The sequence below is a fragment of the Euleptes europaea genome, chromosome 5 (genome assembly GCF_029931775.1).
Source record: "Euleptes europaea isolate rEulEur1 chromosome 5, rEulEur1.hap1, whole genome shotgun sequence".
In the NCBI taxonomy this organism is placed as follows: Eukaryota; Metazoa; Chordata; class Lepidosauria; order Squamata; family Sphaerodactylidae; genus Euleptes; species Euleptes europaea.
This window is the reverse complement of record NC_079316.1, coordinates 76,930,724-77,074,902: the sequence shown is the minus strand read 5'-3', so window position 1 is coordinate 77,074,902 and position 144,179 is coordinate 76,930,724. Positions and strand designations below refer to the sequence as shown.

The 144,179-nt window shown below is 43.5% G+C and overlaps 2 protein-coding genes across 10 annotated transcripts in view; both read right to left on the bottom strand.

The window, feature by feature from the left end:
* DPYSL4 (dihydropyrimidinase like 4) overlaps positions 1–30,464 on the bottom strand; it is a 36,452-nt gene extending 5,988 nt beyond the window's left edge. The window contains exons 1-12 of the mRNA XM_056849624.1: positions 30,418–30,464; positions 22,323–22,411; positions 20,238–20,422; positions 18,952–19,116; positions 17,032–17,093; positions 16,847–16,927; positions 14,471–14,539; positions 12,774–12,894; positions 8,967–9,123; positions 5,418–5,559; positions 1,728–1,898; positions 1,057–1,236 (exon numbers count right to left, since the gene is read on the bottom strand). Of these exons, the coding sequence (XP_056705602.1) occupies positions 1,057–1,236; positions 1,728–1,898; positions 5,418–5,559; positions 8,967–9,123; positions 12,774–12,894; positions 14,471–14,539; positions 16,847–16,927; positions 17,032–17,093; positions 18,952–19,116; positions 20,238–20,422; positions 22,323–22,411; positions 30,418–30,456 (1,461 nt within the window). The 5' untranslated portion in view covers positions 30,457–30,464. The remainder of the gene's footprint in view (positions 1–1,056; positions 1,237–1,727; positions 1,899–5,417; positions 5,560–8,966; positions 9,124–12,773; positions 12,895–14,470; positions 14,540–16,846; positions 16,928–17,031; positions 17,094–18,951; positions 19,117–20,237; positions 20,423–22,322; positions 22,412–30,417) is intronic.
* A 48,263-nt stretch (positions 30,465–78,727) lies between these two features.
* JAKMIP3 (Janus kinase and microtubule interacting protein 3) lies at positions 78,728–141,488 on the bottom strand. 9 transcript variants are annotated; one of them, XM_056849411.1, is made up of 21 exons: positions 141,306–141,488; positions 124,317–124,814; positions 108,871–109,086; positions 106,755–106,874; positions 102,647–102,793; positions 101,498–101,629; positions 99,902–99,937; positions 99,394–99,453; positions 98,559–98,687; positions 98,099–98,227; positions 97,179–97,262; positions 95,795–95,857; positions 94,744–94,842; positions 92,272–92,370; positions 92,111–92,170; positions 89,175–89,240; positions 86,639–86,707; positions 85,310–85,387; positions 81,367–81,570; positions 80,937–81,002; positions 78,728–78,800 (listed from the first exon to the last, which is right to left on the bottom strand). In XM_056849411.1, the coding sequence occupies exons 1-21, from the start codon at positions 141,438–141,440 to the stop codon at positions 78,750–78,752; spliced, it is 2,541 nt and encodes an 846-aa protein (XP_056705389.1). In that variant the 5' UTR covers positions 141,441–141,488; the 3' UTR covers positions 78,728–78,749. The 9 variants fall into 9 exon arrangements, with proteins under 9 accessions (XP_056705389.1, XP_056705391.1, XP_056705382.1 ...); XM_056849413.1 differs by having other exon boundaries at positions 92,117–92,170; XM_056849404.1 differs by lacking the exon at positions 108,871–109,086.
* Positions 141,489–144,179: the final 2,691 nt, after the last annotated feature.

Here is a 144,179-nt window from a genome sequence, read left to right as displayed (position 1 = left end):
GTGGGACCGAGAAGGAGCGTTTGGATAATATACAACTGGAGCAACAGCATGGTGTAGTGGTTAGACTAGTAGCACTCCAGGTCTTAGGCACAGTAAGTTTTCCCCAGTGCCTGATATTTGAGATCCTTTAAAAATGCAGGTGCCAGGGATTGAACCTGGGACCTTCTGCATGTAAAACATGATTCTGCATGCTTCCACAAGCTTTTGCAAGTGGCTGCCAATGTTGTGGCATGAAGATGGGAAAGTGGCACAGAAGGATATTACATGTTACTGAGAAGAGGAATATTTGACACAGGGCTGCCATTTTCAGTGGCAATCCTGTTGCTCTATTGTTAACTTCCATCCTTAGAGGGGCATAAATTCAACAAATCGGATAAGGTTGGGGTACAGGTTCCATCAAACGGTACTACTCTTCACCTATTCCTGCCCTGGGGTCCCTTTTTCATGGCAGTATTTTTCCATCCTTAATTTCAGATCACACATAAGAGGATTTAGAGATTAATTAAAGTTCTACGACAATTTAGCATTGGTACTTGCTCACACAGCTAGGATAGTATGTATTTAGGGGCAGAGAAAGACCATAAAATAAGCAATGTTCACTTTCCAAAGTTAGCTATTTCCCCCAATATGAAAGTCATCTAAATTTAATACTAGATTCCCCAGCTTCACCTTCGAGCCTTAAAAAAGGCCCATTTTGATAAGATGATCTTGACCAAGACAACAGGTGTATTTTTTAAGTAGAACAAGAATTATTGCCTGACCACTTGCACACTTAAGGGTGGTACTGAAAATGTGGGTTGGCCAGGTTCATACTTATCAGAACATGGGGCATGTCATGTTAAATCTCCTTTTTTGAGAACTACATAAACAAACCTTGGTAAACATCTCTGCTAGTGGCTTACTTCTAGAAAACCCAGCATATAGCAAATCTATCCATCCTGGCCAGGTTGTTCCAGATCTGCAATTCTGACAGCACATTTGTAGTTAAAACTGCATTAGTATCCAAAATGTTATTTAAGCAGATGGGTCAGATTTTCATGTAACAAAGGTTCTCACCCTGTTTCTTGCTTTTATTCTTTTGTAAACAAAATCAGGGAATGTTTTTCGAGGAATGAAACGGCCAACGCCCTGGCTGACGAACAGATTTCCATCTTCCAACACAACCTTCCCTTGGCTTATAACCACAGTAGGGACACCGTGACATTCGGTTCCTTCAAATATATTGTACTCCACATTCTGGGGAAATCAACAGAACACATGCAGTTAGTTTCATGGTTTAAGGTCAAAAAAGGGACAGGCCCTGAACTGTGCCAATATGGGGGCTGTAGGAGGAGGGAAGGAGGAAATAGTGTGGGGAAGGGGACACAGGAGAAAATGAAGTGCCTCCCGCAAGACCTTGAGGGTTCCTTACTGGGCAACAGGCCCAGGCCTGATGGCCAGCACCAATCAATATGGCCATAGTTTTCTCAGGTAGAGGCTACTGGTGGAGGGAATCAGGAAAAGCTGAAGACTGGAAGACAGATAAAGGCAGTTTGGCCGGTGGGTGGGAAAGAGAGAAGGAAGCAGGAAAAGGGGAGAGGCCATAGGGGCTTTCACCTAAGGAAAAAAGAAAACTGTGGGGAGGGGAAGGTGAAATTCCTCCTGCAAGGGGTTGTGGGTTCCCCACTTTTAACTTTATAAATGGTAAAATATCTGATTTGGTGAAGGTAGGGGAAAAATATTTTTACCAAGTTGTGAGTTTTTGCAGAGATGATCTTCGTAGCTTTCGGATTCCAAATAATCAAATCTGCATCAGAACCAACAGCAATCCGTCCTTTCCTGGGGTAAAAGTTAAAAATCTTTGCTGCGTTTGTACTGGTCACAGCTACAAATTCATTTTCGTCCATCTTTCCTGTTGCCTGGGAATTAGAAAACAAGAACTTGAGAAAATGAAAACCAAGAAGAATGTGTTTCAGATTAGGGCTGTCGGTTCGGTTCCATCCGAACTGGAAACTGGCCGAATTTCCCCTGGTTCGGCGGTTTCCAACTCGGATGGAGTCAAACTGAAAAAAGGTGGGAAAACGCGGTGCCGAACTTGGCAAGTTCGGGGGACCGAGGAACAAATTCGGCAAGTTCGGTGTCCCCCGAACCTGCCTTTTCCCACCTTTAAAGAGCTCTCCGAAGGCAAGCAAACTTGCCTTCCAGAGAAACAACCTAACAAACCCAGCAAGCAGTGGCCAATAGCTGGCCAAACTGGGTCTTCTTCTGCCAATCAGAGAAGGGATTCTCATATTTGAACCTCTTCTCTGAATTGGCTAGAAGAGATAAAACCCCTGGCTGCTACAACTCTCCTTCCATTTACTGCTGCAGCTGCTGTGCTGCTGAACCTTTGGCTCCTGACCTGAGGTGACCTGCTGCCTGCTGCTCCTGGCTGGAATTGTACTGGAATCTTGAACACTGTCTCCCACCCTGACCTGACTGCCTGCTCCTGCCTGCTGGAAGAGAAGACATTCACAGTTTGACCCATTTTGGGGCTTTTTCTAAAACTTTTTTCCTGTGTGTGTGGGGTGGGGGGAGCAGATTCTGTGTGTGTGTGGGGGGGGAGGCCAAGGGGGGACGTTTACCTGTTCTTGCAATTTGATTGTGTTGTGTTTCCTTTGTTTGGGACTGAGATTTCTGCTGCTTTAGCCGGTTGCCAACTGTGCCTGGAGTGAGGTTTGTCTCTCTGCCAGGCCTGTGTTTGTGTTTCCTTTGTTTCTCCCTGTTCTAGTTTTTTGGGGGGGATTTTCCTATTCTGCATGGGGTGGCCTTGCAATTGGATTGCTTCTGTGGGGGATATGGGAGTCTGGGACTGAGATTTCTGCTGCTTTACCCAGTTGCCATTGTACCTGGAGTGAGGTACCTGGTTGCCAATTGTACCTGGAGTGTCTCTCTCTCTTAATGAGAATTCTCCCAGCATAGAAAAGCCATAGGGAGGTTTTTTCCCATGCCTCTGGGGGGGGGGCATTTTTGGAGGTGGGGGTCCCAAACTTTGAGGTTAGATTGCAAGAACCCCTGAGTTTGGTGAGGATTGGGTCAGGGGGTCCGGAGTTATGGGGTCTGGAAGGGGGCAAGCCCCCTTCTCCATTAAAACCAATGCAAAAGGTTTTACATTGGTTTTTATGGAGAAGGGGGCTTGCCCCCTCCAGGGCCCCCCCCCAATCCTCAGGGTCCCCTCAAGCCACCCTGAAAGTTTGGGACCTCTACCTCAAAAAATGCCCCTCAGAGCCAAGGGGAAAAACCTCCCTATGGCTTTCTATACTGGGAGAATTCTCATTAAGCTATTTCCTATTCGCGGTTAACACTGTAGGCGTCTGTTAACCGCGAATAAGGAAGTAGCTTAATGAGAAGTATCCCAGCATAGAAAGCCACAGGGAAGTTTTTCCCATGGCTCTGGGGGGCATTTTTTGAGGTAGAGGACCCAAGCTTTCAGGGTAGCTTGGGAGGATCCTCCTTGCAAGAACCTCTGAGTTTGGTAAGGATTGGGTCCGGGGGTCCAGAGTTATGGGGTCTGAAGGGGTCCCCCCCTCTGCCCATTGCATGAATGGAAGCCGGCTGCTATTCATTCCAATGGGCGGTGGGAGGGACCCCTTCCAGACCCCATAACTCCGGACCTCCTGACCCAATCCTCACCAAACTCAGGGGTTCTTGCAAGGAGGGTCCCCCCAAGCTACCCTGAACGTTTGGGACCCCCACCTTTAAAAAGTGTCCCCCCAGAGCCGCAGAAAGCATTGAATGCATTTTAAAGGGCTTTAAATGGCCAAATTTGTTCGGGAATGCCAAATTTCCTGCTGAATTCGGCATTCCCAAACAGGGTGTGTGTGTTCGGAATTCAGCCAAATCTGACCCAAATCAGCCCAGATTCGGCCGAATCCGAACCAATTTTTTTTTTCAACAGCCTTATTCCAGATCAGTCCCAATTTATCTGTTATTCACAGTCCCAAGTTATGCAGGACAGTGATGAGGCCCAACAGGTCTGACTTGTGCTAGGTAAGAATATGTCCAAAAATCTTCCGCAATCCCTGGCAGGCACGTAGGATTCTTTGACAAATGACTCAGTGTGGAAAGAGTTCCCAGAAAAAAGAAAATCCAGCTAATACCACCTAATCCATCTAACACCACCTAAGAAAATCCACCTAATACGATCAGCCAATGTGGTATAGGGGTTAAGAGCGGTGGTATAGTGGTTAAGAGTGGTTAAGATCTGGTGAACCGGGTTCAATTCCCCACTCCTACACATGAAGCCAGCTGAGTTACCTTGGGCTAGTCACAGTTCTCTCCAAACTCTCAGCCCCACCTACCTCACAGGGTGTCTGTTGTGGGGAGAGGAAGGGAAGGAGATTATAAGCTGGTTTGATTCTCCTTAAAAAAAGTTAGAGAAAGTTGGCATATTAAAACCAAGTCTTCTTCTAATGATTCCAGTCAGACATAATGTGAAACCACGATTTATTTTAACTATGGTTAGTTTGTGAAACCAGGAATGCAGCTTGCAGTGATCATTCAAATCCTCAACAAATGCAGGTTTCATCCTCTTGGCTCCCTCTCCTGCAGAAACCCAACTGGTATCCCAGTGGCACTGTGGTGAGGGTGAACAAGTCATGATTAATCCAGAACGTCTGCACTCATAGGCCATGCAAAACCATACTGCTACACCACAGAGTTAAGTGTAGTTTTCATTCCACTGCAGGCAAGTTCCACCAGGCCTATGGTTGAGGAGAGCCATGATTTTCCATTTATGCTGGCCTCCCTATGTTCCCCCACCTGTATGTTATACTGACTTTCAATCTGGTGTTGTGGGGATGCTGGCGGCTCCCAGGCCTTACAGTGGATCTATATTCTGAAATAAGTGCCACATGCTTATTGTATTTATTGATGTGTCATGGAGATGGAACTTATTGATTAAAATTGAGGTTTTTATTGATGTCGATTTTATTGTACATGTTTTTATGAAATTCTGTAAGCCACCCTGAGCCCGGCTTTGGCCAGGGGAGGGCAGGGTATAAAATTAACTAAATAAATAAATAAGTAGCAATTTTAGATGGATGGTGCTTTGCTTTGGGGGAACAGAAGAGGCAATGATTCCCCATCCGAGCACGGCAGACCTGCTCTGAAATGCTGTGATTTTTGTAGCAGCCTTTATTTTGGGATGGGCTTAATCCGCCCAGCCTCCATTCTGGGACTGGTATCTCCCAAAGCTCTTGTGGGGAAAAACAAGTAGGACCCAGAAACAAAATCTAGCCTCCTTTGAGGTAAAAGGGGAGTGGCCCATGTTTAAGCAATCATGGTACCCATAACGATAACTATCCATGCTTTTGCATGCCCTATGAGCAGAGCCGTTCAGATGAACGACGGCAGGAGGGGCTGCACGTTCATAACACACTACATTCTGTTGAACTCACCACACATTTTTCCCAGATGATGGACATTCGCTCTTCAATGCCATTCGTCCCTTCTGGAATGAGGGTGAAATTATCCTTTCCAACCGCCTTCTGGGCCGTGGTGAAGGTACAGTGAGCGCTCCCTACCACCTGAAGATCCCCACTGGGGAAAACAAACCATCCGTTAGGATCAATAGGGCTCTTTGTCACATACACAGCCGCAGGCCAAGCCACACATTCTGAAAGTTGCATTCCCCGGTTCTTGTAAGTAAGAAGAGCCAGTAATTCAATACACAAAAATGTGTGTATGGTTTACAGGAGAAGGCAATGGAGGCCGAGCTGCCGGAAACAAGGATGCCAAGTTTATATTCATAATCAACTCTGACTCTGTCGCTTTCACCGTTGCATAGACTTAAGCAATACAAAGTGACAAGGTGAATGTCATAGTGTTTTCAAGTCTGAAAAGGGAAAAAAAATAGCTAGTGCCTGTCAGGGCTGCCATCCAAAATTGGGTGAAGAGAAAGCTGCATGACCACAGGCACTTTTAACTGGGTCTCCCTCCCCCCGGCCACAGTGGCAAAATAAAAGTCCCATGGTGCCTTAAAATCTAATGACGTTTATTTCAAAATGAGCTTCCTTGAGTCACAGCCCACTTCTTCAGATACCTGAGGAAGTCAGCAGTGACTCATAAAGGCTCATACTGACAAAAATGCTATAAGTCTTTAAGGTGCCTGGGGCAATCCTCCTCAAAAGCCCCACCTCTCAAACAAACCTTGTGATTAAGGTCTCACGCAAATCCAAGTGATTGTCAAGAGCTCATGGAAATCCCACGGGACATTCTTCAGTCCAGAAGGCAGTTGCCTCAACACCTCCCTTCCCCTCTCGCCACAGCCACTATCGTGCCACTGGACTTTTATTTTGCTACACCAGACTAAGCAACCCTCCACTGATTCAATCTCCATCCCTGCCAACGATCGTCCATTGAATGCCTGAAAATTCCTGTTTTGGTTCACCCCCCACCCCCAAGCGTTCAATGAAGTTGCTGAAAAACACACACATGAACGCATGAAGCTGCCTTATACTGACTCAGACCCTTGGGTCCATCGGAGTCAGTATTGTCTACTGAGACTGGCAGCAACTATCCAGGGTCTCAGGAAGAGGTCTTTCACATCACATCATCTACTTGCCTAGTCCCTTTGACCGGAGATGCCAGGGATTCAACCTGGGACTTTCTGTATGCCAAGCAGATGCTCTACAAATTGAGCCACAGTCCCTCCCCTACATACAGAGAAACCTGCTCTCTCCCTTACCAGTCCCCATTTCATGAGTAATATTGTGGTGGGGAAATAACTAGCAGCAAGGAAGGGCTCATTAAATAAAATGAAATGACTTGAAGGCTAAGAAAACCACAGTTCCCATAATCCCCGGCAGGAAACGATGGCCGACTGGAAATATATTTGTTTGCATGAGTGGAAAGAGAGGCAGGAGACAAGCCGCTCCTGCTTTCTATGCAGGCACATTAGTAACAATATTTGGAATGGCAACAAAAAGGGCAGCTGTATAGTGGCTCATGACACAACAGGTGGGGGATTCACAACCCACTTGAGGGTCCTGACTCATATGCTGAAAACCACTTGTCTCGGCTGATCCATAAGCAGCTTCCGTATACAGCTGTCACTGAGTTGGATCTGATGACATTTTGGTACCCCACACCACTACTATTGTATGACTGCTTAACAGAGCGCACATAAAAATCCATCTCTTTGATATATCAAAATGTACCACTCTGATTAAAACTACACTATTTGAAAAATCTGTTAGTGTTGTGGTCAACAGTTTGCATAGTCAGCTTGAGACGGGGTACATAAGAACATAAGAAAGGCTGTGCTGGATCAGACCAAGGTCCATCAAGTCCAGCAGCCTGTTCACACAGTGGCCAACCAGGTGCCTCTAGGAAGCCCCCAAACAAGACATCTGCAGCAGCATTGTCCTGCCTGTGTTCCAAAGCATCTAATATAATAGGCATGCTCCTCTGATCCTGGAGAGAATCTGGGGTACCACACAGAATCATGGTGTCTCAAAGAGTGGCCACCAGGGTCCTTTCATCATGTGGCCAGACACTGAGCCCTTTCCTTCTTCCACATACAGCAGTGGAAGACTTTCCCTCTTCAACTTGTAGGAAAAAGGGTTTCAGTAAGTAACATTGGGAGTGAGAGACCATTGCGGGGACAGAACCTGGGGTCTCTGCTAGGGCTGTTGGAAAAAAAATTCGGTATAGTTCGGCTTCGGCAAAATTCAGCCCGTTTTTATTCGGGCCGTGCCGAAGTCCGAACTCCCCCGCTTCGGATCCCCGGAAATTCGGGGGGATCCAGAGTTCGGGGGGAAATTCGGCCCCCCGTGCGCCTTCAGGGTGCTTCCCTGAAGGCGCGAGGGGGCCCTTTAAACAGATCTGCGCCTCCCAGCTGGGAGGCGCAGATCTGTTTAAAGGGCCCCCCACCCGCCTTCAGGGAAGCACCCTGAAGGCGCGTGGGGGACCCTTTAAACAAGCCCCTCTGCGCTGTCTGAGCAGGCAGCGCAGAGAGGTTTAAAGACCCCCCTCCCCCCCTCCCGGGACTCCCCGGAAGGCAGGTGGGGGGGCTGTCAAGCGCCTCTGCGCTCTCTGCGCAGAGAGCGCAGAGGGTTTCCAGACCCCCCCCAGCCCTGCCTGGACTCCCGGCAGGGCTGGCGGGGGGCTGGCAAGACCCTCTGCGCTGTCTGCGCAGGCAGCACAGAGGGTTTCCAGACCCCCCCCCCCAGCCCTGCCGGGACTCCCGGCAGGACTGGGAGGGGGCTTTAAATAGATCTGTGCCGGCCGGGAGGCACAGATCTCTTTAAAGGGCACCCCGCCCCCCTTCAAGGGGCTTCCCTGGAGAGGCGCGCGGTGCCCTTTAAACAGATCTGTGCCTCCCGGCCTGGAGGCGCAGATCTGTTTAAAGGGCACCCCACGCGTCTCCAGGGAAGCTCCCTGAAGGCGCGTGGGGTGGGGGAAAGGGCCCGAATCGGCCGAATTTATTCGGGAACACCCTGAACTCAGCCAATTTGGCTCCCCGGTTCTCCCCCCTTTTTGAGTTCGGTTCGTCCGAACCGAAAAACTGCCGAATTGAGAGAAATTCGGCTGTTTTTCGGTTCGGCCTGAACCGAATCAACAGCCCTAGTCTCTGCCCCCCATTATGGTTCCCCCAACCACAGCCATACAAAAAGCCACCTTTCAAAATGATGACCACATGAACATGTAGACACCAGAAGCCAAGCCACAGTGGGTGACTTCAATTGTGACCATAGCTAAAGACAGAATACAGATCTAACCCAATACACCCTTCCCAGAGGACAATCCCTTCCTTCTGTGAAGTTGCTACAATCAAAAGACAGGAAGAAATCTGGCACAGCGGGAAACCAAACCCAATGAGTCATGAGGGCTACTTGGAAAGTTCTTGCCAGGAACAGTCACCAGTTCTTCTAAACACTGTGTTAGAGCCGCGGCCTCTTGTATGAAAGTTCCACAGGCTAATGTTTCCATCTTGCAGAACTTACCATGATAGCAGTGAAGTCAGATAATCGGGGGTCATCGGGTCTGGGCTTATGGGAGGAGATGTAACGAAAGCTGCTGCTTTTGCCCAGTTCTTGCTCCAGTAATGCGAGCCATCAATGCCCAGGCTGGCTGTGATTGGCTCTCCATAGACAACTGTTCCTAAATCAAGAAACAGCAATCATGAGAATCCTTGCGGAAATAAGCAAAAAGGTAAGAACTTCACTGGCGGAAAAAAAATGTCTAAGATGCAAATCCTTCACATGAAGCCAGCTGGGTGACCTTGGGCTAGTCACAATTCTCTCTGAACTCTCTCAGCCCCACCTATCTCACCAGGTGTCTGTAGTGGGAAGAGGAAGGGAAGAAGATTGTAAGCTGGTTTGATTCCCCTTGAAAGGTAGAGAAAAACCAACTCTTCTTCTTCAAATCCTGGAATGAAGGCAAGAACTAGATACTATGGCACATGCATAGCTGGCCCTCAAAATAGCAGCCCTGTGTTTCCACCCCCATTTTCTCACAGTAATAGCTAGACACACAAATAATATAGTGTGGCACCATTACACTGTGAGTTTCCCCATCTTCTCAAGCATTGGAATTCAATAGCAATATTTCTAATGAATTCATCTCAGTTAACCTCCGTTTAATGAGAGCCAGCTTGGTGTAGTAGTTAAGAGGGGCGGACTCTAAACTGGAAAACCGGGTTCGATTCACCACTCCTCCACATGAAGCCTGCTGGGTGACCTTGAGCTGGGCACTGTTCTCCCAGAACTCTCTTGGCCCACGTGGAGGCAGGCAATGGCAAAACCACCTCTGAACGTCTCTTGCCTTGAAAACCCTATGGGATCGCCGTAAGTCGTCTGTGACTTGACGGCACTTTCCACCACCAACAACCTATGTTTACGTGATGCCTTTCAATGTATTTTTTTTAAAGAAAAAGCATCACAGAGACAAGGGAATTTTTAGTACTTGTCCAAGCACCATTAGGCTCTGCATTTCAACTGTCCTACACAACCACAGGTAATTGGTTCTGTCTGCCTCATAACAAGTTGATCCTAAAACCACGGTCACATATATCCTACACTCTTGCCAATATGCCATTCAAGGGTGAAATGCAGTAAGGCTTCCACAGTTCGGCCTCCTGAGAATCCAAACTGTCACTAAAAAACAAGGTTTCTACCCCTCATGAAAATAAGCTTGGACATTTGATCCATGCTTGGTGAAAATAGCTGGGGGCTGCTCTGTGATGCCCCTCTACATGTCCAAGCAGATGAAGACTAACAGTGCAATCCTAAAGAGAGTTACTCTAGCCTAAACCCATTCATTTCAATGGGCTTAGGCTGGAGTAACTGTGCACAGGACTGAACTATAAATTATGCAAAACTAACCAACCTACTCAATTTGTTCAACGTTTTCAGATTGCAAAAATCACTTTTCTTTGTGTAAAGGGCAGGTAACATTGGCAGATAATCTGTATTAAAAGATAAAAGAATATACATAGCACCCCACTTTATACACATGCCAATAACCAAGGACTGATGACTAGAGAAAAGAACCCTGTGCCAATTCACCTCAATGCCAATTCTGGGGAGAAAAACTGTTTTAAAACTGTACGGCACTGATGAAGACAGCGGCAAACGTGGGACAAACCAATATAGAAACGTAGATGTGGTTACAAGAACAGAGAGCATGCAGGGCCTTTCACAGAAGATGGCGTTTCTTGACCTCAGGGCTGTTAGATTTAGGACTGAAACTAAAGAACATCTGACAGCTCTGCAGGATGCTGCCCACAACACCTTGGCCTGTCATGTCTGAAGATGCTCAACCAATATGAAGAAATTTCAAGACAGTTCCCAAAAGAAATTTTGAATGCTTCACTAACGCTGAAGTGTGGTGTACTGGTGAGGGTGGGTACCCAAAGGTTGGGTGGAAAAGAACTCAACTGTGTACAGAAATGTATTTATTTTAAGGCGCTAATGTCACTATTAGAAACATTTCAAAAATTACATTAGAAGAAAGCACAAATGGCAATTAATACAGTTTATAGACTGAAACCACAACCCAAATGCATTTCCCCCCCCTGGCCTTCGTCGGTGGTCTAATAAAATCACTTATTATGTACATATATACATAATGCAACAGGTTATGACAACATTAAAATAGTATTGAAACAACCCAGGTTATGTGTATAGGGATGTATTCCAATTTGACTCTGTGCCCAATATACTGTATAAAATTTCAAGGTGTGCTTACCAGTATCAACCTGATAAATGGTCCATTTATCTGGTTGATACTAGTATGCACACCTTGTATGGAAGGCTAATACAGTCCAGAACAGAATGCAATCCATGGCAGTGGGCTGTGTGCAAGAGAAAAGGGAGAATGCTTCTCTCTGTCCATACATTTGTATCCCACCCTGCCTCCAAGAGTGACGTTTGTGGTTCTCCCTACCTTCTTCCTCCCAACAACCCTGAAGGTAGGTGAAGCTGAGAGAGAGAGAGAGAGAGACAGACAGACAGACAGACAGACAGACAGACACTGGCCCTGTGTGCTTTAAGGCTCAGTAGAAGCTTGAATTCGTATCCCAGGTCCTAGTCAAAGGCTCTAACTACTATACATCCTGCCTTCTATCATGAGGCCCATATTAGATTCATTGCACCCCTGATCAGTGAATTCCCAGATAAGCCAGTAGAATTCCTGACTAAGAGGCTCCTGATGGGTGAAACGCCACACTTTTCACTCCCAACAGCCAAATTCTGTGCCATCACAATTAAAATTCGCAAAAATAGAATGGAAAAATTACTAAACCGGGCTATACTTTTAGAAATATTTTGTTGTTAAGTTAAATCTTGTGATTTGTTTTAATATCCCACATTTTAACATCATTAGTCTTTTATCTAATTTTGTAATTTATACTAGTTTTACAGTTTTATTAAGTCAGACAATTTTATGTATTAACCTTTGGCTGGTCAAACAGACCGTATCAATAAATATATATACAAGCCTGCCTCTGTTCTGAGATGCTGCTTCTACCATCTAAAAACAAAGCAAGCATGAATTTTCTCTAAAATCCTTGCTTTTTCTCATATGCAAATATACAGATTTTTTTAATCAACTAACCAACTAAAACTCATATGACTGAACAATACCATTTCTTTGAGTGACAGTCTTAATTAATTTTCTTATGACCTACAGTCAAGGCAATCAACATTCCACCTATCAGTGACAGTTTACAGAGTAAACTCTGTAGCATGTCTGTATCTCCTCCTGCCTGATGCACACTGAACAAGTATTTTGAATGAGGAGACACAACTGAGATGCCATTGTAGTCATACTTGGTTGCAAATCGCTATGGACAAAATACATCTATAGGAAAAAGACCGGATTGATGCTTCCAGGTATCTTAAAGGCAAGCACAGCTATTTCGATTCAATACAAAATATTTAAAAGGCACAAGAAGCATCCCCGGGGAGTTATATAAAGGGTTTTTAGTGGAATTGCTTCGAAGGATCATGCCATATGAGCCAATTTCCCAACTAATGCAGATGCCATATTGATCCTGGGAAAACATCATATGTAAGGCAGCATTGATGTGTAGATGGGAGGGCATGATCTTTCATGTCAGTGTGCCAACCCCTTCAGGTTCAGCTGAGCCCCAATACTGTTCAGCAGAGACTAATAACCAAAGACAAATGTTCAATTTTGAAAATCTTCAAGCCTGCTGGAAATCAGTTGAGCTACAAACACATGACTTATGCAGACAAGAGCATCTAGAGCCAAGTTGCTAGTCCTCATTAGTAGGAAAGGGCACTTACCTTTTCGCTTGGCTTGTGCTATGACATCCGCAGCTCCTTTGCTCATGACTTTTGTGACATATAAAGGGCAATTGGCTTGTTTTGCTATGGTAATAGCGCGGTACACAGCCTCCGTTTCAACCTGGGGAAACACAAAGACACTCAGGACTGTGCCTTCAAGGCATCCCTTTTTAACTGAAGGGGCATGCCTAGTCATCATACTCCATCTTAGGCAGATCATGAGAGGGTGGGCAGGAAGGGTTGCATCAGTGCCTGGCTCTTGTGTCCCCTTCTTACATGTCCAGGGTAATGCTGATCACCACTTTGTGGACAGGAAACAATTTTCCTCCAGGCCAGATTGGTCAGGAATCCTGGGGTTGTGTTTTTTTGTCATCTTCTGGGCATGGAGTAGGGGTCACTGGGTGTGTGTGTGGGGAGGGGAGGTAGTTGTGAATTTCCTGGATTGTGCAGGGGGCTGGACTAGATGAGCCTGGTGGTCGCTTCCGACTCCATGATTCTAGGAGCATCTAGAATGGATGATTGAGTCTCCATCACACCATTCTTCCATCACTGAATTTAAGGCAGCATCCAAGGGATTCCAAGGTATCTCCCATACAGGCACAGGCCACACACTGACCTGCTCAGCTTTAGCAAGTCTGCAACATCATGCACTTTCAGATGATTTTTGGCTTGAGTAGTTCTGTTTATTTCATTTTAGATAAGCCCAAGATAACTCTGGAGGTTAACTATTTAATAATGATTTATGTGCTGTATTTTGATAAGACCCAGAGGGTTAGAGAAACAAACCCCCTAAAGCTTTTAATTTGTTACTAAAATGTTACTTTTATTAATGTCATCCGGTTTTGTGGTGTTTCATTTTTTGTTTATTTTTTTTTGTAACGGCCATTGGCCGTATGCAGTAAAAACTGAACAGGACATAAAATCATGTACCCACATTAACTTGTCTTCTGATGAGTGATTCAAGAAGAAAAATTGGTTTTTATATGCCGACTTTCTCTACCACTTAAGGCAACATCAAACCGGCTTACAATCACCTTCCCTTCCCCTCCTCACAACAGACACCCTGTGAGGTAGGTGGGGCTGAGAGAATGTGACTAGCCCAAGGTCACCCAGCTGGCTTCATGTGGAGGAGTGGGGAAACAAATCCAGTTCACCAGATTAGCCTCCCCCGCTCATGTGGAAAAGTGGGGGAATCAAACTCGGTTCTCCAGATCAGAGTCCACTGCTCCACCGTTCTAAAACACTACACCACGCTGGCTCTCCGATATATAGTATGACCCTTCCTAGAATTTACCATTAACTCAAAAGAGGAAAAACACTTATTTGAATACTTCCTCATTTAAAAACACACACACACACTCTGCTGTGTACATGGAAAGTTAGTACATCAGACTAGGTCATAGCTTTTTTCACTGATGTACTTGTTTCCATATGTAGAGATATTTTCGTATACAAACATGATCCCTGAATTCGGTGTGAAGTGGTACAGGTTTAGGTGGACTGTACCATGTGATATTCCTGAATGTGTAGTTCAACGCTTGGCCTTGCTTACCTTCATGTGAAGGAGCTTTTTGCAACTTACACATTCAGCAGGTGGTCCAATAATAGCGACAATTGAGAAGTTGACACTCAGCAACATTTACCATCTAATTTTCATGTATCATATAAGCAATTTCATAATGCTAACTTAACATTACCTCTTCTGGATGACTCAGCACGTGACCTTCTGGACCAGTAATTCCAAGATCCAATAATCTTTTTTGCTCCTAAATTAGTAAAGAGATATGGGAGAAGCAATAGATAAGCAACGCAACCGATATACCCTGAAGTGTCATCTGAAACACCAGAATACGAAACATGCCATCTACACTCATGACAATTAGAGCAATTGTGTGAGCAACTCAGCAAGACAGCAAATTGTCTTGGGGAACCTTCATCTGTTTAACCATCGCATTTTTATGCTTTATTAGGTTATACAGAAAGGCAAAACGGCCAAATTGCAAAGTTGCTGTAGGAATCCTTGCTTTAGGGCAGAGGCCTTGATATGAGACCAACAAAAGGAAAATGATGCTGCCATAAGAGAAATGCCATTTTTCATGTAGCTCTGACAGTCAGCTTCGCCCAGTTAATTATGTACTGTCTTTTGAACATCCATCTTTTTCTTCGACATCAACATTGCATGATGCTCTTTGAAATTCGTTCTCTCGGGACAAGAAGCTTGTGACAGGCAAAAGAGAGTCACACGGGGACCCCTCCCCAAGAAAAGCATGAGTGGCGAGTCAGAGGTTTGAGGTAGGAGGGGGAACTGGCAAAATCACCCCACCCTTTGTTAGTGAGAGCTTTCCACAGGATCCACCCCTAACGGTTTGGGGACATGTCACTAAAGGCATCCTAAAACCTGTCCTATTCTGGGGAAGCCTCTGATTTGTAACTGCGGCCTCTGTTGCAACTGATACGCTGCCTGCCTATGACTCTGAAAAACAACTGGTCACGTTTGCCGAGATCTGTGCTGTACAGAGGCTGAGATGGGCAAGATGCCAAAAAAGGAGGGGGGATATTTAGTCTTGTGTTTTTGAGGCAAACGTCTCACATCCAAACATTCTTCCCAGCCATAAGATGAAATATTCTGACAGGTCATACATCTCCGTACCTGAGTTTCAAAATCATGTAATCTTTTGTACGTAAGGCTCCACCACCCTGAGGAATGAGGGTGGGATATGAATGTAAACAATAAATAAATAATAATCTGATTGTCCCTGAAGCGCTCTGGAGAGGTTTGTCCTATGTTGCTCTAGTTCTCCGCAAATGCCCTTGAATGTCATCCTCGGGGCTCTAATATTGTCATGTGGAACATTTTTGGCAAGCCCTCTGAAGGCACCAGACTGTTGTGGACTGGATCATGTTGCTTAGATGTGAACAAAAATTCTCAAATCCCAAACACACCAATACCTTCAGAGGACCTTCTGAGTTGGCAACCTGATACTATGTGAGCACCCTGAGTATCAACATCAAGGCTATCTATAAAAGTGCACAGAAGAGACAAACGCAAATCCTCCCAGTTATAAAAGCATCCAAAACACAGAGGTTTCAAAGTCTATACACAGAAGGCGGACACACACGAGCAACAGTCACATAACCACATTCAACTGCTTCCCCTACCATGCAGGCCGGAGGTGGGGGAAGGAGCGGCTGGGGCAGGAAGGGGGTGGGCTACGCATGCATGCACACATGGGGCCAGGCATGGAACTGGGGGAAGGAATGGAGAGAGAAAAACCAAGTGGGCGGCCAGCCCCGCAGAAAAAAAGAGGGAGAGCAGCAGCTGGTACGAGCTGAGGGTGGGTGGGCAACTGCACCTGTGCCGCCACAGCATTCCTTCTCCCCATGTCCATGTTCCCCATGCCCGCACTAGCGCCCTCCCCCCCCCCAAGATCCGGCTCTGCTACCACGGGGAAAGCCATTTGTTTAGGGTATGCCAGGTAGATCCAGACACTTCTGTTGGGTTCCTGTCAACTGCCCTATATCTCCTTCTATATCACTGATTCTCACTGGGTGGAACAGAACCCATGAGTGGATTGCCTTGTGGGAGGTATGATACCCAAAATGAATGTGAGGAACAGGGCACTTGAATTGTTCCAGTTTGAAGTCAGAGACAACCTAGGACCCAGGTATTTAATTTCAGAGTTCATTGGTAGGGCTTCCACCATGAGCCCAGAGCAGAAATCCTGCCTGGGAGTAAGTCCTCCTGAATAAAATGGGACTTACTTCTGAGCAGATTTGCTTAGGATTGCTCTTTAAGGCACTTGCTGAGGCTTGCCAGTATCAGCTCGAGAGCAGCTAAAGGTGCTCACAGTAGATCCTTCCTGCACAGGGTGCATCCAAGGGTGACATTATCTGAGGGAACCATCTGTGTCTAAGAGCCACCAGGTTCAGAGGAGAGGGGAGATGAAGGAGCAGGCTTCTAAGGAGCTGCATGCTGAACCATCTGGCTACTCAGGCTTAAGAACTTGGCCATCGGGAGAAAACAAGCCATCTATTCTCGTAGCGTTAAGTGAGCCCCGAAGCATTTACCCTACCTCATCAATGATGTCTCCATTTTCAGCATGCACTTGCGCAATGGCCCCCAGATCTCGAATAATGCTGAATATCTCATACATCTGTCAAGAAGGAAAGGGGGGGGGGGAAATCACAAAGTCTTGGATAAAGTTTTTCTTTTGAACTACCAAAGTGAGCTTGAATACTAGTTTTATGTCTCCGTTACCTGAGCATCAGTGCACTGGAGTTTGTCTTTATATGCCATGAAAACAAGAAAGGAGTTCACACCTGAACAAAACCAGAAGGGAATTAAAACCTGCAAGATCACTAGTATCCAGGCAATGCATTCTGGCTAATTAATGTTCACAGTTGGTGAACGTTTAGGCTTAGATGAGACAAATGAAGCTGAACCAAATCTGTGCTACAAGACCCAAGTTCGATTACTCAGAAGGAAATCCTACTAAAAATCAGTGGTGTTTACTTCTAAACAGAAGATTTAGGATTAGCAATCTAAACAGATGCAGAAATTGGAAGAGCTGGGTGAAGTCAGATGTAATGAAACTCCTTTTAGAGATACAAGCACCACCTCCTGCAAATTCTGCATTGTTAATATATTTTGTTAGCAACTCTTTAGGTGTGAAAAGCACAACCACTGAAAAAGCCACAATATGAAGGGGTAGCCCTGAATACTGACTGTTTTACCCAACCCTCCCCCGCCCCTCGGTTGATATTCTGCTGCGATATTGGTCTGTGTCAAACCAGTATATCTGAATGACCCATCTATACTGAACAATACTATCCATTGCCATTTTCCCTCCAGTACCAAAACACAATTGGTTGGGAGCCACCATGTGCAGACGATTCACACCGTAACACTGTAGACCACTCTACTATGAGCCCATAATGTTGGTTTTGGATAGTTTGGAGCAGCAGCCATCAAGCATTTGGCTGTATGACTTCCTGTGTATTATTTCCTCACACTGTTGATTTGGACCACCTCTCCCCATCTAGTTTCTAATCGTGTTATTAGAATGTATTGCAATAATTAAGGAAATATGAAAATGTTTAGTCTGGAGAAGAGGAGATTGAGGGGGGACATGATTGATCTCTTTAAGTATTTGAAGGGCTGTCACTTAGAGGAGGGCAGGGAGCTTTTCCTGTGGGCAGCAGAGGATAGGACTCACAATAATGGGTTTAAATTGCAGGAGGAAAGGTACCAGTTGGATATTAGGATTTTTTTTTTAACAGTAAGAGTTGTTCGAGAGTGGAATCAGCTACCTAGGGAGGTGGTGAGCTCCCCCTCACTGGCAGTCTTTAAGCAGAGGCCAGACACGCACTTGTCAGGGATGCTCTAGGCTGATCCTGCATTAAGCAGGGGTTTGGACTAGATGGCCTGTACGGCCCCTTCCAACTCTGTGATTCTATGAAAAGTTAGAATGATAGGAGATTTGTTAGCAATTTTTTCACAAGATGTGCTCCCTAGCTAGATGACTTCTTTCTGTTCTTCCTTGTATTTGAGCCACTTTATTCTCCTATAAAGTTGTGTACAACACCCCCATCTTAGATGGATGCTTATGTGGGAGACTTTCTAGGGAGCAACTTGAATGCTTCCTAGTGACGATGGCCCCCAGCAGGCTCCAACTGGGCAAATGCGTAGGGATGGGATACCAAGAGTCCAAACCCCAAAACTAACCCCTCATCCATGCGGCAGTGATCCCTCAGCAAAGCCCTGTATCTGGAATATCTCCTTCCCGGAGCCTATTCCCTTTTTGTGATCTGAGAAAGGGTCCCTTTCCTCCCAATCTCTGCCTGTCACACCACAGGATTTGTTTCACAACGCTTAGGCAAATCTGAACCCTCAGGTTCTCAGAGTCAAACACAGCTTTTGATGACCCAGGCTACCAAAATCAGAATGCAATTCCTTTATTCAGAATAGAGAGAGTGAATTCCTTAGCTCCGCCCACTCCCTTTCTTTGAGCTTCCCTCAAAGATTAACTCTTTGTTCGTCACAATCCACTATCAGCATTGGCAGCAGTTCTTACAGTCATACTTCCTTAAGCTTAACTATTTCGCAACTAGAGAGCTACAACATAACCACAACTGTTACTCACTCAAGAGTCCCCATAAAAACTCATTACTGCCCTACCTTTGTCTTTAACAAGAGCCTCCAGCTCTTCTTTTATGCTCTCGTGCCAGCGGGTGATATCAATGTGCAGAGAATAATCGCAACAGGCCTTACTGTCAGCACACTCTCTCCATTGATCATAGGCAGTCAGGAGGTTTGCTCCAGATTCAGGGAAAACATGGTCAACTGGAGGAAAGAAACCAACAGCATCAGCAAGAATTTAACTGTCTGGCATGTGTAAAAAACAAACCACTCAGTTCTCTCTTCAAAGAATAAGTACCAGGGTGTTTTTAATGACCATAAATGTATTCAGGACAACCTCCTTACTCAAATGATGTCCGGAGGGTTGGGGAAGTGTTTTGAAAAAAGGACATAGGAGTAATAGCTTACGAGTCTATAATGAAATGCAGATATGCACATCTATATATAATTAAACAGGACAGAACTTGGAGAAGGAGGAGGAGGAGTTTGTATATGCTTACTTTCGCTACCTGTTAAGGAGGAGAAGGAGAATTAAACCAGCTTACAAGTGCCTTCCCTTCCCCTCCCCACAACAGATGCCTTGTGAGGTAGGTGTGGCTCAGAGAGTTCGGAGAAAACTGTGACTAGCCCAAGGTCACCCAGCTGGCTTCATGTGGAGGAGTGGGGAAACCAACCCAGTTCACCAGATTAGAGTCTGCCGCTCATGTGGAGGAGTGGGGAATCAATCCCGGTTCTCCAGATTAGAGTCCACCGCTCCTAACCACTACACCACGCTGGCTGAACAATGTGATGCATACGTCCGAACAAAAGAGCACTAACTCATGTGACACGTCAAATAACCCAGTGTTGTATTGATGGTTAGAATGCTGGACTGGGGAGACTCAACCCTCTCTCCCCTCACCCCCATCAGGGAGCAAGGTGACCTTGAATCAGTCCCTTTCTCTCATCTTAACCTAACCACAACATTCTTGTGAGATAAAAAGGAGAATGGGATAGCCACAGGAAGGAAAGGGAGAAAATGGATAATCATGGTTTATTGTATCAGGGCTGATTTGGCCATATGGCCGTATGGTTAGCTAGCTACACAGTATCACAAGTGGGCTTGTTGTAAGGCAGTCATGTAACCACATCATTGGTAGACTCCGTTCACTCTACATGTTCTCAGCTAATGGACTTAACATGTAAATGTGGTCCTAAGTATTATCTAAATGGCATGGAAGCAGGCCAGTTTTTTTCCTGATTTGCCATGGAAAACTAGAACACTTTGCAATGAATACTCAATGACACTATTCAGTACAGCTCCAAGCCAAAAGATGGTTACATACGTATCATGGTGGTTCCTCCTGCCAGAGCTGCTTTCGTGCCTTGATAGAAGTCATCAGCAGAAGTCATTCCCATCATGGGCATTTGTAATCTAGTGTGTACGTCTATTCCACCGGGCATAACTAGCTGGCCATAGGCATCCACTGTTTTTATACCTCCTGGGACAATCAGATTTTCCCCAATTTGTCTGAAAATGACATTAAGAGGGACATTTTCAAATGGCAGTGGTATTAATGGAGATGTCAAGGTTATATGTCCTAACCTGGATGGCCCAGGCTAGCCCGATCTCTTCAGATCTCATAAAGTAAGCAGAGTCAGCCCTGGTTGATACTTGAATGGGAGACAACTGAGGAAGTACAGAGTCACTACACAGAGGCATGCAACGGCAAGCCACCTCTGAACATTTCTTGCCTTGAAACCCCCACCAGGGCATAAGTTGGTTGCGACTTGGCGGCACTTGCTGTGTGAGTAGAATGCATGTAGGATGCATGTGTAGAATGGGGGAGAATGAGCTGTAAATCTACTCTACAAATCCATATGTGATACTGTTACCCAGGTCCCTCTTTCTAGATGTATGATGGCTGCCCTGACTCCATCATGGCTAAATTTGTCTTGGTACCTATTTTATGAGCTAACAATGCCTTGCTTTGGAGAAGGTGAGGGCATGGCTCTCCTTAGTCAGGGGAGGGGCTGTGGCTCAGTGGTAGAGCATCTGCTTGTCATGCAGAAGGTCCCAGGTTCAATCCCCAGCATCTCCAGTTAAAGGGACTAGGCAAGTAGGTGATGTGAAAGACCTCTACCTGAGACCCTGGAGAGCAGCTGTCGGTCTGAGTAGACAATGACTATGATGGACCAAGAGCCTGATTCAGTATAAGGCAGCTTCATGTGTTCATGTGTTATGCTAACCAGTGGCGAAAACCCTGGGCAGGAGATTGATTCACTGATGGGAAATCTACACGTCTACCCATATGAATACATGAAGTGGCCTTATACTGAACCAGACACTTGTTCCATCAATGTCAATATTGTCTACTCAGACTGGCAGCAGTGCTCCAGGATCTCAGGCAGAGGTCTTTCACATCACCTACTGCCAAATTTGTTTACTGGAAATGCTGGGGATTGAACCTGGTGCCTTCCACATGCCAAACAGATGCTCTGCCACTGATCCACGCTCCCCAATTACCCACTGCTGCCCATTTGAAATTACCCATTTGAAATTTAGAAGCTCTGCTTGAAGTTCCCTGCAAAATCTCTCATCAGTGCTCTACCCAACATGCTCTACCCAACACAGCAGTCTAAGGATAGGTAACCTTCTCCTCTGTTCATTCCTTTTCTCTTAAAAACTCTCCTTTCCCCTTCTTTAAATCCCTCTCTTGCTCCCACTCTTCCTCATGGCCATACCCCTGTAATTTGTATATATGCTGGTCTTTAACTGTAACAATAAAGATTGATTGAATTATTGGCCGTACCCCAATGCAAAATTTTCACTCAGCCAGAGTGGCTCTCCTTCACTTTCTTTCCTCTCATGTAGCTCTGCATACACATCCTTCTGAACACAACAATTTCACTGTTTTTATGCTTATAGACCTTTCAGTTCCTGTTCTCCTGGATTTCCCCTCAATAAATTCTAAGCCTTATTTTGAAAACGATCTAGTCCTGGTTTTCTGGAGTACTGCAGAATTGCCAGCAGAAATCCAGAAGTGTCTTGAGTCCCCGCCCCTTGAAAATTCGGCTTTGTAATTGGCTGTAGTGCTCACTGTGAGAAAAATGTCACCCCACCCCAGCTCTCCTCTCCCATGCTTTGGTTTATGCATGGAAAAGGTGATGATTTAACCCAGGTTGATCAGACGGGGAGATCAAAGAATCACGTTATAACAGGATCAGGAAGACACAGACATTGTGTGGGCTGGGTGTGAGGTCAGCTCTAAGGGATGAAAAACTTTTATATAACCCCAATGAAAAACCGAGTCAGACCAGCGGAGAAAGTAAGTCAAGGTGCCCATGTATAAAAGACCTTAGAAAAAGTTCAACAAACTTGACATGAAACTATACAAAATTGTACTATAGAATATTTTGCAACTACTTACTTAATCAAGCCATCTTCCACATAGATATCTGCATAAAATGACTGGTCATCATTTACAATCTTCCCTCCTTTGATGAGCAGCCGATCGCTCTAATAAGAAACAAAATAAACAAATTTTCCCAGATACCTTTTAGAGATTTCCTGCTCATGATAGACAAAACTTTCTAGTAGCCACACTGGTCAGCAGAAATGTTAAGGAAAAAAGAAATCAAACAGTGTCTTTTATGGGGACCAACCAAAAACATCTCAGATCAGCAAACATCAGAGAGCAACCCTGACTTTCCTAGAAGTCTTCGTCAGGCTGGATGAAAAAGGGAGGCAGGGAGAGAAAATAAGCTGCTTCAAGGCACTGTGGCAAAATCCCAGTCACAATACAAACAGGTATTTGAAGGGCTGTCTTAGAGGAGGGCAGGGTGCTGTTCCTGTTGGTGGCAAAGGATAGGACTCGCAATAATGGGTTTAAATTGTGGGCGGAAAGGTACCGACTAGATATTAGGAAAACGTTTTTACAGTAAGAGTTGTTCGACAGTGGAATCAGCTACCTAGGGAGGTGGTGAGCTCCCCCTCACTGGCAGTCTTTAAGCAGAGGCTGGACAAGCAGTTGTCAAGGTTGTTCTAGGCTGAACTTGCATTGAGCAGAGGGTTAGACTAGATGACCTGTATGGACCCTCCCAACTCTATGATTCTAGGTGGTATCATGTTTTCTAACTCAATACTGCAGCTGCAGACTTTGGGTCTTTCCACCATGCCTTGAAAAAAACTCCTGCCCCCAGGCTTGTTTTCTGTACTGAACCCCCAGCCTGATGAAGTGTTCTGGAGGACTCAAAAGCTGGCACACCATTTTGTGATGCGTACCGATCGGTGACATTTTGGGTGAGTTAAAAGGTGCCACGTGACTTTTGTTTCTGGAATTCATTCAGCTGCTGTTTTACGTGTATTCAGAAGCAGGTCGTGAGAAATGCCCAGTGAAATTAGAGTGCAGATGAGAGGAGGGTTGTTACTAAAGATTGACCTAAAAAGTATGCAGATTTCAGGTCCTGCAGCAACATTGGATGTTTGCTGATTCCTATGGAAAACTGAACCGTACCAGCTCAAAGGTATACACTTAAAAAGTAATGTAATGAAGGAGCCCACCGAGAGAAAAAAATCACAGGAAAAGAACTGGAAATCATCCTCTATTTGTCCGCTGTGACCCATTTTGCTTTCTTTGAATAGTACAGTCTCCATGATACAGAACTGCATTCCTCTGAAGGCCAAACCACACATATGCCGTTTTCCCCTGACATTTTCCCTTTTGCTAAATGCAGCAGGCTACAACAGGTAGTGAAAGACCTGCACAGCCTTTCCCCCTTTATTCCATTCTCGGGTGGGGTGGGGTGGGTTTCTTGCAGGGCAAAAATACAGGGACTCCTGGGAATGGTAGTTTTTAGTGCACTGATCTTCCATTATTAAAAAAGGAGGCAACTACATGCAATGGAGGGGCAATGGTAGTTTGGCCTTGCCTACTACACAAAGAAGCAGGCCAGAGGCGGGGTCCCACAACCCGTTTATATGGTAAAGGATCATGTCCTTGTGCCTTCTCTGTCATGCACATAAATTACGGTGTGACATGAATTCTGCCATATGTGAGTACATGTGATTGGCACTAATTCTCTTCCCTTTTTCAACAAGGAGAGAATCACAGGAATTGGGTCTATGACAAATGTACAGGCAAAAGGTCCTTGCAGTACCTTAGGTGCATGAGAGGAGGGGGGTACATGACCCCACCCCAAGAGGATTGCAGTTGGTACATGACCCCACCCAAGTGGATTGCAGTCGGCCTCAAGAAACAATTTGAAGTGGAACAAGCAACAGGAGTGACTGCTCAAGTGGTAACGCACACCTACTGGAACATCTTTGAGGAACTGTGCTTGAAAATCTGCACCAGGAGTTCCCAATGTGGTTGCCCATGGGTGTCATGGTGCCTGCAGATACCTTTTCTGGCACCCACCAAGTGTTTTTAGGAAGTGGGCCGGGCCATGCAGGGCTTCTGTCCAGCAAGTCTTCTGATTGGCTGTGTAGATTTTTAAAAAAATGTTTATTTGGCAGCACAAGGATCTTCGCCATGTGACTGAAGTTAAGCTGCAGCAATCATTTTGTTGCTGGCCCCGCCTCCTGCGGCAGCCATTTTGTCACTGCGTCCTCCACGCCATGTCAGAATTTCAAAGCTGCCTGCAGGCTCAAAAAGGTTGGGGACCTTGATCTACAATCATGAGCTTGATGCAAAAATAAAAACAAACACATTAAACAATGACACCCCCACCAAAACAAATCTCAGAACAGCAACCAAACAGTCATCGACGAGCAAAATTATAATTTTAAGGGGATTTGAAGGACTGACACATTTAAAAATGTGACAATCCCACCCACAAACATTTCCATTTTTAAAATGTGATGCCGGGCAGATGGATCTCGATTAAGATGGCTAAAAATGAAAAAGCAGAGCGCACTCCCACATTCTTCATCTCTCCAAATCAAACAGACTGATACTGTTCCCTTCTCCCCCATCGCCAAGGATCTCACAGAAACCAAACCTACAATTTGCTTCAAGGTGCTTCCTTTGGAGTTGACCTTTGTGAGCCATTCCAGAGAATCAGGCAGCTACTGGGAAGAACACCGGGGATGCAGAAAGACCCTTAAATTCTGCTCAAATTCTTTGTGTTCAAAAAGGAACGTCTGATCCTCCTGTTATCCCATTTTACGTCAGGCCCACTTTTGGGGAGATCGTTGAATAGAGAAGTGTCGCTGGATTCTCTGGGGTTTTATAGGTTCAGGAAAATATGGGCAGTTGGTTTGAAAAGAAATCCAATTACAGATTGCGTTTATAAATACTGTCGTGCATGTTAAAGTGAGCAGTGTACTTCAGCTCTAAATCAATTTTCAGACTAGAACAATTGGATTTTTCACAGGGGTGTCTCGGTGAAAAGCTTCCCTGACTTCTCAACCCATCCTTTCCCCCCTTCAGGGCCCCCTGGATTCCCGACTCTCTAACTATTCTCAAACCCTCTCCCATAACAACCGAGAATGCCAGATGCGGCCAGCCAGCTTTTATTCAAGTGGCTTTTTTTTTCATTCTATGCTTGAATGGCTCCGGCTCCACACGGCCAAACAATGCAGGATTTTAAAGAGCCTTCAGTTGTCAGACACTGGGGGGGGGGGAATCCGCTCTGCCCAGATAGCCCTCATTTTATTACACTTGCTTTTAGGGAAAAACAAAACACAATAGTTGTGAAAGAGCAGAGACGCAGCGAGTCCTGCCCAGACTATGTACCGCCTCTGAATGAGGAGCACAGAAGCATCTGAGGGTTTACAGCCTACTGGCCCTTTAACCGACTAGGAAATTTCCTGCTAGGCCAACGGCAGCCAGGAGCTAAGCAGACCCCCTATGTTACTGGGGGCATGCGACTCTGAGACGATGACAATGGATGTGAGCTCGCTATTGTCATGGTTACCGCAGCCCAGGCTCAAGCCAAGCGGCCCCTCTGCAAGGACAACTTGGCCAGACCCGGATTTATGCAGAAGTAAGAGACAGTTTAGGGCAGGGGTGTCAAACATGTGGCCCGGGGGCCGGATCCGGACCCTTGAGAGCTCTTATCTGGCCTGCAAGCCAGCCACACCCCCTCCGTCCCAAGGTGTCAATGATAAAAGACTATTAAATAAAATAAAATACTGAAAGAATGTTATTTTTTTAATCATGTTTATATTTTAAGTAAAACAAATAAAGTAAAAATATCATTAATTGGCTTTGCTGATTTGTCTTCTATAAAGTTTGTCTCTCTGGTATATGGCATTAAATTTTATGGTACCCATGGCCTGGCCCGGCCAAGTAACATTTATGGCATGTCCGGTCCTCGTAACAAATGAATTCGACACCCCTGGTTTAGGGCCTCAGATGATACAGGGCATACACACACAAATAAGCTACTCAATTGCAATGTTAGAATAAAGACCCATTTGGCCGGCTAATACTCTGGGGGCTTTTAAACTTGACAGTTTAGTATGTTGTAATCCAGCCCTGCGCCCTTGGCTCTGCTTCCTCCAAAGCTATTTTAACAACCCGATCTCCCCCCCCCTTTATGAAGTAAGTCCATTAACACAGGATCACACAAGCCAAGAATAAATTGTGATTTAGTGAATTATAAGGTTCATTTGGAGGTCAACTGAACAAGAACTAAGTGTCATTGAGGTTCCGTTGGATACAACAGTCAGGATCCAAAGAACTGTCCAGGTGCGGGCAATGTACCTGCCTCAATCTCCATGGGATGTCTGACTTTTGAACAACTTGAAACTCCACGCCATACCACAAGCCGCTTTTTAAACTCTCCCCAGTTTCAAAAGCAATTTGTCACACAGTCCTGGGGATGGAGTGGGATTGCTAGACGTTTAAAGCCCCCTTGCGTTCATGGAATTAATTTCACACTACTTTGGAGCCGGATTGGTGTACTGTACTCTGTTTCACATTTTATTTCAGCAGTCATCCCTCTCTTCAACTCCTACAACTGACAAATCTAGTAGTAAATTGGCTGCCCTTCCTTATTCCAATCATAAAAGTGGCAAAAAGAGGTCACCCGTAAATGGGGCAGGGTTTGCAAGAAAACATAACTTTGTAAATTAGTCCAAAGCAAACAAAAATAGCCAGATGTCACTGAGTGTGCTACAGAAGGTAGACAGCAACCGAGTGTCAGTTAGAAAGAGTCTGCATAACCCCCTGGATGTTCTCAGGCTCCTGCAGGGGGAGATTTTGGTGATGGGGAAACATTTCCAAATTGCAGTACCATCCGGCTATTCTTCAGATGCTCCCAGCTTGTTTTATTTAACTCATAAATGTAACTTAACAAACGGAAACCCACAAGGATGTGCAGGAGGCATATCATTTCCCCCTTCCCCACTATTTCCTCCTTACCGTCCCTGAAAGCCCCCATACCTCCCTTTTCTTGCTTCCTCCTCTCCTTCCCATCCAGCAGCCAACCTACCTTCATCTGCCCCTTTGCTGTAAGCTTTCTCTTCCCACCCCACAGCAGCCTGTCTCTAGGAAAACTGTGGCCCAGTTGTGTGGTGCTGGCTGTTAGGCCAGGCCCACCCGCATGGTAGGGAAACCTCAAAGACTTGTGGGGGGACCTCCCTTTCCCTTTGTCCCCTCCCCACATTATTTCCTCTTTGCCTGCTCCTGGCAACCCCCATATTCTCTCCCCTTTTGCTGCTTCATTCTCTCCTCAGCCATTCACCAAACGACCTTTTATCTGCCTCTCATCTTCAGCTACATTTATTATTTATTTATTTGCTTCATTTATACCCCACCTTTCTCCACAGAGGGGACCAAAGCAGCTTACATTATTCTCCTCTCCTCCTTTTTATCCTCACAACAATCCTGTGACAAAAATTAGGCAGAAAGTATGTGACTGGCCCAAAACCACCCAGCGAGTTTCCACAGAAAGATGGGAATTTGAACCTGGGTCTCCCAGACCCTACACTGAAGCTCTAACTGCTATGCCACCCTGGCTTTCACAGGGTGGATGGCGTTAAAGAGCAGCAAACAGTTAAACCTAGCTGAGTCATGCAGTCAGGTGGTATCAAGTCACCCAGAGGTTGCTCCCAGGCCTAGGGTGCCAACCTCTGGGTGAAGCCTGGAGACCTCCTGGAATTACAACTGATCTCCAGACAAAAAAGAGCTGTCCCCCTGGACAAAATGCCTGGTTTGGAGGGTGAACTCTATGGCATTACATCCATCTGAGGTCCCTCCAGAGACTTCACCCCAATTTGACCCCAATGAGTCCACCCTCAAAGGCCAACCCTGGAAAGGACCCTACCCTCTCTCCCTGTCTTTTTACTCACAGAAAACCAGTCTGGAAAGCTGTGGATGCTTAGCAACAGCCACTGAGGGAGTCCGTTTCTTAAAGCTACAGGCATTACATGGGGGGGGGGTTAAAAACACATTGGTGTTTTTTTTTTAAAAAAAACCCATGTAATTTTTTTAAGATTTCACATTTTTCTGGAATCCTAGGGGCCTTTTCAGTTTTGTGCAAAGATCTGTCTTGCCCGTTCACAGTTCCAATCACTGGATTTAAGTATCCTCAGATTTGGCTGACTTCGCTTTTAGAATATAGATGAATATATATATAGATATACATGTATACAGACAAGCATAAACACAGAGCTTCATTTTTGTGTACTGGGTGGAATAAAGAAGGGTAAATAACTGAACAGCAGAATCACAACACAATCCTGAAGAGCATGAACAAAACCCTTGTTTTAATTTGAGGACAGATCAAAAGAACATCGAGCAACAATACCGAATGTTTGCACTGAGGAATCTTGTATATCTGTCCTAAGGAAATCACTGTACAGATTCATTTTGATACAGGCAACAGAAATGGATGCAAATAATTTTCTGTTACAGCAACTGCTGACAATTTGTGTCCAGTGTATTTCCATTCATGGGGAAGCAGAAAATATTCTGGAGTTGCCCCTGGAAGCCTGTTCCGGTTATCTCTGTGTGACAATCAGTTCGGACAAAATGGAAGGGCTCATAACAGTGAGCAAGTATGGCAGACATGATAAATGCAGATGGCAAGACATGATTGTAGGTTAAAAGGAGTTTGATGTGACTGAGGTTTGCATGAAAAGGGGTTCCATTACACAATTTCTTTTGAAAGCAAGGTTTAAATTAGTAGCTTGGGTTACAGGTAATATGAACATGTTGCCTTTTGCCTTTGAAAAGCAATTAACAGGTAAGCAGAGTCTCGCTGTTATGAAGGGCCTCTAACAGAGGATAAAGTCCTGCAGAAATCCATTTGGGTTCATGCAAGGTTACAGTCAACAAAGGAGCACATTAATTCTCTCCGTGGAGAGCCCACAGTGGCAAATGCTTAAGACCAGCCCCAGAGTACACTTGCTTTGTCCCGATTTTGCTTCCACATATCCTGGTTCGTTTGCAAGTCAGGAGTGAAATCCACACAGTTCATGTTAGCTGGGGGAATCCTGGGGGTCTCACAGAAGATTAAGACTCCTCTGTGGAAAACCTGTCTTAATAACCTGTCTTGATTGCTGCCCGTGAGAAACACCCCAGACACCAAAACTAAATTATGCTCCTTGACCTTAGAAGAGTCTTTAAAAAAAAAATTTTTTTTTGGCCTCCTCCACACATGCTCTGTATTTTCCTAAACTGCACCTTTGGAAATACTCTTGAGAATGACTTTGGCAGGGTGACTTAAAACCACCAGTGTGTCCATTTAAGCTGTTGTTTCTTTGGGAATCAGAAATCCTTTAATAAGAAATCAGGTGGTGGTGGGGGGGCTGAAAAGGGACAAACAATGGAATAAGCGAACACCCAACAGTGAAACAGAGGCCATTTATGCATGGGCGGTTTTGCCTTGGATTTGCTGTTCTGGAGATGCCCATTTCCCCCATCCGAATCCTTAGAACTCAAAAATAAACCCTCCTGCAGAGTTTTGAAAACGGTCACACAGAAAGTGGCAAATCCAAGGCAAAACATCGTATGCATTAATGGGCAGAAAGAAAGGGGTCTGGAGGGCTAAAAAGGCTGTTGTTTTCTGGTTGGGCTTTGGGGAGGCCGGGTCCTCTGGAGACCTCCAAGATTACGAACCGCCCCATTTGTCCCAAGAAGGTTCTTTGTAATGAGAAGAAGCCCTGGCCAGGCACAGCTTGGACTGGCCCGAACTGAAGAGTCCCCATAGGAGAGGCTGCACCCTAGCCATGCACGCATGGGAGGTTTGCCTTGGATTTGGATGCCCATTTCCCCCACCCCTATTCTCAAAACCACCAGCCCCCAGGCAGAGTTTTGAGAATTCGGGTGGGGAAAAGGTGCAGCCGGAGAGCGGCAACCCCAAGGCAAAAACCTCCCGGGCATCAATGCCTCTGAATAAAGAAAGGCGGACGGAGGAGTCGGGGGGGGGGGGCAGCCAGACGCCGCAGGCCTCTGCGTTGCAGCCCCCGCCGGCCCCACTCCCAGCCCGGCCTGCACCCCTTCCCCGCGCGCATCCTTCGCCCTCGGCAGCCTCCCTCGCCCCGGAAGCCTGGGCAGCCGGCGCCTCGCTCACCGTGATGCGAGGGATGCTCTTCTTGCCTTGGTACGACATCTTCCCCGCGGGCCCGTGGCGAGAGGACGGCGCTCCGGCTCCGGCTCCGAGCGCAGGAGCAGCAGCAGCGGCTGGCTGGCTGGCGCGCGCAGCGGCGGCGGGGGCGCGTGCGCGCGCGCGCTTCCCCGCCCGGCGGAGGGTTCTGGCGAGGAGGGCGGGCGGGAGGCTCGCCGGCTCCCCCCGGGCCTGGCCGCCCGCAGCCTGATTAGCATGCGGCCGGCGTGCGGCGGAGGCAGACGCGGCCCCAGACAGGCGCCTTGGCGGCCGCTGCCCGACAAAAGCCTCCACGCGGCCACGCCTGCAAGCTCCGGCCAGGCGCGTCCCCGCGCGCTCGCCTGGCTCCTTGGCGCCCCAGATGGGACCACTGTGTCACCTTGCCCGATGGCAAGTGGGCCCTTGATGAAGTGCCCCCCCCCACTAAACATTAGACCCTGGTGGGGAACCTTTTTTCTGCCAAGGGCCATTTGGATATTTATGACATCATTCGCGGGCCATACAAAACTATCAACTTAAAAATTAGCCTACTCTATCGTCGAAGGCTTTCACGGTCAGAGTTCGTCGGTTCTCGTGGGTTGTCCGGGCTGTGTGACCGTGGTCTTGGTGTTTTCTTTCCTGACGTTTCGCCAGCAGCTGTGGCAGGCATCTTCAGAGGAGTAACACTGAAGGACAGTGTCTCTCAGTGTCAAGTGTGTAGGAAGAGTAATATATAGTCAGAAAGGGGTAGGGTTTGAGCTGAATCATTGTCCTTTCTGACTATATATTACTCTTCCTACACACTTGACAGTACCCCTTTCTGACTATATATTACTCTTCCTACACACTTGACACTACCCCTTTCTGACTATATATTACTCTTCCTACACACTTGACACTGAGAGACACTGTCCTTCAGTGTTACTCCTCTGAAGATGCCGGCCACAGCTGCTGGCGAAACGTCAGGAAAGAAAATACCAAGACCACGGTCACACAGCCCGGATAACCCACAAGAACCAATTAGCCTACTATATTTGGTCAAACATTTAGCCAAGAGGCACGGCCAGAAGACGGCTCTGAGTGTCTGCCACACAGAGTGACTCACTTTTGAGCTCTGCTGTCCCCAGCTGGGCCCAAGGGATTCAGACAGGGCAGCATCTTGAGCTAGAGATCTGCCAGGACCCATGAAGGGCCAGACCAAATGATTTCGTGGGCCTTATACAGCCTCCGGGCCTGACGTTCCCCACCCCTGCATTAGACATTAGATTACAAATAAAAATGGATAAAACATCAACGATGGTGTGACAGTACCCCCCAGAGATCTCCCGGTAATAATTGGCTTCCAGACTGCCAGGGAAGGAATTTCTGCCTCGCTACCAGCCTGCTCTGTGCACTGGGTCACTGGGCTAAGAGTCATGGAGTGTCAGAGTGAACGATAAACAAGGAGAGGAGGAACTGGATGAAACTGCAACTGAGTTGCCTTTCTCTCTGTAATACAATCAGATATGCATAACTTGTTGGTGTATCGTCATAACTTGAATTTGGATAAATATCTCTTCCCCAGTATAATCGGGACTCAGAGATTTCTGCCCATTAGGGCCTCTGAGTCAGCAGCTGCAAAAAACTGTTTTCTTGATAACAATCTTGGGTCTCCCTCTCCCCCCCCCCGAACCCCTGTTTTACTGCAACAATGGCCTTACAGTTGTGGGTGGGGCCCCCTTTGTCTCCTGGCAACCAATATTTGTAGACCCAGTCCGCCCCTGGTCGGGACACAGCCGGGCTGTTCTCTTTTGGGGAAGGGGCTGCTGACCCTCCGCTGAGAGCCCGGGGTTAACCCTCCTCGTGGAACTTGCCGCCGGCCATTCCGACGAGCTTTTCTTGGTGCCAGCCAGGGTGGTGTGGTGGTTAAGAGCAGTGGACTGATCGGGAGATCCGGGTTCGATTCCCCCACTCCACAGGAGCGGTGGACTCTAATCTGGTGAACCGGATGGTGTCCCCACTTCTACACACGAAGCCTCCTGGGCGACCTTGGGCTAGTCACAGTTCTCTCCGAACTCTCTGAGCCCTACCTACCTCACAAGGTGTCTGTTGTGGGGAGAGGAAGGGAAGGCGTTTATAAGCTGGTTTGAGACTCCTTAAAGGTAGAGAAAATTGGGGTATAAAAACCAACTCTTCTTGGAAGTAAATCCCTTTTGTTCTGCAGTGAGCTTTGACTCCTAGAAACTGTCGCCTCCCCCAAGACTAGCCGGTGCATGTTTGATCAGAAGTCCCACCACCTTGTTCGATGGGACATCTTTCCAAGCAACCCTATATAGATCTGCTGCCTTGAGAGACTGGTTTGTCTCAAAGTCAGGCTCAGCCTCCTACCTGAGCTTCACCAAGAATACAATCCAGACATTTTGGGTATAATCCATTTTAAAAAAAAATCCCTTGCCAAGATTTACACCTTCAGGTTCACTTCACCTGAAGCACTACTTCACACACACACAAAAAATAAGAGCAACCCTAGGCAAGGTCTACTCACAATCCTGCTTAATCAGTGGAGCTTATTCCCAGAAATATGTGTTTAGAATTGCAAACAAAGGAACTCATTGCCACACAGTGTGGTGATGCCCTTTAATTTTAATGGCTTTCCAAAAAAGTTCAGCAGATTCCTGGAAGTGCTCTTCACTTGCGGTAGGACTTCAACCGGGACTGTAATATAAATGCTCTGGCAGGGTAACCACATACCACATAGCTGGTTCTTTCAAAAAAAAAAAAAAATCCTTTTGTTCAAATTGGCAGAAGTGATTTCTTAAGAAAGGGGCCCCCTTCCCTTTGTGCGGCTCTTTATTAAAACTCATTTATCAGCATAAAGTAGCAGGTGACTGCGCTTTTGCCCAGAGCTCCAGTTGTTTCAGCTGCCGAAGGGTGTGTGTGTGTCTAGGAAAGCTGTTTCAATATTGCTTACCCAGTTCCACCTTTAGAACCACCAACTCCACTGCTGGAGCTTTCCTTTATTTTTCCACGCTCTTTCCATCCACTTCCTTGCATTTTTAGGGAATGCTGTTTCCATCCACATTTTTTTTTAAAAGAACAATGTAACTATTGCCATTGGCTTTAATGGTAGTAGTTGCATTGGCTGGAGGGGGGTGCACGCTGGCACTGAGCACGTGGAGTGATTTAGATGTAAACTCTGATTTGTAGAGGCAAAAATCCCCCGGTGCCTCTCATTTGCCTTGCACAATAACAAATAATTGATCACCCCTGTGTGATCCTACCAGCGGGACGCCCAGCTCTGGCACAGCCCCACAGAGGCTGCGCTCAAAAGCCACATGCAAAGTGATCACTAGAGAAGCCTACCTATTCATCCTTTCAAAGGGGCGGGCAAATCAATCTCCGCCTCTCTTTAGAGGCTGCTCTTGAGTCTCTGAAGCGCGCTGCAATGAAATACAGTATTATAATACAGTTCAATGCAGGATCGCATCTGTACGAATGCTCAGAATCCCATTTGTGAAATGCAGTTTATTATTATTTGTTCCGGGCGCCCCGAAGTTCATGGGTGGTCCCTTTCGCATGGGGTCTGCCTGGATGCAGAGAGAGGTTGCTAGGACTGACTTCCTTGCCGGGTCGCTCTCCTTGGTGCTGAACGTGCGCACAGGGGAAGCAGTAGAAGTACCTATTTGTGGAGCCAGATGCAGACGCGAAAGCCTTCTCCCTCCGCGACCCCCCCCCCTTCCTTTAAGACACGGGACTTGCCTTGGGGCGCTTTCACACATGCTGAATAATGCACTTTCATTCCACTTTCAAAGCACTTCAACGATCGTTTGCAGGTGGATGTTGCCATTTCACACAGTAAAGTCCAGCTGCAAAGGGCATCGAAAGTGGATTGAAAGCGCATTATCCAGCAGGCTTGAAAGCACCCTTAGAGTTACTCGAAAACTTCGCGTGACATTAAATACGCTCCTTCAACTGGGGAGGGGAGGGGGAACTGGGGTTTTTTAAACCAGGAAAGGAAAAATACCACGGGGGGTGGGGTGGGGAACCTGAGGCGCGACTGTAAGGAGAAGCCCTAAAGTTTAGCTCCTTCATCGGCTTCTTCCAGCCACCGTCCCCAGCGTCTTCTGTCCCCGTTACCTGATGACAGCCGTTGGGCAGTCCCTCCGCTGCTCCAGGTGAAGGGGTCCCCGCCGGGGTGAGGACGGGGCTGCCCCCCTCCCGGCTCCCGCTGCCGGCCTCGCTCTTCCCCTCCGAGCCGCTGGAGCGGCGGCTGGGCTGCCGGCTGCCGGGCTGCCCTCCTCCGCGGAGAGACTCCAAGTCCAGCGTCTTGTTCTCGAAGGCGCCCTCCACGCTGCAGAACAGGCCGCCCCGCTTCTGCCGGGGCTGCGGGCTGCCCGTGCCCAGGGCGGCCAGGCAAGCGGGCAGCTCCTCGCCTCGCCTCTCCGCCGCCGGTGGCTCCCTCCTCCTGCCGCTCATGGCTCTGCTCTGCTCCGCCTGCCCGCCCGCCTGGGACTGCGGGGAGGGGACCGGCCCGCGGAGCGGAGCGACGCCCTCCCGGGGGGCTGGAGGAGCCGCGCTGGGTGGGGCGGGGGGTGGGGGTCCCCGAAAGGCTCAGCCGGGCTTCGCTTCTCCGGACTGACGCGTGTGAACGCCTCGCCGGCGCCCAGGCGAGCCAGGCAGGTCGCGCCATCCACCGGTCCGCCCGACTGGCAGGGAGCTGTCCAGGGGCTCTGGTGCTGAAGCAGCCGCTTCTCGGCGCGCACCCACCAACCCGTAGCTGTCCCTTATGCCGCTTTGTCTCTCGCCTGGCCCATTTAATTCCGTTGAGATCTGGTGGTGTGTTGGTCACAGTATGTGTGTGTTGTGTGTTAAGTGCCGTCAGGTGGCTTCCAACTCATGGCGACCCTATGAATCAATGTCCGTCAATACGTCCTATCTTTCACAGCCTTGCTCAGATCTTGCAAATTTAGGGCTGTGGATTCCTTTATAGAGTCAATCCATCTCTCGTTGGGTCTTCCTCTTCTCCTGCTGACTTTTCCGAGCATGATTGTCTTTTCAGTGACTCTTGTCTTCTCATAATGTGACCAAATAGGCTCAGTTTAGTCATTTTAGATTCTAGGGTCAGTTCAGGCTTGATTTGATCTATAACCCATTGGTTTTTTTTTTTTTTTGGCAGTCCAGGGTATCCGTAACACTCTCCTCCAACACTGCATTTCAAAGGAATCAACTTTTTCCCTATCAGCTTTCTTCATTGTCCAGCTTTCACACCCATACATAGTAATACGGAATACTCTGGCATGAATTAACTTGATCTTGGTTGCCAGTTACATATCCTTACACTTAAGAATCTTTCCTAGCTCCTTCATGGCTGCCCTTCCCAGTCTCAATCTCCTTCTGATTTCTTGGCTGCAGTCTCTCTTTTGGTTGATGATGGAGCCAAGGATTAGCCAAGGTCGCAGCACATAGTTGTGAGGAAGCGGGGAAGGCTTTTCTGTACTTCTTTTGTTTCCCCACCTTTTTTGTACCCTCACAAATTTCTCCCTGTTACCAGTAGCTGAGAGGAGGGTTTAATATTCTTTCTACCCCACAGACAGCCACCCTTGCTTTTGCGAGGAGAGTTTCCTTCCCCTCCCAGTAGAAATAGAAAGGCTTAGAGGCTTAGAAGCTGAATTTAAAAGTTGAATAAAAGTATGTTTATTATTTACAGAAAGGTTTTTAGATTGTTAGTTATTCTTCAAGAGAGGCACAAAGCTTAAACGGTTACAGGCAGTTCAAAAACTTAGATGGTTTCAGGCACAGCTCTTAGTTTTGAGTTCAGTTTCTTCAGGATACTTAGATGATATTCAAAATACTTAGTGAGGACTCAGACTAACCTAGCACACAACAATACCAGTGAGTGGAGGTTCATCCACAACCTTTCCCACTCCTTAGATTTGCCCACCTCCTGTGGAAACAAATCTCTCTTCCCCGAAACACTGAGTCAGGAGTCTCCCTGTTTCAGAAGCCACCTCCCACCAAGTGACTGAAGAAAGGGCTATCACACACTGCCACATTCCCCTTGTCACTACTCAGGTTTGGTTTTAAAACAAGCTAGGTAGTATTTTGAACAAGTGTTCTCAGAGTCTCTCCACACCACCACACACTTCAGGAGCTCAGAGCCAAAACGCCTTCCCAAGAGCTAACTGCTCAAGATCTCCCCCCTCCCTCCAAAAAGAAACCCGTCAGCTTTCCAGACTCCACCCACTGCTTGCTGGCATTGGCTGACCGTTATCAAGTTACACAGTTTAACCCTGTATCCATCACAGTAATCTATACAAAAGATGCGTAATGATACCTTGATACTATTGAACTAAATGTACTCTTACCAACAGGCACATATTCCTTTGTAAGATTTTTTTGCTTACTTTGGAAGTTAGCCACAGGCAGTAAATTGTTCTTGGTTTCACATCATTTCTCCTCCCCCACCCCTTTAAAGCTAATATAGGATTGTAGCTCTAGAACAGAGCTTCTGGACATCATTGGGCCAGCATGCTTTAATGTATGCAGAAAACTTGACCTAATTTTTTTAATTAAAAAAAAGCTGAAAGTGGAGAAACTATCAGTACAAAAGAGCAAGAGCCCAGTAACACCTTAAAGACTAACATAATTTCTGGCAGGGTATGAGCTTTTGTGAGCCACAGCTCCCTTCTTCAGATACTGTGGCTCACGAAAGCTCATACCCTGCCACAAATTTTGTTAGTCTTTAAGGTGCTACTGGACTCTTGCTCTTTTCTACTGCTAGTGACATGTTGAAACTATGATTTCTTCCTAGAAATCATATCTTTCCTTGCAGACAAATTCTTTGAAATATAAAGTATCCATTTAATTTTTACCCATTCCATACATTGATAGAGCCAGTAGCTAATACTGTAAGTAACAGTTCAACCAAATGGCCTTTTCATATAACTAATGTCACATTGAAGAGGTACCTAATAGCTAGTTCCATGAATAGAAAACTAGAATTCACCCTCCCATCTCTGCAAAAAGAACCATCCTGGCTATGTGTGAGTGCCTCCTTGATGATGTGAAATTAAGAAGTTTCCATTACAGTGACCAGCCAAGTCCATCCATACAACATGTCCCTCATGGGAGAAGAGGAGTTACAACAAACAGTATTCTGTTCTTCTGAGTGAAGAATCCACATGGCTCCCCCTGAGGTCAAGTACCTGAGAGTGGAGGCCTTTCTCTGTTGTCTACTCTTTCTCTGCCAGCTGGGCCACAGTAGAGTTTGAGGAGATATGCTCCGGGGTGGCAGGGATGGCACCAGGTTGAGAAAAGGTGTGGAAGATGGCAGCAAAGCGGTTGGCAGGGAGGGGCTTGGTGCAGTACATCTCCCACAACAGGCAGAGGATAATGAGGTGTGGCAAGGGGCTGGGCAAGAGGTCAGGATCATAACATAAGAAAAGCCATGCTGGATCAGACCAAGGTCCATCAGGTCCAGCAGTCTGTTCACACAGTGGCCAACCTGGTGGCTCCTAAAGGGGCAGCACCAAGACAGAGCCCAATCACACCACAGGCCTCTCTCTCTTCTCCTCTAGCTGTCCCTCTCACTGAACAGCTCCTGACAACTCTCCAGCCTTTCCCCCTCCTTCCAGCTACCACCATAAAGTTACTAGTTGCCAGAAAGCTATCCCTCCCCATTGTTATTGCAAAAGGAGGGGGGAGGTGAGAATGTGAGAAGTTTGCAAGAAGGAAGAGGAGGCAAAGTGAACGATGAACACATGAAGCTGCCTTCTACTGAATCAGACCCTTGGTCCATCAAAGTCAGTATTGTCTACTCTGACCAGCAGCAGCTCTCCAGGGTCTCCGGCAGAGGTCTTTCACATCACCTACTTGCCTAGTCCCTTTAACTGGAGATGCCGGGGATTGAATGTGGGACCTTCTGCATGCCAAGCAGATGCTCTAACAATGAGCTACAGCCCCTCCCCAGAGGGCAGAGGCAGCCATTAGGGAGGGCTGGCCTGCAATCTGCTTTCAAGCGCTTTGTGTCATGCTTTTGGGTCCTGATCCGCAGGTTGGGAAGCACTACTATGCAACAATGCTGACCACAGAATTTTGATGCATGTGGGCATTATTATTCGGGTAGCTCCGTTGTGTAGTTCAGGGGTCCCCAAGCTTTTTGAGCCTGTGGTCACCTTTGGAATTCTGACACAGCGTGGGGGGCACAACCATAAAATGGCCACCACGGGAGGTGGAGCCAATGACAAAATGGCTACTGCGGCTTACCTTCAGTCACACCGTGAGGATCCTTGTCTTACGGTAGCAGCTGCTTCCAAAGCAATGTTTTAAAAAATCTGCATAGCCCATCAAATCTCCAATGGCCAATCAGAAGCCTTGCTGGGCAAAAGCCCCTCCTGGTCTTGCCCACTTTCTAAAAATGCTTGGCAGGAACCAGGAAAGGCATTAGTGAGTGTCATGGCGCCCACGTGCACCACGTTGAGAACCCCTGGCGTAGTTTATAAGCAGCCAGTGTTGGACATAACAGGGTTGCTTTGAAGCATTTTTATGCAGAAAGAGAAAAAAATCCATAGGTTTAAAGACGTTTTTAATTAAAAGTTTACAATAATTTATGTACTTTACAAATGAATAAAAAGTCTCTGATATATAGCATATGAATCACAATACAAAAATATGTGTAAAATTTTGTACATACGAACCTATTTTAGGCCCATTAATCATATTTTAGCACAGAACCAAACATTATGGATTTAATATATGAATATTATGAGATTACATTAGAGAACACAAATAGAATATGGCATATTTACCATGGGAGAAAAAACTGTGGTATATGGTTTTAGTTTTTACAGACATTTACAGCAGGTTTCTTAAATAAACTGTACAATAAATATGTAGTTTTAATATACATATCCACAACATGATTTCCTGAGTCTAAACCAAATCCATTACTGTTCAGAAACTACCCACTACAAGGGTTCAATGGTGTCATTACAGATGCAAGGTAATTTGGCACCCATCCACCGAAACCAAATGAATAAGCAAAGGGTTCTCCCTCCCCCCATACACACACAGACACACGACAGGTATTTATGTTAACAAGCTGTGTAAGGCACTCAAGGATATATTGAAGGCTACAGATATTAAGCAAGCTGAGTACTTTTAAACAATAGCAACAGTCCTTTGACAGCTTGACCTACAGGCAGAGACCTGAAATACGTAACACACAGTCACTGACAAACTCAGCAGCAGTTCGAGTGGATTTTAGTTTAGACATGAGATTAGAAAATGCTTTGTCACTGATGAACCTAAGCCATCTTGCCAGTTCATTTTTGCAATACTTAAACAGTTGAACATGTATGATAGTATTAAGGCTTTCCTGAAACTCTGGCATCACCATTTAATGCAGTAATATTATTTTCTGTACAGGCTATCATCCCAAATTTAAAATCTGGAATACCCACAGGCACCTTGGCCATCTTCTGGGCATGGAGTATGGGTCACTTGGTGTGTGTGTGTGCGTGGAGGGGAGATAGTTTGGAATTTCCTACATTGTGCAGGGGGTTGGACTAGATGACCCTGGTGGACCCTTCCAACCCTGTGATTCTATGATTTCTGGCAGAGGAGGAAGCAGAGAAGATCCCGCAAGCTGGCCAGCAGCAGCTCAAGAACACACATGAAGCTGCCTTATACTGAATCAGACCACTGGTCCATCAAGGATAGTATCATCTACTCACTGGCATGGGCTTTCTAGTGTCTTGAGCAGTGGTTTTTCTCATCACTGACTATCTGATCCTGAACTGGAGATGCTGGGGATTGAGACTGGGACATTCTGCATGCCAAGCAGATGCTCTGCCTCTGAGCCATGGCCCCTCCCTGCCTACGTTTGTTTCTTTTCTACTACAGGGATTTAAAGCCTAGGCCTGTTCAGAGGTGGGAGCCAAAGGGCAAGAGCCCAGAGAGAAGACCTGCTTTGTACTTTGAAGCTTTCTCCCCACCCCTTTTGCATGTCTGTTTGCTTGTTTTTTAGTTGTTAATTGATATGAAGAAGAAGAGTTGGTTTTTATATGCCATCTTTCTCTACCACTTAAGGAAGAATCAAACCGGCTTACAATCATCTTCCCCTCCCCACAACAGACACCCTGTGAGGTAGGTGGGGCTGAGAGAATTTGGAGAGAACTGTGACTAGCCCAAGGTCACCCAGCAGGCTTCATGTGTAGGAGTGGGGAAACAAATCCAGTTCACCAGATTAGCCTCCACTGCTCATGTGGAGCAGTGAGGAATCAAACCTGGTTCTCCAGATCAGAGTCCACCGCGCCAAACCACCGCTCTTAACCACTACACCACACTGGCTCTTCATAAATAAATAAAATAGATAACTATAATGAAGAAAATGGGAACTAAGCTTTCATTGTGAGCTGCTTCATGTATGGTGACAGAATGTAGGATGAACATGTTGTGGGATATGACGTGGGTTTGTTTGTCCTCCACAATCTCTCATAGAACCTGTATCATGAATTATGGATTTATGCATAAATCTCTATCTGAATAGGTCCAGTTTAAGCAATCCCTTCCCCATTCACATAAATAGAAGGGAAGCTCCAGTAAAGGTCACAAGCTGTTTGAGCAGGTAAATATTTGCCAACTGGAACCAAAAATTCCATTCCCTGACTTTCCTAGTGCTGATTATACAATGTCAATGCAGTAAAACTAATGCTTAAAATTCGCAGATGATGTAGGTGAATGGATTTCTCTGACAGCTGTCCTGGCACAGACTCACAAAGCGTGATGTTATGACAACTGTACAAGGTGTTATGCCTTAGTGATGGGCAAGCTTTGGCTCTGTATTTGGAGATGAGTTGCAATTCAACTGCCTCAGTGCAGGAATTCCACTGCAGATGCAAGAGCTTCCACAAAGTCGATGGGTTCCCCATTCAGACTAATGAAGATAGAAGGAGAAGAAGAAGAGTTGGTTTTTATATGCCGACTTTCTCTACCTTTTAAAAAGAATCAAACCGGCTTACAATCTCCTTCCCTTCCTTTCCCCACAACAGACACCCCGTGAGGTAGGTGGGGTTGAGAGAGCTCGAAGAGAGCTGTGACTAGCCCAAGGTCACCCAGCTGGCTTCATGTGTAGGAGTGGGAAAACCAACCCGGTTCACCAGATTAGCGTCCAACACTCATGAGGAGGAGTGGGGGAATCAAACCCATTTTTCAAGATAAGAGTCCACCACCCCAAACCACTGCTCTTAACCACTACACCATGCTGGCTCTCTAGATAGTGCAACAGGGTAAATATATATTTGTGTATTCAATATTTGAACACATTAACACATGAAGCTGCCTTATACTGAATCAGACCCTTGGTCCATCAAAGTCTATCGTCTACTCAGACCGGCAGCGGCTCTCCAGGGTCTCAGGCAGGGGTCTTTCACATCACCTATTTGCCTAGTCCCTTTAGCTGGAGACACCGGGGACTGAACCTGGGACCTTCTGCATGCCAAGCAGATACTCTATCACTGAACCACGTCCCCTCCCCCGTGCACGTCAAGAGCACACTTAGGACTCTGGATCGGGCAAATACATAAATTCAAAGTGTAGCTCCCCTCTGAATGCCTAACTGGAAACATAGAAACAAACTCAAGCAAAACAATAAAATCTACAAATATGTGTTTGTGACTTCAGCTACTTATATGTACAGCACACTGATATACATACTGGAGAAATGCAGTGGAGATATGGAGTTCTTATTTGTGCATCATTAAAGGATCCCTCTTCTAAGTGCACTTTCAGGAGGACATTACCTTGAAATTCGTATGACTGACTTCCATACAGTGGCCAATTTCTAAAACATGAATTTGGGCAATGTAATTTTTCAGAAATTTATCATGGAGCTGGAGTCGGAAAAGAAAATCGGGAATGCACTGCTTTGTGTGTGTGCGGGGAGTGTTTTCATGCATGGATGCAATGTAACCATTCACATCTTTCAATCCTGACCCAGATCCCTGCAGATCTGTGTGATTGTGGATATTGGAGAGAAATCCCCAAAAAGGCAAATAGCATGATCACAATGCCTCTTATGGTTTTTTTGGAGGGGCAGGGTGTTACCTTTTAATTTCTTTACTCCCTTCCCAAGCGAAGGGGTCAGGTTGCGCATCACAATACACCCATAGCTCCTGCACCATGGATGGGAAAATACAATGACTACAGAATAGGGAGGTCTCTATATTTAAGAGGAGGAGGTGTGTTTCAGTGGTTTAGCATATGTGCCACAAGCCAAGCCCCAAGTATGAGATAATGCCATTTTTTAGTATGCCTACACTACCTATGCAACCTTGCCTTGGTGTGGTTTTACTTCTAGTCTACAGACATATGGAATAAAAAGCAGCTCAGTATAAAAGAGAACAGGTTGGACTTTCCTTAACTGTGCACAGACTGTATTGCTACATTGAGATTATGCAGATTTTAAAAGTAACTGTGCATTCCTGAGATGCCGGCGTGTGGGGATGGTGAGGAAGAGGTGCAGCTGCGCCTCCTCCTAAGCCATTTCCCGCACGCCGCCAGGACAAAAAAAGCCTTTAAAAGTCTTTTTTCCATTTTCAGTGGGGCTAAAAGCCCCATTGAAAACAGCGAGGCTGCGCCTGCTAAAAAACAGGCACAGCAACGCTGTCCTGGCCGCCGGCGTCCCGGGCTGAAAGGGCATAGGGAGCTGCCTAATGGCAGCTCTGCCCCCTGGCCTGCCATGGGAATGCCCCAGGAATGCCCCCCCATGCTGGCGCCACAAGTCTCTGCTGTGGCTTGCGCCATGGGGAGACTTTGCCAGCGAAGGGGCAAGGCGCTGCTTGGCAGCGCTCGGGCACCAATGGAGCGGCCCTCACTGCCAGCGTAAGTGCTTCTTGTCCCATGATAAGATGTACTTACGATGGTGGCGAGGTTACACTGCCTCCTGAGAGGATTTGCCCCCCCTCAGGAATGCACGGTTAGTCTTCATAAATTGCATGGCATTCCACCCAACCCTAAAAACTGGCTGATCTATCTGCCTTTGATACTGTCACAATGTCACTGATACATTGGTGGAATATCCTGTTTTTGTAATCTAGTATCATGTTCACATAGCCCATTCTAAGCACTTCCCTGCCAATACAGCATCTTTTAAGCACATATACCTGATCAGATAGGTGTTTACTCAATAGTCTTCCGTGGATTTAATGAGACGTATCCCTCGGGAAAGTGGTACAGGAGTGAATTATAAACAGGCCAACAAGCTATGTCTGCAACTGATATTTTCCCCATTATTAAGGGGGTTCACACAGGGACACAGGGAACAATCCTAAATAGGTAAACTCAGAAGTAAGTTCCATTTTATTCAATGGGGTTCACTCTCAGCAAAACGTTCTTAGGATTGCAGCCACAATGTAGTCCCTGGTGTTCTACAGAATTTCATGTGCCACCAATCATAATGTGAGCAAAGCGCTACTTATCCTGAAACGAGGAGAATCAGTGCCAGTTTTTCATTTTAGGGTCAGTTAAATAAAAACTGTAGCTTGGATCCATTGGAAGAAGGTTTCCTTCATTGAAATGCATTTTCTTAAACACTTAACAAAAGGCAGTAATTGGATCCGACTGTTTGGGAGTCCAACCCTATGTTTTCAACCTGTATGCATATTATATGAATATAATACCTACATAGCTAAGTAAAGGAAATATCAAACACATTCACTGAACCATTCATCTATGTACAAAAACAGTACCTCCCTACATACAAACAATAGAATCTTTATATACATGGTCTCTTATTTACATGGTTCTCTGCCCCGGACAGATACAGTGGAAGTTGACGATAATAGGGCCATGGGACAGATGCAAAGCCATATATACAGCACACAACAACATGGCTGATAAACAAATTCATTCAAGCCAGTTTTTCAAATATACTCGTCTTCTCAAATTCTGCAAAGTGCATCATACATTACCATGCACATCCAGGCCAACAGCAGGATCTGAACCCCTAAGCCCCACTGTTGGGTCAGGCATTTAATTTAAGGCATTTAAAAAGATGCCTGCATAGCACGTTCTGTCAACCTTTAATGAATCAGAGTCCACTGGTCTCTCAGATAGTGTTAATGGTGTTTGCCGTTCTTTCAAGAGGTGACCAGGGACAGGGAGTGGACAGGGAGAAGCTTTTCTCCCTCTCTCATAATACTAGAACACAGGGTCATCTGTTGAAGCTGGAAAGTGAGAGACTCAAAACAGATAAGAGAGGAAGTCTTTCTTCACACAACACATAGGTAATTTGTGGAACTCCTTGCCCCAGGATGTGGTGATGGCTTGGAAGGCTTTAAGAGGGGAGTGGACATGTTCATGGGGGATAGGGCTATCCATGGCTACTAGTCAAAATGAATACTAGTCATGATCCATACCTCTTCTCTCTAGTATCAGAGGAGCATGCCTATTATATTGGGTGCTGTGGAACACAGGCAGGATGCTGCTGCAGTTGTCTTGTTTGTGGGCTTCCTAGAGGCACCTGGTTGGCCTCTGTGGGAATAAACTGCTGGACTTGATGGGCCTTGGTCTGATCCAGCATGGCTTTTTCTTATGTTCTTATTTGAAGAGGCACCCACAGCTGCTGTGTAAGGAGGCTTTGCCCATTCACTTCAATGCCAAGGGAATGCAAAGATAGTTGCCCATGTGGAGCCACCCGGCCACTGAAGTGAATAAAAAATGCCCTTGTGTGGACGGTCTTCTGTGTAAGCACAGGAAGCTCTTGTGTGTGCAATAAGTGGCAGAATCAGGGTGAAGAGTGGAGAGGGCCATCCAGCCAAATGAACACTTCATGCACAAAAGAGAGAATACACAGGCACTTGTTTGAATCCACAAGTTTTAAACATTGATTGAGATTAGGAGTAAGGGTCATGCTGAAGTTAAAAGGTGCAAGGGAAAAAAAAGCTTGTATCTTTTTTTGGGGGGTGGGGGGAAGAGGGTCTGTGTGTAGAATTCAGGATTACAGCAAATGCAGCAATTCAATTAATGCTTAACAATGGGCACAATCCAGCCAGAAGGAGACCCCTCTCTGGGTCTTGTTGCTTTCAAAGAGAGATTTAGATATGTGTTAAATCTTCCTCATTGAAATGAGTCAGATCGAATGACTCGTGAATGAAAGGAGCTGATGCAATAGATCTCCCCCCCCCAACATGTTGTGCCCCTGAAATGTGGCTATTGAAGGTGTGTGTGGGGGGAAGGATCTTTCAGGAACATAATGGGACACAGGATGGTGTCTGAAGCTCAAGGGGAAATCAGCAGGAGAATTTGCCTCTTCTCCTGAGTGAGTTCTTCCATTAATGGAGCAGAAAGGGGTGGGGATGGGGGGAGAAAGGACAATCCTGTTCTCCTTCTTGCTAAAGCCCCCTGGAGCAGCTTTGGGGGGCACATCTGACTGTAGGGGGAAAGGGAAGACATCTCTTCCATAAACTCGTTCCATCCACAATTCATGGGATCCAACCCTATGGTTCCTGAGGCCACAATCTTATTACACTTGCTAAGGAGTTAACTCCCCCTGAATTCTGAGTAAAGAAACATGCTTAGAATCTGGCTTGGTGCTTAAATTTGACTGACTCATACTGGATGTAGGAAGAAACTGTACTATGAAAATGGGGGGACGGACACCCACTGACTTCTTCTATATGTTTCCAGTAAGAAGATTCACTTCTCTTGGTTTTTTCTCTTTTTTCATCAGTCCTATCTGTAGATTTAGAACTTTTTGGAATGTTCAGATAGTGCTAATGTGTCATTTGGGTGCACAATATATTTTTTTCCATTGTATTCTCCAGTATTCCTCTCCCGTCTGTTAAATAATTTACACTATTGGTGCCCAGTGACAAATCAGAAACGTCAATTTCTGAAGCTGATCTGTAGTACCATTGCTAAATGTATTAATACACAGATTTTTAAAGTACTGTATTGGGATTATCTACCCACTAAGCACATGACCAGAAAATAGGTACTGTTTGGTTTTCTGAACGATTTGGTTGTTTCTGTCTCCTGGGATCTCATCGATTGTAGTGGATCAATCTTGCTTAAGACCATATTTAATTCAAATTTGTGATATCCATTTCCTGATCTGAAAAAAAGTAGAAAAACGACAGTAAGAACAAAAATATTTTATGATATAGACAGTGTGGTCCATCAAACCCAGACCACCACCATGTATGAAGGCCTTTTCAAGGATTGGAGAAATCTTTGCCAAATTGCCTGGCCCTGTAAAAATGTGGGATTGGTGTGGCTGGTAAATTTGATGGGTTACAGATTACGGTATGTGTGCTTGGTAAAACATTAAGTTATTCATAGAAAAAGCAGTGTGAAGATTTTCAGGTACAAAATCATTATGGTGCATACCAGGGGAACCTCAAGGAGGGCATTTTTATGGTAAGGTGCCACCACTGAAAATGCCCTGTCTTTGGTCTTCACAAGCATTCCCCTTTGCCAGAGAATCCTAGGAACATTCTTTGAGAGTGCTAGAGCTCTGTAATAGAAAATCCTCAACTATCTACGATATTTAGGATTATTTGAGAGAAGCTATGACAATCAAAGGGGCATAAAGCGAATACACAAATAGTGTACCTTGAATTAACTAGTGTACCTGTGTAGCTAGTCCAGTGAGTTCTTACTGCATTCTAATACAGAGTCCCTTTTCTCTTTATGGGTAATGGTAAAGCAACTGCATCCTTCCATGCTGTCCTTAGGGTAAAACAGCACACATGGAGAAGCATAAGGAAATATGAGCCACACCCTTATTCATTACCCTTCCTGGGTAGAAATGATCTTGCTACTCTGATGCATGTCCTGGTAACATCTAGATCAGATTATCACAATATGCTCTACATGGGGCTGCCCTTGAAGACTGTCCAGAAACTGCAGTTGGTACAGATTGTTGACTGGAATGGGTGGTCCAGATTATTCCATCTACACTGGCTTCCAATTTACTTCCAGACTCAATTCAAGGTGCTGGTATTGACCTCTAAAGCCCCATAAGGCTTGTGGCCAACATACCTTTTCCCATATGAACCTACCCATCCACTCTGGTCATCATTGGAACCCCTGATTCAGTTACCCCGCCATCTGAGGCTAGACAGGTGGCAACCTGAGAAAAGGCTTTTTTGGTCACAGCACCAAAATTTTTGAAATCCCTCCCTACAGAGATTCATCTGTCCCCCTCCATCTGTGTCTTCCACCAGCTGTTGAAGACCTTTTTCTTTTGTTTAGCATACCCCCAATAATCGTTATTGGCCCTCCTCCCTGATTCTGGCATTGTTTGTTTGTGTTTTTACTGAATTGTTTTATAATTTTAAATGTTTCAAATTGTTCAAATGTGTGAATGTGTTTATGTGCACCACCCTGGGAAAGGCAGCATGATTTTTTTTTAAATAAATAAATGATGCTTGAAAAAAATATGAAAATTTAGCAAAATTATTTTCTGCTCTGAGCATGACTACTCCATAGCATAGCTGTGACTCTCTAAATTGTCTACTGCACATTTACAAAGGAATTCACTAGGGATGAGCAGATTTTCCTGATTCCCTTTCTTTGCTGTTCTGGTATGTTGCTGTTCTTGGCATTCTGTTTCATTCTAAATTCTAATGAGAATTTCTAAAATTCATTTCGGAACTGGAACATGCGCCCGACAGCTTTCAAATCATTTTCATCCCACCACTATCCCATCACCAAACTACAATGGTAAAACACTGCAGAATAGTAACCTTGAAATGACTGTGTATGTTCACATTAAGATTCTTTACGCATGGTGGTTTAATAATGTGCACATATGCAAAACACCAGACAAAAGAATAGTAATACAACCATGTGAACAATCACATCAAAATGACTCTTTTTTTTTTTGCAGTGCACACTAACACACTGGTAAAAGAGAAGGGAAAGTTGTATATGAACGGAAAGAAATCAAAATTGTGGCCAACTGATTATGTACAGTATTATGTACAACATTTGGAAATAATGATTGGAACCATGGCGGATTCTTAATGACTCAGTTCCACTTCAGAAACAAGAGCAGGTAATTTGGAACTCCGCAAATGAGGGGGAAATTGGGGTGAGATTTCAGAAGTACACTAGGTTACACCAAGATTGTTGTTAGGAACACCCTGGGTGTTCCTAAAGCTAGAGTGCAGTCCACTAACACCTTACAATGCATTCCTAAGGAAGAGTTACTCCAGTCTAAGACCATTCATTCCAACGGGCTTAGACTGGAGTAAGTCTCCTTAGAAATGCACTGTTAGAGACCAACAAGATTTTCAGGGTGGAAGCATCCAAGAATCAAAGCTCCCTTTGTCAGATACCTATAAGCTTCAGGTTTTGAAAGCTTATACTCAGAAAATCTTGTCAGTCTCTAACAGCCCATTCTGAAGCCTTTTGGCAGCAGGGGACGGTGTGCCCGAGGCACCACCCCAGTGCCTCCGAAGAGGTTTCCAGGACTCCAAAAGGCTTTAAAAAGCCTTTAAAAATTTAAAAGTAAAAAATGGGGCATTTCCCCCCATTGAGAACAGCAAGGCTGCGCCAGGAAAAACCTGGTGCAGTAACACTGTTGCTAGAGGGGGCGCTCGTGGCCTGAAAAGGGTCAGGAAGCTGCCTACTGGCAGCTCCGCCCCCTGGAATGCCCCAGGAATGCCCCCCCAGAACAATGGTGCGGGTACCTGCGCCATCAGGACGCAGTTGGGAGGCCAAGCTGGCATCTCAATGCTGCGCTGCTGCGCCAGCACAGGGAGGCTGGCATGAGCCCCCCAGTGCCGGCATCCATGCCACTCTCAGTGGCGCAAGTGGCCCAGGCGCTGATGCAAGCAGCCCAGATGCTGGCACGGTCACTTGCGTACAGCCTGAGCTCTTTTGGCCTCAGAGCCGAGGAATGGGCTGTAAGGGGCTACTGGACTCAAATCTAGCTCTTCTATTGCAGGGCAAACACGGCTGCCCTCTGAAACAAACCTGGGTATAAGGATTGAATATCATTGCTAGGGAAAGCAGCCTGAATGCATCCTTTCTGTACAGACAAAATTATCCCTGTCACTGAACTGAATGGGAAACCCCATCTTCATATAGGAGCGGACTGAAACCCTAGTTTCGATCAAGGCAAACCCTTCAGTTATACCAGTGAAACCTTGCAGTGAGTCATTTTTGGTTGTAAATAGTTTTTTAAAAGTTTGTATTGTTCAGCTCTCAACCAATCTACAGACCAAGGAATAGGAAAATTCAAACCGAGAGGTTTGTATAGAAAATAAATACTGGAGTTGAAACACAAATCCCTGAGGGAAAAAGAATGAGCAATACATCCAAGATGCTTTATTACAGAAACCCAAGTGATGTTTTAAAAACAGGTCCATAGTAGGCATTATCAGACAGACAGACAGACAGACAGATAGATAGACAAATGACTGATTTTATGTTATGTTATTTACTTTATTTCTATCCCAGCTTTCACCTTGATGGCGGTTTGTTAAAACTCAGCAACCCAATCTCAAAACCACATTTCCCATGATCTTGCCTTTAGGAGAAGGGTATGAGTTTAATGGTGAAAGGATAAAACTATTCCCATTTGACACTCAGCAGATGGTCCATCTGTCCTTGCAGTCAATTCTCAACTGGGCTTTAGACACATAAGCCACCATATGGCTTAAGAAAAACAGACACCGTAAGCATCAGAAATGGGTGATTTTCATAAAACTATTTTGGAAGGGGGGCGAGAAATAGAATAAAACTCTATACTGAAAGGATAATAATTTACTGTTTCTAGAGATTTTCTTAAACCACTGATGTCACTGTGTATTTGCAAGGTATTCTTGGCTCTTAAAATCCAAGCCTTCTCATTTACAAGGAGCAATGCTTTCTTCTATCAATCACCAAATTTATTCTCAGTGGAATTGTTCTAAACTTTAAAGACAAGTAATAGCAGTACTAGGCAACAATTTCCAAGTTAATCAGTGATAAAGACATGGGAAACAAGTCAGAGAATGGTTTATTGTTGAAATGAAAACTGAAAAGTTAATTTGACTCATAAATGAAAAGAACAAGATAGCCTGGCATTTCTCATGGGAGGAAAAATGTGTTGAAAGAAACTGAGATTAAAGTACAACAGATGATTACAAATGTTAAGTAATCAGACCATAAGAGTAATCCATCCTGAAACCAGTGTGATCCAAGTGATCCAGGAATGTGGAGTAAAATCCCAGTTCGGGGAGCAACATTACCATAGTACAAAGTGCACTTAACAGCATCAGTGAAATACCCCTGGTGGGATATTTACAAACCACAACTTTGTATAAGTAATTATATTTCCTGCTCCATTCGCTGACTTATAGAGGTACATGTATATAGGGATCTTCAACCACTTTTTTGTGGGGGAGGGAAGCATATCAATTCAATAATTAACTAAAGCAATATAGGTGCTAAAATTATAACCTCAGAATAAAAAGTGATTCAGACATATAACAACTGACTCTTCTTGCTGCGAACTGAGATTGAGTTCCTGTACCATACCTCCTTCTTTCGTCCACAAGACATCTTTTTAATACAAATGCTAATACTGAAGCACAGCCAAAGACCATCAGCTGGGTAGTCAGTACTGATCAATTTCACCATTATTCATAGCCCATAAACATTTGGCTAGAAGAAGATTTGCTGAGAGAATACATTAGGTAGATCTCTCTGTGAAACACAACTCACCCTAGAGTTGCCCTTGACAAAACGTGGCACACTGACCAGCAGTGTTATTAACTATTATTTATACAAGCCTAAAATGGAAACAGCTGTCACCTGTCAGGGGACAGGAAAGGGACTTTGGATCACTTATAACCAATCAGTTGGCAACAGAGGTGTGGTCTGCTATAGACAAAGACTAATGAGGGCTACAAGCTTGTCTATATATATATAAAAACCCTAGCTGCTGTAATTATGAGGTTCTTGTAGGTTCCAGGTACTATCAGAGTTTCCCCAAGTCATTCTATGGAGAAGGGAAAATTTAGGTACCCTCCTGACAGGAATAACTCCTAGTGTGGGCAACAAACTACGGCTGCTCACAAAATCCCAATTAAACCTCACTAAGTTGACTAAGTTCACTAAGGAGCTCCGTGGCGCAGAGTGTTAAACTGCAGTACTGCAGTCAAAAGCTCTGCTCACGACCTGAGTTCGATCAAGATGGAAGTCGGTTTCAGGTAGCTGGCTCAAGGTTGACTCAGCCTTCCATCCTTCTTAGGTCGGTGAAATGAGTACCCAGCTTGCTGGGGGTAAAGGGAAGATGACTGGGGAAGGCACTGGCAAACCACCCCGTGAACATAGTCTGCCTTGGAAACGTCGGGATGTGACGTCACCCCATGGGTCAGGAATGACCCGGTGCTTGCACAGGGGACCTTTACCTTTACCTTAAGTTGACATACTGCACATATCCTGGCTGAATGTATGGAACTGATCCTCACGACTGTTGTGAGATTGGATGCTCCTTGTTGGGATATGCTAGTCTCAGCATCCAGTCATGAGAGAGTTAACTGCTTATGTTAACTGCTTATGTAGCCAATAGGGCATCAAGTAAAGCAGTTGATTCTAAAAGAAGGAGTTTAACTGACGTTGTGCTATATCTAGGTTCAGTTGTAGTAGTACTAGTTGATTTAACTTTTCCATAGTGTAGGACTTATATCTAGTATGTTAGTTAAGGAATAAATCTTTAAGTTTAAGCTAACATTGGTGTCTGTTATTATTTACTCTGTTAAATGTAATGTATAATATCCAACACTCCTCCTACTGATGTGTCAAGGAATCTTTCTATTTCTATTGACCTACTCAGTATGAACAATGTGGACCGACTGCCTCTGTGACAAAGAGCGTATTTGGAAAAGGTCATAGTCTTCTATTAGAGGACTTCTATTAGATGAATAAGTCCTGCCCTCTCAAAAAAGTGAAGACGACCATGGCTGCAATCCTGCGGGAAGGGGCAGTGCGGTGAATCCTGGTCCCAGTACACTTAGGGCTTGAAAGGTAATGTCTAGTACTTTGAACTGCCAATAGGAAGCCAATGGCGCTCTTATATAGCTAGCCTCCCTGTTGCAACAGCTAAACCTGCAGGCTAAGGATGTAATAGGAAGTTGCTTTATACCAACCATTGGTTCATCTGGCTAAGTATTGTGTAATCTGACTGGCAGCTGCTCTTTGAAGTCTCAGGCAAAGAGAGAAGACCTTTCCCAGCATCTGGTACCTAACAGCCTTTAAATGGAGATGAAACCTGCTGGGACCTTCTGTAAGTGAAACTTGTGCTTCATCTCTGAGACACTGCCCCTCCCTGCTAAATGTACAGAACATTCCAAAGGAAGCTTTACCTGTACGGAAGTGCTATTGAACTGGGGAGATCTAAGAAAGGAATCTTCACTGTATCATACAGGGCTGTTATGTTCTAGGGTGGTGGTGGAAAGTGCCATCAAGTCACAGCTGACTAATGGTGACCCCAGGGGGTTTTCAAAGCAAGAGACTTTGGTGGTGGTTTGCCGTTGCCTGCCTCCGCACGGGCTGAGAGAGTTCTGAGAGAACTGTGATGAGCCCAAGGTCACCCAGCAGGCTTCATGTGGAGGAGTGGGGAATCTAACCCGCCACTCTTAACCACTACACCACGCTGGCTCCTCCAGGGTAGTGAACAGTTACTTAAAACAAGAAACATCTAGCTCTCTGAGATCCCATAAGTCTTACTGAAGTAGACTGGTACACATGAACACATGAAGCTGCCTTACACCAAATCAGACCCTTGGTCCATCAAAGTCAGTACTGTCTGCTCAGACTGGCAGAGGCTCTCCAGGGTCTCAGGCAGAGGTCTTTCACATCACCTACTTGCCTAGTCCCTTTAACTGGAGATGTTGGGGACTGAACCTGGGACCTTCTGCGTCCCAAGCAGATGCTCTATAAACTGAGCCACAGCCCCTCCTCTACATTTGAAGGGCAACATGGATCCTAGGTTCTGAGAATATGTCAGGATCTGCTCTTATTGATATGCTGTGTTGTTAAGAAGGTTGTTAAGAGGGGTGACAAAGAGCAGATCTCATTTGGGGCTGCTGTCATTCGCCCATCTTTATAGGCTTGTGCAGCAAATGAAGCTATGGATAATACATTGGTAATACATTGTAACTCCTTTGGGATTCTTAAATGAGCAACACACCAGTAAAAGTGCAGAAGGGAAATGACACAAGAGGTTGCATCATTATTAGGTCCTAAGAAAATCGGATTGGGACAAGCTGTAAAAAGTGTGGCTTGTAAAAGAGGATATAATGTTGATGCACTCCTGCCCAGAGGATGTGCATCAGGACGTTTTACAAGCTAGCAAGCCAACAACATTCATCCCACAATGGCAGTGCTAACCTAAAGAGAGTTACACCCCTCTAACCTCGTTGAAACAAATGGGTTTGTAACAGTGGAGCTCTATTTGGGATTGCACTGTGTTAAGCCTAGTAGTGAATATTCTTGGGAAGGATACATTGACACCAGGGGGAATAAATTATGTACCTCTCTGATCAATTCCATGAGTGAGTCTGAATTCCACCTTTAATAACCATCCTTAACCCATTCTAGTCTGAATTTACCATACTTAAACTGATATCCCAAAAGTCAAACGTATAGATATTATGTTCCATCTTTTAGTATGATGGATGAAATAGTTCTATCAGAGACAAGCAGTAGTTTTTGTTACTAAACATACAGACCCCCTCCCCTTCACAATGCAAGATGCACTTCATAAGCATTTTGCTATATCATTTGTCTTGAGCTATTTTTATGTGGAAAACTCAGATAGTGGTTTATTGCATGGTTCATACTTGAAATGAAGGGCTTGAACATTGTCAACCATTTTGGTTTTTTGGGGGGATATGCTTATTACTATGTATGGGTGTGAAAGCTGGACAATGAAGAAAGCTGATAAGAAGAAAGTAGATTCATTTGAAATGTGGTGTTGGAGGTGAGTGTCGTGGACTGCCGAAAAAACAAATCAGTGGGTTATAGATCAAATCAAGCCTGAACTGACCCTAGAAGCTAAAATGACTAAACTGAGGCTGTCATACTTTGGTCACATTATGAGAAGGAAAGAGTCACTGGAAAAGACAATCATGCTAGGAAAAGTTGAGGGCAGCAGGAAAAGAGGAAGACCCAACAAGAGATGGATTGACTCTATAAAGGAAGCCACGGCCCTCAGTTTGCAAGACCTGAGCAAGGCTGTTAAGGATAGGGCGTTTTGGAGGTCATTGGTTCATAAGGTCATCATGAGTCAGAAATGACTTGACAGCACTTAACACACACATGCTTAGAAGGCAATGTATACATAACTTGGATTGTACAGATTCATAAATGGAGCATGTTCAAGGAAGAGACTTTTTGTTCTTATTTATATTCCCCTTCCCACCGCAGCTTCTTGCAGACCTTGAAAAGTAACTCCTGGGGATTGGGAACCCTCAAGAATGGCATGGGGCATGAGGTAGGTAACAGCTAGAAGAGAAGAGTGGCAGAAATTCCCCCAACTGTTGCATGAGTCGCAGACAGGTAGCAATTCCTGCTGATTCCCCTTCTACTTACAGTCCCTGTGCCATATCCTACTTTCCCCAAGATTCCTCAACCTCCAGAAGTACCTTTTTGGGAGGTACAGGAAGCTGCTTCGGAGAAGTGGCAAAAAACCTCATTAGCCAAAGTTGCATTACTTTCGGTTCTATAGGACACAGCCTGAGGAAACACTGTTCTTTCTGCTGATGTGCAGAATAAATGACCAATTTTCTAAATTTGCACAATTTAACATGCCTGCTTTTCATGATAATTGTGCTTCTAGTGCTCTTAAGAGACTTGAACATCAGCACAACCTCTTTTCTCTATGGAATGTCTATTTATAATGTTATGTGCAGGGAGGTATTTTCCCAATGTTGAAACAAACCAAAGGGTTTACTGCAAGTACACCTTCAGGAAAAATTGCTTCAACAATTGCTCTAAATGCTCTAGTCTACATTTAACCAAAGAGATGTACAGAATTGTCTAGGTTCAGGATCCATTGTATAGAAATACAGAAATTCTGAAAGAAAATAGTGTTTCCTAAAGAAAATAGTGAAGAAAATGCCAGTGCAGGATCACAGCTGGACATCAAGAAGACAAATGTAATGACTACTGGGGAATTACACAACTTTATGGTTGACAATGAAAAATTGAAATTGTTAAAGATTTCCCATGCCATGACTCCATCGTCAACCAAAAGGGAGACTGCAACCAAGAAATCAGGAGATTGAGACTGGGAAGGGGAGTCATGAAGGAGCTAGGAAATATTCTTAAGTAAGGATGTGTCTCTGGCAACCAAGATCAACTTAATTCATGCCTTAGTATTCCCCATTACTATGTACAGGTATGTAAGTTGGACATTGAAGAAAGCTGACAAGAAGAAAGTTGATTCCTTTGAAATATGGTGTTGGCAGATACTGTAGATCACCAAGAAAACAAATAAGCAAATTTTAGATCAAATCAAGCCTGAACTCTCCCTAGACACTAAAATGACTAAACTAAGGCTATCATATTTTGGTCACATTATGACAAGAGCTACTGAAAAGGCCGGTCATGCTAGGAAAAGTTGAAGGCAGCAGAAAAATAAGAAGTCCCAACATGATGGATTGACGTAATAAAGGAAGTCATGGTCCTCATTTGCAAGACTTGAGCAACGCTGTTAACAATAGGACATTCTGGAGGTCATTAATTTATAGGATCAGAAGTGGCTTGGTGGCACGCACGCACATACACACACGCACACACATTTCATAAAGTACTTCTTACATATGAATGTGTATATTAAAAATGCACATACACAAGCAAAATATTTTGTTTGTGTGTGTAATTTGTCTGGTGTCTACAGAGTAATGTTTTTGATATTGACCCAAATGGGACAATTGTAAGTTTCATAATAAAATGTTTAACACCACATCATGATATAGGTAGTCCTGCCCTGCACTATGAACCTATGAATCAGGGCCCCGTATGACAGCTGATCCATTTGGCATAAATTGGGATCCAATCCCAGCACTGTTGATGTAATTGCTGAAGGACCAGCTAGGGCCTTTTGCCGTTCTACACCGATGGTACAAGGTTGCTAAAATGAAAGGAACTTCAGCAAAATCATATGGCAATATTTTGTAAAAGTAAATTTTTCCAAGTAGAGATTCTGTATTTTGTGCTCTACTTGCTAGAAACAGGGATTGTTTGGATGCAAGAGCCCAGGTCATTGTTTGTTTCAGTACAGTTTCATTGCTTAAATGAGTCGTCAAGACTAGTTGGTATAAAAGGATAAGCATGCTGTTAGAATAACACAGACTTATCCAGTGGGATGGGGAAATTAAATCCAAAAGTTACATCCTAGGATGGGAAGGACGGGTTCGGAGTGACTGATTGAGCTGGGGAAAGAAACTGAATCCTGGTCCCAATTTTCACCATTGGGCTAAGCTGTTAAAAGTGTCTCCACAGATAACCCATGGCAGGTTAAACTCCTTTTATCCAGACTTTTGCAGTGATTGGTCAAGAAAACGCATGGAGGGAGACTGCACCCTAACTTCTGATTGGTTTAAGAAGGAAGTACCCAGCTACAGGAAAATCCATAAATACATTAGTCTGGATTGGAGGTCTGTGCCAAGACCAGAGTCCAGATTCTGATATCAAGCAGACACCCTCACAGGTTGTACCAAGGTGCTCAGTCAGACCCATTCCTAGAAATGGGAATGTAAAGGATCACTGTAAGTATAGGATTAGCTAGCAATCTACTTTTTTGTCTATTTTCTAAGCATTCTTTCTTCTGTCTTCTTGTCTGTCGATTGCTCCCAAGTATATGTGCTTTCTTGGATTCATGTTTCATTATTAAAGTATTATTTCTTCCAGGAACTCAGGGGTATGGTTTACTAAAGACTGCTCTGAAAGAATCTCACTCACATTTCACCACAGGCTGCTTTGCTTGTCTAATATGAGGGAGCCAGTGTTGACAGACGACACAGGACAGTGCTGGCAGACAGATCCAGACACAGAGGGAAAGGGAGAAGGAAGCCCACCCCATGTGCCTTCGTTTTTCTCTCAGTGAACACACTCACACCGATTTCCTGACATGCAAAAGGGGCCGGGTTCAAAAGAATTCTTTTCTCCTGATGGCAGATCCTACAGAAGAAAATCTCAAATAGGGGGAGGGGAGGGATGAATAGGAAGGTTTCAACAAACAAAACCCCTTGGTTCTCAGACAACTTGGAGCACAAGGCCGAACAAGTGGCCAGAGGACACCGAGGCTGCAATCTTGAAGGGGGGGGGGGAATCTCCTTAGGAGGCAGCATGACCCCGCGCCGGCACAGGTACCACTTTATCATGGAATAAAATGGCACCTATGCCAGTGCAGGGGCAAACATGCTGGTGTCCGGGAGCCATGGAGCTCCGCCGGCCCCCACCGCCAGTGCAGCCACTCTGGGAACTCAATCCCGGAAGAGAATACCCACACCAGGGTGGGGGAGGCATTCCTAGGGTGTTCCTGGGGTGGAGGTGCCTCTAGGCAGCTTCCTCACCCCTTTCAGCCTGGGAACGCTCCTCGATGCGACGCTGTGACTATGCCACCTTTTTTTGGTGGCATAGCCCTGCTAAAATCAATGGAGCTTTTTTGTCCCCCCCCCTATTTTTTATTTTTTAAAATAGGGTTTTTTTCCTCCACGGTGACCAGGACGCCTCTGTGGAGGCGCTGCAGCTGCACCGCTCCCAGCCGCCATGGATCTATCCCCCCACTTCAGGATTGGGCTGCCCCAAGGTTTTGTGACAGGTGGGCCAACAGCCATTTCCTGAAGTAATTATTTCAGGAAGTTTCCATTGGTAACTCTTCAGATCTCAACTCTGGCTTAAGGACTATGGCTTGACATGTGCATGTGAAGGTACCGCATATACATTTTAGGAAGCTGATGAGGATCAAAACACTGATGATTTCATTTTATAGCATGGAAACTCCCATTCGGAATTTTGAAGCAGAAGTAGCATTGGGGAGTTGTCTCCATTAAGCGAAGGGAGCAATATATGAGAGTCAGGAATGCTCTCTCTCTCTCTCTCTCCCTCTCCCTCTCTCTCTCTCTCTCTCCTTACCTACCTATTTATCTACTTACCTACTTACCTATCTACTTACCTACCTACCTGTCTATCTACTTGTCTGTCTGTCTGTCTGTCTGTCTGTCTGTCTATCTGTCTGTCTGTCTGTCTGTCTCTCTGCTGCTTGTGTGCTGTGCTTATTCTGCATGTAAAAAGAACCAAAATAGTTGTCAACGTATATTCTAATGCTAACAGTCACTACGGTAGAAAAAGTTCTGAGTTAAAATCATGGAATAAGAACAGCTGACGTGAAACGTTTTAGAATCAGGAAAGTTAAGGATGTGGCTTAAGGCTGTTCAAGTCAGAAAAAAATCGGCGGTACAGCAGGAAATGCAGACTGACAGCCACCCTTGCCGCAATTCACAGTTCACATGGAGAAAAAACAACAACCCAGTGGCATGGGTTAAGGGCAAGATGTCAACCTGGGTTTTTGATGGCAGTACAGATTTCCTTTTTCTTTTCTTGGTTCAATAAATACGTTCACGTTATTGAAATCCTGCTCTCTTTGCATGTGCCCTTTAATGATTGTTTTCAGCTGGAAAATGTTTACCTTTTTAAAACTCCCCCTTTATTGTGCATTTATTTGATTGATTATACTGGCTGAAGTTATATAATTCCAATAGCTACTTCTTTTGGAACAGTTAGCATGGACTGATGACTAGAGCACATCATCAGCTTAAAGTGGTGAAGCATTATCATATTCTTAACGCCACAGCTTCCCACATTGACATACCTGCACTTGGAGCCATGCTACGTTCATTATGGGAGAAACAGCCAAGGGCAGCCTCAGAAAGGGCAGAATCTGGAGCTACGCACTTCTTGCAGAGCTTCTTCTGCTATGGATAGAGTGGTCAGCTTCGGGTTGGGAAATACATGGAGATTTTTGGGGCGGAGCCTGAGGAGGGTGGGGTTTGGGGAGGGGAGGGGCTTCAATGCCGTAGAGTCCAATTGCCAAAGTGGCCATTTTCTTCAGGGGAACTGATCTCTATCAGCAGGAGATCAGTTGTAATAGCAGGAGATCTCCAGCCACCACCTGGAGGCTAGTAGTGGAAATATAGTACTAGGCTCAAACAAATAATATAAATAATACACAAGCAAAACTATGCAAACATATATTGTGAACAACGTGTAACATCTACAAACAAGTGAAAACAGCAATGATAATATGTACAAGCAAATTCAAGATGGAAAGTCTTTTTCAAGGTAAGTAAAAGACTTATCTCCAGGTTGTTTTCTTCAAAAAGCAACACAAGGGAAGCTGGACAAGAATGAAGAACCACCTGGAGGCTGGCAACCCTAGCTATGGGATAAATTCTTTTCAAGTCTTATATGTTCTCTGAGAACATGCTCGAAGGTAATGAAGGCAGGCTGTCAGGCTTCTTGGTCGAATATGTGGCTTTGGTAAACTGACTTTGATGCTTGGAACCCCGTAATTAAGAGAGCAATCCTAAGCAGATCCTCTGAATCTAATGAAGCATACTCCCAGAAGTCTTAGGACTACACTGTAAAGCAGGTATGGACTTACCAACATTTTGTAGAGAGCTTTTGTTTAGCATTCGCATTCTTTTGCTTTATGTTTTGAATCCCAATTGTTCTGATTTTCCAAATCACTCTTATTTATACAGAGATTCAATTTATATAAATTGCGCGAATCTGCCGTTTAATGTGAACCTTCCTTGTTTAACCTGGAAGTAAATGGATAATTTTTTAAATATGAGAAAACAATTCCAGATGCTAAATGGAATGTATGAGAGATAGGGTTGCCAACCTCTAGGTACTCTCTGGAGATCTCCTGCTATTTCAGCTGATCTCCAACCGATAGAGATCAGCTCACCTGGAGAAAATGGTGGCTGTGGCAATTGGACTTTATGGCATTGAAGTCCCTCCCCTCCCCAAACCCCACCTTCCTTAGGCTCTGACCCAAAAACCTCCCACTGGTGGCAAATAGGGACCTGGCAACCCTAATGAGGGACCATTTGGAGTGGTCGTGGTGGAGGAAAGTGCCGTCAAGTCACAGCTGACTTATGACAACCCCATAGAGTTTTCAAGGCAAGAGACCTTTGGAGGTGGTTTGCCATTGTCTTTCTCCACATGGGCTGAGAGAGTTCTGAGAGAATTGTGACTAGCCCAAGGTCACCCACCAAACTTCATGTAGAGGAGTGAGGAATCGAACTCGGTTCTTCAGATTACAGTCTGCCATTCTTCACCACTACACCACACTGTCTTTCTCATTTGGAGTGGTGACTATTATTTTTGTCTCACGAGTTTTAACAAGGACATATCTGAGGGGGTAAGGTTAAGAAGCTGGTTAAGAAGCTTTGCCTTGATTTTCCTAAAGCTGCTCAGTGAATTTAATGGACTGACAGATATTTGCACCTCAGTTTCCTGCACTGAAATCCTGCACTCTGCCTGCTATACCGCATACATATAAGTAGGGTTGCCAACCTCCAGGTATTTGCTGGAGATCTCCCGCTATTATAACTGATCTCCAGCCGATAGAGATCAGTTCACCTGGAGAAAATGGCTGCTTCGGCAATTGGACTCTATGGCATTGAAGTTCCTCCCCTCCTCAAACCCTGCCCTCCTCAGGCTCTGTCCCAAAAACCTCCCGCTGGTGGTAAAGAGGGACCTGGCAACCCTACATATAAGCCATGGAAGAAGTATTGCTCCCATAAGCAACTAAATGATATTCAGCTGGGTTTACAACTAGGCTATGCATTGTAATTAAAAGTTAGTGTATAAAAATGACATTTAAATTTAACAGAGCTTTAATATTACTTGGTAGGATATGAGCTTTCGTGAGCCACAGCTCACTTCTTCAGATACAGCTAGAATGTGAATCCCTCGGTCTTTAAGTAGAGGAACAGTATGTAAATGTGAATAGCAGGCTTGATTGGATTAGGTGTGATATGCAGAAGAGTCTCTCTTCTGCATATCACACCTAATCCAATCAAGCCTGCTATTCACATTTACATACTGTTCCTCTACTTAAAGACCGATGGATTCACTTTCTAGCTGTATCTGAAGAAGTGAGCTGTGGCTCACGAAAGCTCATACCCTACCAGAAAATATTTTTGTTAGTCTTTAAGGTGCTACTGGACTCTTGCCCTTTTTGACTACTGCAAACAGACTAACACGGCTACCCACTGTGAATTAATATTACTTGGCATTGTATTGCAGAGCTCAATGTTATGTGTAATGTAGGCATAAAGAATCCAAGTATTCAGATTCTAAGGAAATGGTTGCAAAGGGACCAAATCCTGGCTTTCATGAATACAGGCATTATTTCCACCCCTTATTCTTCTTAGTTTGTAGACAAGAAATTGGATTAGATCATTGGATTTGAATGCACAGGCAGTACAAACACAGTTTAGACAATTGTTACTCAACTCAGTCAGACAAAAAACAAAACAAAAAAAAAACCTCCCCAAATATCACATCAAACTCATCAAACATCACAGGGTTTGAACTTTGTCTAAGACAACATTCTCATTTGTATTACTCGTATTATTGTGATACTCTCAAAAGGAAATAAGATGCAACACATTGTTTAAAATGCATGTTTCTTTTTACTATATTGCATTATTTGCTCCATGCCAGAATATTAAAAAATATCTTGCTTTCAATAAAAAGCAGTTAAGTGTTTTAAACAGATGAGGCCTTGGGAAATTTAGTCTGGTTTTGAAATAGCCTCATTTGTTATGCACATTTATCAAATATTCATTAATAATAAATAGAATTAAAGAGGCCAGCTTACTGACAAATTATATTTCTCCCCTCCAAGATAGAATGATTGGATTTTAAATAGCTTTGTATAGTTCTTTCATCTTTGACCCTTAACATGTTTCAAGGGAAATTAACCTTTTGACTAACTAATTTGGTTTATTTGGAATGGAGCTAATGACTACAGATAAATAATTCTTTTCTATATAAAAATTCTGTTCTGACAGTTAGTAATTAACCTTAAGATTTGGAAGGGGGAGAGAAAGCAAACAGTGGGATGCAATGTGAATATTTTCAAATTCCCATCATTGTTTGTCCTCTGGACTTTGTCTCCATTTATCAGGGACAGCCCCTGTTTTCACCTATCTCTCCCTGAGAAATTATTTTCCTAATTTTCTCCTAATTTTTGACTTTTGGAAAAACAGCCTGATTAAAAACTTTAGTGTGAATTACTAGAAATCTCATTCTTCAGGCTCCAGTGCTTCCCCAGGACTTCTAGAAGTTACCTATATCTCAAAATAGGGTCAAAATGTCATTTGGGTCTGGAATCAATGAAAGGGTATGAGCATCAAGGCCCATGGTACACACAGCCTGCCTTCTAACACAGTGTACTGGCTAAAATCCAAAACAGAATATCCAAAATAGAAATCCAGGCCTATGTACCTTATCTCAAAACAGTTGTATTTCTGGTCCTGATCAAAATGATGTTTGTTACATCTCCTTCACTCCCACTGCCATCAATGGGACACTAATTTTAATCCTCATTGGTTTCACTGGCATTGAAGTTCAACTCCCTTTAGCTAGATCAGGGCCTCTGCATCTATGAGATCTATGAGACTATCTATGGTAGTCTCACCTATGAGAACTCTTATCTGAATCAGCCCACCCACCTCTATGATATAACACAGTGTCTTTGGACTTTTTCAGGACTATGCGAACATTGTCCTCCTGACGCTACTTTTGTGTGTGTGTGCGCGCGCGCGGAGGGGGAGGGGTGATGCCTATGCAGAGTCTATAGCAATTTCTTAGTGTTACAGACTTATAGAACCTGCTGATGGAGATAAGAACATAAGAAAAGCCCTGCTGGATCAGACCAAGGCCCATCAAGTCCAGCAGTCTGTTCACACAGTGGCCAACCAGGTGCCTCTAGGAAGCCCACAAACAAGACGACTGCAGCAGCATTGTCCTGCCTGTTTTCCAAACCACCTAATGTAATAGGCACACTCCTCTGATACTGGACAGAATAGCTATGCATCATGACTAGTATTCATGTTGACTAGTAGCCATGAATAGCCCTCTCCTCCATGAACATGTCCACTCCCCTCTTAAAGCCTTCCAAGTTGGCAACCATCACCACATCCTAGGGCAGGGAGTTCCACAATTTAACTATGCATTGTGTGAAGAAATACTTCCTTTTATCTGTTTTGAATCTCTCACCCTCCAGCTTCAGCAGATGACCCCACGTTCTAGTAGATTGAGAGAGGGGGGAAAAGCTTCTCCCTGGCCACTCTCTTCATACCATGCATAATTATATAGACCTCTATCATGTCTCCCCTTAACCATTTTCTTTCCTAGCGAAACAGCCCTAAGCGTTAACTGCTCCTCATAGGTGCTGGAGTGGAGGATGAAAGGATAGGTGCTTTATAAATAAATAAGTCAAGATAAATAGACAAGATTCTTAAATGATAGACACACAGGTTGGATTCCTGAAAATGAAATGAATTCACAGCAGCTGATCTTCCTCATCCTCCTGTTCTCTGCACCACCTCCTCTATAAAGCCACCACTGGGCTTAGGGACCCTTGAGTACCATGTTATGCTACAGCAGGAAGGTGGAACTGGCCCATAATTCTCTCCTTTGTTCCCGGGCAAGCTTTTGATTCATTCACTGATCTTTCTCTGCTCATGCAAGAGTGAGGGGTGTGTGGCATTTGGCCAACACTGTCAAATGTCCCTTCCCCTAATACTCAGCAGTGGTTTTATGGAATTGCGGGGAGGGGGGGCACCCACAAACTCCTTTTGTTTCAGGAGTTTGGATATAAACCCCTGCTTATTAAAATCTGCAATTAAAAGCTAAATGTAAAGGTAGTCCCCTATTCAAGCACGGGGTCACTATTGGCCTATGGGGTGATGTCACATCACAACATTTACTAGGCAGACTATGTTTATGGGGTGGTTTGCCATTGCCTTCCCCAGTCATCTACCCTTTACCCCCAGCAAGCTGGGTACTCGTTTTACCGACCTCAGAAGGATGGAAGGCTGAGTCAACCTTGAGTCAGCTACCAGAAACTGACTTTCATTGGGATCGAAATCAGGTCATGAGCAGAGCTTTTGACTGCAGAACTGTAGCTTACCAATCTGCATCACAGGACAGTTACTCTTTATCAAATGCAAAAACAAAAGCCATGTCACTAATCTTTTATTAAGATCAACCAAAATTACACAAAATAGCAATAGAGTTTTTCAGAACTCTTCATCAGGCTGGCTGTTAAAAATAACAACAAAGCATATGAACACAAAAAGGGGAGAAGAAAAACATGTATTTCAGGCCATGGAGTCAAGTTTTCTTTGTCCACATCTGGTTGGGTTTTGCTTTAGACCAATGTGCCTCCCTGCAACCTCTTGCTTTACAGAATGGTTTCTAAATAGATTTTTTTGCTGAAAAGTTTTGCAAGGAAATGTATCTTCACCTGTCATCTACACTTTACCCTCAGCAAGGTGGGTACTCAATTTACTGACCTCAGAAGGATGGAAGGCTGAGTCAACCTTGAGCCGGCTACCAGAAACCGACTTCCGTCGGGATCGAACTCAGGTCGTGGGCAGAGCTTTTGACTGCAGTATTGCAGTTTACCGCTCTGCGCCATGGGACAGTTATCCTTTATCAAATTTGAAAAAATAAAACTGTGTCACTAATCTTTTATTAAGATCAACCAAAATGATACAAAACGGCTATAGAGTTCTTCAGAACCCTTCATCAGGCTGGCTGTTAAAAATAACAACAAAACAAATGAACACAAAAAGGGGAGGAGAAGAAAAACATGTATTTCAGGCCATGGAGTCAAGTTTTCTTTGACTACATCCTACAGCTGGTAGGGTTTTGCTTTAGACCAATGCGCCTCCCTGCAACCTCTTGCTTTACAGAATGGTTTCTAAATAGGTTTTTCTTTTTTGCTGAAAAGTTTTTGCAAGGAAATGTTACATCCAGGAAGACGTTAATGTACCACTTGAAAGTAAAGAATCACTAATTCATTGCTTTCAAGATCTCAGTGTAAGAGCAGGATGCTGAATTCTACAGTTTCACCAGCTAATTAATACTTCACTTCAGGCAAATCCGATGCTCCCTTTGTTCTCTTCAGGACCTTATACATATTTACAGTTTGCATAAGGATAGCAGTTAATGTAATAAAATATGCTGCTTTCATGTCCTTAAAAACCAAATGGAGATAGAAAAAGTGAAGCAGACTTGTTTCCTAAATAGAGGGTCAGGGGATATTTTAGCAAGTGAAGGTTCTCTTTAAAAGTAACATTCCACCGTAATTTGCCAATAAAGTCCAAATGCTTTCAAGTTATTGACAAATGTATGCAAATATATGCTCGGAGCTGGCGCAATACAGCGGTTAAAACTATGCACTTGGAAGTGCTGGGTGAAGAACAACCAGCCATGCTGAATCAGGCCAAAGTCCATCAAGTCCAGCATTCTGTTCACATAGTGGCCAACTAGATACCTCTAGGAAGCCCTCAAATAAGATGACTGCAGCAGCATTGTCCTGCCTGTGTTCCACAGCACCTAATAGACATGCTCCTCTGATCCTGGAGAGAATAGGGATGAATCATGACTAGTATCCATTTTTGCTAGTAGCCATGCATAGCCCTCCCCTCCCAAACCCCAGCCTCCTCAGGCTCTGCCACAAAAACCTCCTGCCAGTGGTGAAGAGGGACCTGGCAACCCTATGAGTGAAGGATGGGGAGGCCTTTGGGGAAGCTGGTTGGAATCCTGCCAAGGGGAAATGAAAGAGTGACAAGGGGAGGAAGAAGGAAATAAAAGGGATCCCAAATGGGTGGAAGAACTGCTACCAGACACAAGGCTGCAAAGTCTGGGGAAGCACAGGGAACAAAGGAACAAGGTGGCAAGAACCCCTTTGTCTCCCAATCTGAGGCCTTCCGGGACAGTGCAGTGTTGGGCACCATGGCGGGCACGCCCACAGGGGGTGATGGCGGGGCTTCACAAGAAATAAAAATGGCTACTAATGAACGATAACTAATTATTATTATTTTGAACAAAATCCCCTTGGATCTCCTAAAATGCATGCACTATTACAACTAAAAAAGGTTTTCCCAAGACTCCAAATGCATTCCTGTACAGATTTTACACACACATACACACACACACATGTTTTTCCCCCCGGAGACCCTGTGTGTGTGTGTGTGTGTGTTTGTGTGTGTGTGTGTAAAGTGCCATCAAGCTGCAGTCGACTTATGGCGACCCCTTTGGGGGTTTTCATGGCAAGAGACGAACAGAGGTGGTTTGCCAGTGCCTTCCTCTGCACAGCAACCCTGGTATTCCTTGGTGGTCTCCCATCCAAATACTAACCAGGGCTGACCCTGCTTAGCTTCTGAGATCTAACGAGATCAGGCTAGCCTGGGCCATCCAGGTCAGGGCCTGAAATATACTACATGTGCATACAATACCGTCAAGTTGCAGCAGACTTATGACAACCCCAGCAAGGGGCTGTCAAGGCAAGTGATTAAACAGAGGTGGTTTGCCATTGCCTCCCTCTGCAGAGCCTTCCTTGGTGGTCTCCCTTCCAAGTACCAACCCTGCTTAGCTTCCGAGATCGGGCTATACCATGCTGCCTTCCCCAGCCAATATACTATATACTACTCCTAAACTACTATTGAAAGGATATATATTATACGCTAGTATATAACATATAAGTAATGTTACTTCTACTACTGCTGCTGCTGCTGCTGCTCCTGCTGCTACTACTACTACTACTACTAATTCTAATAAAATACTGCAAACTTGATTGGAAAGGCATATGTGAGCTCTAGCATGGTGTAGTGGTTAAGAGCGGTGGTTTGGAGCAGTGGACTCTGATCTGGAGAACCAAGTTTGATTCCCCACTCCTCCACATGAGCGGCGGAGGCTAAACGGGTGAACTGGATTTGTTTCCCCACTCCTACTCATGAAGCCAGCTGGGTGACCTGGGGCTAGTCACACTCTCTCAGCCCCACCTACCTCACAGGGTGTCTGTTGTGGGGAGGGGAAGGGAAGGTGATTGTAAGCCGGTTTGAGTTTCCCTTAAGTGGTAGAGAAAGTTGGCATATTAAAACCAAGTCTTCTTCTTCTAAATCAAAATGAATGATTGGCACAAGCACCTCTCTGAAAATGGCACCCATCTGAAACACAACTATTGATCTTAACAACACATCACCCATTTAAAACATTATTCATTCAGAAGCTTGACTCACTGCAGTGCTGATCAACACACTCTCGTCTTTTTATTGTTCCTGGAAGCAACCGTGTACATTCATTTTCTCCCTTCCCCCATGCGCTACTGTTTGGAAACGGTTTGCCCTCCCAGCAGGGTGTGTCTAACATCAATGAACCAAGTCAAGAGCCAGGCAGGTTTCCCAAGCAATTAGACTAGTTTTTTGGTGTGCTCAGAAGCCTTCTTTGGTAATGCTTCTTTCTTCAGTCTCTCCTCAAGACATTTCCCAAAGCTTTCCCAGTCTACACATACAAATAGGACTCTACACAGTATAAAAACTGTCTCTTGTCTGCCTGCCCCCACAGACAAGGGTGTCCCAGTGAATCACTGGCAGATGGGAGCAATCAATTCTTGGCCAATAAACGCTACCAGAGCCTCAAATGCAACAGCTGTGAAGAAGCTTAACAGATGTAAGGGCCTTTTACAATGGTAATTGAGGTGTTTAACCCTTGTAGATGATATGAGCACTCAACAGACGAGAAATCAAATGACTGTGCTGAACAATGGGTAAGATATGCTGACCTAATAATAAGCATTAAATGTTAGTATGTTCCCCTGAATAGGCAGTCTCCACTTAAGCTGGGGAATTAGCTGGAGACTGGCAGGGCAAGAGGGGTAACTGAGATCAATCACCAATGTATATAACAGGATCGTCCCAAGTGAGAACTCTCAAATGAACAGGCAGTTGTTAAAAAATTAACAGTTTTAATTAAGAAATTAAGTAAAGAAATAAAAGAATTGCAAATTATAAGCATACGCACGCAGAGCACATATAAGCTAACTGGAGGAAAGGGGAGGAATTTGGACAGAGTTTTAGGGGAGGGTGATATTTACCAGTCTTGAAGGGACGTCCGCAAAAGCGGCGCTGAGAAGGGAAACAGCCAGCGTTTCCAGAAAACAAAGGAGGGCCCACGCACAAAGTGGGGACACACACACACACCTACAGCAAGATAGCTTTGATGGTTCAGTAAATGTAAATGCCTGGACCATTTGAATGCTGATTTCAGTCCTGGCGAGACTGAGGTGTTTCCCTTCACTCCCTCTTGGAACTAAATAGAGATCAAGCAAGCTACACAATTAGACAAAGGCTTTTTGATATGGAATGTCAGAAGGAGTTTATGGATGCTCCAGCTTTTTCGGCTCCTGTCAAAAATAGATATATTCAAGCACCAGCAGAATATCTTTCATTCATAGAGCTGAACAAGCCTAGGAGAGCTTTCACACTCTGCCTTACCTTTGGCAATTTTACAAGGCAGATTTAAGAAACTTCCAATAACAAAATGGGTGTGCCCTTGTAAGCTGGGGGAATTGGAGTCTTTAGAGCATGTTTTAGTCAGGCGCTCCTTCTATGTGGAAGCTGGCTGTAAACTAATCATTCCCCCTGCTCAGCCAAATCACAGTCAGCTCAGATGAAGGGAGAATTAAGAGTCTCCTCTGGGAAGGGAATGCCCAGATGGCAAAACAGGTAGCCAAATTTTGTGCAATAGCATATAAAGTTCGACCTCCAATGCTGGGCAATTGCAATCAGATTAAATCATAATTTGGTCAATTTTAGTCCATTATAAAGTATTTGGAAGTTTTAATTAGGAATGTTTTTTGGTTGAACTGCTGTAATTTTTTACCTTTTGTATAAATGACACATGTTTTTACTGGCTTATGCTGTATTAATAAACCTGAATCTGAGACTGAGGTGCTGCTGGTCAATGAAGAAGCTGTTTGGGGACTGTGGAGTCAGCCTGTCCTGGAGCAGGTTGCTCCCTCCCTAAAGGAGCACGTTCATAGCTTGGCTCCTGGCCTATGGTCATGTCTTGGAGCAGGTTGCTCCCTCCCTAAAGGAGCAGGTTCATAGCTTGGCTCCTGGCCTATGGTTGGAGGCTCAGTTCTCCTCTGTGGCACATAGCACCTTGTATCAGCTCTGGCTAGTGCGCCAGCTACCACTGTTCCTCAAAAAGCGTAATCGGACCATGGTGATCCATGCTGTGATCACATCCAAGTTAGATTATTGTAACAAGCTCTATGTGGGGCTGCGTATTGCCATGGGTTTGCTGCAGAGATTGTACCACCCCTGTGCTGAAGGATCTGCACTAGTTACTCATCAGTTTCTGGGCACAATTCAAAGCGCTGGTTCTTTCCTTTAAGGTCCTAAACTGCTTGGGGCCAGGGTACCTGAGGGACCATCTCCTCCCATACTATCCAGCCCACCAGTTCAGATCTGCTTCTCAAGCCCTGCTCTCTGTGCCCTTGCCCTTCAGAGATGAAGCGGGTGCTGACTAGAGACAGCCTTTTTTGTGTTGGCACCTCGCCTCTGCAACATCCACCCCTTTGAGGCTCACCTGGCACTTACTTTACTTTCTTTTAGGCGCCAGGCCAAAATACATCTTTTTACGAAGGCTTTTAATGCCCTGCTTTTTTTAACAGCCTGCTTCTGTTTTATGGATAGTTTTAATGCTGTTTATGTCCAATTGCTTGGTTTGTGTTTAACAGCTTGTTTTTATATTGTTAGGGTGTTCTAATTGTAAGCTGTCTTGAGCAGGACTCTAAAGAAGCAGCATAAAAATACCCTCAATAAATAAATATCCTATTTAGACAACAATGTAGTGCGTGGGGATAATCAACGACCATTCACCGACTAGGCTACTTGTAAAATTTGCCCAGACATTGAAATGCAAAGTAATGCTGCTCGTTTGATCTGCATTGAAACTGTTAATTTTTAGCTTGTTAACAGTATGTTAGATATTTCTATTTTTTCCCTTTCCTATTTTCCTTTCGTATCCCTCTATCATACAATAAAAATAAAACTTTAAAAAACAAACAAACAAATATCCTAAATAAATAAATAACAGAGAAAACATGAAAATGGGCATTATAGTGTATCACTACTCCTTTTGCAATGAGCAAGATGTTTTAACATTCATTATATGCAGTTTAATTTTGCAATTTTATCTACCTACGGGGATAACTTTCCCCCCCTACAGAAATAATTTTTAGCTGAATGAACTGTCCTCTGATCAAGCTCTGTTTGCTGTTGACATCTTCATAGACCACTTCCATAAAGCAGAGTTTTAAATTACCTTATAAGCCCAGCAGGGACATTTGCTAAATTGTTTGTCACAGAGACTCACGTGAAACGCCAGGACAAGCCCCTTTCTTTATGAACTGCAGCTTCCTTTTGACTGACTAACTTCCTCAGCGGTGCGGCAGAAGCGACAGTGTTTAAGCTCCAACCATGACATCATTATTCCCACCTCAGGAATTTTATCTAATCTCATCACAGCAGGTTGCCAATTCAGGCCGGCATTGTCAACTCAAAGCACTTCAACTGAAACACTGAAGCAGCCTTGTGTTTCAAACATTTGGGCCATTTTTATTGTCGGAGGGAAATCTCCAGTGCCATGTTATTTTATCAACAACCTTTTTACTATGAAAGAGCCAAGCTATACCAAAAATGCAGAGCAAGAGATCAACAGAGAACCAATACAGGAGAGCTCACTGGCACTAACTGACAATATACAATTGTACATAATCAGCGCAGTGGACACGTAACATGTAATCTGTAATGTTTCTGCAGCCCAAACACTGGTCATTGTGAGCCTCTTATTAAGAAATGTTAATCCCCTTTTTTAGAAAGGACCTGCTTATTAGGAACATCACCATGCCTTATCTATCAGACATTACAAACCATGAATATCGTAGGGCTTTTATGCTCCTTTGATATAATGCTCTTCCCTCTATGTTTCTTGAAGGGATATATAATAAATGGCCAATGGATACACTGAAATGTATATGCAATCAGGACGCGTTAGAAATTACTGAACGCGTTCTTTTTTAGTGCAAATTATACGATCATTTACACACAGGCCCTCTGCTAGTAGATTGACCCAGACCTGAACCCAACTCATCAATAAATGTATCATGTCATTTGGCCCTTAAGAAGTCCTTAGTCTCATAAGAATCTTTGCCTGCCATTCCCTTCACATACAGTTATGCCATGCCACCCACCCTCTACTATACCTTTACTTAAAAAAACCATTTTCTTTTAAAAAGAACTATATTTGGTTCCTCTGGAACCCTAATTTGCAGGCCCCTGATTTACACCCTGAATTACAACACATTTTCTTGGACAAATTTGGTAAAAGAGTATGCAGATTGCTCTTCAGAGAGATATCACTATTGTTTTCATTTTGGCGATAAACAACAAAGGCAGCTGAAACTAGCTATGCTTTAGTCTAAATAAATATAATTCATTACACTATTGCTGTTTAGAAGTTTCTGGAAAAGTCTGGACTCAGTGAAACTGATGACAGTAGATCCAGGTCAGACCAAAAACACACCACACAATTCTTAATGTATGGAATCAACTGCCACATAGGGTTGCCAACCTCCAGGTACTAGCTGGAGATCTCCTGCTATTACAACTGATCTCCAGCCGATAGAGAGAAGTTCCCCTGGAGAAAATGGTGGCTTTGGCAAAAGTCCCTCCCTCCCCAAACCTCGCCCTCATCAGGCTCCGCCCCAAAAACCTCCCACCTGTGGCAAAGAGGGACCTGGCAACCCTATTGCCATAAGACATGATTCCAGCCATTAGCTTAGATGGCTTTAAAAGGGGATTAGACAACTCCATGGAGAGAATAGATCTGCCAACAGCTATATTAACCATAATAGCAAAACTAAAACCCCAATATCAGTAGCCATGAGAAAAACAATAAGCTCCTGCCTTCATGTCCTGTTATTAGAACACTGAGCTCACAATGTTGCTGATGTTACTGTTTAGTTTGCATGGCGTTTAGAGAGGTTTATCTCAACCATACCAGAAGACCACTAATCTCAATATAGTTATTTTAGAACATATTATTTTACATTGAATTAGAGAAACTACTTATTCCTACAACTCTCATCATTAGAATCTGACTGACAACAAACCTGGCATACAGTAGCCCCCAAACTGGTTTACAAGACAAGGTGACTTTGGTTGGAGCTCCCCCATGTGGAGAATCCTTTAGTTGGGCATGTGGAACTGCAATGAAGTAAAGTTCCCCAATCTACATATTTTATGTGGAAGTGAGCTCATTAGTTTTGGTGGGAAACTTCCTGCCGAGTAAAGATGCTTAGGATGACAGCCACAGTGAATGTCTTTCTAATATTCAATATCTAACAATAATAATGGATTTCTAGGATTTGATGAATAATGCAAACTACTGCCCAAGTTAGCCCAAAAGAAAAACCATGGTATTTGCCTTGCAAACTGTATTATATTAAGGATGCACTCTTAAGTATACTTCGCTAAAATTAAGTTCCATTATAACCAATAAGACATTACATAAACATCATTTAGGAAAAGGTTGTAAAATGAAATGTTGGATTTAATCCCACTTTAATGGGGTTGCAGTTGTGCTGTATATTGGTTTAGCACAGGGGTGGGGAACCTTTTTTCTGCCAAGGGCCATTTGCATATTTATCACATCATTCGGGGGCCATACCGGTCATAGATCTCCCAGAGGGTGGGTGGGAGGGGAGAGGCTAGGGAGGTTTGCTGCTCTCTAGATGCACATTTTCCCCATTTGAATTCTCAAAACTCTGCATGGGGGCTTACTGTTGAGCTTTGAGAATTCAGATCAGGAAAATGTGCATCTAGTCTAGAGAATGGCAAATCCAAGGCAAAACCTCCCATGCATAAATGGCCAAAGGAAGGAAGGAAAAAGAGAGAGAGAGAGAGAGAGAGAGAGAGAGAGAGAGAGAGAGAGAGAGAGAGAGAGAGAGAGAGAAAGAAAGAAAGAAAGAAAGAAAGAAAGAAAGAAAGAAAGAAAGAAAAAGCAAGCAAGCAAGCAAGCAAGCAAGCAAGCAAGCAAGCAAGAAAGAAAGAAAGAAAGAAAGAAAGAAAGAAAGAAAGAAAAAAAAATTGGGCTTCAACCTTCCCACCCCGCCCCCAGAGTCACCTAATCGGCCTCCCATGCGGATGCTCCGCCGCCAGGAGCAGCTGGTTTCTTCTTCTCCTCCCCCACTCTCGCCGCCTGTAAGCTGTTGATTGGCGAGAGGGGGGGAGAAGAAGCCAGCCACTCCCGGCGGCGGAGCATCCACATGGGAGCAGATTAGGCGACTCTGGGGGCGGGGTGGGGAGGTGGGAAGGTTAAAGCCTGGTTGCGCGGGGTTGCGTGCACCGCCGTGGCGTGTAGGAACACCACAGCATACTTAAAAAAACCCTTTTGCCGCTCAACAGCTGAGGCGGTGAAAGGGTTTTTTAAAGTGTGCTGCGGCGTTCCTGCATGCCGCGGCTGTAGGGGCAGCCTTGGGGGGAGTGTCCTTCTCCCTCCCCCCTCCTCTTGCTGATTAACATTTTCAGTGGCCCTTGGGAGCTCCAGGGCCCTCCCCGAAACTGTTCCTGAAGCCGCCCTGCTGCGCCATGTTTCTATGGCAGGGGCCTGGAGCTCCAGAGGGCCACTGAAAACGTTCTCCTGGGCCGGTTCCGGCCCATGGGCCGGATGTTCCCCATCCCTGGTTTAGCACACCTGTACCACTGAAATTAAGTTTTGGATGCAGTCCACAATTTTTATGTCACCCAGACAATAGCCTCTTTTGTATTTAAACATATCATAATTTTTGTACATAAAATTAATACAGGTGCCCAAGGTACAATGAAGAAAAAACAATTAACCTCCATGGTTTAAATCAGGGATGGGGAACCTCAGGCCCCCAGGCTGTAAACGGCCCGCGAGGACATTTTCAATGTCCCCCGGGAGCTCTAGGACCCTGCCATTGAAACGCGGCCCAGCACGACCCTCCCCGAAACTGTTCCAGAAGCCGCAGGAACGCTGCAGCGCCCTTTAAACCTCCTCTTGCCACCTGTCAGCTGTTGGGCTGGGAGAGGGAGGGGGGAAGAGGAAGAAGCCAGCAGTGGGCGTGCATGTGTGCAAGGTAGGAAGCCTTCAGCCCTGCTGGCCCACGCGGGCTTGCGGATGTGGAGGGGGAAGGCGGTGTGTTTGCGTTCTTCCCTGCCACCCCCCTCGAAGGCCTCCACCAGCGGCAGCAGCACCGAGCCCAGCCTGGGGGACAGCAGCGGCAGAGGCGCTGGACTTTTGGGAGCCGCCTGAGGGGGTCGAGGAGGAGGAAGGCGGCAAAAAGGAGCTGCTGCTGGAGCCTGGAGGAGGAGGCCCGGCCTCATTGCTGCTGGCCTTCCAGCTGCCGTCGCTGTCATCCCCTGGGCTGGGCTTGGTGCTGCTGGCGCAGGCCTTTGAGGGGGGCGGCAGGGAAGAGCGCAAACACACCACCTTTCCCCCTGCGTGCACGCGCTTCAGCAGGGCTGAAGGCTTCCTTCCTCGCCCACACACACATGGTTGGTTTCTTCCTCGTCCCCCTCTCTCTCGCCTCCCAACAGCTGACAGGCGGCGGGGAGGCCAGCAGCAATGAGGCCGGGCCTCCTTCTCCAGGCTCCAGCAGCAGCTCCTCCTCGCATGACAAAAACAAACACAAAAATTAATTCACTCTGAGAAAATTATCTTGATACATGAGCTCAAGAAATCATTTTCTCAACATGATGCTTAAGTTGTACTTAAATATGTAAGGTTGGATCCTGTCTAAAACTTCCATCCATGGAAGTGTGACTTCCCACCCTCCCCCTGCAGCCTGAAATGTTCTCCAAAATGCTTTTCCTGGGGGAAGTGGGATCCCCCCAAGAGCACAAGGGGGGTTTTAGAGGGCTGCTGCAATAGGGGTAAAATCAACAAAAACTACAAACTCAACAAAAAGACAATAAAAAGTTAGGCAGATCATGAGAGGGAGGGCAGGAAGGGATGAGACAGTGCTGGGCTCTCATGGCCCTTTCTTACATGCCCAGGGTAATGCCAATCACCACTTTGGGGGTCAGGAAGGAATTTTCCTCCAGGCCAGATTGGCCAGGGATCCTGGAAGGTTTTTGCCTTCCTCTGGGCATAGAGCAGGGGTCACTGGGGCAGTGTGTGTGGGGGTAGCTGTGAATTTCCTGTGTTGTGCAGGGGGTTGGACTAGATGATCCCTGAGTTGCTTTCCAGCTCTATGTTTCTGAGTTACTCCTCCTTCTGTGTACAGAACTTTTTGATGGGAACCAAGCCACAAGGTTGGATCCAATGACTTCGTTCCACAAATAACAGAGCTTTCCTCTGGTGCAAGAGGCTCTTCTGCTAGCACCAGAGGCTCTTTCACATGGGGGAAGGCTCCTTGTGCCAGAAGAAACCACCAGTGTTGAACACATGAACACATGAAGTTGCCTTATACTGAATCAGAGCCTTAGTCCATCAAAGTCAATATTGTCTACTCAGATCGGCAGCAGGTCTCCAGGGTCTCAGGCGGAGGTCTTTCACATCACCTACCTGTTTAGTCCCTTTAACTGGAGATGCTGGGGATTGAACCTGGGACCTTCTGCATGCCAAGCAGAGGCTCTGCCACTGAGCCACAGCCCCTCCCCATGTTAACAGAAGAAATTCATAGGATCCAACATATTGTCTTAAACAATTTCAACTGATCTATTGTATTGTTTTCCATAAAGAATATTGCATCAGAATGTTTATGAGAAGGTGAATGCATGAAATGAACAGCTTCTCACCTTTGTGTAACTCCTTGAGCTTCAAGATCATGTCGACACTTCTGGAAGCATCCGCTCTTTTCTCTATTCTCTTCTTGCTCCTTCTTTTACCATATCAGCTCAGGAAAATTATACATATGCATTTCCATCCGAAAATCCTCATTTATCATTTGGTTATTTCTCTCTTGTATCGTTTTTGCATTCTTCCACCTTCGTGCTTCTTCATTTACAGATGACTTTAAACAACGTTTCAACCCAACAAAAATTTCCACATGGTGCTTGTGCTTTCTTGGTATTGTAAACGAATCTTGTGGACATTGTTTCCATTTTAGGGATCAGAAATACATTCGCTTCATTTGTTTTTTTGCTTTAGTTTCAAACTTCAAGACTTTACTGGTTTTTCTTCATCCAAAATTTAAGTGCATTAGACTTTTCAGTATTGTGCCATTCTTCTTCTTCTAGTGGCACAGACAAGCGTCGGTGAAAGTTTTGGAGCAAAATGAAACTAAAAAACTTTACATTGGTTGGGGATAGCAAACCCTTTGTTATATTCCATATTGTGAAAAGGGAATAAGTTTCTCCCAATGGTTACGACTAATTGCATCTAATTCCCCATTTTTACTGTCTGAAATATACTGCGGAATTCACTTTTCATATTTGTCCATCAAAACCTATTTTCCCCATTGACTGTGGAACTCTTCATTCATGATGTGTTTTTAAACAACTATGAAGAACAGTACAGAAGACTAATGTACAAAACAGGACACGTTCACTTCTTTACAGAAGCAGCTAACTGCCTGCTTAGCAGGAAACCAGGATGTATTCACTTCATTGGAATGAATTTTCTGCTTTTTACGTAAAGCTGAAATTGTTGTGAGCAGCAAAGATGAGGCTTCCCTTTAGGAAGCCAGTAATTGTTAATCCTAATTTTTTTGGCTTTCTTCTTTGACAGTTCTAATACTAGTTTGTAAAAAGTTATAGTTACTCTTGCCAGAAGATCACTTCAAAATAGAATTCTCACGAGTCCTTTTTATCTTCTTTATAAAAAAAAGTCAAAAGGTTAGATCTTCAGTCTTTAATGTCAAAATACAGTATGTAGACTAGTTTCTTGAAATGGAAATGTCTCCTTTCCCTTTCATTGTGGCACCCATTGTTAACTTGTTCTCACAAAATAAGAATTTCTTTCTTTCTCTGTAAGCTGAAAGAAAAGGATATATAAAAGAAGCTGAAGTTATTAAAATGCACAATGTATTCTGTTGGCCATGCTAGTAAGGCGTATCTTCTAGAGCACTGGTTCCCAACCTGGGGTCCGTGGACCCCCAGGGGTCCGCGAAACAAAGTTATAAACCCATAATAAATTAATATTTTCAATTAAAAGTTCTCTATTATAAAAATATATATATTCAAATATTTGTCTAAGTTTAATGTTTAACTAACAGTTATGATTAAAGTTTATTTTCAAATTCTTGGAATTTTTATTTTGAACCTTGGGGTCCCTGCACCGAACAAAAAAGTCCTAGTGGTCCCTGGTCAAAAAAAGGTTGGGAACCACTGTTCTAGAGGGTACATACATACTGAAGAAACCAGTGTGGCAAAGAAAAAGGGAAGATAATGGTAATCTGTGCCTCATGTCTCTTGTGCAAAGGTAGTAACATTGTAGCTGAAAAGGATCCTACAGGAACAGGCAGTAGGGTTGCCAGGTCCCCCCGTTCCTCCGGTGGGACGGTTTTTGGGGTGGAGCTGAGGCAGGGATCTTGTGCATGTGGCCCCACTGACACGATTGCATCACTTCTGGTTTACACCTGGAAGTGCCACATCGCAAAGGGCCTTTTACCGCTCAAACTGGGAGTTTGAGTGGTAAAAGGCCTATCGCGATGCGCGTACACCCGGAAGCACTGAGTTGCAACAAGCCTTTTACCACCCAAACAGGGAGTTTGAGTGGTAAAAGGCCCGTTGCAATGCGGTGCTTCTGGGTGTAAACTGGAAGTGGCGTGATTGTGCTGGTGTGGCCACAGGCCCAAGCGATCCCCACTTCCAAGCTGGGCAATGGATTGGCAGGCAATTGCCCGCCAATTTAAGTAACCTGCCAACCCTAATCAGGCAGAAAGGAAATGGCCCTTGACCCCAGATTTAAGGGACCTTACTACATGATACATGGTCCAGAGATTAGGTCTGTATCTGCCAAAAGTACTGTCATTCAGATATGTACTTGCAAGATCCACATTGGGAATTCAATTCGCAGGTGCTGGAATTTCCAGTCTCAGGGCAAAGTCCATCATATCAGCCAGGAAAAATAACACCATCTCGATTTTGGGCCTTTTAAATACTTTGATGAGTCCATTATTAAGGAGAGTATTAAGGAAGACCAGGAGACAGTCTAGAAACGGGTAATTGGTAAATAGGATACTTACCCATTGCAGGTGGATGGAGGTACTATGACCAAAGAATAAAAGCTAAAGAGAAAAATAAAAACAAAAATAAAAACTGAAAAAAGGAAAATAGGGGAAAGGAAAAGGGGAAAAGAGAGAGAAAGAAAGAAAAGGATTTATAGTGGCCTAGTGTAAAACAAGCAATGATTCTAGACAAGGGAGAAGAATAACAGCAGAGAGACACAATAAGCTACCTTTTAAATTTACCTGCATCTCCTAACATTCCTGTCTATTAATACGATACTGGTTTGTAACAGGAACTGAAGAGAGCCAAAAAAATTATGGGAAGATAAGTTCAATGAATTTTAGAGCTCCTGTTTTTCTACATTTGTTTGCCTAATTTTACTTGGTAAGTAAAATCTGTTTATTGCTTCTCTCAATCTTTTACACATGTGAAAAGGATCTTGTGCAGCCTTCCTTACTCCCATGATGACTTGGAAAACCCCTTAACCTGTGTTCTGAAGTAGTTTCAAAGGGGGAATTATTCCCCAGTTGTAATGCCAGAGGGACACCCAAAATAAACAAGAGCATTGTGGCACCTTAAAAACTAAAAACATTTTATTCTCATATATGTTTCTGCAAACTAGAATTAGGGTTGCCAGCTCTGGGTTGGGAAATACCTGGAGATTTTGGGGGGTGGAGCCTGAGGAGGGTGGGGTTTGGGGAGGGGAGGGACTTCAATGCCATAGAGTTCACCTTCCAAAGTGGCCATTTTCTCCAGGTGAACTGATCTCTATAGGCTGGAGAACAGTTGTAATAGCAAATCTCCAGCTAGGACCTGGAGGGTGGCAACCATGTGTACTGATACCCCACCAGTGCAAAGAATGTTCACTGGGCACTATTTTTGATTAGGAAAACAGTGTGGGGGAAGGCTTAAAGCTTCTTCCTCCGGCACTGGGGTCCTGGATCAAAGTTGGGTCCATGTACCTTGCAACTGAGTTTTTAAAAAGTGCTTTGTACCTAGAACATGCAGTACATTGTGTGGTTAGGGCCTCTGACTAATGAGCATTTGGTGACTGATGGGGAAACAGGTATATAGTGCAAACCAACCCCCTACTAGGAACATAGTGATTACTTGATAGATTTATAACGTGGTGCAATAATGGTCAGAGTGTTGGACTACAGTCTTAGAGACCTGGGTTCAGTCCCCTGTTCTGCCACTGAGTCCACTTGGGTCAGTCACTCTCAGCCTAGCCTACCTCACAGGGTTGCTGTGAGAATCAAATATTAGGAAGGGAGAACCGCGTACAGTCACAAAATTGTCACAATTAGTCATAAAACTGCCAGCCTTCTGGCAAAAAAAAAAGGCAAAGATAATTCCATTATTGCATTATTGTTTCCAGGTTGTTGCCTTGGAAGATTTTGAACATAGTTCATGTAAGCATTTCCATTGCAAAATATCCATTTGGAGAAAAGCACAACTTTTCAAGATTTTTACCATAACTTGTTTTACTAGGTTGATACCTGCACATATGGTATATGAGAGACTTATACTAACCAGTATTACAAGAAGAACCTATTATACCAGATGTTTGAGTAATTGGGAATAGAATTTACAACATATACACATGCCTGGTTGGGTTTGAACTGTTTGTATTTGTATTCATTAATGTATTTCTGTAAATGTGTGCAGGCTTAACAAAGGGTTTTAATTAACCACTGATGAAGGCCTCATAGGCCGAAACGCATTTGGTATGTGGTTACAATTATCAACCTCAGGAAATGCCATTGTGCTATTTTAATGCTTTTAAATAATTTTAACTTTTACATAGAGCTTCTAATGAATTATACTTTCAGTATTTATACATAGACTTATATATATATTCTTTTCACCCAACCTTGGGTACCCAGCATAAGTGCACCCTATCCCGGTTAAAGGGGCACTTACACTGGTGTGAGGTCATGCTGGCTCTTAAGGAGCTTTGCCCCTTCTTTAAGACTGCACGCTTATAGTACAGTCCTATGCAGAGTTACTCCAGTCTAAGCCCTTTGAAATGAATGGGTTTGGACTGAGTAACTCTTTTTTAGGATTGCACTGTCAGTCATTTCCACTGTCCAACTGGATTATGCGGAGAGTTACCTGAATGAAATGAGACGGTCCCACCTTCATGGTTTATGAATCCTATGGCTGTATCATCCACCTTGAACATACCTTTTTGCATCATTCCAGTTTTTCAATGTTGTTACCTACCTTTTCTTCTAATTCTTTTATTTGTCTTTTTTGGCCTTCAATTCTTTCTTCCAGCTCCTTTATCCTCTGTGAAAATTAAACACTATATGAGTACCATTTCTTTTTAAAAATTCATCTGAAATTCATTTGGGGGTAAGTTGTTGGCAGGAACACTTCATGATATATATTTCCACCCAAAGACTGAACAATTCCATCTACATCTACATCCATACAAACTGTCTGAGAGCGCTGGTCAAGAAACACAAGAGTGCCTCTTTGGGCTGGTGATACCACAACCACTTTCTTGTGCCAAGACTCAGTTACATCCTACTTAAAATTATAATGCAGAAGAAACATAAGCAACACTAAAAGCCATTGATCATACTTCTCCTAAGAGTTTTCATTTAAATGAGCAGCTTTCTCAATTTCATGTCCTTGTATTGCAGCATACCTGTTGTGCATGTTGAATGAGCTCCATTCTTTCCCGGAGAATCTGGGCATCCCGTTCTCGGAGTTCACTCATAACCTGCCGTTTCCATTGCTCTACAGCATTCTTCAATTTCTCTCTCTCCTCCTCTGAGAGTATTTCTAGCATTTTGGCTCCCGCTTCCTGCTGTAGGGCATCATACAGCATGGCTTCTAATTCCAGAATGTGCTAAATAAGAATGAGAAATAATATATTCACATGAGACACCTGGCTCAGATATTTAGTCAGTATTTGCCTTGTAGCTTCTTTTCTTCCTTAATATGTCTGGCATGAGTGGTCCAAAGTGCTGGGAATTGAAAGGGAGTGAACTCAAAGGGTACTTTCACACATGCTGAATAATGCACTTTCAATCCACTTTCAATGCACTTTAACGATTGTTTGCAAGTGGACTTTGCCATTTCACACAGTAAAATCTGGCTTCAAAGTGCATTGAAAGTGGATTGAAAGTACATTATCCGGCATGTTTAAAAGTGCCCAAAGTAGAAAAAATATCTCTTCTGCCTTTGGGAATATTGCAGCCAAGTTCACGTGTCACCTAAACTTTCCCCAGAATTTTCAAAATGGCAGCTTAAAATGTCCCTTCCCTCTCCAAACAGTACCTGCTGCATTCTAGGTTACACGAGAAAAAGTACTCAGACCCAATGGTCAGACCCCCAACCCAAGAACATCACTTGAGTCACAGCCAACCAAAGATGGCTTGCTGAGCAACCCCCCTACTGCAGCCCTTGCCCATCTGAGCTTCTGATTCCCAGAGTTTGAATTCCCTGAACAGGATTGATTCTGGACTCTGTCATACTTAGAGATTAAGCACTACCAATCTCTCTAGGCCCAGAAGGGAAAAACATAGGGCTGTCCAGAGAAAGAAAATGCAGGCAGACCATGTCAAGACCACCATTGCACACCGCTGCTCCCCACAACCACCTGCTGCCAGTGAAATACACAATCCAAAAGCAGACTCTTGCAGAGTAACGCGCTCACTATGGACAATGGGTTAGTTTGCCCTGGAGACACATGTTCCTTGATCCAGGCCAGTATTTCACACTGAGTTAACCACTGGCTAGTCTACTCCAGAACCAGAAGAACAAAAGGAAATTCTAGAAGAAAATTAATTATGTTGTCGCAGTAACTGTACGCAGAGAAGGAACCTGACTATTAAGCTCAGCATTTGTTTAAATCTGTGCTTCCTCCTTGACCGTCATACTTAAGAGTCTTTGATCAACAAAATCCTACATAAGGAGAGCATCCAACACATACCTATACAAGATAAGCTATTAAGCTTCCAGTGTGCAATTTATTCACAAGAAACCAGGTCACACCACTGAATTTCTGCAGTGACACTTGTAATGAGCTGGAAGCTTGATTCCCACAAGGTTTTTGCTTTCACATGGCTAATTGCTCCAGAACACATTCATGGGCAAACATCTGGCAACATGAGCTAGCCCTTGCATTGCTATGGTTTCACATCCTGAAATGGGGCAGCCCATTCCTGAGGGGGAGGGCAGAGCTGTTGACTGATCCTGGAGAGAACAGGTATGCATCATGACTAGTATCCATTTTAACTAGTAGCCATGAATACCCCTTTCCTCCATGAACATGTCCACTCCCCTCTTAAAGCCTTCCAAGTTGGCAGCTATCACCACATTTTGGGGCAGGGAGTTCCACAATTTAACTATGCGTTGTGTGAAAAAATACTTCCTTTTATCTGTTTTGAATCTCTCACCCTCCAGCTTCAGTAGATGACCCCGAGTTCTAGTATTATAGGAGAGGCTTGGAATGCTAAAATTACAACTGTCGTCTTTCTTCCCACCATCCTCTATTTTAACAAAATTATCCCATGCAGAAATGAAGCTGGTGACCCTTTCTCTCTTGCAAGGGAAAAAAACCTCACCAGCTTCAAGTCTGCATATTGGGAACGGGGGTCTGTAAATAAAACAAGCAAACTGGCAACCTTCTATAGTCTCTACTGCTGCTGCATCTGAAAAGTTAAGGGATACTTCCTAGCATTGATTCTAGGATTTGCAGGGACAGCTGTGGCAAGCCAGTTCCTGAAACAATGAGTAGAAAGGATGTGCGCCAAGAAAAAAAGTCATTATACTTTTATATTGGAGGTTCAAGGGGGGATTTTTTTCCCTGTAATTGCTTATGCTTGTGTAGGACATTTCCAGTTTTTTGAGGTTGTGGTGCTTCAAGACCATTGCTTCCAACAGGGAAGCTATTGGAGGGTCTGGGCAGCTGTTGACAAAGATAATGGGACCAATTTGAACAGGACATAGTCCTCCTACTAATCAAAAGACTCTCCAAGTTTCAAGGAAATTGGACCAAGAAGCTAGATTTTACAGACCCCCTCAAGTAGGTCCGTCTTAGAGTAGGTGGAGAATTGATCAAAATCACAATTCTCATCCCAACTGCCTCTTCGCATTTAGAAGATCTGCAGTTCCTTTAGCAAGCTGCAGATGGCCCCTTCTTGTGGAGGATTCACTTTTCCTAACCTTCGGACATACTATCTGTTTTTCTCATCTCAAAATGTATGCTCTTTTGGGGAATTTTTTTGTGTGGAATACTTGTAGTCCTTTTTTCTTCTTCTTCGACTTACCCAGATTCCTCTGACATTTTGTTAAGCAGCTTTAACAAAACTTATTTGATGTTAATATAATATAAAATAAATATTTGCCTGTAGGGTTGTGCATATCAATAAACCTGAACCGAAAATAAACTCAAAAAAGGCCTTTTCGGCTTCTTTCAGGTTTAAATTAACCTGGATATTAAAACTGGGAATAAAGCTGAAGCCGGGTAGCCGATCGTCGAATCAACCGAACAGATATTTGGTTTTTTTTAGCTTCTGCTTTTCCCAGACTTTTTCCTATGAGAATTTTTTTTATGAGCTCTGGAGGATGCATTTTTTGAGGTAGAGTTTCCAAATTTTCAGGGTAGCTTCAAGGGTCTCTCCTTACATGGACCCCAAAGTTTGGCGAAGATTGGGTCAGGAGGTCCAATTTCATGGGATCCTGAAGGGGTCACCGCCCTCCTCCATAGAAAAGCACATGGTAAAGTTTACAATGCTTTTCTATGGAGGAGGGGGTTGACCCCTTTGGGACCCCATTAAATTGGACCCCCTGACCAAAATGTTACCAAACTTTGGGGTTCATTCAAGGAGAGTCCCTTGCAGGTACGCTGCGTATTTGGTGAATCTACCTTGAAAAATGCCCCTCGGGAGAATTTCTTTTCATAGTCTGTAATGGCCACCTGCTTCTTCACCCAAGAATTGTGGGAAAACTCAGTTTCCCATGAATGCTTGCAATGGGCCCTTGCAAAGATATGGATCTGAGCAAGAAAGCCCATTACAAAGTATATAAATAAATAACCTCTGTTCTGCAACCAAAATTCTCATCCAACCAACAGAGTTCTATGAGCAGACAGATATGGGCAGGACCCAAGGATTATTCATTTGTAACATGTGTACCCTACCCTAATCCTATTCCATCCATGCAATCTCATAAATCATGAAAGGAAAACAATCTTAGTTTATTTCTGAAATAATATACATAGACACTATCATGCCAGAGGACTTTCAGCTTAGCCAGCCTGCCCTAGACTCCCATGAAGTGTACGCATTCACCCTCTGCTCCATGAGCAAGTCTTGGATGTCTAGAGTTGCCAACTGCCAGGTAGTAGCAGGAGATCTCCTGATAATTCAACTGATCTCCAGCTGACAGAGATCAGATCACCTGGAGAAAAATGGCCGCTTTGGCAATTGAACTCTATAGCATTGAAGTCCTTCCCCTCCCCAAACCCCGCCCTCTTCAGGCTCCGCCCCACAATCTCCCACCAGTTGCGAAGAGGGACCTGGCAACCCTATGGATGTCAGATAACCACCGTTATTTGGTATCTGTGAACATATTTGTCTTACCTTATGTGCTTGATCCAGAGACTGCTTCCTGAAATCAAGTTCATCATCCAAGTATCCCTTTTGTTTACTAAATAGTTCCTAAGGAAAGAATGAAATGTAGTTGGTACAAATAGGAATCTGCAAGAAGCTTGCAGGAGCAGCCATGCAATTCTCCCACCTTTTATTCCTCCCCCCCGCACTTCTCTCAGTGTCTCTTTCACATCCCCACCCCATCACTCCATCTACTATCACTCCTCTCTTTCTGATCCACCCCACCCCATCTCTTTCTTTTGCTATTTCTGTTCTCAACCTAGGGTTGCCAATCTCAAGGTACTCCTTCCCTGAGGCAAATAGCTCCTAGGAAAGGAGGGGTGATCCCTATCAAGTGTTAAAGAAGAAAAATGGGAACTTGTGTGTATATTCCTGCCTCCACAGACTAGCAATTTTGTGTCAAATAAGCGTGTGCCTGTTTATCTAAGGAGTGACAGCCAAGTGATCTCTCTCAATGGTTACAAACACCTGTTGGTAGAACAACATAGCTACATTTTTGTCTCAAAACTATCTCTCGTATATAGTTATATGAAGTTTCCCTCATTCCTGTTGCCTTTTCATCTGCTAAGTTTGAAACTGAAACCTCCCTGGCAGTCTGACTTTACCATTTCCCCATAAGAGTGAAATTAAAACAGTTTATATGTTGTAGATTCATAGCAGCCTCTCTTTTGCCATATTAACACATGCACCAACAAAGGGTTTTTCAGTTCCTCAGATTCTTAGGCTGGGGCAGAATAGATCTATATACATTTTAAACATCGGGGGGGGGGACAGGCAGAGAAACAAAGAAGAAGAAAAAGGAGTTGCTCGATGGGCAGCTCACTCCTGAGCTTTGCGGCAGCTGGGGATGGAGTAGCCAAAGCGCTACCGCACAGCCTCCATAGCGGTTTCCCGGCCACCGAAAGGCTAAAAAAAGCCTTTTAAAAATGCTTTTGAAAACAGTGAGGCTGCGCCAGGAAAAACCTGGCTCAGTGACGCTGTTGGTGGAGGGGGCATTCCCGGGCTGAAGGGGCTTAGGAAGCTGACTAACATCAGCTCCGCCCTTGGGAACGCCCCACACCATCATCTAATTTCTCTTCCGGGATTTAGGTCCCAGGGAGACTGCAGCGGGGGAGCGGAATATAGCTCCACGGCTCCCAGGCGCCAACAGAACTGCCCCCGCCGCCAGCGTAAGTGCCTCAATAAGAGAGCACTTACTCTGGCGGCAGGGTCACGCTGCCTCCAAAGAACTTTCAGCCCATTTGTCAGGAATGGATTGTAAGTTAAAAAGTTGTCATGTTTGATGAATTTCTACATTACCTTTTCATTCTCCAAGTCTAGCATCTTTTGCTGTAGGGCTGATTCTGTCACTTCTATCTGCTGCAGCCACTGCACAAAGGGGATGATGAAAGATCAAGTTCTGGCATTTGACAAAACAGCAAGATTTACCCCTATCTTTTACTGCTGCCCTTGTATAAAGACATGACATTTCAGTTAGAAACAAAACACACCAGAGTATTCCTATTTTTCTATGATCATATTCAGGATTTCTTGATCCAGCAAGGACAATCTGTCATCTGGATTTGGGTCCTGCACAGGTGAAAGGTTGCTGCATAAAGTGCATACATGTTCAAAATAGTTCCCATTTAGTAGCCACTGACATTTCTAAAGAACATTGTTCAAACAAAGCAAGTGGTTCTTACAGTTGGACTCCATGTTAACGATCATGCCACTTAAAACCGTCTACATGTGGATGTCACTCATCTTATCATCCCCATTATGTCATTGTTCCCATACCAGTACTACACCTTTCTCATACTGGCGGTTGGTAGCATAGGTGAGCTTCACATGATGAACCACTCCACACCCCAGTTCAGACATAATTCCGGTTCAGCTGGAATATCGGATCAGGTTCAAGGTGCTGGTTTTGACCTTTAAAGCCTTACACAGTCTGGGACCTTCATACCTTTGGGACTGCCTCTCCTGGTACACCCTCCAAAGAACATTATGTTCTACTAATACTTTTGGTGGTCCCCATCCCTAGGAGTTTGCGGCTGTCCTCAACAAGGCTGAAAAAGCCCTGGCCCCGGCCTGGTGGAATTCCCTTCCTAATGACATCAGGGCCCTGTAGGACCTTACAGAGTTCCACAGGGCTTGCAAGACAGAATTATTCCACCAGGCCTACAACTGAGGGCAGCTGGCCTTCCAACCCTCTCCCCCACCTTATCCATCTATTAAAATATATTGGGGACTGTCTGCTCTCCCAGGCCCTCAGCAACTACTAGGATCTGATTGTGCACTAGGGTTGCCAGGTCCCTCTTCTCCACCGGCGGAAGGTTTTTGGGGTGGACCCTGAGGAGGGTGGGGTTTGGGGAGGGGAGGGCCATAGACTCTATGGCCATAGAGTCCAATTGCCATAGCAGCCATTTTCTCCAGGTGGACTGATCTCTATCAGCTGGAGATCTCCAGCTACTACCTGGAGGTTGGCAACCCTACTGTGTGCCATCTGTTGTATTAAATATCACTGTCTATTTTAAGAGTTTAATGGTTAAATTATTGGATGTTTTAATGGTTAAATTGTGATTTTATTGTACTATTGTAATTGATTGTTGTTACACACCCTGAGCCCAACCTTGGCTGGGGATTGAGTGTGGGTTAGAAATCTCAATAAATAAATAAAATAACACTAAACCATGGCCTGGTGCTACATGACTGAGCCTGGAGGGAATGAGTCTTGGGCTTATGTGTTTTCTCCTCTTCTTCTCCCCATCTTGAATGTGATTCCCATTCTCCTTCCTCATTTGTGGCAAACCTTAATTTGCTATTTGTATATCATTAAGAAGTTGAATTGTAAGCTGCTCTGGAGCTCAATCTGGCAGAAAAGCAGGATATAAATCTTCAATGTGATCCCTTTTCTCCTTCCTCATTTGTGGCAAACCTTAATTTGCTATTGAATTGTATATCATTAAGGAGTTGAATTGTAAACTGCTTTGGAGCTCAATCTGGCAGAAAAGCAGGGTATATACATAATAAATAAATATGAACTGACAAATTATGGCTTTTACTTGCCTTGCAAGTGAGAAACTCAAACTGTGTCATGTGGGATTTGCAGGACAAGTGCTTTAAAAGGGAATTAGGCAGATTTGTGAAGGACCTTAAGGTGAAATCCCACCTTAGGGACACTAAGTTGGGTGGAAAGGCAGCTTTAAAATGTTTTAAATATTAAATAAGTAAATAAATAATAAGTCAATCAATGGCTACTAGCTATGATGATAATAAGGAGCCTCCAAATTCAGAAACAGTATATCTTTCAATACCAGCAGGCAACGTCAGGGGCAGACCTTGGTTCTAGGCTCTGTTGTCCCTCCAGGACAACTTGTTGGCCACGGTATGTAACAGGATGCTGGACTAGATGGCCTACTGATCTGATCCACCAGGGTACCTCTTAAGTTTTTATCTTCTGGCACAAATCATCATTTGTTGATTTGGTTGTAATAACAAATGATAGTATATTGAAAACCAGGAAGTAACTGATTTACATATCGTATGCAAGGGGAGAAGAGGGGGAGAGGAGTCCAAGGCACATCCCAGTGTCATTCATACAGTGCCATGGTTTGTCATTGCACCTGAAAGCTCACGCATGGTGGTACTGCAGAGAAGACAACTTGTGGAAGTCATTATGCTTGCGATAAAATTAATGTGGACTGTAGACAATTTCTTAGAGGCATTTCTGAAAGCTAATTTGAATGAGAGGATAATGATTCAAGCACCATTCTCCCACTACAAATAATGGGGTTATGCTAATGAAAATGGTCACTGAATCTCCCGCAAAGAAGGGAAAACCCTGTGTTGTTACCTTTTCCGCCAATGTCAGGACTGTCCTTGCTTGGATTACAATAACCTGTTCTTCATTTGTCAAGTTCTGCAGCAAGAGTAGAATAAAATTATGATCAGACCAAATTACTTCAGCTCTGTTGATGTTCTTCCACTGAATATTTTCTAAAATCATAAGTTTTTGTTTGTTTGTTTGTTTACAATACTTGGTGGCCACAATCCAGGACAGAGTTAAGCCCATTGATTTGTGAGCCTGATTCTTCTTAAGTCTGTGCAGGGCTGTGCCTGATACAACTGCAAAGGCAATTATTATTTTTTTTTTAAATCAGATGCACCAATATCTCGCTTCTGAAAATTTTGCAGTTAACAGTTTCCTCAATAAACACAAATGATGGTTTGAAATGGAGAAAATAATATACAAAGATATCAAACCAGGGGACTGGCAAAGTTATCTCAAACTTTTGGATAACAGGTAAACATACTGGCAATGTGAACATTTGCATTGATTGGTAGTAAAAATTAATACTACATATTCACATCTTTTGTGTGTGTATGTGTGCCATCAGTGAAGATGTTTTCAAATGTTTTCAAAAAGACTTCTAAAGCACTCTGATAACTCTTCTTTTACACTATGTTAATATTATGCTAAATAAGCTTAGAGCATTAAGTTTTAATTATGCCTTTGGTCTGAATTTATTAAGGATTCTCATGAATAGTAGTAATCCCAGTCCTATCCATATTATCCTTCTTTATCTGTTTCATTGTAACTTTTTCTTTTTTCTGTATTAATATGTAAAATAAATAAATATAACTTAAAAAAAAAGTTGCAGTCAATTTATGATGACCCCCATTGGGTTTTCAAGGCAAGAGATGTTCAGAGGTTGTTTGCCATTGCCTGCTTCTCTGTAGCAACCCTGGGCTTCCTTGGTAGCCTCCCATCCAAGTGCTAACCAAGATTGACCCTGTTTATGTTCCAAGATCTGATGAGATTGGGCTATACTGGGCTATCAGGTCAGGCCATTCATGTCTAATATTCCAATCCCTTCAGTTTCTACATTGTTGAGCTACACTGTACTACTTTCTCCCTATTATATAGTTCCCACTGATTATGCAACATCCATGGTTACACCCATGGCAAAAGTCATGGCTTTCTGGCTGGATGAACTGGGGATGTCTCACTTGTTTTTGAGATCATGCATGAAATAGGTCCAAGGAATCTTCAGCAACTTCCATTGGGAGGCTTTGAGCTCAACCCAGCAGAAATGGTTGACATCAAAAGCACATGTTAATCACAACCAAGTCCCAGAAAGCTGTTGCTTTCTGATATTCATCTGATTGGTTCTCAGTGTCTTCTTAATGATGTTTCTCTATTATGATTTACTTCAGTGAAAAATGAGTGTATTTATTACCCTGTATGAACCCCTGTGCCCTGACCTGGATGGCCCAGGCTAGCCTGATCTCGTCAGATCTCAGAGGCTAAGCAGGGTCAGCCCTGGTTAGTATTTGGATGGGAGACCACCAAGGAATACCAGGGTTGCTGTGCAGAGGAAGGCACTGGCAAACCGCCTCTGTTAGTCTCTTGCCATGAAAACCCCAAAAGGGGTCGCCGTAAGTCGGCTGCGACTTGAAGGAACTTCACACACACACACATGAACCCCTGTAGCTTCTATTTCTGCTCATTCTGATTGCACTTTAATCTGTACCACCAATTTACAACCCCAAGCACTGAGGTTCTTTATGTATCATTTTCAATTCTGCACATGGAGAATTTCCCGTAGTTGGCCAAGGGTTCCAACAGATATTACGAGAGACAGGGAGCTTCCACTGCTCTGTGTCTCTTTACTTCCTTCTTTTCATAACATCTGGCAAACACGATGCATAGCATGACGTTACCATACTAAGCACTGCCCTGTCAAGGGATGATATTAGATGGGGACCGAGCAATGATGTAACATCAGATGTTGTGCTCATCTTGACAAAAAGAGGAAAGGGAAACATCGTGGAAAAGCTGCTAGTACTCTTCCAATCTCACAGCTGCGGTCTTCTACGTTCTTCTTCTGGTGAAAGTATGTGAGGGACTACTCAGACTTACATGAATGCTACATTAAAGCAGCAAAGAACAAAGACATTGACTTCAATATGAGAATGTTAAGCTCTTGCTTAACTTGAACTTGAAAACTTTTTTTGCAGGATCATACTCAAGTATGTTGAACAAACAATTCAACTAGGTTTACCAGCTCCGGGCTGGAAAATACCTGGAGATTTTGTGTGTGGAGCCTGAGAAGGGCAGGGTGTGGTGAGGGGAGATACTTCAATGGGTATAATGTCATAATGTCCACCTTTCACAGCAGCCATTTTCTCCTGGGGAACTAATCTCTGTCGCCTGGACATCAGTTGTAATAGCGGGAGAGCTCCAGCCACCACCTGGAGGTTGGCAACCCTAAGTTCAGCACTATTCCCTTGTAAGCCAAGCAAAATTTCAACCTCCAAAATAAGGATTTACATGATTTGATACAATTTTTGTTAAAAACTCCACAATGTAATGCTTTTTCCAAAATGTAATTTCGAGTGCCTGAAATCTATTGCACAGACAACATTAAATTCCCAGAAGTGTTCAGATACTTAAAAAAAAAGAAAAAAAAAGCAAAGGATGTAAAAGACTAGATAGAAAATGTGAGTGAGCATGCATTATGAAAAAGCAACTTTTAGAAAAATTAAATGGTAAAAAGTTAAATGGCTCCATTGCAACGTTCAGACGGCCTGTGACATACCTATCATGTCCTACATGCTAGCAGCATGCAAGCATTGGCCTAAAGCCTAGTACTCCCGTTCTCAAAATTCAAAGAAAAAGTGAAAAATAACAGCCCACTAGAATATGCATGTCGTTGTTAAAGGCCAACGTGACAAAAAGACAGAACGTATTAACAGAAACATGCACAATTTATTAAAGGAACATACACTTACGGCGTTATCCCCTAAAATGTCCAATTTTTTCATCAACTCTGCTACTAGTATATCCTAACAAGAGAGAAGTATACAGGGAATGGTGTGTCAGAACAAGGCATGGCATGGTGTTCAGAGGAAACAATAAATACATGAAAAATACCAGGAGTACTTACCGTCACACCTTCTGCCTCGCAATAGACCTGGAGGGGGCTTTTCCCCTCAGTAAAAGGAATGTGATGAAAATTGATAGCTGGCGATCTTCTCTCTCTCTCCTGCAATCAGAACAGTTTTGCTTAAAGGCAATGGTTTAATTATCAGCGTAATTAAAAATAAGATCTCACAAATGTATCACTCAAATAGAAATTAAGTCAAATCTGCAAGACAGCAGCTGTAGATTAGTAATTGTCTGTGTGTAAAGGAACAGCACTGGCAGCTTTGTAGTAGTTGTGCAGTGATCGGATTCTACTATCAGTTGGGCATTTGGTCAAAGAACTTTCAGAAGGCACCCGCCAATATCTTGTAGTCTTTAAGAGCAAAAATCAGATGCTTGACAATTTCTAGTGAAAATAAGAAACACAAGCGTCTTTTCCCTTGCATTCTCGGTCCTCAGAAATATGAATGTCACGGGAAACTCCAGAACCCTTGATATTTTTTGTCTCCGTTCAAATTGTACATATTCTGGGAGTTATCCAGCCCTCTACTAACACATGCAGAGAAGCTCAAGGGTTAGCACATGCCCAAGGAGTACATTCAAGGGTGTGCAGCAATGAACTCATATGCAAAAAAAAAAAAAAAAGCACTATCTGTTACTAATTATTTAATATTGTGTTCAGAAAGCCATGGTAAAAACCTCAACAGGTAAATATGCAAAAATTCAAGTCTGGATTCTTTGGACAGAAGGAAATGTGAAGTGTGAGTTCTTCATTGAAGCAATCAATCTTTATTGTTACAGTCAAAGATCAGCATACATACAAATTACAATCAGTAGTTACAAAAAAAGAAACACACAAAAAAGGAAACTGTATAAAGTCAGAAACTAAAAACCCTGATTGAATGTATATATAGCTATATAGCTATCATAAGTAATTATGTGTACCTCTGCTACATTGTAAGTTAGTACTGTGTATATAAGGCCATTAATTCACCTCCTTACTTGAGTGTGTTTCTCTTCTTAATAGCTAGAAAGCAGAATTTTGCCATTGCATGGGATACGGCAGCCTCCTCATCCTCAAGCAATAGTTTAACCAAGGCTAATTCTGTACCCCCCCCCAAAAAAGTTCAGATGCTTAAAATGAGATAGAAGAGGGGAAGCAGTCCAAATGAGATTTCTTTACAGTTTCCCCATTGGACCAGGTGACAGAATGCAATGCTTTGATGTTCTCAGCACTTTGCAGCTTGTGTAATTCCAGGTTAGGAAGAGGCACTGGCATTCTGGAAGTATCTGGTTGGCTACTTTGGAAATTAAGAATGCTGGACAAGATGGACCATTGGTCTGATTGCAACAGGCTGCTGTTACGTTCTTATATAGGTGGCTGCTGTTATGTTCTTATATAGGTGGCTGTTACTCCCTACCTGTGTGGATTCATTATGCTACTTTTAATTGTTGTCTGTTCTGAAGATATATTTTGTTAGCCACCTTCGAGGCTTATATTAGCTGAAAACTCAAGTATATGTATTTTAAACACATAAATAAGCACTGTATGGGTGCTTATATAAGCCAAAAGGCAGTGAAAATACTTGAAATAAACAAACATGACCATCATCTTTTATTGGAGTGGCCAACTGGCTCTTGGGAATCTTCAACCAAAATGCCAGCTCATGTTCATCTCACCTATCTTTGGCCTTGACTGGTTTGCACATGTACTCAGGAAAAAAGAATGACCACAAGGCCTGAAAAGTGTTCCCCCCCCCCATTATATAAGGTATTACAAAATGCCTCCAGTCAGTAAGGGGTTGAACCATGATGCGTGAGATGGAATACAGTGACCACTGCAATGGTGTAATGTCATAACCACATGTTTTAAGTTTGCATCACTGTACCACGTCCTTTCTTGAGAATGAGTTAATGCTACTACTTCCAGAACTCCAGTAAAACAAAACAAAACAAGGATGCAGAAAAGATGGTAAATAAAGGAGGCACCATATACAGTTCACAGCTTTTCAGACACCTTCATTAGTATCGAGTTCCCCACCTAACATTTGGCAATAAATTGATAAAGTGTGATTTCAACTGACATGCAATGATATGCAGTTGTTGTCTCACAAAAGAAGCCACTGTGGTCACATTAGTGTACAATGCTCTCTGCACCTTTCACAGCTATGTATCTAAGACCATAAGATCATAAGAAGAGCCCTGCTGGATCACACCAGAGGTCCATCTAGTCCAGCATCCTGTCTCACACAGTGGACAACCAGTTCCTCTGGCGGTCCAACAAAAAGGCATAGAGGTCAAGACCTTCCCCTGATGTTGCCTTCTGGCACTGGGATTCAGAAGTTTACTGCCTGTGAATGTGGAGGTTCCCTTTAGTGGCTAGTAGCCACTGACAGAATTAGTAGCCAATCATGGCTAGTAGCCATTTCCTAAGAACTACAGCAAGAGAGAATATCTTTGTGACACAGTTTTAAAACCTGTAGCTTATACTTACTTCGAGTTCTAATATCCTAAATTCCAAGAGCTCGTTTTGATCTTTCGCATCCTGAACGTCATGCTTTAACCGAGCCTCTTCTGCCTCCATTTGTTTTATCTAGAAAAGCAAAGACAAGAAATGACTCTTTTTCATTGCTTTGTACAATTTCCAGCAGCTTCTGTTGTTTTATGAGCAGGAGTTGAAGAGCTGGCATAGCGGCTGCAAGGAAGATGGGAAATCTTCAGTAGAAATCTTGCTTCAACCATGAACTTAGTCACAAGGGGCCCTATAGCGCACACGCTCGGCCTCAATCCCTTGTTGGGGCACTAGTACAATAATAACACCAACCTACCTGAGAAGTATGGAACACTGAGATGATGAATGTGAAGTGGTCTGAACACTATAAAGGCTTAATGTTATTATTAAAAGCTAATTTTCTTTCTTTCTGTGCAACAGCTCTGTGTGCATGCTCTTTTTAAATTATGGAGAATGTGGAAATTCCTTTTCGTATTCTGTGATTATATGCACTTATTTGATTATCCTTTTGCTTGCTATAGACCAGGAGTCCCCAATCTTTTTGAGCCTGTGGGCATCTCTGGGATTCCAACCCAGGGTGGTGAGCAGCACAGCCACAAAACGGCTGCCACAGGACATGGAGCCAATCACAAAATTTCTGGGAGTATGGTCATGCAGAACCCCAATAGTCTCTAATAGTACCTCTTCAGCATTTCAAGCAGAAGCTGTTTAACAGGATGTCTTTTAAAATGTTTTAAAATATCTTCCTGCATGTTTTAAAATATCTTCTTGCATGCACACAGCTTACCTTCAGTCACACCGTAAAAATTCTCGTGTTGTGGTGGCAGCTACTTCTGAAGCAATTTTGTGAAAACATACACAGCCAATCACATCTTCAATAGCTGGTTAGAAGCCCTGCTGGGCAAAAGCCCCTTCTGGTTCTGCCCACTTTCTAAAAATTTTTGTGGGTGCCGTAAAAGATGTTGGTAGGTGCCGTGATGCCCACAGACGCCGTGTTGGGGACCCCGGTACAGACATTATAAAAATGAGATACCTTGTCAATAAGCTCCTGGTTTCTTCGGTACAAAGCTTGCTTTTCTTCAATCCACTTCATGTCCTTGAAAAACAAAATACTGTTGTTACGGAGAGAGCTAGCAAGAAGGTCTATAATTTAAAAATGCCTATTGTAGATTGAATGCCATAAAAGGGATAGAGTTCCCAGGGTAGAACTGGATGTAGGGTTCCCTTTTCCTGACTGTGCTGTAGCAATGTCAAGTACTAGTAAAAAGACAACATACTTTTAAAAATGATAGGAGGCTTGTCTCTTCAGCAGTGGAAACAATTGCAATGAAATGCTGTTTTTGAGATGAGGCATATGTGGATATGTTTAGAGTCTCCTCTTAAGTTGGTGACATGCCCACCAAACATAGAGGGAAAAAGAACAGCAGATAGGACTGAAATCAGAGGGTAACACCAAAAGTGAGGGACATAATCAAGGACAGGGACAGCCCAGCGACGTGTACACCCATGTTAAGAAATATGAGCTAATACACCTGCCAAACCTGAAGAATAGTGAATGGTTTGGGAGACTGGAACCTCAGAGGAAAGAGATTAAATATTGAGCTGGCCTCTCAATATACAGCCCAAGCTAAGAGACCTTTAGAAGTAAATCATGAAGAAGCAAGTTTGTTCAAGCATAGCACATCAAATTAAAGCAGGAAACAACATATATTAATGATACGGTTGGACGGTGTGCAAATTTGTCTCGAGGGCATCAAGACTGATTTTGGTGATGATTTATTCAGATTCTTCAAAGGGAGCAGTCCGTTTAACGTAGAAGCCCCTAGTTCAAGAAATAACCCCTGGGGTTGCTGTCATTCAGTTAGTATCACAAAGCTGGGACATAACAGCTCCAAATCATTGTCTTTAGTTCTCATCGTGTTTCCCTTGTTCCACATCCTTACCCTTAGATTAGCTTTACACCAATATTTATACCTTAGCCACACCTGCAGTGGAAACATACTGGGCTTACTGGCTTTTATATCCAGACATGGGTCTCCCTGAATCAGGTTAGGGCTGTAGTGGTGGTAGGTGGGTGAACTCTTTCAACCAACACCACTTTCTCCAATGTAAATCGTCCTCTGGAATTGCTATTGTCGTATCAAAGAAATCTGGAGCAAATTGCAGCTCTGGTGATAGAGGGAGGTTTTAATAGAAAAACAACATGGAGGGAGGGCTAGCCTTCCCCCCCCCCAGTGATGTGGTCCAGATCTGAGTGCTCCCCAACGTGCTTTTAATTTCTAAATATCTTATAAGGAAATTTGATCATAGAGCTCTGCATATCTTGTATACTATGGCTCTTCTAATGGTGTTTTAAACTTTTTTGGATAAATGTATTGCAGTGGGGACTGCATGGCTGTGATGCACTTGTACATTACCTGTCCTTGCTCGGCAAGTGCTTTTTCTAGATCCTCTATTTGAGCTTGGGATCGGTCGATTTCTGCTTGAAGCTGCTCACGAGTCTGTAGGATGGGATTGAAGAAACATCAAACTTTCTCTGATAGCTATAACAAATACAGCGCAGGGTTATTCATCTGAAAGGCCCGAAAGGACATTGTAAGCATCTAAAGAGTCACAAGTTTGGAAAACTGGAGTTGCTATTCACATGGGCCTAGTTCACATCCTTCATTTCTCCACCCCTGCCAATGACAACCAGAGCTGTGTGGAGTACTGGGGGAAGGGGGATAATAACATGATTAAATTTTAGGGAGTGGAGGGAGACATTTTACGAGAGAACACCATTTTTGGCAGCAGCCCTATGTCAATCATAGTTCTTTATTGGATATCGAGCTTCACTTTTACTAACAGAGCCTCTTTTAACCTGAGATCTTGAGCCGTACAATAAGATTAAAATTAGTTACACAGTGTTGTTAAACCATACTAGAAAACGTATAAAACATAAAACTGGATATCTAGTGGGGTTTTTCCCCACATTAAACAATTGTCAATTTCTTCTAACTTTGAAACCAATTTTCTGGTAGTGATTTTTAATTGCCTGCATATATTATAATGTACTGTGAAGATTACTTTCCCATATCACTGAGTGAAAAATTGGTTCTCCCAAAGCAGGAATTATGGAATAGCATAGGAGAGAAACTTATTCTACCTATTTTATGATAACAAGAGCCAATATATACTGCAGAGATCTTATAAGGTGACCTCAAGGAATGCTGACAAGGTAGCAGAATTTCAAACATTCAAGCTATTCTATTAGGAAAAAAACAAGCCTTTTTTAAAACTGGAGAAGACATTACACAGATACAAGCCTTTATTGTCATGTAATATAAGCCATGTAGACCTTAACTTCTCGTTCTGCATCCAACGTTCCTCCAACCTGTTCTTGCAACAGAGCGTATGCCCTCTGTAAGGCTTGATATTCCATGGTCAACTGCCGAAATCTCAATTCTGTTTCTTCTTTTGCCATGCCCTAAAATACAACAAGAAACAAATAAAACATTACAGTGAACTATATATTATGATCGAGGAAAATCAATGGCATTCATAAGCAACATTTAACAGTAGTAGAATTAACATTTTGGCAGATTTACGCAGAACAATTCTGCATTGTAATGGGGTTAATGATATGATTTTATAAAACGTCTATTCTAGCACACCCAATGCAAAATAATAATAATAATAATAATCATGCAGCACAATTTGAAACATCTTTGATTCATGAATGAAAAAATAATACTTTCCACTTATAATGAAATGTTTCCCAGACTGATTCAAGATGGACCCTAACTGTCCTGAATTACCTCTTCCAAGTCATCATCAGGAGTGCAGGGGGTTTGATCTGTTCGGTCAGTTTGATATGAGATAGAAGAGCCATCAGATTCAAGGGAAGCTTCTTCATCATACCCGAAAAATGTCTCCACCACTGGCTTCTGACCAAATGACAATATGTAAGTGCAAGCAACTGAATTATGCAAATACCCTCCCCCAACCTTTCTAGACAGATCTCATCATACCATCAAACTCTCACAGGAGGATTTGTAAGTGTACATTACTTTAAAATCTCAACACCCGCCCTCCAGGATAACTACTAATGCATAGGAAACTCTGCCAGATAAAGGATGCATCATAGTAAACATTAATCATCCATTAGAAAGAAACTATGGTGAACTCTGTTCCCTGATCATGCACACATTTCAGATCTGGATCTGATGAAGTGGGCACAGGCCCACAAACCATTCTGCCACAAGAAATCTGTTTTAACTGCAACCGATTAATACAGCTACCTCCCTTCCCACAATTTCATATGCAGCCTTACTTAATGTAAACATAATGACAAATGAGAGCCGACGTTATCTTTCTATCATTGCCAAAAAAAAAAAAAAAACTTTCTGCATGTGTATTGCTCCCTCTAGCGATCAATTCGATACCACACTCAATTTTATCAAGAGAAAAAAGCTGCTGCTTAAATCAACAGGGAAATAAACTAGATTAAATCTTCTGCTCTATCAAACTGACTAAAACGTGTGCGGAACTTTAAAAAACACCAAAGAAACAGGAACTTCGAAATGAGGAAAAAGAGAATGCGGGAAAGGCCATTCTTAAGTACATATTAAACAATTCAACTTATTCTCTTACCTTGGGAAATTTTGCAAATTTTTTCTTTTGTTTCCTGTACCTTAATAGCTTATCGCGCTCCTGCAAAAAGAAGTCATACATATTTGCTCGAGCTCTACAAAGTATGTAAAAAGGCAAAATAGAACAAAATACAGAAGTTTGTTGAACTAGTAGTGTCAAAAAACACATTTTCAGGCAGAGTGAAATTGGAATTGCATTCAGCATTCTGGTTGTACAGATCGTTTGTGATGCCAATGATCAAAGATTGTCAGTGCTAAAAAGATTATTTTGAAATTTTGAGTTATCTTTACTCTGCAGCTTCTACTGTTCAGGATGGTGGAGAATGGGAATTCTAATAAAACTGCTCCCTGAATATTAAAAAAGCAAAAAACAATAAAACACTTCCCCATGGTGTGGATGCTAAGTAGAATCCCTGTGCTATTGATACATGGAATAATTACACATTACAATTGTGCTATATGATTCCAGGGAAATGTGTCAAGAAACATCCAATACATTTGCTACTTACTATTACGCTCTTCACATAGCCGGCAGTTTCTAGGGTCTGTTTGAAAACAATGAAAACAACATATTAGACGCAAGTGAGTTTTGTTTTGCTTTCTCCTGAAGTGTATCTTCTTCAATAGGTAGCACAACTTTTTAAAATTGTTGTGTTCTTCCAGTGGTTTGGATCCAACCTCCCCTGTCCTCGCATAAGCATAAGGCACAACACTTGAACTAGAAAAGGTCCATGGATTTCTCCATACAGTTACAGACTCCCCTCATGTCATGCCAAATGTAGGTATTTCTCATGCCTAATCTATGGATTTATTTGGAAATGTGATATGCTGGCTCTCCACAGACCTGCTTGAGGCAGCTAATGCTTAAAACTCTAAAACAAAACCACTAAACCACAGCCATCCTAAAAAAAAAGCCATTGAAAACAAGAAGCTGCAACATAAAAACAATATAACTAGGCTTGGCAGGTTGCCTGCTATGGGAGGAAAAAAGAAGGAGCAGAAAAATAGCATTCCCCATTTGTGAATATAGAAGACAGCAGTTAATCAAGTGTTCCCCATTGCTAAATGAAACACACAGGTCCCTAGAGTTGGGAAACTTTTGGAGATTTGGGGGCGGGGGAGCCTGGGGATGGCAGAATTTGTGGAGGGGAGGGACTTCAGCAGGGTATTAACGTCATAGACCCCACCCTCCGAAGCAGCCATTTTCTCAAAGGGAGGTGATCTCTACAGTCTGGGGACTGGTCGTAATTTAGGGTTGCCAACTGCCAGGTAGTAGCAGGAGATCTCCTGCTAATTCAACTGATCTCCAGCCGATAGAGATCAGATCACCTGGAGAAAAATGGCCACTTTGGCAATTGAACTCTATGGCACTGAAGTCCCTTCCCTCCCCAAATCCCACCCTCTTCAGGCTCCGTCCCCAAAATCTCCTGCTGGTTGCGAAGAGGGACTTGGCAACCCTATTGTAATTCCAGGAGATTTCTAGGCTCTATCTGGAGGTTGGCAACCCTGCTTGTAAAGCAGACAGCAAAAGGAAGACATAGCGGTCCTTATATTTTAAAAAGTTTGATATTAATTTAAGGCACTAGGAAAAGAGTCAGTGGAAGCAAACTTGGTTAATATTGCCTAAAGGTTGGATGGCAAGCAAGCCCCATAAGCAAAGTCCCATTTGGCCTGTATTTTCCTCCATTTGAAGCACTCCTATTATTATTCATCTGATAACTCTATCCCTCCTCCCACTCCCCTGTTACCAACCTCCAGGTACTGGCTGGAGATCTCCTGCTATTACACCTGGAGAAAATGGCCACTTTGGCCATTGGACTCTATGGCATTGAAGTCCCTCCTCTCCCCAAACCCTGCCCTTCTCAGGCTCCACCCCAAAAATCTCCCACGGGTGGCAAAGAGGGACCTGGCAACCCTACCTGTAGCCTTCTGCTATTATTTCCCCCCTCTTCTCTAGCCTTGTCTCTAACATCTCATTGAGGGCTGTTTGCCTGCACTTACAAACCCAGTTCAGTCAACATTTGTCCTCACAGAAATGGAGCTGGCCCTCAGGCCTTGAAAATTGCCTTACCCCTTGCGGATGAGCTGGGAGAGACTTTCCTTACCTTTGAAAGTTCATCTATGATGTTTTGCTGTTCAATAATTTGTAACCTCAGAAAGTCAACTTCTCTCTCATCTTGACTGTGATCGAGGTCATTCAAAGAGCTTGGCCTCCGAATTGTCCTCACCCTTTGCCTCTGAGTAACAGAATGGATATAAAGAGACAACAAACATCATACAGTCTTGACAGATCAGAAACTGGCAACCCACTCAACATTTTTCATGAATAAACTCATTTTGCAAATCAGATTGTGATCCTTTACTTGACCAGCAGGATGTTGGAGGCTGAGGCACAGGGTGAATGGATTAGATGTGAGTGCCAGGATTCATATTATATTTGTCAGCAAGTTCATGTATGAATACAAATATGTTTCCCAGTCCATACCATATAGCGTGCATCGGAGTTAGGGTTCCTGGCCAGGGAAAAGCATGGTGATTTGGCATTGGTGCCTGTAGATGGGGGAGTTTGGGGAGGGATTTCTCCTAGAATCTATGATATACCATACAGCAGGGGTGTCAAACTCATTTGTTACGAGGGCTGGTTGTGTCATAAATGTCATTTGGTCAGGCCGGGCCATGTGTACTATATAATTTAATGCCTGGAACTAGAGATTCAAACTTTATAGAAGTCACAGGCAATGCCAATTAATTATATTTTTTGTACTTTATTTTTTTTACTTAAAATAGGAACATGCTTAAAACAGTATTTTATTTTATTAAACTGTTTGATCATTGACACCTCGGGACTGAGGAAGATGGCTGCCTTGGCTGGTGAGCCCACAGCGGACTCACTAACCCAGATCAGGACTGGAGGAGCGGTGGCTGTCTCGGCTGACTTGCGAGCCAGATAATAGACCTCAAGGGGCCTGATCTGGCCCTCGGGCCTTATGTTTGACACCCATGCCGTAGAGTTTGCCCTCTGAAGTTGCCATTTGCTCCAAGGGAACTCCTTAGTCTGGAGATCGGTTCCAATTCTGGGAGAACTTGTGGCTTTAGGATTACGTTGAGCAGTCACTCAGAAGCAAGTCATAATACATCATCAGCACCCTTTTGAAAAAGAGATAATAGTATGCTTCAAACATCTTACTTTTTAGAAGCCCCTTGTAAATACTGAGTTGCCTTCTTGTCTTACATACATTAATCTGAAAACTCACCATTTCTAAATTCTCCTGTGTAACGAATTTTAATTTATTCTCCATACGACGCAAGGCATGAGACAACTCCTCATTCTTCCTACTTAGACGCCTGTTTTTGTCTAGCAGTGGTTTGTACTGACTTTCTGCTTCTCTTAGACGTTTCAGCTGAAAAAAAGAAGAAAACATTATTTGCACAGAAGTAGCCGTTCTGGTTGCTTTCTAAAATCCCATGCATTCAGGGGGCTATTGTTGGCCTTGGTGAATAGAATCTATGCATATTAGGGTTGCCAACCTCCAGGTACAAGCTGGAGATCTCCTGCTATTACAACTCATCTTCAGCAGATAGAGATCAGTCCTGGAGAAATGGCTGCTTTGGCAATGGGACTCTATGGCATTGAAGTTCCTCCCCTCCCCCAAACCCGCCCTCCTCAGACTCTGCTCTAAAAACCTCCAGTTGGTGGTGAAGAGGGACCTGGCAACCCTAATGCACATATAAGGGGCTTTCAGCAGCCACTACTGTTACTCCCTTCCAGGTCCTACGAAGTCAACAAATGGGCTTGGAAAGGTACAACTTTGCTCAGGCTGGTATGGTTAGGGATTCCAACAAACCAATTTCCTCTTCTCCCTCTTCTTCCCTTCCATACCTTTTAACTGGCATTCAACTGTCCTGGTTTTCTCTGACTCCTCTCAGTCCTCACCAGGCTGGATGGGGGTGTGAGTGTGTGTGCTTTTAATTACCAAAACATTTTTTTCTGTGAACATGGGAACTTCTCCCCAGTATACATAAACCTCTACCTTACCAGAGCATGGTCCCATTTCACCTACTGCTAGGGTTGCCAGCTCCGAATTAGGAAATACCTGGAGATTTTGGGGGTGGCGCTTGGGGAAAGTGGGGTTTGGGGAGGGACCTCAATGGGATCCAATGCCATACAGTCCATCTTTCAAAGCATCCATTTTCTCCCGGAGAACTGACCTCTGCCACCTGGAGATCAGCTGTGGTAGAAGGAGATCTCCACAAGCACCTGGAGGTTGGCAACACTACCTACTGCTCTTTTGCTTAGTGCTCAGTCATGACATTTGCTGTTAGAGAGAACAAGATGGGAGCCCTGCAAGGAACCACACCTGGGGAAAACAATTTGGAAATCCTCCCACCCTCAAAAACTCCACCTCCAGGATTCTACAAGCACTCGGGGACTTGAGCAGGCTGATTTACACACACACCCTTCACCTCAACTGCTGTCATCATTCCACGCTCCTGGAGCTACCTTAGTCCTTTTCAGCAACTCATCAAGCCAAAGCTTAATTCATCAGTGCACATCAGCAATTTCATGTCTTGTGTTTCACCCAGTAGGAATTCTCAAAATGCTTTAACAAATATTAGAACTTGTTTGTATTAATCCTGAGATTGTTAATTTCAATATATTAATTTAATATATTAATTTTAATATATGTACTTGTATTCAGCGGCTGATTCTTGCTGTCAGGAAAACACTTCCGCTGGCAAGGGAGGCGTCCCATTTACTGACCTGAAGTGGGGAATAACCTACCCCCAGACCCAATTTCCCCCTCTGAGGAACTGAGGAGTGGTAAAAAAAGGGCCTCCACACAGTGACGCTCTAGGAATTTCTCCTAATCTCAGTAGTAAAGACCACAGAAACTAGGGGAGGCGGCATAGATCATCACATGAAAGTGACATCGTAGCCTTAGTCATCCTTCCCAGGCACCACCCCCAAAATCTCCAGGCATTTGCAAAGGCAGAGTTGGGAACCCTTAGCAAGGGGGAGGAACAAGTCCTATAAATTCCCCCCTCCTACTGCAGAAACACATGCTATACCGAACACCGTTCTTGGGGTGTCCTCTGAAACTCAGAGACTGCGTGTTTTGTGGGGGGCATGAGATGCTAGAGATGGAGGCAGGAAAGTCCTGCTTTGTGAGGTCTACTTATTTGATTCCAGGGTCCATCTTTTATTTCAAAGTGTAAGGACAATGGGAAGTGGTTCAAAGTGTAAGGACAATGGGAGTACTTCCACAATTTGTGTTATGGATGAGAAGCTGAATTACTTCCTCAGAGGAACACAACCTGGCCGTAGGCAAAACATGGGGTCACTTGTTGCTCTTAAGGAACAACCATGTTGAATGATGAATGACAACTAACACCATTCACTTCGAGACACCCTTGCATTTGTAAATGAATGAAATCTATATTGCAGAGAATATTGAGTTGTAGCCTTGGAATATTATGAAAGAAAGAGGAAAGAAGCCAAGTGGCTTTGCCTCCAGTGCTAGCAACAGCCTCATCTCATATGCGAACCTCATATGCAATCTCAGCCCCATTTCTCTAATGTCCCTATAAATTCAGTATATATGGATTTTTCCAGCATGCCATCAAGGTTTATTGCACCACCTCTGTAAAATATATGCTTTGCCCCAGTAAATGCCATTAACTATCCTTTAAATAGGATTTTATATGGCTGTGGTAGCACTTTGGACAACTAAAGGAGGGAAATACTGCAATAGTAGAACTCTAATAGAATTACCTCAGGCAAGCCTAGCCCACAGCAATCTCATTTGAGGTCATGATCCAGTCAAAGGGAAGCGCCTTTTGGTTCTATTGATTTCAATGGGAGACAGTCAAGCTGAAGACTCACACTGAAATCAATGAGATATACTAGTGGCTGGAATCCATGGCTAGAGCAGAAAAAGGTGTTGTCCTGCAGACCCTGAGGCAAGCCAACAAACTCTGAAAGGGAACATCACAACAACACTGTTTCTTGGTGTGTGTTTTTTTAAAGTTCTTCCTTTAAAATAATAATAATAATAAGTTATTGGTGAAACGCCCTGAGCCTGATCTGGCTGGGAATGAAGGCAGAAATGCTCTAAACTATTTGGTTGGTGGGTGGGTGTTTCTTTGTCATCAGTTAAAAGTATTATGAGCATTCCAGGGTTTAATGTATACGTTATTGTCAAACTTCAACTGATTGCCAGGTGGTGGCTGGAGATCTCATAGAATCATAGGATCATAGAGTTGGAAGGGACCAACAGGATCATCTAGTCCAACCCCCTGCACAATGCAGGAATGTGCTTACACCCCACACACCCAGTGACCCCTACTCCATGCCCAGAAGAAGGCCAAGATGCCCTCCCTCTCATGATCTGCCTAAGGTCATAGAATCAGCATTGCTGATTCTCCCACTGTTACATCTGATCTCCAGGTGACAGAGATCAGTTCCCTGGGAGAAAATGGCTGCTTTGGCAAATGGCATCAAAGTCCCTCCCCTTTCCAAACCCCGACCCTTCAGATTACTCCCCCCAAATCTCCAGGTATTTCCCAACCCAGAGAGGGCAACTCTACTGATTAAAGATATAGGCCTTTAATCTGGCATATAATTGTGATGCCACATTACACCAAAATTTATATGCCACCTTTCTGCCCTCACAAGGGCAGTTATGATATTTATCACCCAAAGTTGTGTTAATATACTGGTTAGAATGCTTTTTTTTCCTGTTGCTATGAATACACTGGATTTATGTTCCTTTTTCCCAAACAAACCTTAGTTTTGTTTTATAGTCCCATTGTTTTAAACATAACTTATTGAAGCCCTGTCAAGTGCTCAAAGCAGGTGATTCTCGATATAGCACAAAAGAGAAAATCACATGAGCTAAATAAGAACCCCTTCTAATATAAAAGGAACAAAGAAAAGGGATGGATCATGGTGGGACCGGAGGCAGGCCCAATATATACTCTGGCTGGCCAAGTCCCTCTTCACCACTGGCAGGAGGTTTTGGGGTGGAGCCTGTGGAGGGCGGGGTTTGGGGAGGGGACGGACTTCAATGCCATAGAGTCCAATAGCCAAAGTGGCCATTTTCTCCAGGTGAACTGATCCCTATCGGCTGGAGATCAGTTGTAATAGCAGGAGATCTTCAGCTAGTACCTGGAAGTTAGCAACCCTATTTATCAGCAAATACAGAAAGTCATCTTAGAGCAGTTCTGAGTACTTCCATGGACTTAGGAGGGAGTAATTCTGCTTAAGATTGAACTATAAGTGTATGAACAAAATTCCTCTGCAACGACAGACTCTAGCGAGAGGTCATTTTATGAAAGGAAGAAAATTACGTGCTTTCTTACAAGCTCATTCCGTTCCTCCGACAATAATGCATTCCGATCTTCCAGCTTCCTGATGATTGCACTTAGCTCAGCTATTTTCAGTTGGAAGCGCCGGGCATCCCTTTCATCCAACTGCTGTTCCTAAAACAAAGAACAACTGCAAATAACTGTGCACCGAGGAAACATATTTTAGAGCTCTTTACAGACCCCATCTCCCCCCCCTCCTTTTTTGGGAATCCATCCATTTCTAAGTACGAAAAGGATGTAATCTATGCCTTAATACTGAAGGATGAGGCCAACAGAAATTTAAGAGAGGAGAGACGCAAGAGAGTAGGCAAATGCAAAAAAAAAAGAAAAAAGGATGCATATGTAAATACAAAGTCACAGATGTATTTTTGAAATGTGAAAGAAAACATTGGACATTTCTGCAATGTTTCCTAGGCATGCCACTGTTGAACCTAAATGTTTTAGACCAGTGAGCCGCATGTTACTTTCTCATGGTAATGTGGTATTTATAAATACAGAAGTACGAAATATAGTCCGTACGTGCAATTCTACCATTGCATGCGCTTCTTTCCCATGGATCTAATTTAACATCTAAACGGTTCATCTGGGCAACCGTAGGATTGTGTTTTAACCAATTCGCAAGTGAAAATGTTTAACTCAAATAGAAAATGAATGCAGATATAAGAGAAGGAATCTTCATGTTTCGACTGAAAGATCCATTTCATTACTTTAACATCTCCTTTACGTTTATCTTGGTCCCCCCCCTCCATTATTTTAATCTCTTTGGAAAAACAACAAAACAAATGAATAATCTTTGGCCCTAATGAGACTCAATTGTGCTGGGCTTCTTCATTCAACAGGTGCAGGAGAGGCTTTGGAAGAAAGGATAGGAAAGATTTTTGAGTTTTTGGAAAATCTACATTTTAAATCAAGCAGCACTACTACAAAAGAAATCTTGATGAGGATCAACAATGAAAAGCAGTTTAACAAATGTCGTAGGAACAGAAAATCTCTGCCTTTAGCAAATTAATACAGAAGCTGGAAGAGTGGCATAGTCACATAGAAAGCCAGTCTCAATGGTGGATTTAGATTTAATGGCCTAAGAAACTGCACAGTATGGAGGAAACAGCAAACTATCTGTTAGGTTCATCTCTCAATCACTTTCTGGAGCATTGGCTAAAAGCAAAAGCATTGATCATTACTCTATGGGCATTCGTAATGATTCCAAAGCACAGACTATGCTGACACGACCATGACATTCCTTCTCTCCACCAATAAAATCTCTTTCACACTTGCTCATGACAAATGAAAAAAAAAATCCACATCCACCCATTAATCAGTTAGACATGCATGTGCAAGGGGAATCCGCAGAAGACAATCTAATTTTGTTTAATTTGGTTAAATATTTCAAATCCTTGAAAAGATTTGGTGTAAAAATTGCAATAAATAAACATAGATAAACACAAATTAGAATTCCCATGGGAAAAAAGTATTTAAGAGGTTAAAAATTGTCCATTGGTTGGGAGTCCTTTGGCAGACTATGCTGCTATGCTGTCTGTCTGTCTAAATATTCCCCCCCAGCATGGCCCATCCAAAGGAATGTAAACTTTGTATTTTTTACTGTAATTTTTACTAAATAAATCTGTCATATTCTGCTTATATTCTGCAATATTCTGTAATATGTTGTAATATTTTGTTAAATTTTTCATACAATATAACTTTTATATATTCTAAAGTTAGCAATAAAAAAAATCTAACTAATTCGATTACATTGCCTCATTACTTTAGGCAACTAATTTGAACAAAGAAACATACCTTTTAGTAAGGTATAATTCCTATATATTTAGTCACAATAATTAAGCTTCTTCAAGAACATTTCAAGCTAAGGCAAGTATTTGAGATAAGCTAGGTTTTCAAAAAACGGGGTGAGGGCTGGCATTTTAACTTGCTAGCATAAAGTAATGGAACCAAGAAACATAGGCAAAACCCAACTAGCCAAAGGAGAGATGAAATCCCACTGGTTTTCTCTGTACAATGAGAGAGAGAAAACCCTCTTGCCAAAGTGCGCACTTATACTCATCAAGATTTTTGGCATATTTGTTTTAGGCAAAAACCACTGGAAAGTGCTTACAGGACTTCCTGATTGTTCTGAAGTGTCTCCTGCACCACTTGCATGAGGAAATTCCCGCTTGGGGCTGCTCAGATGCCGGTCAGCCTCTCTGAGCTGGGACAGTTGTTCATCTAAAGCCTCCTTTTGGAGCTGAAGTCTCTGAGCATGCCCGGCTTGAACCCCTAACTCTCTTTCCAGCACGTAGACTGCTCTGTCTTTAAATTTGATCTCCTCCATCTACAAGGAGAACAAAATACAATCACACACACGCAGGCACGTTGCAGTTCTGCCGTTGCCATAGAAACTGGCAGCATCCCTGCTAGCTGAGCATCTTAGACGGTACCCCAAGGTAAAATGCATCATTTTCCGTTCTGCAGATTTCACACCCTTGCAGCACTGAAAAGCAGCCCCAGCTATGGAAAATTAAAACACCAAAAAGATTATTTTGACAATTAGAAGTTGAATTTTTGTATCTTAACATCCCTCACATTAACCCACTTTAAGTATCGGTTAGCAAAAGAAAGAACATTTTTAACTAAAGTGCTGGTTTGATCGTGTTTTATATTTTTCGACCAAATGAAAGCCCCCTGAATCAGGAGAATTCCATGGCTTCTGAAAGAGGTACAAAATTTCAGCATTAATGTGTTGTTAACACTGAAAGAACGGCTTGTGCAGATCTGGTTCAGAAGTCTTGATTCAGTAGCTCAGGGCAGTAAAAGGCTTTTGTTCGTTTAGTGAAGCAGGTTCAGCTGATGATCAAAAATTAGTAATGGAGAAAAACAATGAAGTTACTTTCTAAATAAATCACATAACATTTTTAGGATCTCGAGATCATTACTTCAATTCCACAGAAACATTAGGTCCTTATTTCCTGTTTTTGCGAATACACAAATGTTAATGCTTTGGCCAATGCATTATTTGAAAAGAAACCCTGCGGAGTTCAATTAGTTTCATCCTCAGTAAGTGTGCGCAGGATTGTACTAGTACTACTTAGCATGAATACAGTATTTTCAGGTGCTCATAGTAGTTCATATCCATTCTATTGCTGTAATCCTAACCAAAACACTATAAGGTATGGCGGTATTATTATGTCCATACTGCTGACGGGGCCCCGACTAGCCTGATCACATCAGATCTTGGAAGCTAAACAGGATCAGTCCTGGTTAGTCATTGGACGGGAGACCACTGAGGAAGTCCAGGGTCGCTATGCAGAGGCTGGCAATGGCCAACCACCTTTGAATGTCTCTTGCCTTGAAAACCCTACGGGTCAGAATAAGTCGGCTGGGACGTGACACCACTTTCCACTACCATTTCAGATGGGAGCTAAGGTGGTTTGCCTAAAGCCTACCAGTGAATTCACAGCAAAGATGAGATTCAAACCCGAGTTCCCTGATTTATATTTCAGGCCAAAATCACGTGTCCATTGTAAACCAAGAGAAGTTTGGAATGTGGTTGTAAATCTGTTGTCCTGCATGGTCACAGAAACCTGATACAAGCAAACATTGACCATTTATTAAAACACTGATTAAAACAAACTACCTTTCCTTGTGGTTCAAGGCGACATACAGTAATAGTTAAAAACATTTGCAGTTAAACACTAAAAATAAAAAAGCTAACCCCTAATCTCTCTCTCATCTTAAAAGAGGCCTGCCATTCAAACCCCAGGGCTTGCAGCACCTCCCGTAGATCTCCAAGGAGAGGGGCCCTTCACCTCTTCAGGAAGCCCATTCCACATGATGGGAAAGACCCGGCTCTGGTTGATACCAGACAGGCCACCCTAACTGGTGGGGTAGCCAACAGATGGCTGCCTGATGATTGCAGTTTAGGGTTGCCAGGTCCCTCTTCACCACCGGCAGGAGGTTTTGTGGGCAGAGCCTGAGGAGGGTGGGGTTTGGGGAGGGGAGGGACTTTAATGCCATAGAGTCCAATGGCCAAAGCGGCCATTTTCTCCAGGTGAACTGATCTCTATTGGCTGAAGATCAGTTGCAATAGCAGGACATCTCCAGCTAGTACCTGGAGGATGGCAAGCCTACTGTAGTTGGTGCACAGGGACATATAGAAGGAGACAGTCCCTCAAATATGTGGGTCACTGGTTGTGAAGGGCTTTAAAGGTCATAACCAGCACCTTGAACGAACTTGGAAACAGACTGGCAGCCTATGTAGCTGTTTGAAAATGGGCAACATATCTAAGATACTCAGCTAGCAGGGATGCTAGTCCCAGGCATGTAAACGGCCCTTCTCTTTTTCACATGTGCTCGAGTAAATTTTAAATTACTTTTCAGTTTATGACATGAACAATGGGAGAGAGGTGGAAAAGCATTCTAAGTGGCACATTTAATATGGGCCCTTGGCCATGAAAACAGAGCCAAAGAAAACACTTTGTAAACCCCAAATACAACCATTTTAGGACATTTGAAATTTGAACATTCCATCCAATTAGGGTTGCCAGCTCCAGGTGGGAAATACCTGGAGATTTTGAGGGTGGAGCCTGAGGAGGCCGGGGTTTAGTAAGGGGAGGGGCTTCAATGGGATATAATGCCATAGTGTTCACCTTCCAAAGTGGCCATTTTCTCAAGGTGAACTGATCTCTGTCGCCTGGAGATCAGTTGTAATAGCGGGAGATCTCCAGCCACCACCTGGAAGTTGGAACCCTACATCCAATAATTGTAGTATCAGAGGAATCTCCTGAAAATTGAATATTAATTATCAACAGCTCTTTCTTCCTGACGAGGTACAAGGGCTCAGAATGTTAAATTATTATAGTCTTGGCAATATATGGTATTTGACGAGGAAAAAAATGAATTTTTGGCATTATATGTGCTCTGTGGCTGAAATTACAATTTGGGCACCACTACTACTTTTATGCTACTTTTAAAATCACACAGATATTAATGCATTGTCCAATAATAAAGTTAAAGACAATAATAAAACACAATAAAACCAAGAATCCTGTGCAAACATCAACAGTCATAAAAACGTTTTTCATTATTGGTCTCAATGTTCTGCCATGTTTTGGCAAACAGAGAGTGTTGAAACCATATGAACCTATTACCAGACATAGTTAATACATCTCTCTGGGGAGTCAACTCCATCGCCGTGGTGCCCAAACAGAAAAGTCCTGTACTTGTGGAGTAACTGGTTGAAATCCATTCTAAAAGCTGAATGTTCACTAAAAATCAGTAGCAAATTTGAAGCTTTCACTTTTTCAGCTCTTCAGAATGTTGGATACATCTACATTATGACATGAAATCTGAAAATATCCCCTTATATTTCAGTATTCCCCCTCGAATTAATTCTTTTTTTAATGTCCCAAAGCGGGTACTGTCTTTAAAATCTACAGTATGCATGTGGTGAAAATAAGGCTATCTCGCTTAAAGCAATGCTTTCTTTTGATTTACATTGACTTCTTGTGTATTATGAGAACAAATTGTTTCATGAGTGGGTACGAGGAAGGACACTGTTATAGGGAACACCTGCAGGTAACTGAAATGTGGGGCAGCAGCCACTCTGGAAAAAATTGATCAGCTTTAAGTGGTTTGTTTGTTCTGCTCTTCAGGCTCATCTAGAATCCTTTTTACAAAGTTAGCAATAGGAAATTTTACATGGTGTAAAAGAAACTAAAAGAAAAGAAGAAAGGGGGGGGGGAATCACCCAGCTAAAAACTTCTGAAACTTTGTTGTTTAAACCGAATATAGCAAGAACTGGATAATATGGAAACAAGGAGTTGAGTTTGCTATATTGCAAGTAGAAAAGAGAAGACAGAGATTTCTGCTGGCATGATTTCTTCATATGGCAATAGAAGAAGCAAGAGAGGTATCGATGGCAATGCAGATGAGAAAAATACAAACATGTAGATTTAAAGCATAAAATCAGTGGGATGCTGATACAGATTACTAAGATTGTTTCAAGGTGTAGGGTGTTTACCAAAGATAAATCAACAGGTACTATCTGTAATTTATTCCTCTCAGAAGATTAAGAGAGTAATCCTAAGGATACTACTCAGATCCTACTCAGATTTACTCTGTGGTGGTTACTCCCAGGGAAGTGTTCTTAAGATAGCACTGTCAGTAGCATTAAAGGATAAAGTTGGAAGGGAGAAATCAAATGTGTGAGAAATCAAATACAATAGTCAAGGCAGAAGAGCCTATAGATTGAGTTGATCCAACAGATGCTGGGAAAATCCTTGCAGAGTCCAGATAAGATTAGGAACAAAGCAATTATAAGAGAATATTTTGAGTTGCCTACTGTAAAAGAAATCATTATAATAATGTTAAAAAAATGATGCTAAATATTTGGTGCCAGTACTGGATTTTGGCAAATTCATCTGGATGACAAAAACCAGTATCTGGCTGTGTATATCTCTTCAGCTCCAGAGGTATTACAAAGGGGATCCAACAGACCGGGTGTGTGTGTGTGTGTTCTTGACGGTGTCATATGCTATATAGATAACATCCTGGTTTGGAGAAAGACCAAATAACATATTGAGAAGCTGGAGAATTAATTTGTTGACTCCAAAGGGGACGAGTATCTTCTTTTGGCCGATTACTATTCAAAACATACTGAATCGTGTTTACTTGAGGACATCATAAGCAAATCAGTAAAAGCACATTGCAACTTTGCAAGGCATGATATACCAGAAGAGATATGAGTGAGAATGCCCCTCAGTTTTGTTCCAGAGACAACAGAATAATTTATTAAAGAATGGGACTTTGTTCAGACTACATTAAGTCCATTACTTCCTCGGTCCAACAACATGGCAGAAAGTTCAATTCAAACAGTTATGAGGCTTCTGAAGAAATGTGACTTGGGTCTTTCATGCATGGCTGTTTCACTCACCGTCACCCCTCTGACAACTTCGGGTCTTTGTGTTGATTATGAGTGCCATTTCTGACTGTCAGAGGTCGCCTCACTCTCCCCCTGAGTTTCCCCGCGTTCTGCCCGTGTTTTCAAATTCGAGAAAAAACAGGTCCCTGAAAACACGGGCAAAATGCAGGGGGAGAGCGAGACGACCTCTGATGGTCAGAAATGACATGCATAATCAACACAAAGACCCAAAGTCGTCGGAGGGGTGACGGTGAGTGAAACAGCCATGCATAAAAGACCTTGGACTTCAAATTACACTTCCTTTGCCCACAAGATGATAGAATTGCACCTAGTACAGGATCATCTGTGGAACTTTAAAGGCAGAGACATTTAAAAACTAGATTGGTTTCTCAGCACCGTTGTTATGACCTATACTGGAAAAGGAGACAAAAGAAATAGAAATATTATTTTGACAGAGACATAAATCCGTGAAGGTCCCATTATGAAATCTTAAACAGAGTTACATGAGCTTAGAAGGGTGTAACTGTTTAAAACTGCATTTCCACTTTACAGTCTTATGAACTTGGGAGTAAGCGTCATTCAATAGACATCATGGGATTTACTTCCAAGCACATATACATAGGATTGGGCTGCATTTATTAAAATGGCGCATGGAAACTTCCAAAAGTGACTGATCAACATACTGTATTCTGTTCATGCTGACGATGGAGCTTTCAAAAGGAAGAACAGAAATGATCTACAGTGTGCTAAAATTCTTGAGCCAATGATGGATAAGACAGTTGAGAATGCAGATGTAGTGACATCAGAGACAGACAAACTCGAATCTTAGAAAAGAACAAATGAAAATGTTGCAGCACAAAGTGCTAATAAGACATTGAGGTTTTGGACTTTGAGATGCCTTTGACTGCATCAAAAGGGAAAGTGACAGTCCCATAATTTGGAGTGGGCAAAAGTTAAAACTTTTTATAATGTTTCTCCATTATGTAAAATTCATCAACACGGAACCAAGTGGAGCACTGTTACTTTGATTGAAGATATACCAGCAAAACATTTCCCTCAACAGTTCAAAATATGCAGCAGCAGTTGAAATATGTCTGGATCCTTTGTGTTCATACACATGCGTTTACATTAGAGATGAAAGATGGAATTTATCTGCCCCACACCCCGAAGATTTAATTTCTAGAGATTCAGCAGAGGAAGCTGAGTAACTCATTCTAATGATGTTATAATAAAGCAGCTCTAGAAAAAACAATAGGCCCCAAACAGGAATAGTGATGAACCAAGTACCCAAACATCAAGACTGTCCTTGATAAACAGGGACACTTGCAAATGGATACAGTATTCATGCATAGGGTTGCCAGATCCCTCTTCATCACCGAACAATGGCAGTACCTCTTTCTCTAAAGTATGTCCCTAGTAAACATTTATGCTAACTGCTCCTGTGTAAACTATTCTTGGCATATACTGCAAACGTACAAGGAAAAGTTTAGGATTAGGTTTATTTACATCATTTCTACCCTGACCTTTTGCCCAGTCAGGGTCACCAAGGTGGTTTAAGTAATCCTGCAGATTTCTGAGGATGTTAAAGCCCTTGTGTATCTATGTCCGCTTGCTAATGCAGAGGCACGTGCAGCAGTAATGGAGCACCCACACAGAGGATTTCCTGGCACTTTCCCCTGCCCAAGTCACCAGTGGCTGCCATTTCCCTGTCTGCACCACTGCTATAGTGATATGTCAATTAACAATTTAAAACAAAACCTAAAGCCCTCCAGTGGTATAGGGAGGAATAGCAGTCATGGGGACTGGGGCCTTTTATGCACAGGTTGTTTCCATCAAGCCCCCAGTACGTTGGGGTTTTGTTTTCATTAGGCATGTATTTTCCAACCTTTACAAGTCGCCTTGCTCTCCCCTCGCATTTCCCCCATGTTTTGTGGATGCTGTTTTGCCCCGAGTTTAATGTCTGCCTTGATCCCAATCTCTGTACTTTGTTATTTCCTGTTTCCAGTAGTCAGAGAAAAGCAGGTGGCCCCTATTCCTGGATTCCATTTTTGTCATCCCAACCTCTTGATTCCAGGGATAGTTCTGAAGCAACTCTCTTTTAATTAATTAATTCGTTAGTTAGTTAGTTAGTTAATTAATTAATTATAGACTGACAACTCTGTCTGAGCATTTCAATGGTTGGTAACTCCATCCTATGCATTGCTCTAGAGGTCATAGTTCATAAAGGCTCTGCAGACCTTTGGAGCCTCAATGCTACCATGCAGTGGTCTAAAACGCATCCCTGACACCTCCTTATAGTGATGCACTATAGGGAAAGTTCAGTGGGGATTAGACTCACCATTTGCCATGTGCAGCAGGCAAACTCCCACTCTTATTCCCCCATCCTTGGTAATGGGAGTGGGGATGGTGTCAATGGTGATATTCTAGGAATTTACCCCAGTCACTATGATAAAGGACACAGAGACCAGGTGGAATTCTAAAGCATGACTCAGAAATCATGGCATGTCCATTGATTCTCCACCCAGATGTGACATCACATCCACCTTGCCAGTCTCTGTAAAAAGGCCATAGACACAGGCGAAATTCCAAGAACGTCACCCACAAGTGATGTCACATTCTCTTGAAACTCACCATCCCCACACACCCCCAGATCTCCCAGGATTTGCTGACATGGGGCTGTTAACCCTAGTAGGGAGATTTGTCAGAGATTTCACCTCTACTTTCAACAATATGAAAAGATTCAGACGAACAGTATTAATTTTCTGGAAAGAACCATTTAAGAACAACTGCTTCCTTGGGGCCTGAAAAAGAGAGGGTACTTTACAGAAAACACAGACTGAGGAAACTTTATATAATTCTGTATTTGAAATTGGTTTGAAATGTACAGAGGCAGTTTGGTACCTTAAGGGACAATTTCATCAACTCTGCAATTTTACACTAATATTGATCTTATAATTATTCGGATGAGCTTCTGAGGAACCAGAGGGTTCCCAGAAGACCATTTGAAAACCACAGTGTTAGCCTGTTGTGTGTGTGTGTTTGTGGGGGGGGAGTAAACACATTAATACAGTGTCACATTTCAACCAATACTATCCCTTCCCTGGTCACAAAATTGGCATAGCTTTTCTACCTCCACTTCCCCATTGATGCATGACATACTTTATAGAGGATCAGTAAGCAATACCATTGTAGAGGGGGAATAATCCCCCATAGGTATGAATTTTTCTGTCTGCAAACCCTGAAGCGATAACGTTGTTTCCCCCACCCCAAAGGAGTTGTAGTTTTCTGTTAACAAGGCCCAGAGAAAATTTCAAACATGGAACTAGGTTTCAAAAGCAGACAACCCACGAAAACATGCAAGCAAGCATTGGAGGGCTGGGTAATCTCCTCTGATACATGTGATGCAATTTATCGATATGCTGAATTTAGTCATAGTGGCAGAATGCTTGTATCCAGAGAGACCGTTACTATTAAACACACACACACAAAACATACAAGGACATTCATGTATTTTTAGTGTTGTGTCAAAAATGTGGCTAATCTACTGTAGGATGTCATATAACAAAGAACTGCCTGGAATGCATTTTCGATTAATCAAGCTGGGTAACACAGAGAGAGAGTGAGACTTATACAGAGGAAAAATCTGGAAAGCTAAATCCCTGTACATCAAAACACAAAGAAATGCTATTCACAGGCATCATTTAGGGAAGAGCAACGCAAGAAAGCTCCCTGTGACCTTTTGCTTATATTTTATAGAAAGAGAAACAACTGTGAATCTTTTGCACTAATAAAAAAACAAATCTTTTCTCGTGAGTTTTTCTAGTTGCTGGATGAACAACACATGGCTTGAAACATAATTAATCATTAACCTATTTTATAAGATAGCAGTAAAATCAATACACCGCACACACACACAGGCACATGGACACACACTTACTTTGACAGCCTTTTTGCTCCATACCATCCACACAAAGGAGAGGTTAGAGTAGAAAGGGGGCTGCAACTCGCTGGGAGTGCTGTGTCAGTATCCAGATGTGCATCCCAAAAAGACTAGTTCGCACATTTATTTCAGTCCTGAAGAAAGCCAAGCTAACAATGTCTCACATTTGCATAGCGCCTGTCTTAGAATTTCACCCAGCTACTTTTGATAACAGAAGGCCGACTTGTGAAACAGAGTCCATGAATATGCATGAGAAGAGCAGCCAATCGTCTTTAAGAAAACGGCTTGGTTAACAGCAAGGATGTTCCCCACTTTCTGTTTAGCAGGTTGTCTCCACTATGAATGCATTTTAATTAATAAACAGCTTGTGAGCAACGTTGCTGCCAATTATGCAAGCTTGGAGCCATGAAATATGGGGATTTCTCTCCTTTCTATCCCTCTTTCTCCAACTGTCTGCTGTACAAATGCAATTTCTAATGTTGCTTTTATCAAACCAGTGGCCCGACCCACAGTTGCTATTTCTCAGATGGAATAAAAACCATTGTATAATTTTTAATGCAGAATAAGCTGCTCAGAGCTCCAGGGCCATCGTAAGGATTGCTAAGAAAATATTGTAGTAGAAGGTATGGAAAAGGGGGGTGGGGAAATGTATGCCACATTTTAAACTTACATCTGGGTCCAAAAAGGGGGAAAAAAGATAACATTCCTAGACAGAGGTTTTAATTGCAAAGGAGAAAATCCATGCCTGTCATTGGCTGATACATAACCTCCAGAATTCCCTACAGGCAAACTGTCATAGTAAGCAATTAGAATATATACTGGGCGTCTGTTTTATGTAAGGCCCGCAGTGTGCATATGTGACCTGTCAATCACTTACAAGAGGAGAGGTAACTAAAGACCCCCAGATCAAAGGAAACAGAAAGCTTTCCCCAGTCAATATACCATTAAGGAGCAATCACATGGGCACAATGGCTGAAGAAACCCAAAGGCATGAATGGTTGTATGAAATAGCATGCCGATTGAATACAGTTTTCTTCTCTTTATTACTTTTCCTATCTAATTTTAAAATACATGTTGGGTCCAAAGACACTTGAATGGAACTAATTAACAGAACAGATCATTCTCCTGAGAGCCAGCGTGTTGTAGTGGTTCAGACTGGTGGTTTGGATTGGTGGACTCTGATCTGGAGAACAGACATTTCTCTGCTCTGTTCTGCAACAGCAGAAGAGTTTACTCTGTATTTCAGTGCACATGCTCCTTAAGTAGAAAGGAAGCCTATCCATCAAAGGCATAAATCCTTTTGTTTTTCAAATATGATATTCATACTCGCAACATTTCTCCAAAGAACAGATACTACCAAGATCAGAAGACCTCGAGGAATGCATTAACATAGAATTGACAACTGCAGAATCAGAAGTGTGATCAAAGATCTCATACGTGGGGGGTTGGGCATCAAAACCAGCTGTTCTGAATACTGTTGCAGAAGAGAGCAGAAGAGAGAAATGTCTGACAATGAACTGAAAAAAATACAGGATTTAGAGAGCCACAACTGTAATATTTTGCTGAATCATTCTTTTCTACCATTTCCAACCAGGTAACATATTTTAATAGTAGGATGTTAGTTGTATATAGAAGAAGAAAAAGAAGAGTTTTTTTTATATGCCATCTTTCTCTACCACTTAAGGCAGACTCAAACCGGTTTACAAGCACCTTCCCTTCCCCTCCCTACAACAGACACCCTGGGCAAAACCGCATGGTCGCTTTGGCCTCCTTTATTCCCTGTTTGTGCCAGGATTCAGCCAGGATCGAATGCATGCGTTTCACCGAACGTGTGCTCGATCCTGGCTAAATCCTGGCTGAAACAGGGAATAAAGGAGGCTAAAGTGACCCTGTGAGGTAGGTGGGGCTGAGAGAGTGTGACTAGCCCAAGGTCACCCAGCTGGCTTCATGTGCAGGAGTGGGGAAACCAACCTGGTTCACCAGATTAGAGTCCACTGCTTATGTGGAGGACTGGGGAACCAAACCTGGTTCTCCAGATCAAAGTTCACCGCTCCAAACCACCGCTCTTAACCACTACACCATGCTGGATCATTATTTCACCAACGCTTTTTCCTCCTTTTCAAAAAGTCCCAATGAGAATTGGATGCAAATAATTTTGCTTTTCCAATTTGCTTTCCTTCAGAAGTTTATTGTGGTGTGAATTTTCATAAGCGTTGCCTACCTGCATCAAGTGTATGATATGCAAGTAGGCACTTGCCTCTGAAAGCTATAATTAATGAATTAGATTTTATGGTGCCATAAGTCTTGTTGCTATTTTGTAACCACAGCTATGTTTGAAATTTGTACTAATGGTCTGTCCTCGGTTATAGGGCAATCCTAAACAGAATTATGCATTTCTTCAGATCACTGACTTCAGTGGACTATGAAAGGCATAACTCTGTCATTCTGACATCTCGCTAATTGTCTCATATGGATGATGAAAATGTGCCTTGTTAAATCTAATAGATCTCCAGTTTCTGTTATATTTCTGTCTATAAAGTATAAAGACGTATGGCTTCTGGGTCACGACTCATGTTCAGAAAATAGTCTGGCATTAAAGTATTTGCTGGGGATTAATTTGCCCCACCAGCAGACTACTATTAATATAAGGTCTAATTAAAAATGTTCAACATGAGAAATGGAAGAGATTATATTGACCGGATCAGATAAAAAGCCCGATATATCTGTTCAGTCTTTGACATTGCCCAAAATATACTAAAGCACACTTTCTCAGTGAGAAATTATTTCCTTTTCACAATGTGTTGGAAACTCAGTGGTTCTTTTCCTCAAAAGGATTTGGAGGCAATAAGCACACAAGTGGGGTAAAGGTTAAAGATTTTATTAACAGAAGACGATATCAATACTTACATCCCTTCTGATGTTGGGAACCCCCTGCAAAGAACAATGGACCAACCCCCTGCTACTGGCCAATGCACCACATAGTCTCAGTCTATATCAAGATTCAATTGCCTGGAGGACTAAACAGCCATACCAGTTATGTAGGTAGAAAGCCAGCAATGGAGTGGGGGCTAACCAATGTTTTGCAGAAATGGGCAGAAATTGAGGGTGTGTGCTTGTTGGAAACAGGAGCCTCAAGATATAAACCCCAGCCTCTCAGTGAACCAGTGCCTTGGGGAACCCTTGTACAGTTGCCTCTGAGCATGTGCAAAGAGCAGACCTTCCAACTATCTTAGCTCCCCCTGTGAGTGTGTGTCCTTTAGCATGCAAGAGTTGTCTAGCATGTGCATGAGATTTCAGGTTCATTCGCTTGAGGCTAGGGTAGCCAACCTGAAGAAGCTGAGGGAAAGAGAGCACTACGTCAATGAGACCAGCCACACTGGAAAATGTAGTAGTGTGATCCAAAAGGAAAAAATTATGTTATTAGGCAGAGTGTTAAAGGCCAGGACCTGAAAGGTAGCATTCTCAGAATTGAAACTGGTTCCACATGCAGTGGCAGCTAGACAGGCAAAGCTTAGGGGTCTCAATGCATGAATGAGAAAAGTGCTGCCAGAAAGAAGGGTTTAGATTAGGGTTGTGCATATTGATAAACCAGAACTGAAAATTAACCCAAAATTAGCCATTTCAGCAATATTCGGTTTTTGGTTTTACTGGATACCAAAATCTGGGAATAAAGCCAAAGCCAAATAGCCGATCGCCGAATCAGCCGAATAGGTACTTGACTTTTTTCAGCTTTGGCTTTCCCCAGGCTTTTCCCTATGGGAATTTTTTAAATTAACTCTGGGGGAGGCATTTTTGGAGGTAGAGTTCCCAAATTTTCAGGGTAGCTTCAAAAGACTCTCCTTGCATGAACCCCAAAGTTTTGTGAAGATTCGGTAAGGTCCAATTTTTGGGGTCCGGAAGGGGTCGCCTTCTCCCTGCATGGTAAAGTTTACAATGTTTCAGGCTGTTTCAGTTCCATAACCAGGCCTGAAAGCAGATTGGAACAGATCCGAATGATCCAATTCATTCAGGAATCCCTGATTACTGTATACCACATAGCTCCTCAATATGACAATCATCTTCCACATGTCCACTGCACACAGATGTAAGCAATCTGCTGCATACGCCAAGGATCATGACTGAATGAATCTCTAATGATAACATGAAAATGTTCTCTCTCTCTCTCTCTCCCTCTCTCCCCCCGCCCCCATAACGTGCCTAGTGCTGAAAAGAATAATCAGATCTACTGGGCTATAAAAGAAGAAATTATAAGGGAGAATTAGACATGTTGTGGCTTTGGCCTAATTTCTCCCTTATGACCTGGGGTGATAGAATTGGACGTTTTTCAACTGAATAAGTGGGATGAAAATAAATTTAACTCAAGTGAATTACCTCTCATCAAAAACATATATATTATTTTGGAAAGGACTCCCTAATATTAATTCCGGATATTACATAGATCTGAACAAAGTTTATTACAGCATATCATTTCATACACAGCTGAAGAGATATTCCTCACTATCATCTTTGTCATAGAAAACATCAAAGAGCTCAATTAACATAATAAATTATCCTATTTAAAAAAGCCGATTACAGCTGAACATCAAGCAGACAAAAGTAATGACTACTGGGGAATTACATAACTTTAAGGTTGACAATGAAGAAATTGAAATTGTTAAAGATTTTCTATTCTGTGGCTCCATTGTCAACCAAAAGGGAGACTGCAACCAATAAATCAGAAGGAGATTGAGCCATGAAGAAGCTAGAAAAGATTTTTAAGTGTAAGAATGTGTCGCTGGTGACTAAGATCAAGATAATTCATACCATAATAATCCCCATTACTAGGTATGGGTGGGAAAGTTGGACAATGAAGAAAGCTGACAGGAAAAAAGTTGATTCATTTGAAACATGGAGTTGGAGGAGAATTTTACAGATATTGTGGACCGCCAAAAAGACAAAGAAGCAGGTTCTACATCAAGTCAAGCCTGAACTCTCCTTAGAAACTAAAATGACCATACTGAGACTATTGTACTTTGGTCACATAATGAGAAGACAAGAGTCACTGGAATAATGCTAGGAAACGTTGAAGGCAGCAGGAAAACAGGAAGACTCAAAATGAGATGGATTGATTCAATGAAGGTGAAGGAAGCCATGACCCTCAGTTTGCAAGACCTGAGCAAGGCTGTTAATAATAGGATGTTAATGCATAGGGTCACAATAAGTCGGAAGCGACTAGATGGAATTTAACACACGCACATATAAAAAAATCTAACCCATCATAATTAATGGCAGAGAGGACTCCATATTGCAAATATGATTGCAAAAATAGTGTTTAAAAGCATATATATTTGCAAGATCTGAGCAAGGCTGTCAAAGAGAGGACATTTTGGAGGACTTTTATTCATAGGGTCGCCATGAGTCGGAAGCGACTTGACGGCACTTGGCACTTAACACACACACACACACACACACACACACACACGCACACACACCAACTTCACTGTAATCACAGCATGGTTAAAGATAAATTCACACATTGTAACATATAGATATGGTTCCAATCAATATAGAAAGAAAAGAATTGATAACACACAAAGACTTTTATATCACAGCTGCTGGTTATATGGTAAACTCAGAAAAACAGTTATGGGCTACACAAAACAGACAACTTTAAAGAATCATGTACAAATTATCTAAATTCAAAGCTACCTAGCAGATGATTTACTACATAACAGACGATGTCCTGACTGAATTTGTATGCAAAATATAGCCATTTATGTAGCAAAAAGAAGCTATTCGGGAAATAAAAACAGTGAGAGGGCCACTCTGTGTAGTATCGCTTCCCTGTAAAAGATATGATGAACCCTAACAGATATGCTGTGCTCACATATGTATCCTGTGTGCCATGACAACATGCTAAAAAGTTGCAGCTAGTCACAGGTTGCATGTTGTTTCTTACACAAAATCACATAGAAAACATTGCTAATCACAATCCAACAGAAAGTTAAGTATGCTTAGGTCCCTTGAAATCAATGCTCTTAACATTGTACTGGACAGTCGCTGCTAGGCCATATTTGTAGATCAGATGCATATTCTCATTCTAATTGTTCAATAAGAAAACTGAAAAAAAAAAAGAGTCATAATTACAAGGGAATTATACTCCCCTAGCCTTTCAATAAAGTGATCAAAAGTCTGTTTTGTTTCACTAACAATCCTGCAAGTGATCAGGTGAACAACAGCCACAATAATTTGCAATGTTGTGGCGGAAAACGTCATATAAAGTGAGTTCGAAAAGAACCCCCACCTGCTAATTAACCCTTTACCATCTCTGCAATCAAATCAAATGCTAGGAAGAATTTACTTCTTCAGAATGTACTTTGTATCTTTCTGAAACTGAAATTCAGAACCCCTACTGTATACTAACCAGCAGTGATGTGAAGCTCATTCCTCAAGGAACTGAAATGATAGTTTTTAAACAGATGCCAGATGACATCCCCAGAAAGAGATAACCTGGATCAAAATCTTGCAGCCTGTTGCTTATAGCAGAGCGTATGTTTTAGAGACAAACTCATCACCGACATTTTCATTAGTGCAGGGTGAACCTCAGAAGGATCAGAGATCCTGTGCAGATTAAGCAATCCCAGAGCAGGATGCATAGGCACAGGGGTGACATTCCTCCCCCACCCCCAAAACCCCCACCAGAACTATTGATAGCCACACATACCAGTCTGCGAATTTCCCGCTCGCATTCTCGCTTTATCCGGGTGATTTCTTCCTGGTGAAGGTGATACACACTCCGTATCTCTGCTGCTTTTATTTTATCCGCTTGAATGGCCACAGATAAAGCTTCTTCCACTTGTTTCTTTGTGCCCTTGAGCTCCGAAATTTCCTGCTGCATTTTGGTTTTCTCCACTTCGAATCCTTTCTTGGCCTCCTCCTTTGCTTCAGAGAAAAGCATGGTCTTAACCTTATCAGGCGTCCCATCCCGTACAGTCGTTAATAAGGCCTGTAGCCTCTGGATTTCATTATCTTTAATTTTTATGACTCTAAGAAGCTCGGCTTCGTGCTGTCTTAAAAGTCCTTCTCTAACAGCCTGGAGCTCCTTCATTTTTTCCTCATGAAGTTTAGCCTTGAGTTCTGTTACAATCACTGTGTTTTTATGCTGTTCGTGTTCTTTGAGCTGCTTAACTTCCTGATTTTTCTCCCTCTCCAACTTGCCAACCTAATAAAAGAAAGAAAGGCCAAAAGAATCACACAGTATATTTTAGAAGTATTTCCTCACCAAGAAGTTAATGTTGGACAAAGCTGTAAAGAAATCAGAAGATGTTTACACATGTGCAAAACACGTATGTGTTTTTAAAAGTATCATACACTTCATGTGCATGTACTGTCAAATCATGTTAGCCATGCCTATTTGCTGTGACAGCTGAATTGAACCTCCATATTCAGAGGCAGTATACCTTAACACACTAGATATTGGCAACAACAAGGAGAAATAACTCTTGACTCACCTTCCTAGCTTGGAAATTTTTACCACTGGAAACAGAACACTTGACTAGATGGAACCTTGATCAGATCCAGCAGGGCTGTTTTTGTGCTCATATGTATTTCAATTATATTTCAACCAGGATAATGAAAAAATGGAACACAATGGTTTGGATCCAGTGTCTTCTGATAAGTAAGGAATTTGCCACTGGAGAAAGGAGTCCCTAAACTAAAGGAAAATTCCTCACAGTGAAATGGGGAAACTGAGCCCAACTCATTTCAACAGAGGTCTAAATAAAAAGCATGGGAGAAGAGATGCTGTGCTTTTCAAATGCCTTGGATTCAGGGCACATTACACTTTTTCTACATGGAAATAACTTTCTTGTAAAGAAAACAAGTCCATCCTTGTACACCATCCTGTGTGACAATTGTGCTCTAGCTTCCAAACATGGGCAATTGCAGCAGACCAGACCAGATGGCAGTAATATTATGTAAAGGGTACTCATGATAGCTTAATATTTTTCACGTGTATAGCCCATGCCAGGGAGCCAGTTAAGATGTTGGACTAGGACCTGGGGAAACCAAGTTCAAATCCCCACTCACACCATTGAAGTTTGCTGGGCGTCCTTGGTTAGTATTTAGATGGGAGACCTCTAAGGAATACCAGGGCCATGACACAGAGGCAGGCAATGGCAAACCACCTCCAAATATCTCCTGCCTTGAAAACCCCATCAGGGGTTGCTATAAGTTAGATGTGGCTTGATGGCAAAAAAAAAATAAATAAAAAATGGAAATTATCTCCATGTAGGAAAAAAATTCACATGTGAAACAGGGCTAAATGTGGGTGGATTGAAATAACAATTAGCAGAAGGAAAATAGTTTGTAGTGACTGCTCTGCAAGTGGGCACATGAAGCTGCCTTAAACTGAATCCGAACATTGGTCTATCAAAGTCAGTAGTGTCTACTCAGATTGGTAGAGGCTGTCCAGGTTTTATGCAGAGGCCTTTCACATCATCTACTACCTGACTCTTACATGGAGATGCCAGAGATTGAAACTAATCCTGGGGGGAAGCCAATGTGAAATGCTATAATAGGTTGGGTTCCACAGCAGTTTTCAAGAGCATGGCTCTTACAAAATAGAAAAAAAGATGTGGAGTTAGATTCAGTTTTACTATGCACCACAGAAGCAGGCCTTTCCATGAACAGCATTTATCTTGTATATCAAAGGCAGATCAGTTGTAATTCTGGGAGATTTCCATGCCCCACCTTGAGGCTGGTAACCCTAACTGATAATGATGAATAATTTATGTTGGGGAGGGGGACTGAACAGAGAGAACGGATGGCCCCATCATAGTTAAGGAATCTGAAATACTCTCATAAAGTCTAATTAATCATAAAGCAACAGAACAGTGCAATCCTTGCAATTCTGTACACAATTCCACTGTACATATTTTTTGTTATAATTGACAAAGCGGTGACTACAAATACAGTGACTGTGTGCATATATGTGTCAAAATCTGGAAAGTCTGGAATGAAATTTTGGCAGTCTATGCCAAAACTCTCACCACTTTGAATAGAAGGGATGGGCTGGATTGATTAAAACAATTTTTCTTTTGCCGTCAAGTCACATCTGACTTATGGTGACCCCTGGTGGGATTTTCTAGGCAAGAGATGTTCAGAGGTAGTTTGCCATTGCCTGCCTCTGCGTCATGACCCTGGTATTCCTTGGAGTTCAACCATCCCAATACTAGCCAGGGTTGACCTTGCTTAGCTTCTGAGATCTGACGAGATCAGGCTAGCCTGGGGACTTCTTCCCAGCTACATAACAACTAGCTGAGCATCTGTCTCCTTCCTCCTTGTACGCACTTAAAGCCTGGGCGTGGCCAGAGATACAAGGCTTTGAACACAAGCCCTAGAACTTTTGGCCTGCAGCCATCATATGGAATGCCCCATGGAATTCAAACCTTGCTTGAGATCCAGCTGTGTTTTGTTTTCTTCCTTTGTTTATTTCAACTGCAATTTGTTTGTTTAAGCTGCTTATTTAAGTGTGTTTAGACGCTATCAGGAAGAGTATTAAAAATCAAACCAATGCAGTTGGGAGGAGCTATTTAAGTCCTATTGCAGCAGCTGAATGAGTTTTATAATGAGCTTTCTCTTACACTTGACCTATGTTAAAACTACAATACATAACCCCCAGTAACTGAGCAAATAGCTGAAATAACTGACAATCCAGGTCAATTGACGAATTAAAGAATAAAACAGAGAAATGGTTAAGTAAGACTGGAAGAGGACGAAGACCTGGGATAAGTAAGGCATTGTTCATTCATGACAGACAGCCAAGTTCTACTTGTAGTGGTTTTTACTCAACATTGTTTTCAAAACCACATACTCGTTCAGCCTCGTCTTTTAAAACCTGATTCCCTAGTAGGCAGCAACCTTTTCAGTGCAAATCAGTAGGCGAGACCCATTTACACAGCCTCTTATCCGCTGTGGTTTCCAGCAGAAGAACTCATTCAAGGACAAATCAACTCCATAGAAGGGCAACTAGATGTTATGAACCAAACAGGGGCTTGCCTTAGGGTTGCCAACCTCCAGGTATTGTTGTGGGAACTATAGTACTTCGGCTCAAATAATACGCAATCAAGGTATGCAAACAAGTATATTAAAGACAACACACATCAAAATTACAAAGTATAGAGACAATATGTGGTAACATTGACACTACAACACACAAGAAAAATAGCTGAGCGCTTGTGCAAGAAAGTCCTTATAAGATAAATAGGAACTCTTATCTCTGTTTCTTTCATAGAGTCCTATGCAAGATGAAGATGGAAACAGCAATGCCGTCCGGATGTTCTGAAGCGTTTTCACTGCTGGCATGCAGCTTCATCAGCTGACATCTTATATATATATATATGTGTGTGTGTGTGTGTGTGTGTGTGTGTGTGTGTGTGTGTATGTGTATATATATATATATTTTTTTTCTTCAAAAATATTTTGAGCAGCCAGAGGGCGTCGAAAAACTAACATTCTCAGAATTACTAGTATTGCATTTTTGAAGAAAAATATTTTTTGTGTTGTAGTGTCAATGTTACCACATATTGTCTCTACACTTTGTAATTTTGATATGTGTTGTCTTTAATATACTTGTTTGCATACCTTGATTGCATATTATTTGAGCCGAAGTACTATAATTCCCACAACTATCCAGTTAGTACATGTGCATATATTTCCTTCAGAACCTCCAGGTATTAACTGGAGATCTCCCACTATTACAACTGATCTCCAGCTGATAGAGATCAGTTCCCCTGGAGAAAATGGCCACTTTGGTAACTGGACTCTATGGCATTGAAGTCCCTCCCCTCTCCAAACCCTGCCCTCCTCAGGCTCCGCCCCCAAAATCTCCAGATATCTCCCAACCCGGAGCTGGCAACCTTAGCTTGCCCCCTAATGCGAATGTAGGGACAAGGATGGGGCATTTGCGGGGTGGGGGGGAACTGACAGGCAGAAAGGCAGTTACTACGTTTCCTCTCGCCAGACAGTTCTTTGCAGAACTTCCTTCCCCAGCCATTGCTTCCTGTCCCGCTCCTACCAATAGTTTGAAGTTGGAAATCCGTCTTGAAGGGGGGAAACATTGGGAGGCAGACTGTGAGGGAGAAGTGGTGGTTAGAGGCAAGTTTAACCAATCCCCTGTTTGCCTGCAAGTTCCCAACTACAAATCCTCCTCCCCGCTTTACATTTAAATGGGAAAGATGTGTTTCATGGTGTAACAGTCCAGACTGTGAGAAGCTGTTTCTGCTTTCGACTTATAAAGAAAGCCACTTGTTAAAACTAGAGCTAAAGGGTTTTTTGTTTTTGTTTTTCGCCTCTTACTTTTGTCAAATACAGCTCCTTTCAGTTGATCAAGCAGGATGCCAAGGCTTGGGAGCTTTGCTTGTAGGCTTGCCCAGAGACTTCATCATTTCCTAGAGCCTTTAAAATCAGCATTTGGGGGCTTTTGAACATGTCTCAGTTTTTGTTGAGAATCTAGGGCATGGACATAATCCAGGAACATGTTGGCTTTCATGCAAATCACTCTGCTGTTCAACAGAAACGTTTGCCCAAAATGAACATGCAAATTTCAATGGGATAATAAAAATTCACCTCAGCTCTTATAAAAGGAGGCTAATTGGTATGTGTCTATTTCATTTTCCAACAGCCTAAATGCTTTTCCTGGATGATAAAAATAAAATGCAGTGTCTAAAAACGGATGCTTATAGGAGGGCTGCACATTTTCAAAGCAGGCTAATTCATACATTTTTGAAGTAGGCTACTTCGTACATAAGCCCTAATTAGATTGGATAAAATAAGGACCGGCATAACAATTTAACAGGGTGGAAACAACCCCATACTCAGTGCTTCACTGATGCCAATTAAGTAATTTTATTTATTTATTTATTCTCATTTATAGTCCTCCTTTCTCATTGGGACCCAAGGTGGATTACAAGTATGTTAAACAAACTTTCAGTTAATCAAGATGTGACAACATTCAAATGTATCACAAGGACATCTCCGCTGGGCCAGGCAGCAGGTGCTCTACCTGTCCCGCCCCGACCTAACCCCAGTGATCCTTGTGACGGTCACCTCTAGGCTGGATTACTGTAACTCGCTCTACGTAGGGCTGCCCTCAAGACTGATCCGGAGGTTCCAGCCGGTGCAACATGCCACAGCGAGGCTCCTTTTGGGGGACCTTGCTGCGAGATCATATAACACCAGTGCTGAAACGACTGCGCTGGCTCTAGCTGGAGCATCAGATCAGGTTCAAGGTGCTGGTTTTGACCTCTAAGGCCTTACATGGTCTGGGACCATCATACCTGTGGGACTGCCTCTCCTGGTATGCCCCTCCAGAATGATTTGTGCTCTACAAAAAGTAATTTACTGGTGGTCCCCGGTCCAAAGGATGTGTGGCTCTCCTCGACAAGGGCCAAGGCTTTCTCGGCCCTGGTCTGGGACTGGTGGAATAGTCTCCCTAATGACATCAGGGCCCTGCAGGACCTTAAGGAGTTCTGGAGGGTCTGTAAAACAGAGCTATTCCACCAGGCCTACAACTAAGGACAGCCGCGTGTTGTTCCATCATTGCTGGTCTCCCCGTCTCCCCCACCCCACACACACACTCTTGTTATCTATGGGGTTGATCTGCTCATAACCGGTCCCATAGCAGCTGTTGATTTTTTAAATGCTATTTTGTTTATAGTTTTGATGCTGGGTTTTAACTTTCAATGTTTTTATGGTTTTATGTGATTTTAGAGGTTGTTACCCGCCTTGAGACCTGTTTGACTGGGAATGAGGGTAGGCTATATATTTGAAAAAATAATAATAATTAAACAAAATGTAATATCAAAGATTCCTAGAAAGACAAAATATGCAGTTGGGCTGGGATTGTAGAACGGAAGGCCTGCCGTTGCTCTGCAACTGCTTTTTCTATCAATTTGCCCAGGAAGAACAAATTAGATATTGAGTAATAACTGGCCAAATCATTTTTTCTAGTGAAAGTTTTTTCTTTTCTTTTTCTTTTTAGCAATAGACAGATGGCTGACTGTTTTAGGACACAAAGAAAGATGCCCTGGGTCAGTGATTGATTTGTAATGGACATTAGGGCCTAGCTGATGATCCTTATGTGCCTTAAGTGTCCAGGGCTGGCAAGGGTCTAATGCACAAGTAGTGCCCTTCACAGATCCCAGAATCCTATTGGTATCCATCACAATAAGCTGATGTGGAAAAAAGACCATTTGTTTTTTTCAAGTTCCTCTCCATTCCACATGCTGTGTGAAATGGCAAGCTACCTTTTGAAATTGGGAGAGATATCAACGCAGTTAGTGACACGACCTGATCAGCCATTCCAAGAAAAATGTCAAGAATTCCACTGGTTTAGCATATGAGATCCAGTGTGGCTAGGGTTGCCAGGTGCCTCTTCGCTACCGGCAGGAGGTTTTTGGGTTGCGGCCTGGGGAGGGCAGGGCTTGGGGAGGGGAGGGACTTTAGTGCCCTAGAGTCCAGTTCCCCAAACGGCCATTTTCTCCAGGTGAACTGATTTCTGTCGCCTGGAGATCAGTTGTAATAGCTTAGCGGGAGATCTCCAGCTAGCACCTGGAGGTTGGCGTAGTGGTTAGAATATCCAGCTAGGATGTAGGAGACCCAGGTCTGAATCCCCATACTGCCATGGAAGATTGCTTAGTGGCCTTGGGCCAGTTGCACACTCTGGTGAGGAGAATGTTGGTAGTCACTTTGGATCCCCACTGGGGAGAAAGGTGAGGGATCAATGAAGAAAAATATGTTCCCCGTGTGTCTAAACTGCTTTTTGGATCGCTTTTCAAACAAAATATTTAGCATTATACTGAACTATTTCACTGCTGACGTTTGACTCAGAGGTGTGAAAGTCCAGGTTCACGTCAAGTTCCGCATTTGCATTGACCTCGACTCTTGAGGACCTCTGTGGACAACAGCTTGGACTGGCCACTGTTCTTCCTCTTTCTTTTTGCGGGGTGGCCACCAGCGCCTAACTGTGTGAGTGTGTGTGTGTGGCACGTGCATGGCACACCTCCTCCCTCCCCTCTTGCCCTGGGCACTCCTTCCCCCAGCTCCATTCCTGATAACAAGAAATATCAGTAAGGTGCCTTGAATTTGCAACCCTTCCCCAGCAATCCAATGTTACTTTGATGTTTCATGTTCTACAATATGGGTTTTTTCTATATGCTCAGCTTACTTCTTCTTCTTCTTGGCATTTGACCCACAAGCATTGGAATCAGTTTGGATATGTATGGTTGCCAGGTCCCTCTTTGTCACCGGCGGGAGGTTTTTGGGGTGGAGGCTGAGGAGGGCAGGGTTTGGGGAGGGGAGGGACTTCAATGCCATAGAGTCCAATTGTCAAAGCGGCCATTTTCTCCAGGGGAACTGATCTCTATTGGCTGGGGATCAGTTGTAATAGCAGGAGATCACCAGCTAGTACCTGGAGGTTGGCAACGCTATGGATATGGTTCTGCACAATCGCCCTCCCTCTGCATTTTCACAGTTATGGAGTCAGTTTATTTTTTCCTTCCCATGTCTTAAATAATCAGGATTTTCAGGGGAGGGTATTGTAGTTATTGGAGGCATTATTGGTGGTGTCACAGCACCCCCTTTTATTTGTTGCACATGTTATATCAATATATTGATATCATGGCTGCGTTTTTTTAAAAAGGCACTAAAATATCCATACATTGATATGACATTGTGCCTTCAGCAATTCTGGAGGGAAAGTACAAGAAGTTAGCAAGATCTGAGTGGGCATGTCCTTGTGGATCAGGTGAAATGGAAAGCACTAGTCATGTTCTTTTTAGATGTATTTTTTATGAGGGAATTCATCAGAAACTAATTCTACCTCTTATTGACATGATGGAGACTAGTTCAGAGGAAGAGAAAATTAAATTCCTCTTATGGGAGGGAGACTCTCAGCGATTTTTGCAAGTAGCCAAGTATGCTATTAAAATTCGGTCGGAGAAGGGTATTAGTGATTTTAATTGATTTCACATAGTGAAGTGTTTGTATAGTGAAGTTTAACTGTATTCAGAACTTATAATTTTGTTGTTGTACAAGTTGTCAAGACAAGTTAAAAGATTAAATTTAATATATACTTGGAGAAAGAAATATATTTAAAAGGAGAAGTTGTGGTAGTGTACTGAGATTATTTCCTTAGGGTTGCACAATTTCATATCAGTAAACCTTCAGGTACTAGCAGGAGATCTCCTGCTATTACAACTGCTCTCCAGCCGAAAGAGATCAGTTCACCTGGAGAAAATGGCCACTTGGGCAGTTGGACTCTGTGGCACTGAAGTCCCTCCCCTCCCCAAATGCCGCCCTCCGTAGGGCACTTTCACACAGCCCAAATAATGCACTTTCAGTCCACTTTCAGTGCACCTTAACGATAGTTTGCAAGTGGATTTTGCCAGTTCACACAGTGAAATCCACCTTCAAAGTGCATTGAAAGTGGATTGAAAGTGCATTATTTGGGCTGTGTGAAAGTGCCCTTTAAGTCTCTGCCCCCAAAAACCTCATGCCGGTTGTGAAGAGGGACCTGGCAACCCTACTGATGGTTGAGATTAACAGTGCAATCTTGAAGGAAGGGGGCAAAAGGGGTTTGGAGGGGGCATGACCCCTGCAGCAGCGTAAGTACCACCTGTGCCATCCAAGTGGGCACTTACGCCGCCGCAGGGCCACTTACCACAGGAGCTTGCGCTGGCATCAAAGGGGATGTTCCCAGGGGCAGGGCTGACTTCAGTCAACTCCCTAAGCCCTTTTGCCCTGGGAACGCCCATTTTTCCAGCGTGAACTTGCACCTGCAAAAATGGTGGCGTAGCCCTGTGAAACTGGATAGAGCAGTTTCACACGGTTTGGGGGAGATTTTCGTTTTTGGCTTGCTGCTGTGAGGTTGGTCAGCTTCCAGGGTCAGCTTCCATCCAACCTCGGCAATCCCAAAAAGTCACTCACTCAGACAGGCAGGTCTAAAGCAGGTAAACGTTTACTCAGGAGCCACAGGTACAGCATAAGCAATCCACAGGTTCAAAGCTGCTAATGACCATCCATTCTACAAAGCATAACTTTAAGCACAAAGCAACCCCAGGTGCAAGATCAAGCAGGCCTGGGAATTGGGAGATAACAGTGCCTGGTGGGAAGCAGGGAGTGAGCAAGCCATAATACTGAAGTTGCCTGCTTGTGACTCAAGGTCAGAGTAGTGGGGGAAGGCAGGGAGCGGGGATAGTTTGAACAGCTCAGGGAAACAAAACCGAAAGATGCTCTTGAACAGAAATGGGCTTAAGTCATGTCAAGAGCCTGCCTGGACCGCACGACTCCTGACAGTTGCGCTAAGTGCAGCAAACCATTCAGGAGGCGGCGTGGCTGTGCCATCCCTGGCTGCCCCAGAAGTACCCCTACCCTTAGGATTGCTCTGCAATATACCTATCATGTTACTAACGTTAGCTGAAGACAAACAATTATAGCTTACAGTTCTAAATGGAACATCTCTTTGTAACTCGTTTTTTTAATTAGGAGCTGGAATGCTCTTGCAAAACTCTGGTATCTTTTACGCATCGAAAAACCAGTTCAGCAATATTGCAGTATTGAATTGCTTGGGCAGCAGATGCACACCTACAAAGACTTTATTAAAAGCAGCCCGTTTTGTATGTTATTCTAAAATGTGCAAGTAGTCTCAGTGAGACATTTCACTTCCAACATTGATTAATTAGGATCTGAATAAAGTCCTGAGCAAGCAGAAAGTTGTTTCAGTTCTATTAATTAGATGTGCCATTCCTTATTTGGAACTCCAAATGTTTTGATTTAGGTAGCTTGCTAAGAAAATTTGTATTCTTTGTATTTGTTCTGTAGCAATGTTACTGCAACAATTTCTTTTGAATCATTATTATGGGCTTTTCCTAGGGTTGCCAACCTCCAGGTACTAGCTGGAGATCTCCTGCTATTACAACTGATCTCCAGCCAATAGAGATCAGTTCACCTGGAGAAAATGGCAGCTTTGGCAATTGGACTCTATGACATTGAAGTCCCTCCCTTCCCCAAACCCCTCCTTCCTCAGCCTCCACCCCAAAACCCTCCCACTGGTGGCAAAGAGGGAGCTGGCAATCCTAGGGGACACAGAGGGCTGCAGCTGAATGGGGAAGGAGAGAAGTCTCTGACATTAGCTCTCAGAAGATACAAGCTGATATTTGGCTTTAATTGTATGTTTTAATTTTGAATTGTAATATGTTTTAATTAGATTTGTTTCCACCTGAAAAACACATACGGGGAGAAAAGCAACACAAGGCCTCCTAAAATGAATAAAATGATAAATAAATAATAAAATAAAATAATAAAATAAAATAAATAGGAGCCCTGTGGCACAGAGTGGTAAGCTGCAGTACTGCAGTCCAACCTCTGCTCATGACCTGAGTTCGATCCCAACGGACGTTGGTTTCAGGTAGCCGGCTCAAGGTTGACTCAGCCTTCCATCCTTCCGAGGTCGGCAAAATGAGGACCCAGCTTGCTGGGGTAAAAGGAAGATGACTGGGGAAGGCACTGGCAAACCACCCCGTAAACAAAGTCTGCCTAGGAAAAGTTGGCATGTGACGTCACCCCATGGGTCAGGAATGACCCGGTGATTGCACAGGGGACCTTTACCATTAAAATAAATAAAGGTATTGTCAAGGGGTAGTGGCGGATCAGGGCAAACAAAACACACAAGACTGGGGTGGGGGGGCTTATCAGCGGGCAGCCCGGTGGATTTGCGGGATTTTACCTGCTACCACAGGGCACTTGGCAACCCTACAAATAATGCCACAGAAGTATAATTAATAAGATTTATTAAAAAAATGTGTAAAAGTTTACAAATATAACAGCAGTGCAAAAACAGGAAAGAAAATAATAAAAACTAAATCTCTAAACTAAAAGACTTATACAGACTTTTTGGTCCTCTGACCTAGCTGTTATCTGACCAGACTGAAACACAGACTCCAGGTAAAGTTTCAAAGTCCAGAATCCAAGAGGCAGGTATTCCAGCTACACAAGGCCCAACCTAGTCAAAAGGATGACCCAAAGGTACAAACTAGAACGAATGATCATCCTTTATGCCAGACTACCCACAGCTGGCCTAATCCTGGTTGACCAATTAGGTGTGTTGCTAAGACACACAACCACATACCTCTGTAGCTAGTACATGTCCAAAGCCAAGCAAGCACTCAACCCGCCCAGGGCTAATGAGATGAAATGTGAGTGCACAACTCCATCTTGGTCTCAGCCATGAAGCTCCCATGTTCTCATTTGCACCTGTGTCTATCTTAGCTCTTATCTTTCTCTCTGAACTTGTAAGTCGTCATGACATTAATTCCCAGACAGGGCCTTCTGTAACTTACTAGGCCCCAAAGCCTTAGCCAAAGTTTTGTAAAGGCCAAGAAACGGCTAGGATAAAGCCAGTTTTTTGACAGTTATCTTTTTAAAAGCTTGTTGACTGAAAGACTGTTTGATGTCCACTTAAACATTGTCCAGTGGTAGACCATGTATAATGGAAACTGGGTGCATCCCGAAGCAGTATTGGGATCTGAGAAATGATTAAGAAGTAAACAGAAGAAGAAGAGTTGGTCTTTATATGCCGACTTTCTCTTCCACTTAAGGGAGACTCAAACTGGCTTACAATCACCTTCTCTTCCCCACAACAGACACCCTGTGAGGTGGGTGGGGCTGAGAGAGTGTGACTGGCCAAAGGTCACCCAGCTGGCTTCATGTGTAGGAGAGGGGAAACAAATCCAGTTCACCAGATTAGCTTCCACCGCTCATGTGGAGGAATGGGGAATCAAACCCTGTTCTCCAGATCAGATTCCACCACTCCAAACCACCACTCTTAACCACTACACCACGCTGGCTCTTAGACAAAGAGTTCACTGCAATCCGTATGCGACCGACTAAAATTCTATCTTGTTTCCTTTCAGTGAAGGGTGACTGAAGTAAAATGCATATATTAGAATCTATTATTGTCTCTTCTTTCTTTGGGCAGAGATATTAAATCAAAACTTTTCAAGCGAAAACAAGAGCATCATCACTTATCCTGACAGTGCTTGTGAAGCTCTAGAGAAAATCACCAATAGTGCTTAGGCAAACACTCTAGTGATTCATTGCATATATAAATGGGCCTACTCTTTGACATTTACTGGACTATTTAGAAGCTGTTTTTGGTGGGGTATGCTCTTTGGAAATTTAGTATGTAAATAATGCTTAAAATCCAATACACATTCAATGGTGAAAATGGTCATGTGCATCAATTATACGGCCACAGCTTTTTCCAGGCTGTGTCAACACAATATAAAAGCTCAGGCAATCTGCCATGCTCTATATCATCAAAGCTAAATGGACATTCCATGCCGAGATTGCTCAAAACAGTCATCCAAGACAGAGCTGTTTGATTCCCATAATTGTTATGTCAGTGAACACATGCTCCACTCCTCGATTATCATACATGTGCAAACATGTAGACATCAGAAGTGCTGAGTGAAACTGGTGGAAATTCTACCCTGTGCCTGACTACTAGGGTTGTAGGTCCCTTTTGGCACCGGTGGGAGGTTTTTGGAGCAGAGCCTAAGAAGGGCAGGAGATCTCCAGCTTGTACCTGGAGGTTGGCAACCCTACTGACTACCACCATTATCATTTCATGTTCATTTCTAATTCTTCCACTTTACGTCCAATGGCTCCTTCTGACATTCTGCCTCCAGCCCTTTCTACATATTTTCGTTTATTTATTTTAAAACATCTATTGATATTCTGCCTCTATATGTTCAAAGTGGTATACAACCAAATAAAAGATAGAGTAGTTTAACGCTATAGTTCATAGACACATGAAGCTGCCTTATACCGTATCAGACCATTGGTCCATCAAGGTCAGTATTGTCTACTCAGACTGGCAGCGGCTCTGGCAGAGGTCTTTCACATCACCTGTACTTGAGATACTGTTATTTGGAGATGCCGGGGTTCAAACCTGTGACCTTCTGATTGCTCTTCCACTGAGCCACTGCCCCTTCCCTGTGTCCATCTGTTGCAGCAGTCATGTGGTACCTTGAATCCTAACCAAAACAGTTTTATTCCAATATAAACCTTCATGGACTCGAACCCACTTCTAAGTTTATTTTAACACAAGGTATAAAGACAACAAACAACCATTAACCAGAGGATGTAGAAAAGGTCTTTACATCATAAATATATCTAATAGTGAACATAGCCCCATCGGTAGATACATAAATCCATGGATAGGATGAAACATTAAGGGAAGAGAGACTTTTCTCCAAGATTGGGGGGATCCTCCCCAGGCTTGCAAGAAAAAACCACTCTAAATAAATAAATAAATAAATAAATAAGTGTGTGTTTTTAAACACCCAAAACAGAAAGCAGGAAAAGGGTAGAGACTATGAGTGCTTTCAAAAAAGAAAAAGAGGAAATAGTGGGGGAGGGGAAATTAGATGTCCCTGCAAGTAGGGTTGCCAACCTCCAGGTGGTAGCTGGAGATCTCCCACTATTACAACTGATCTCCAGCTGATAGAGATCAGTTCACCTGGAGAAAATGGCCGCTTTGGCAATTGGACTTTGGCAATTGGTTGACAGCGTCAAACTTCTGCTAATGTCTCTCTCCAAAACTGGTGACTAGGGCTGTCAACCTCCAGGTACTAGCTGGAGATCTCCTGCTATTACAACTGATCTCCAGCCGATAGATATCAGTTCCCCTGGAGAAAATGTCCTCTTTGGCAATTGGACTCTATGACATTGAAGTCCCTCCCCTCCCCAAACCCCATCCTCCTCAGGTCCACCCCAAAACCCTCCCACCGGTGGCAAAGAGGGACCTGGCAACCCTAGCTTTTCCACATTTTTTTTCAGTTCTGGCCCCACAGTGCTTCATTTTATCCCTTGATTTCCACATGCATTTTTGTGCCTTTAGTTTTTGCCCCCCCTTTTTTTTTCCTGGGTTATTTCCAGTTCTTTTGAGACCTCTTTTACTCCCTAAACCCCACCCTTCTCATGCTCTACCCCCAAAATCTCCAGGTACTTCCTAACTCGGAGCTGGCAACCCTACCTGCAAGTCCTTGTGGTCCCCTGCTTATTTCTTTCTAAAAGCCAGGAGAGAAGCCAGGAGAGAAGTGGGAGATCATTCTATAAACCAAGCCTATAAATGTAAAAGGTCTGGGGAAGGGCCATAGCTCAGTGGTAGAGCATCTGCTTGGCATGCAGAAGGTCCCAAGTTCAATTCCCAGCATCTTCAGTTAAAGGGACTAGGCAAGTAGGTGATGTGAAAGACACCTGCCTGAGACCTGGAGAGCCGCTGCGGGTCTGAGTAGACAATACTGACTTTGATGGACCAAGCGTCTGATTCAGTATAAGGCAGCTTTGTGTGTTCATGTGTTCCTGTAACACTTCTTGCAAGGAGGTAATATGGATTGTTGATAGAGAGACACATTCCCTATCAAGATTATTGCTAGGGAGATACATTTTCAGGTATGTTAGACCTGGCAGTGAAGGGCTTTCAAAATCAAAGTGAGCATCTCTAGGTTCATTTAAAACAGATGAGCTATCCCTTAACAACAGTAAGATCCTGAATGAGTGCCTTCTAAAGATAAAAGATGGATCATAGGGAACCTAGTGCAAAAAAAAAAAAAAACCCGCACACAAGACTACGCAAGTGAGAAGTCAAGCCACCCTGGTCTAGACCAACTATAATTTCAGGTGGCCTTTTCTATTGGGAATTCTATTTTCCAGCCATATATCATCAAAAACCTGCCTTTTCATGCAAAGCAAAGCTTGGACAAATTTGTCTTCAAGTTTGGTAGATCATTTTAAAAACAAATACAAGCTCAGGGCTGTGAACCACAGACTATCATTTGTTTTTGTTTCATTTTAGAATTAAAATCTAGATTGTTCTCAATAGGAATTGCCAAGTCAGCTGTGTATGGTATATGGAATTATGCCATCGTCCTCCCATCTTGGCTGTTTTCTTTTTCAAGTATGGTGCCTGCTGACAATACAGCTGCTTTTGCCTCCATAGGGGACCAATTAGAGAAGCCACTAAATAATTCATCAAAATGTACATTTGTGTAAGGCATGGATCTCAAACAGCCTTCAGGCTTCATTCTGCAAGAGCACTATTAAGAGGAGGGTCCCTCTTTAATGTTTGCTGTTTCTTCTTATGAACAAATTCTCAGATTACAGATTGTGCTATGTTCTGTTGAAAAGAAGAAACTAATACATATTGCACTGTCTAACAAGCATTATTTTCTTTATTAAGACAAACAATCCTTTTCGGATGTTCTAAATTTGTATAATGAATGTATTGAGGAAAGAAGCAGGATTATGGCAGCAAATTCTGCCCCCAATCTATGTGCAGTCATTGGAATGCACCCCTATAAGCCTACACATGTACAAGTGTAAGTTTACAAAGCTATCAGCTCATTCATGAGCTGAGCGGGCGAAAGTGGTGTGGAGGTGCACAAGGGCTCGCGCTGGTGTCTGAACCACTTGCGCTGGCGCCCAGGCCACTTCTGCCGCCGCAACCGGCACAGATGCCGGCGTTAGGGTGCGGATGCCAGCCTCCAAGTGCTGCTGTGGCAGTGTGGCCCCGGGACATTGGCTCGGCCTCCCGCTAGCAACCTGATGGCACACATCTGTGCGCCGTTGTCCCAGGAGGAGTTCCTGGGATGTTCCGGGGCAAAGCTGCCTTTAGGCAGCCTCCTAACCCCCTTTCAGGTGGGAAGGCCCCCTTTGCCCTTACTTGCACTTACACCACCTTTTTAGGTGGCATAGCCCCATGGAACGCTATGGAGCAGTTCCACGGGACTTGCAGCTTCCCGGCTTCAGTGTGTGGGGGGTGAATCCTCCTTTGGAGGCAGCATGGCTGCCTCCAAGCACCGGCTCTGCCATCCTCCTCAGTAAAAATAGGGTTGCCAACCTCCAGGAACAGTAGGGTTGTCAACCACCAGGTATTAGCTGGAGATCTCCTGCTATTACAATTGATCTCCAGCCGATAGAGATCAGTTCACCTGGAGAAAATGGCTGCTTTGGCAATTGGACTCTATGGCATTGAAGTCCCTCTCCTCCCCAAACCCTGCCCTCCTCAGACTCCGCCCCCCAAACCCCTCGCCAATGGCAAAGAGGGACCTGGCAACCCTAAGGTACTAGCTGGAGATCTCCTGCTATTACAACTGATCTCCAGCCAATAGAGATCAGTTCACCTGGAGAAAATGGCTGCTTTGGCAATTGGACTCTATGGCATTGAAGTTCCTCCCCTCCCCAAACCCCACCCTCCTCAGATTCCACCCCAAAAATCTCCCTCTGGTGGCAAAGAAGGACGTGGCAACCCTAAGTAAAGGGCTGCCCATGTGTCTCCACAACTATGAAAAGCCAAGATTCCCAAGTACATGGAGAGAAATGTACACATGTGTAGGCTTTCTGCATATGTTTCAATGAATGGGTACAGGTAGCGGTGAAGGTTGCTGCTGCCATTATAATACTACGGTAGGCATGATCACTGTAAGGCTACCGTGATGAAGTATGTTGAACTAGGGGATTTCTGCAGAGGAGATGGAATGGCTTTGTAAATGTGTTCAGGTTCACCCACCATGCTGAAGTGGGTGTGCTTTGGAAACAAGAGTCAACCAGGAGACTTTAGTTTGGATTAATGGGGAAGAAAGATGCACACCTTACTCTTTTCTTGCTGGAGCTCTATCTGAATGTCTGTGAGTTTTGCCCTGAGCTCTTCATTGGCAGCTTGCAAGGCAGCCAGGGGGTCAGGTCTTTCTCCTTTAGCTCGAAAGCTGGCGCCCTTCTTTGACATCGTGAGACAGTGGGAAATTCCAAAGTGGAGAGAACCTTCCGTTCTCGTCGGTTCCTCCAGTCCGTTCCACTACATTTTCTCACTCACCTGCAAAAAAAAGGCAAATAACAACAGCGTGAGTATTGGAAGGTCCATAGGTAGCACGCAAGAATGCAGCTCGATGAAGAGGAATGAAAGACGGGAAGGCGGCATTTTGGGGGTGAGATCTATTTTTCTGGAAGTCTTTTTGAGACCCAGCGTGGTGTAGTGGTTTAGAGCGGTGGTTTGGAGCAGTGGACTCTGATCTGGAGAACCCGGTTTGATTCCCCACTTCTCCACATGAAGCTAGCGGGGTAACTAGGGTTGCCAACTGCCAGGCAGTAACAGAAGATGTCCTGCTAATTCAACTGATCTCCAGCCGATAGAGATCAGATCACCTGGAGAAAAATGGCCACTTTGGCAATTGAACTCTATGGCATTGAAGTCCCTCCCCTCCCCAAACCCCACCCTCTTCAGGCTCCGCCCCCAAAATCCCCCACCGGTTGTGAAGAGGGACCTGGCAACCCTATGGGTGACCTTGGGCTAATCACACTTTCTCAGCCCCACCCACCTCATAGGGTGTCTGTTGTGGAGAGGGGAAGGTGATTGTAACCCAGTTTGAGTTTCCCTTAAGTGGTAGAGAAAGTCGGCATATAAAAACCAACTCTTCTTCATTTTCGGTCTTATCAGCTGGAATCTGAAATTCCAGGCCCTCTCTGAGTGACTTTGCTGATTCAAAAACAAGATGGTTAAGGGCTACTATAAATTGCTCAAGGGTTGCAGATTCAGAACACTTGCAAGGGTAATGAGTTCTGAAGAATTTGCTGTTTAAACTGGCTGCATTTTTTTTTACTGCAAAGTGATTTTTGCAATTCCTGCACAGTATGATTTGCATATTACCACATTGTACGAGTCTAATACATTGTGGGGTATGTGACCAGCAAGCTTTGCTAACCTGCAAATATTTTTCTTCCCTACAGTTTGATTATATTGGAGCTCAGAAAACAGTAAGACACTTTCAATGTACCCAATATGCAATTTTGCATACACATTTCAAATGCACTTTTATATACAAGCAAAGAGGTAGACAAGTGTCAACACAATCATGCTCTTGCAAACTTGTGCAGAAGAATGACTTCCTGTAGGCTACGTTCTGTATTTAATTATAGTATCCTCACTGCATGTCACACTACAGTTATTCATTATGTAAAAAATAAAATGTGGGACTTCAAGTCTAATTACATTTGACTTAACATTGCTGCTGAGATTACCTGCTCAGCCACTGGGATTTTCTTCTGCTGTTTCTGATTCCCTCGTGTGTATGTCTTATGTGTGGACTAGGGTTGCCAACCTGCAGGTAATAGCTGGAGCTCTCCTGCTATTACAACTGATCTCCAGCCGATAGAGATCAGTTCACCTGGAGGAAATGGCCGTTTTGGCCATTGGACTCTATGGCATTGAAGTCCCTCCCCTCCCCAAACCCTGCCCAACACAGGCTCCACCTTAAAAACCTCCTGCCGGTGGTGAAGAGGTACCTGGCAACCTTAATGTACACCCTGATTGGGTTGAAAGGTGGCATTAAAATATTTTAAATAAAAGAAGTAAATAAAATATGTACCATTGATACAAATTTTCCTGTGGTTTAAAGAAGATGCAAAAACTGAATGAATGACTGTGAGTTGGAGCCAAAGACGCCTTTGTATGCATGTGGAAGAAGGCTTCTGCTCCCAGAAATATCATTTTAAAGTTCACATTGTGTGTGTGTAAAGTGCCGGCAAGTCACAGCCGACTTATGGCACCTCCTTTTGGGGTTTTCATGGCAAGAGACTAACAGAGGTGGTTTGCCAGTGCCTTCCTCTGCACAGCAACCCTGGACTTCCTTGGTGGTCTCCCATCCAAATACTAACCTGGGCTGACCCTGCTTAGCTTCTGAGATCTGACGAGATCAGGCTAGCCTGGGCCATCCAGGTCAGGGCTAATTCACATTAGAACGTAACAAATCAAAATCCAAAAAAATTAATTAAAAAAATGTGTTCACTTGCACAACTGGTTGCACAACAAATTTTACACTCTCTTGCACAAGCAGAAACAAAAGGTCAACAATAAAATGTTATAGCACTGTATCAAATCCTGCAGAAGCTCTCGTGAAAATGATTGCAGAACAGTGCTTGTTATTATTCTCCTTCTGCTCAGTTTGTTGGCTCCAACTCTTTATATTTGCTGGATCGTGGGTGGATGAAAGGAAGCAGGATGGTGATTATCAAACATTATTACTTTTGCATATTTAATTATTCCATATTCTTTGAATGGCAAAAATCGATACAATTAAAATAAGGGGGGAAGGAATTTCCTATTTAAAGATACTCCTACGGTAAATATATCAGATATTGTACGAAGCTGCCTTGTGGTCTTGTATAACTAAATGAGTGGGGGAAACATGTTGCCAGCTTGCGTGTAAGTATGTCACTTTGAGATGCCCCAGATTTTTTTTTTATCTGTATTCAAGAGCACTGGCTGATCACTGAAACTCTGAGGTATGCCTAGAGATTAGGCAATGCATCTATTTGAAAGTATTATCCCCCAATACTTTAAAGAGCTTAGAACTCACTATTAATTAAATTCCACAAATCAAAAGAAAATGCCATGTATTCTGATACAGTTCCATAACAATTCTGCCCAAGATACTGGAACCCCTGCTCCATAAACAATCATCGATGTAGC

Excerpts from the sequence above, each read along its gene's own strand:
- JAKMIP3 (XM_056849411.1), bottom strand. The coding sequence starts at position 141,440 with ATGTCAAAGAAGGGCGCCAGCTTTCGAGCTAAAGGAGAAAGACCTGAC. Across the intron at positions 98,228-98,558 it reads CTGATGATGACTTGGAAGAG|GGCATGGCAAAAGAAGAAAC; the intron begins GTAATTCAGGAC and ends GTTGTATTTTAG. Across the intron at positions 94,843-95,794 it reads ACCAGGAGCTTATTGACAAG|ATAAAACAAATGGAGGCAGA; the intron begins GTATCTCATTTT and ends TTGCTTTTCTAG.